A 144,179-nucleotide genomic window follows, 5' to 3' on the forward strand; every position below is an offset into this window, starting at 1 on the left:
TGAAAGTTTTATTGGATGTAACGAATGGCTTTATAAATGACTTATAAATAATTTACTAGCAGCACCTTCTCAATCATATGGCCAGATTAAGCCATTAATAAGAACAGTTTTGAAATCATTTTGGATGATGTTTATCCTATCTGTTTGATATAACTACAGCAGGCTAACACATGTAGGCTATTAATAAATAGGCTCCTCACTCTCTAATGAACTATTTCAATTGGTCATTTAAAAAAAGAGAGAATCCTTTATATAACAAACTTTTAATCCATAACGTTTGCAGTCGATGGGAGTCAAACACACCTCACAACACTTTTCACAATCAGCCTTAATACAATATATATATACCAGTAATTAAGCAATAAGTCAGAAAATAAAAACCCTTTAAAAGTGCATTATTAGGAAAGTAGTAGGCTAGTGTTGCTTATTTGATATAAAATCATCGGAAGTTTGTATTAAAGTTCTATTGATAGCCTAGCCCTAGGCCAATGCTAAAATGTCTATCATCCTCTATACTAAGTTGCAGTCTGATGTTTATGTTTTCAATCCTCGAGCTGCTGCTTAGAGGGACCCTGCAGTGTGCCGTGAGCGCGAATCAAGTTTTTCTCTCCATTTGGTTTCCAGTCGCGTCCCGCGCGTCGCAGGACGCACAAACGATCAGCTGAACAGCAGCGTTTCCCTCTCAGCGGAAGATAGACGGAGCTGTGTTAAGTCACACTCACTCACTCCCTCCCGGTTTGGACAGTTTAGCTGGGTTTTGGCTCCGCTTTAAGGCGTTATTTTCAAAATTGTGCGTTTCGAAGCTGCGTTCGTGTTCGAGATGTTGGAGACTGCCTCTTCGTCAAAATGAACACAGGTGAGATGACTTATTATGAAATTAGGAGGGTGGTTATCAACTCCCTTTTCTTTCATTGTGTGTGTGTGTGTGTGTGTGTGTGTGTGTGTGTGTGTGTGTGTGTGTGTGTGTGTGTGTGTGTGTGTGTGTGTGTTTAGTACCAGTTGGTTTGAGCGGGGAGAGACTATCAAATAGATGTTCTGGTTTTTAGTTTCAATCATATCTCATATTGTTTTACTGTATTTTGTACATGTCAGTGAATACATGGTGAATCCAGCTAGTAAGGATGTGAGGCACACCAAAATGAGTGTAACGCAGTGTGTGTTCATGTCAGAGCAGTGGGCAGTGACATGTAATATTTATCATTATCCACATTGTAGCCTACCTGTTTTGATGGAATTTAAATGTGTCAGCGTTATTTAGCACCTGTAGAGGATATGTAGCCTACTCAAGAAACCACAGCCAGCATCGCTGTCATCTATAGTTTAAACAACATAAAGTATTTAATTTTTCTAGTTTTGGGGGTTGATAATCACTTTGTATGCCAACATTCTGTGTGCATTGTTGTTTTAAAAGAAAAGTAGTACTATATGGTGAGTCAAATTTTTCTTATTTGATAATTCATGTCCTTTCTGGAACGATCATATGCTGTGCAGGAGTTAATGAATACAGTTCACGTTTTAAACCTACTTTCCCAGCGTTTAAAGTATTTTTCTCAGGGCCATAAAGGCAGCCTGAGAGGGGTTTCTCTCACTTGAATCACAGGAAGTGAGTCAGGGAAATCCCTTCCATTTTTTTTTTGTATTCTTTCGCAAAGGATGTAGAAGGGAACATTACTCCTTTAAGTCCCTTATTAATCCTTTATAGCATCAAAGTTTAGTTTGTGTGTGATAACTGGTCTATATCATTGATTTAGGCAAATATTGTGCGAAAATGGTCAAACCTCATCCACACGACAATATCTAGAATCAGTTTTTAGGTCACAGGGACACAATACAAATGACCTGTACGCTATTTTAAAGCACGTAATCTTACAGTTTCCCTTTCCTGTTGTTCTTTCAGACTGGACCAAGCCTTCTGTTGCTCCAAAGCCAAGGTTTGTTTGTCCCACCGCCCTTAAGCTGACCTCCCCTCTCATGTCGGCAGCCAGGTGTCCCAAACCCTCCATAGCCCCCAAACCTAAAGTCACACCGGAGGAGCTTAATGGCAACCTGGGAAGATGCCTTAATGGCGGCTTGCTGACTTCAGACATTGAAGTTGATGAAGAGACAGGGAGCGGTCTTAACAATGTGGTTTCAGACAGGTTGCCGGCACAGATAAAATATAAAGCCTGCATTTTGAAATCACCACGAAAAGATGTTGAGAATGAGAACACATGGGTGACAGAGGAGGTAAGGGGAAATGAAGAAGAAGAGGTGATTCAGAAAATGGACGAGGACTGGAGATTATCTGACATCGCTCTGACAGGGGAGCTGGACTCCCTGGAGACACTGTGGGTCAGTGAGGCTGGTCTCACGGCCGACTCCGAGGATGCGGTGGAAATGGTTGACACTGACATGACAGAGGACATGGACGCTGAGGGGTTTGACGCAGGCGAGGCGCTGGCCGACACAGATGGCATCTCAGTGGGAAGCATTTCTGTTAATAGCATTGATGAGGACGCAGGCTGCTATTCTGCTAGAAAAAAGAGACACGCCAAAGAGAGGCAGGATGAGCTCAGAATGAAGGGGAATGATAAAGGCCACTGTACAGCAGACGATCTGCCCGAGTTCCTCACAGACAAACCCTGTCTCCTCATCAATGACACTGACACAAAGGTTTTTCCAACAGATGGAGAGGAGAAAGAAGAGGAATGCACTCCCGATTGCAACTTCACATGTGACATCCTGAGGTTAAGATGTGGCCATAAAACCAAGGAAAAGGGCAGGAACCTACACAACGCTACTCTTTATGACTCTATTCCTGAAGACCACAAACAGGTCCGTGATTCAGCTGAGAGACAGGACACCGTAGCGGATGAACCTACTCATGAGCCTTATTATGTCTCTTCGGAGGACATTATAAACAGAGAGATGATGCAGAGGAATAACAAGGGTCATGGACTCATAGAGAGTCCACTCTTACCACAGAAACTTTTATCTGTGAACATCAGTGGAGTATTAGCATCAAATGGACGAACACAATTCGTGTCCTCCGAGGATTACGAGGAGATTGTTAATAGGTACGGCTGCCAGAACAGTGATGAGAACAATGGAAGAACATACCAGAAAAGGACGAATGGCGAAAGTAAGGAAAGCAAAGCTCAGACAGTGGAGGACTTTTTGAATGAATTGGACTGCCAGCCGAGGTTTAGGCTGGTGTCCATCTCTGTGCCGACAGACACAGATACCTCGCTGACGTCCTCTCTCTCAGAGAGCCAGCTGCTTTCCCCAAACAATTCAGATGTCTTCAGGGACGACGAAGACCTGGACGGTCACATCGTGCCCTTTCTGGACGACACCACTGACACCGAACAGGACATGAGCGATGAGCATGTCTATGAGGAGCCAGGCCACAGCTCGGAGGGAGAACATTTTTTTCCTTTTCATAAGAGGACAACAGAGACGCGCTCCCGCTCACTGTCGCACCGCATCAATAACAATGTGGCTGAGATGGGAGTGCAGTTTGTTCAGAGGCCCTACATGAGTGGATTTGGACAACCTGCACTCAGCAGCAGCCCCATGTTGAGCTCAACGTCGCACAAGAGCTACGCCAAACCCCACTATTTGTCCCTTTACCCCCGCTCCCTCTCCATGGAGGGACAGGACATGCCTCTGGGTGTCTACAGCTGCATGGAGGGATCCCCGAGACAGGGAGGTGCCCTTTGTTCTTCTGGAAGCTTCTCCCGCTGCTCACCTCTGTCATCCAGCGGCCTGTCCACTCCGACTTCTGTGTCGGACATTCCTCCTCCGTTTGATCTGGCCTACATCACCAAGAGGCCCATCACAAAGAGTTCCCCCTCGCTTTTCAACGAAGGAGACTCGTCTGAGAAAAACAGGAAGAAGAAATCCTCCATCAAGCGTTTCCTGATGCTTAAATTTAGGCGGAAAACAGAGAGCAAGCCTGTAGTGGATGTCAACCCCTCCCTATTCAAGGCCTCAGCAGAGTCCAGCCACCACACGCCCAGCAGGCTGCTGGACCCTGATAGACACAGCATGAGCAGCTCCCCGCAGCTCAACTCACGCTCTGCAACCAAACCTCATGTTTCCTCCTCCACCTTCTTGCTCTACAAGGACATCAAAAGAAAAGGTGCATCTGTGGCCTTTCTCAATCGCAGCGTGGTCCGAGTGGAGTCCTTCGAGGACCGCTCCCGTATGCATTCCTCACCTCTTCCCCTGACCAAGCCTCGCTCCATCTCTTTCCCCAATGCAGATACCTCTGACTACGAGAATGTTCCTGCCATCAGCTCGGATTACGAGAACCTGCAGGTCCCACAGCAGAGGCCTGTCCGACAGCCTCCATTCACAGACTTCTTTGACCGCTCCAGTCGGGTGCTGTCTTCTGCAAACGACACAGACGGATATGTGGACATGAGCAGCCTCCCGGGGTTTAAGAGTAAAACCCAGTTACCTGAGCAGGAAACAGAAAGGTATGCAAACAAGACTAATGTTGTACAGCCGTACTAGCAGCTATGTGAGGTTGTACTTGAGCTAAAAGCTAACTGATGATTAACAGATTGAATATTCACCAAGTTCAGCATCACACTTAATTGAGTGAGTTAGCATTCTAACATTTGTTAATACGCTCTGAATACAGAGTATTGATGGGCTGTCATTAGTTTAGCAGTGTTTGGTCATAAACCAAAGCAGTAGACAACTTCAACTTTTGACCTGATGGTGGTGCTAGAAGGACAATTTATTGATCTCACTAAAGTCAGCGGGGTCCATCCTCTCGGGACCATGAACATCTGTACCCAATGGCATGGCAATCCATTGTTCTCATATTTCAGTTTTGACCAAAGGGATGGGCTGCCCGATTGACTGGCAGACGTTGCCATCCGCAGAGTGTGTGTGCATGCAGGTTGATGCTGCTGGACATATAATATTGATATAGTGATCTTGCCATCTTTTACACTGAGTACGAGTCTTTTTTATTACTATTCGGCCACTGTGTGGGTTTAACAATGGCCCTGGTGAGTAGGATTTATAACTATTTGTTATGCTGAGTCCCCTGTGACCACATGTGGTGATCAGTGGAAGGTAGGACAGTGCAGAAGATCCCTCGTGTGTGAGGATGTAGTGAGACCTATAAACCCTCAGGTGTGGTGTGTTGTTGGGGCATGTTGGGTGGTGGAGAAGGGTACACTGGAGGTAATGGTGGTGATGGGGGTGGGCTCTTCAGATGGAAGTCAAAACGCGCTGGTTTCAGTCATTCATTGTCTTTTTAGGAGAAGAAACAGGCTCCTGTGTTGATGCTGCAGGTAGAGCCTTCTCGGTGTTATTTGTGGGTATTATCAGCCATGCTGACATCAACCCATCCCCCCTGCATTCCTGTTGGCTGTATCATACAGGCTGCTCAAGATGATTAATAGTCAGAGCATTTTGGAGTCATTGCTCTTCTCTAGCCACTCATGAACAACAGGCGCAGATACAATCTCAGTGTGTTCTGTAGTCAGCTGTTGTTCCCTGCTGTGCTTGCCTCTCACCACTGTGCTTGTGTGTGTGCAAGAACATCTCTACAAAAGCTCTAAAATACTTTTTTGTGTGTAAAATTTGGTTTAATATACATTGAAATGCAATGTATCCTCCAATTCACTCTGCTGGTGCCTCCACCCTGTAGATTCAGTCACAACAGACGCTAGGTGATAATATCAAGCAGTGGGTTGTTTTGACTATGGCTAGGTATATATCAGCCTGTGTAGACTTACTGAGTTCACAACTGTACTGGTTGTATTCAGGTATCAGGATTTGGACAGATGTTTGTTTGTTTGTAGTTTTTTTTAGAAGGTTTTGACTGTAAGACGTTATATAACATAATATCAAAAGTGTGTGTTTAAACTACAATTAATGTGCATTGATGGTAAAACAGGTGAGACACTATGATTAATTGATCATTTATATTTGATACAGTATTTGGCAACAATGTCTTATAATTGTAGATGTAATAACGGGAAGATGAAACAATAGTGAACATGATCATAAGTTGCAGCCCTCACTGTGGGCTTACTGCCAGGTCCCCTCCACTGAATCCTTAATGTCTGATAAAAAAACATTTCGTTATTACAGTCGGAAAAGCCAATGTGTAAATATGTAAACAGCTTCTGCTTTTGTTTTAAGTCATGTTGCACTTTGTTGCTGCTAGGTCATGTGTTGTCATTATTGTGCTGCATATTATGTTTGTTCTCCATACTATGCAACCATGGCCTTGAGTCAATACAATTTGAATGTAAATGTGAAAAACATTATTGTCTCACCATGGTGCTGTTAATGCAAATTAGGGCAGGAAAGAATTCGTTAAAACATCAGACGACAACTGCAAAGGCGACATGCCTCTTTGTGAGAACCTGAACTTTTGGAAGCTCCCACTAAATACAAGCAGTGCCTGTAATCACAGCAAAGCAATAACCGCATGGACAGCGGAGTCAGTGGTTGAGGCCATTAGTTTTACAGTAGCCCTAAAGGGGCAATATGTAGCAGATCAGTTTGGAGATCATTGGCATCTTTGCTCCATCCCTGCTATCACTGGAAACGAATAGGCCCACCAGTGAACCGGCATAAAGAAAATGGCTACTTCTTATCTCCTCCTGTAATTTATCTCTATAGATTTGGCCTTGAGCCTTCATACAACATTGCAGGATTGTGAAAAGTGACAGAGGCAGTTTTTTGCAGGAATGATATAAAATCAGAATATAAAAAAAAAAAACATGCAACTCCCCCGGTGTCTCATTCAAAGTTTGATCCAGTGAGCGGTAATGGGGCGTGCAGCTCTAATGATTGCGATGCAGCGATCTAAACTGCTTACATATGTTGTTCATACTGTAGCTGTTTGGCATCTCAGTGGGGTTTAAATCCACTAGTGCACGGAGTGAAACATGGCGGGAACATTGGCGAGGCAATCGGTCACATAGAAGATGACGGTACCGCTACTGTAACTTAAGAACGTGTTTTTTTTATTTGCATAGCTTACACTCCCCCACTGAGCCGCAGCCATTAGCATATTCATTTGGGCTCCGTGCTGAAGAGAATCTAGTAGCATAAAATAGCCTACTGACTTGTGTCCCTGGTTGGGTACAGTTGCCACCGCAGGCCTTTTCAGGAGCGTTTTATTGGTTTTTCAGTAGACCTTCAGTGTTTTAACTATTCAGATTTGCTTCTAATGATGACATTTTTTTTATTATAGAGATATTTCAATGTAGACGCCCGTAAAGAACCGTACAGATGGTTCGAGTTGTTTAATGAAATTCATCTGATTTATTCTTACATTAATGAAGGTTTAAGGACAGACGCAGTTCATAGTTTCAAATCACAGATTCCAATTAGAGTCTATGGTAAAAACTATAGTGCTATCATTTACAGACTCCCATAATCTCCCAATCTGCAGATCAGGACCCCACCACTGTGCACTAGAAGACTAAATGAATATGAAAGAAAAATATACTATTTTCTCTTACACAAAGTTAGGTTTTCTTCAGACATATCTCTGATTGTTGTTATTATTTTTTCTAATAATAGGCTATATATTTTTTTAAATTGAAAAATACTTTACCATTTTCAGAAGCTCTTATGAAACCATTAAAGGGGTGGTTACACAATTTGGGAAATACACTTTTTTACCTTTCTGTTGGTTAATTATAAAGCTACTACAGCCAGAAGCCAGTTAGCTTAGCTTAAAGACTTGAAACGGGGAAACATCTTGCCTGTCTCTGTCCAAAGGTAACACACTCTGCCAATAGCACCAGTAAGCTAACTAAATAACATCTTTGTCAGGAGTCTGCATTCAATTATTTCCAAAAGACATGTGTACTCTTCTACAACAATCAGCAATTTTTAATGCATTACAGTGTCTCTCTTTGACCCTCAGCAATTATAATTTCCTTCATCAGTCATTTTTACTGTATTTCAAAACCCGACCGGAGGGTATGAGTGCATACAGGATGTCACAGTGCCATCTTGTTTGTCTCTATGTATCTGTGCCATGTATGCACATATTTTATAGTAAGCTTACACTGTACAAAGTTATGGTATATTTCATCATAGTGCCCCTCTCTTTCTCTCCAGTGCCTACACAGAAGCCTACAACATCTGTTCGGTGGCTGTCGCACCACAGACTTTTCTGTTGGGTGAGACAGGGGGAGAGGGTGAGACAGGGGGAGAGACGGCGGGGGAGGAAGACCAAGGACGCACCTCGGAGGAGGAAGAGGGAGGTGCAGACAGCAACTACGACAGACAGGTAAGTTCGGACATTTGTGTGTTGATTTTGTGTAAGTGGCGAAAACAATATTTATACAATACGTTTTTGAATCCAATTTTGACTATCTTGCTCTAGATACAGTCATATGAAAAAGTTTGGGAACCCCTCTCAGCCGGCATTATAATTGACTCTGCTTTCACAAAAAAAAATATAAAAGTGGTATGTCTTTAATTTACCAGGAACAGCTAAGTACTGGGATGTTTTCCAAACAAAGATTTTTTGAAAAGCAGTATTTGGTTGTATGAAATAAAATAAAATGTGAAAAACTGGCTGTGCAAAAATATGGGTACCCTTGTGGTTTTGTTGATTTTAATGCCTGTAACAGCATGTAAAACTGATGACTTTAAACACAAAGTTGGTTGGATTATGTTGTTAAGCCTTGAACCTCATAGAAATGTCTGTTTAAACATGAGAACATGGATTTTAGGTGCCTAAATGCAAGTTGCACTTCTCTTTGACTCTCTGCTGAAGTGAGACAGAATGGGATCATCAAAACAGCTCCCAAAAGATCTTAAAAACAAAGATTATTCATTGTCATGGTTTAGGGGAAGGCTACAAGAAGCTTTCCCAAAGGTTTCAATTGTCAATTTCTACTGTAAGGAACGTTGTCAGGGAATGGAAGGACACAGTCACAGTTGCAGTTAAACCCAGGTCTAGCAGACCAATAAAAGTACAAGAGCGGCATATGCAGCGGATTGTGAGAATGGTTGCACACAACCCAAAGATCACCTCCAAAGACCTGCAAGAACATCTGGCTGCAGATTGTGTATCTGTACATGGTTCTACAATTCAGTGCAATTTGCACCAACACATCTGTATGGCCAGGTGATGAGAAGGAAGCCCTTTCTGCGCCCACGCCACAGATACAGTTGCATGGAGTATTTAAAAGCTCATTTAGACAAGCCAGCTTCATATTGGAAGAAAATGCTTTGGACTGATGAGACAAAAATTAAGTTATTTGGTCTTTATAAAAAACAGATGTTTTGGTGCAAATTGCGCTGAATTGTTGAACGATGTACAGATACACAATCTGCAGCCAGATGTTCTTGCAGGTCTTTGGAGGTGATCTGTGGGTTGTGTGCAACCATTCTCACAATCCTCCACCTATGCCGCTCCTGTTTTTTTCTTGGTCTGCCATGCCTGGGTTTAACTGCCACTGTGCCTGTGTCCTTCCATTTTCTGACAACGTTCCCTACAGTCGAAATTGACAATTGAAACCTTTGGGAAAGCTTCTTGTAGCCTTCCCCTAAACCATGACAATGAACAATCTTTGTTTTTAAGATCTTTTGGGAGCTGTTTTGATGATCCCATTCTGTCTCACTTCAGCAGAGAGTCAAAGAGAAGTGCAACTTGCATTTAGGCACCTAAAATCCATGTTCTCATGATTAAACAGACATTTCTATGAGGTTCAAGGCTTAACAACATAATCCAACCAACTTTGTGTTTAAAGTCATCAGTTTTACATGCTGTTACAGGCATTAAAATCAACAAAACCACAAGGGTACCCATATTTTTGCACAGCCAGTTTTTCACATTTTATTTTATTTCATACAACCAAATACTGCTTTTCAAAAAATCTTTGTTTGGAAAACATCCCAGTACTTAGCTGTTCCTGGTAAATTAAAGACATACCACTTTTATATTTTTTTTGTGAAAGCAGAGTCAATTATAATGCCGGCTGAGAGGGGTTCCCAAACTTTTTCATATGACTGTATCTTGTGTGGAATTATTATCCTCATCATTAGTTATTTAATTGATAATAGGTTCTTTTTCTAATGTTTTCACTAAATCTCTGTTCCCTCACTGTACAGACGTATTTGTTTGTTTCGGGGCATCATTTGGTGAAAGCAGGTGTCATGGACTCCACATGAACTGTTTTCCACCTTGGGCAGTTGCAAAATGGCCCCTCACAAGCTGATGTTAATAGAGGTTAATGGGCTACTACACACTGCTGTTCTCATTATTCAGAATTTGATTGCCGCTTTGAGACGATCTGGAGGGGTCATGTCTTTTAAACTGATGCCAAAATTGTTTTAGCTCTTCCCAACCCTGGGCATATTATTACAAGTAAATAATATGATTATTTGATTATTTATGTTTACAGTCTGACGGTCGATCCCGAGCCTTTTATATCGCCAAAGAGCTGGTGGATACAGAGAGATTGTGAGTCACATTAAAACGTATTTCCCTTGTCAAACATCTCTGCTTTTCTGTCAAAACTAATCAGTTTTAATGTCTCCATCCACAGACATGTGAAAGCCCTTAAACTCCTCCAGGAAGTAAGTTTACTGTTGCAATATAATTCTCGTATATGTATCCCGTTATTCTCTATGGAAGGGAATTGCAGCTTGTTTCTACATTAGGGGCTACAGTATGCAGTCTGAAGAAAAGCATCTTCTCTTGATCTTTTTTTAAAATAATTGTTTTTGTGCCTTCCTCAAGGGCACCCAAACACAGATAATGAGGCAGGAACAAGCGCTCTGCCCTCTCACTTCTCTTCCATTGAGTGTTGGGATTAAACTAATGGCCTGTACCAACACTGCCCCAGTGCTCTTATCAGTGATGAGATTTCATGATATAATAGCTCATGTACTACTCCCCAATGCCAGATATTATCTTGATAAATACTTTTGCAGAAGAAGGGAAGGTAAAAACGGGGAGAAATTCAAGGGGGGGAATTGTAAGATTCCGTAATATTTATTTTGAAGTGAAAAGTATCAAGGATAACACTCTATCCACGCTCAGGACTTTCGGGAGGCGGTGGGGGCAGCGGTGGGGGACGAGGGGGACCCTGTGTTGGATGAAGAGAGACTACGAGAGATTCTCAATGAGCTGCCGGATGTTTACACCCTGCACCGCAGAATCCTCAACGAGCTGGAGAACCGAATAAGAAACTGGTGAGAGAGAAACCCTCTGATGCTGCTGCTACAATGTGCACACGGAATGCTATATCATTCTAAATGAATGACCTCCCACACTCACACATACTTCTTTTACAGAGGGCACATGTTACAGTTTTTTTCGATTGCTTACGTAAGCACGATTTTGAAAACAGGGCTGATTTCTCAAAACACTACACACAATTAGCACAACCAAACACCCAATTAGCACAACTCCTCAGACTTTTTGCAAAATGAAATACTATTTTCAAAACTATATAGGCTACTAATTTATAAAAAACATATTTTGTCACCATATGAAACACACACGCTTACAGTAATGCAGCTCAGAAAGTAGATTACATGTAACCTGGACTGCTGCAAGCTGCTTCTCCTCCTCCTCAATACGATCACCTCTGTTTCTCCCTTCAGGGAGGAGTGCCAGAGGATTGCAGACATCTTCCTGTCCAGAAAAGCAGAGTTCTTGGTCTTTACCACTTATATCGGCCACTACGACCGAAGTATGAACCTGCTGGAGGACAGCTGCCGATCTTCACCTGCCTTTGCAGCCATCGTTCATCAGTTTGAGGTCAGACCTACAGTCCTTCCTGACTCTAAACACAAACACTTAATAATGTAAGCCATAATGTTATCAAAAAAATCAACTTTTATTATCGTTATTATCAGGCAGGGACCAGAGAGAACACAAGTGGAGCGGTTGAGGTATTTGGATTCGAATCTCTATCCCAACTGCTATTTTCTCCCAAATCATAAACCTCAGCTTTAATATTCTCTGCTGAAAACTGCAGGACCAATGGGAATGTTTGCAATACTTGTTGTAATATTTGAAAAGAAAACACTTTATAGTCAACATTTTGATTAAAGATCACGGTCAAACCTTGGTTTCATCCTCACATATTTGATAGTCATCGGGCGCCTTACTTATCTCTGCACATATTTCTCTTATCAGCAGATTGTGTGTGTGTGTGTGTGTGTGTGTGTGTGTGTGTGTGTGTGTGTGTGTGTGTGTGCTTGTGTGTGAGTTATGTGCAGTGGCAAAGATCAGGCGCACGTTTTGTGGTAGCACAGGTGGTGATGGCTAACTGTGTGGAGATGGACCATGTGTTTGTGTTTGAGGGATACAGAGAAGGAGAGAGAGAAGCCATTGTGACTAAAAGCAAAAGATGTGAACCATTGACTTGCACCCCAGAAGCTCAACTTGTAGACTACATGCAACTTAGGCCAAGTCCTTGTTGGAGCGCCCGGGTTCGATTCCAGCCTAGTCCATCCATCTGCATAATGTCTTTGTGGGTCGGCTGTGGCGAAGCGGGTAGGGCAGTAGGTCACTGGAGTGCAGGGTCGGTGATTCGATCCCCCGCCTCCCATGTAGAAGTGTCCTTGGGCAAGACATTGAACCCCGAATTGCTCCCGATGGTTAGCTTGCATCGTGCGTTGTAGCTGCTGCTATCGGTGTATGAATGTGTGTGTGATTGGGTGAATGTGAACAAAACAATGTAAAGCGCTTTGAGTCTGTGAAAAACCAGGGAAGAGCGCTATATAAGTGGAGTCCATTTGATCCTCTCTCTTGTCTGTTTCCATTCTATCTCTAGTAAAACATAGAAAATGCCAGAAAATAATCTTAAAGAAAAGTTGAAGCAAAAGGCAGACACTTAAGAGAATAGATAGAATTTAATTTAAAGCAACAACTACACTGTGTTCTTGGCTGTTTAAGAAATAACCATCAAGGCACCCAAAGGATATAAACAGGCTGTTTAGATGTTAACAACATACACGAGTGACTCAGAACAGCAATTATACTCTGAATGTCTCTTTAAAAACATTAAAAACAGCAGAATCTTCAATTTAACGTATGTTGACATTCCCAAAAGCTTTTTTTTAACTCCAAAACATATCCAAACAACACACTTAATGAGGAAGTTATGCATAGACAGACACAATGCAGCAATTTTCACGCCTCAGCTAGTCAGCTAGAGATGCTATTAAGTTGATAAGTTTAATATGAAACATATAGAATATATATATATATATATATATATATATATATATATATATATATATATATATATATATATATATATAGAATATATACCAAAGTATGTTTGAGAGTTCCAAAGGGAGATTACATATTTTTTTTAAATTATTTTCCCTCCATTTTATAGGCTACCATGGAGGATAAGATCTTTGCGATGCAAGGCAGTTTTCTCTTTCTTTTAGTCTGATTTAAGAGCTCCAATGTTTAAAAGATTCTCTGCAGCACTTTGCATATTAATGTCAGTGATGATGTCTCTTTTCATCATCTTGAGTTTTTTAAATTATATTATTATTATGACTTCTTTTGGCATTTTTAATGCTTTAATGATAGTGCGGAGAAACAGAGATTCATCGGGGCAGAGAGGGGAATGACACGCTGAGAACCGGAATTGAAACCCAGTTCTGCTGTGAGGACTGAGACTCATGGAGGGGGGGGGTGCTCTAACCACTACACCACAGGCACCCCCCCCCCCATCATCTTGAGTTTTCTAATGAGAATCATTGTATTTAACATGTTGTCTTGATGTTGAGGACCAAGAAACTAAGTGTGTTTTTTTTTCAATTAATCTGACATTTTGTTTGGCCAAAGTTCATGTGGATTTCTACAGTAAATCTAGACCTAAGAAGCAGCATTGACATGTGGAAAAAGCTGACTTTGGGGCGCCCTTAGCTCAGTTGGTAGGGCGTCCCCCCCATGGGCCTCGGCCAGCAGCGGACCCGGGTTCGATTCCAGCCCGCGATCGTTCTCTGCATGTCACTCCCCTCTCTGCCCCATTTCAACTATGTCTCTACACTATCAATAAAGCATAAAAATGCCAAAAAAAATCTTAAAAAAAAGAAAAAGCTGACTTTGTATTTTATTTAATTGTATTTGTATCAGCAGCAGAGTCCAGCTGGGGAGAAGGTGTGTCTGAAACATCAGCTGCTGCAGGTGGTTGTGCGTGTGGCTCAGTACCGCATGGTCCTCACTGGTGAGTTCTCTCTTCTGGATCAAAAAGTATATTTTTACTCGTAGTGGTTGCATTAATTTTTTCCTCTCACTCCTTTTACAGATTACTTGAACAACCTCTCCCCTGATTCCAAGGAGTATGAAGACACCCAAGGTATTGTCAACAAACAGCAGAGGCAGTGTGGACAGAGGTTGCTCCCTGTTACTCTCGTGAGAGCCATAACATGCTCTGTGTTTGTGGCTCTGTGTTTACACAGATTTTATTCGCCCTCATTTGGCATGGAGAGATGGCCATGAGAGGGCCAATTTAGATTATTTCTTTTTCCCCTTTGTGGTGGTAACCCACCAGGCAGTGATTTCAGCTCTCTTCTGTGTGTGAAGAATGTAATGTATAATTCATGAGAAGCCCGGTTGCAGCAATGCTATCACTTATCTCCGATAAGGGAGCCGCCCGAGTCCAGACTTGTACACACGTCTGGGCTCCTGGCTCATTTTGAGTTTAATGTTTGGAGAAAAAGCACAAAGAAACAGATCAAGTATACATTTTAATATTGACTGTGTTCATTTAATGTTTTACGTCTCTGTACAGCTGCTGTGGTGGTCGTGTCTGACATTGCAGATCAAGCAAATGACAGCTTGAAACACGGGGTAGGTGTCATGTGTTGGCATACATAACTCTTAACCCTTGGGTATCCTTAACTTTTACTACGCCTTGGTTACCTTAGAGGACAAAAACGTCCTCTCCCTATAAACTGCCATAAAAACATTATACAGTAATATTTTTTTCTACTTTTTTGTTACAAACCTTTTATCCCACTTGACCTCATCACATACATATCAAATATTCATTCATTTGTAATTGCTTTTAACCCTTTACATGCAAGCTTATGTGATGACGTGAGCCATTTTTATTTAAAAAAAACACAATAATTGAAAAATTTCTCATATAATAGATGCAAAGTGGATTTTTTTGAGTGGGATAATTAGACTAGGATATGTTAATGATTTGCAATAAAACTGCTTTTGATACATGTTTAGTATTTTTGCAGTCACAGATGCAAATAAATACTCCCTCTCGTGACCTTAGAGGACAAAAACGTCCTCTCCCTATAAACTGCCATAAAAACATTATACAGTAATATTTTTTTCTACTTTTTTTTTTACAAACCTTTTATCCCACTTGACCTCATCACATACATATCAAATATTCATTCATTTGTAATTGCTTTTAACCCTTTACATGCAAGCTTATGTGATGACGTGAGCCATTTTTATTTAAAAAAAACACAATAATTGAAAAATTTCTCATATAATAGATGCAAAGTGGATTTTTTTGAGTGGGATAATTAGACTCTAGGATATGTTAATGATTTGCAATAAAACTGCTTTTGATACATGTTTAGTATTTGTGCAGTCACCGATGCAAATAAATACTCACACTCGTCCTCTCCCTATAAACTGCCCTAAAAACATTATACAGTAATATTTTTTTCTACTTTTTTTTTTGAAAACCTTTTATCCCACTTGACCTCTTTACATATATATCAAATATTAATTCATTGTTAGTTCCTTTTGACCTTTTAATTCCAGTTTCTTTGATGATGTCAACAAAGTAACAAAGTGAACCTGCAGCCACCTGAAAACCCACAAATTGCACATTACAGCTGCACACATATGCATGCGCACAAAGACACACACACATACACACACAGTAATTTCACAACACACACACAGACACAACCCTAAGGTATCCATATGGATCCACACTTTCCATTAATTTCTCATATTTCTTATGTTTAGGCCTGTAACTCTAAAAAATTACAAAAAAGTATAAAAATGGTTTTAGGGAGCATATTTGATCCTCAAAAAAAACTAGAGGAAATAAATGATTGAGCTAGATAGGGCTAAAAAAGCAATTTTGGTGTCTTAAGTGTTGGATTATTGCCTAATATCATCACATTTACATGTGTTTGTCATCATGGCTATGGTTTGAAAAAATAAAGTTTAAATTGGGCCATTTTTTCCATACACGTTTGAGTTTGTAAAGTTTGGCTGTGTGTACACAAACACACACACTATATTTTCTCAATACACACATATGCACCACACACTAGCATCCCTACCATCACACTCACACCATTTAGGTTGAATTTATTTTTTCTATTGCACTGTGGGGGGCAGGACCGACAACCTGGAAAATTGCTTGTAATTCAACCCTATGCCAAATATAGGGAAATGGCTCAAAATTGTGAAGGTGTTAAAAATTATCAATTTTGATGCTTTGTGTCGAGGATGAAAGCATAAAATCATTGAAAAAAATATTTTATGCTGGAATGACAGCAGGATCAAATTGGTAAAAAAAAGGCCATTTTGAATGGGAGTCAATAGGGGACAAAAACGTCCTTAGGGAGCTGAGAGGAACAAAAAAGTGTACAGCCTTTATTATAGATGGTACAAAGTTGCTGAATAGAAATTCACAAAATATTTGAAAAAAAAAAATCCCTGGCCAAAAATATTTCAGTTAACATAAGCACAGCCAAAGTTATACACAAAAAAGAGCGTAAAAAAAGTGTGAAAGGACAAAAACGTCCCCAAGAGCACCTAAGGGGAACAGGCAAACGTTTTTATGCTTAATTACACATCTTATTTTCAACCATAACTTTGTTCGGCACTGAATACACATACATGAAAACACACCTCAATAGGATCCTTCAGCTCAGTGCTTCCAAAAAGATTAATTTTTTTCCGGGGCATTACAAGTCTCTGGTTTGGAAAAGAAAACAATGGAACCCTTATAAGTTGAAGCTCTTCCCTGCCCAGTCATCCACTTAAAGTTTAGGGTCCTTAACAGATTGTTCACATACAGAAAGTTAACTGCTTCCTGAGTAAATTTAGCATCACTTTTGCACAGCCCATATTTGACTAAATGTATACAGAGGAAGAAATGCGAGAGAGCATTTTTTTATCACCAAAAATAACTGGAATAACATTACCCAAAAACATATCTCTTAATGCTTATGTTAGAATAATAAGTATAGATCTGTTGAATCTGCTTTCAGCAGAAGATGACAAATGTTTTAGTAGTCTGTGCTCATTCTGCCAGATATAGCCATCTACAGTATGTCTAAAAACAACACAAATTGTTACAGAAAAAGGGACTGGTAACACTCTAAAAGGACTGGTAATACTCTACTATTATTGTTTCTCTCGTTTTATTTTGGCATCTGATTTTCTTTCATTCTCTGTCCTTCCTTTTTTCTCTCTCTTTGTCTCAGGAGAACTTGTTGCGTCTGGTCAACATAGAGTACAGTGTGCGTGGCCAGAGGGACCTGCTGCAGCCTGGCAGGGTAGGACTGTGATAACAGCATTGTTTCTGTCTGAACCACCCTGTGCCGCCCTGTGCCGCCCCTCAGCTGCCCTTTACACAATCATTCAGCTGGGAATCCCCTGGCACTGCGGGCCCTGGTTTTTAAAACTACATTCATTATTGCAGATGCCCTCCATGTGTCACGATCAGATGGCTAACCAAGTCCTTAGTCTATGCTTCTTTTAATTTTCTTTTCATTTTTTTTAATCAGGTCTTTGTGAAGGAGGGCACACTGGAGAAGGTCAGCAGGAAAAGTCGCCAGCCCCGCCATCTGTTTTTGGTAAAACACTGCTTCCTGTTTGTATTATTTAAGTTAAAAGACACATGTGACAGTCATACTTTGCTTTGTTTTTTACAGTGTGTTCTGAAGACATCTCTTAGTAAACTGTAGTAGACTTGGGCAGTCTCCGTCTGGTGTGTCCAGACTAGGGCTATTAAGAGCAGGGTTTTCCTGACAGGATGTTTAATGAATGCTGACTTCCTGAGCTGCTCTCTTTACTGACAGCACAGGGAAGGTCAACAGCAGCTCCTTTAAAAAAAATGAAGGGTCCTTGTGCACTTGTAAATGTTTATGACTCTAATTCCGTCAGCTAAAAATGTATCTGACGCATCCTCAGCACGTTTTACTATTGAGGGTGCGTCTGTAGTAAAGGTGCTGAGGATGCTTCAGATTCATTTTTTAGCTGACGGAATTAAAGCTGGCTCAGAGAATGCCTACATTAAATTGGGAGAAAGGATGGGAATGGAAAATGGTCGAATTGAAAAGTTGTAAGTATAAACCTAGTAACAATGTAATACAATGATTCCACCTGTCACAGCTAGGTCAACGCAAAGTAATGTATGTGAAAGAGACAGTTGGGAAAGAGTGAGTCAAGATAGAGGACACAGTGTACTAGCAATGGTGAAAGAAGTAGCCTTGTTTTGAGCAGTACAAGACTACAGTGTAGAAGTACTAAGTTACAAGTAAAAGTCATGCATGCAAGTATTAGCATCAGTATTTACCAAAGTAAAAGTACTCATTATGCAGTATGGCCCATTTAAGGATAATGTATGTTATGATATTGTCTTATTGTATTCTAAATACAAAGTAGCACAAAATGGTACAAGTAGGTCAAACTTATATGTACTTTCCACCTCTGTGCACAAATATAACAAAGAGAACACCCTCAAATGTTATAATCAAGAGACATTTGAAAATACACCTATACGGAAATGATCCATAGAGCATCATGATAGTGCAGTGCTTTCTCTCCTGTGGCGTTTAAAAGAAAATGTATTTGTGGTCCAAGGCTTGACACTTAAAAAGCTCGTAAAGGTTCTCTTCCGGTAGAGTGTTGGTAATCGTGTAACTTTTCATCCTGCCAGTTTATCCACCCCGATGATGGTCGCGCGTTATCAGCTTTTATTAATGCTAGACAGCATGATAGAAGATGTCTGCATGAAACGGGAGCTTGTGAGTGAAATGAATCTCTGGAGAAAATACTAATATGGAAGTTAATGATCCAATTTGATATCAACTTTGATATCTATTTACTGAAGTGTCTCATTCATGTATGATGATCATAAAAAATCAAAGGGGTTGAGGTATTTTGAAATTTTTACATCCTCTCCCAGACACGTTTAAAGAGATACATGAATACTGTGCATTGAATGATCATTTTTCTATATGAGGTTTTTTTTTCTACCAAACTAAGATCGGTTTCCTTGTTTAAAATTCATGAAAATAACTATGATAAATAGGCAAATGTTTTCTATTTCATATGTTTATCTGCTGGATAAAATATGTCTCCCACATCGTTCTCTTTGTGAGTGGACTGGAGGTTTCAAGTTTTCACACCACTCTTGTTTAAGTTGCATACTAGTTTCACTCCAGAATAGTTGTGATCCTTCATTCGCCCCGGATTAAGGCAAGCTCAGAAAATTGTTCCTTATTTAGCCTTCTCGTGTCAAGCTCTGCTCATACATCATGATGCACGGTCATCAGATGAGAATAGCTATCATTGAACATTTACAGACATACAGCTATTTGGATGTGTCTCTGTCTGTCTGTCTAACTGTCTGTTTGTCTCTGTGTGTGCGTGTGTGTGTGCGTGCGTGTGTGTGTGCGTGTGAGCTGGTAGATATACGGCAAGTTGTCATAATGTTTACTGGGTAACACCAATGTCCTATCAAAAATCTGCAGTTTGGTGTGAACCCCGTCATGAACTAATAGACTCGATGAGAAAACATAATACAAAATCTTTAACTCTAAAGTTTAAAGTTTGTATAAGCTTAGAGTGCCACCTACTGGAGAACTGCTGCACATACAAGAATGATATAGTCTAAGTATACTATTGGACCTTTTTTATTATAGTCTTTACTCTGTTATGCATTTATTTGTTCTGCAGATTTACTGTAAATTCACTAGTGCTGTCTGTGGTTTGTTTGTTAGATGAATGACGTGCTGCTGTACACCTACCCTCAGCAGGACGGGAAATACAGACTGAAGAATACTCTGCCACTCACTGGGCTGAAGGTCAGAGTCTGTCATTAAGTCACCTTATGTCTTTGATTTCTAACTATCCCTGCGTTCCAATACCCATACTTCTCTACTTCTATACATGCAGGTCAATTGTAGTATGCTGGAAATACATACATGTGTTCCACTAACTCCAATAGCATTTTGGAGTATTCATCTTTATTCTTGACATTTCTCAACATAATGATTTTTCTCTCCTGTGGCCCTAAAACTCTTCTGTACTTTAGTATGTACTGTATTGTAGTAAAAATAAAAAGTATGTGATTTGGAACGCAGGGTATGTTTTTCTCTTTATAGTTCTGTGCATACGTTCCATTATATTTAATGAGTCAAGTAGTTTGTTCTCTTGTTTTATCGCACCTCGAGTAGAGGTACAGAGCAGCCAGATTAATTATTCGTTGTTCTTACCGTGCTTCGGAGGATATATTGAAAGCTTATCTTCTGTTTTTCATGCATAATGTTATTTGAATCAATACACCGCACTTCCTTTGTGAAAACCTTGTCGTTTTTTTGTCACGGTCATATCACACGTCAAGTGAGCACTGATCATCTGGTTGTGCCAAGCCAACGAGCACATTTAATGCTGAGACCCGTTCACTATAGGGCTTCTCCTGCTTGGAATAAGCTCCTCACCAAAAGCAGAATTTCTTTTGAACATTTTCTTAAAAACAAATGGATGAATCCCATTTAGATCTTAAGTACATGTGCTTTTGGAGAACTATTGGTAACCATTGTTTGTTTGACGTGGTTTCACTTATTCACTGTTATTTTATTTGGCTGATATCGTAGTTTTATTGATATTGTGTGATTTTATTATTATTGTTTGTTTTAATTGCTGTCCCTTTCTCTGTGGACCGCAGGAAGACTAGCGACCACTTGGCCAATGGGGATCCAATTAAATAATAAATAATAGTTGATATGCATTTAAAGCTGGAAGTCCACATAAAATCTACAGCCATTAAAGTATTAAATAAGATACATATGGATTTTTCATGAAGTGATTTACCTGTTTGCAGTTAACAGAGAATGTGAAAATGGAAAACCAATTGTCTATTTCCCAACTGCTACAATGGAAACTTTACTTCTCTCTCTTCCTTTGCGGTTTTTTGATTTATGATTCTTCCAATTTCTCAGGTCAGTAAACCCATCATAGAAAATGTCCAAAATGCACTGAGAATAGAAGGAACAGACATCTCCATCACTCTGTCTGCAAGGTGGGTCACCCTGTACTATGAATAATGGATCATATCTGATAGTGGCAGTGATGATAAGGTTAAAAACCCATGAAACCAGTGTTTTTATACTGCAGCTTATATTTTGTATTACCAGTTATCGAATTATAGTTTAATGATAATATTGTATTGATTTTGTGTGTTTTTTTGTGTGTTTCTTTTGCAGTTCCTTCATTGAAAGAGATGACTGGTTTTACTGTCTGAGCCGCACTGTGACAGAACATGCCAGGGGCTCTGCGGCTTTCAACGGCTGCTCAGGAGAGGTCAGCAAACTCCCTTTTTATTTGTATTTAACAATTAAGTTGTTACTTAAAGGTGAAGTAAGCGATTTATTTATGTTAATAAAAGTGTTAAATCGCTCTTTAGTCATAAGGTGATCACTGATACAGTGTACATGTTTCATTAAGCCGATCTCTCAGTCACCCCCTCTGCATGTAATCGGCAAATAAACTTTTCGGGGATCCCACAACTGAAAACAAATCAGAAGAGAGAACGCTACAAACCGGCACCCGAGTGACAGATAGGTGAATGTTTATGCGCCTACAATGGCGGAGCAAGTAAAAATCCTTCCCAATGTCTGTTTTGATGGTTTTTATCATGTTTTATCACACTTATGGATCTGAGATGATGCTAGATAACTCGCTGCTTGAAGACCGCAGTGCATTAATGTGGTGACATGGGGACACCTAACTGCTAACTGCTGTCACTGACAGGAAGTTTGCTCAACTGACCATTCTGCGTACTGAACCTTTAACGAAATAACATTGATTTTTTAAAATGTTGCATGCGATCACTGTCAGTCTTCGCAGTGTGACAAAGTGTGTTTTTGTGTCCCTGTGTGTGTGTTTTACCCAGGCCAGAGATCATCTGAGGCTGGCTCTTGGAGAGAAAGCTCCCACACTTGTTCCAGTCTCACAAGTCATGATGTGTATGAACTGCACCTCAGATTTCAGCCTCACTCTCCGTAGACACCACTGCCACAGCTGCGGGAGAGTGAGTCACACACACACACGCACACACAAACACACACGCACACACCCACACACACACACACACACACACACACACACACACACACACACACACACACACACACACACACACACACACACACACACACACACACGCTGCTCTATGATACCTTACAAGCTGATCAGGAGGGCTGGCTCTGTGCTGGGTACTGCTGTGGAGCCCCTGGAGGTGGTGATGGGGAGAAGGATGGTACAGAAGCTGCTGAACATTATGGACAATAACATGCATCCCTTACACAGTCTTGTGTGTAAACAGAGGAGTGTTTTTAGTGGGAGGCTACGGCGGCTAAGCTGCAAAAATAACAGATACAAAAACACTTTTTTACCTACTGCAATTGCACTTTATAATGACTCCCCTTTCAGTAAGGACAGAGGACATTTGAACTTTTAAACTTTAGCCTATTTTGCATTTTTTGCACATGTATAATTGCACACTTGATTGCTTTTTCTTTTAGCATAATTTTAGTTTTTTATCATATCATATGCACTGGCAGAGCTAGTATTTGTGTACTGTTATATACGAGTAACAGCTACTTATGCACTTATGCACAGAGACTATCCATACCACTTTCTCATCTTGGCTATGTATGTATGCTCATGTTTGGGTGGGGATAGGCCTATATGTGCTGTGTTGTGTTCTGTGTATGCTGGCTGCTGTAGCATCTGAATTTCCCTGCTGGGATGAATAAAGTATATCTATCTTATCTTATCTTATCTTATAGTTTATTTTGCTGAGTGCACTTACATTTTCCTTCTTTTTTTAAATGTGCCTGTGTTGAATTTATGTTGTCTGACACAGATTGTTTGTCGGAGCTGCTCCAGGAACAGATACCCACTGAAATACATGAAAGACCGCATGGCCAAAGTGTGTGATCACTGTTACAGCGAGCTGAAGAAGAGAGGTGGGCAAAACTCAAATACATTATACGAATGTATCAATCAATATGACATATGTCAGTCTGCCTATCCGTCCACATGTGTTATTATTGCTATTCTTCTTGGGCAAGATGTTCTTAGTAACCTTGCTTGTTAACAAAGTCACTGGTTGTTATCAGTGGGAGACGCAGCATCAGGCAACGTTGAGCACAAAAGGAGTATCTGACTGAAATGTTGGAAAAATATGTTTAATTATATTCACAAAAGAAAGGAAAGTAGTACATTTGATCAAGTAAAAATAACAGAAAAAACATGTGATACTATTACTTCTTCTCACTGCTATGTACTACCATTTGCATATTAATTATAATGTTCCTTTATGTTCCTTACTTAGGAAATGTAATTCTTTCCAATGAGTTATTACACAACGTTAAACATTAAAGTCTCTGCGTTGGCATGGTTCCTGTATTTACATTTGCCAACATCTGTATAGTCCTGCTTCTCTGCTGTGGGTAAAAGGCATTTGTATATTTCTACAGGGGGAGATGTGTCTGCACTGACAGCTAAGAGTAGCCCCCGTCCCCACCGCTCCAGTCGTCCTCTCTCCACCGTCTTCCAAAACATTCATCCGCCCAACATTTGGAGACATCGGAAAGGCACCGCCACCTTCACCCAGGTACTGAATAGTGTCGGATTACCAAATAGTGCTGTTGATGTGGGTGATAGCTACGCCCATGTTTTGTAAGTGCCACCACGGCTATATAGTAATCGGTCCCTTTCCTGCTCCCCGTGTCATGCAGGTGAGCGTTTCAGAAGAAGCCGGCTCCATTAGTGGCAGTCTACAGCGCAGCAAGAAGAGCAAGAGGAGCTGGAAGAGACTGTGGTTCCTCCTCAAAGACAAGGTGCTTTACACCTACCGAGCCCAAGAGGTGAGGGGAATCAGGCACTCCCCTTTAACCTGAGCATGCATGCACATATTCACACTATACATATGGAGGTCTAAAGCCATTACTGAAAAAGTAACTAAAAGTGCTGACATGCCCACAGTAACACCACTGTATCTTATAATGCATTGCCTTTCCCTTGATAAATCCTCTGTCTTCAGGAGAAAGTGGCGTCAGAGAGTTTGCCTCTGCTGGGTTTCACAGTCAAGCTCCCAGACAGGCAGGAGAGAGAGGAGGAGGCCAACATCTTCCACCTTTACCACAAAAACACTTTGTATTACACCTTTAAAGCGTCGGACAATTTCACAGCTCAGAGGTGAAAACGCATGCCCTTTGATTTCCACATTTTTTAAGAGATTGAAACTGTAAAGATATAAGTCTTGGCTGCGGACATAATGCATGTTACTGTAGCATTGGTGTCTGTCTCACTGTTGTGAGCTAGAGCTCTTTAAATTAAGAGACCAGTCTCGATTTTTCTTAAATCTTCATCTCTACATTACTTATTGAAAATGCTCTTTATGACAAAAAATGTATTGGAATTTGGTAGAAATGTTGTCAGTAGTTTATATTATGAAACCAAAATGCTCATTCTATTCAAACATATGCCTGAATAGTAAAACGAGAAACACTGAACATTTGGAGTGGTCTCTTCATTTTTTTCCGGGGCTGTACTGTATAAGAGAATGAATAACAGGACCGCTACTGATTAGTCTTTGCTATCTGGGAAAAAATAACTAAATACTCCAATTTTAAACTTTCATAAAACTCAGTGTGTTCCAGAGGATTTAATGGGCCCATGATTGTATAGTTTTTCTTGGCCCGCAGATGACTGTGCAGTTCCCGTTTGTTTACATGGTGTGAAGTGGAAACATGAGTAACTCCAACTTTGGAATGTTCCATGTTTTTCCCAGAACAGCAGCAACATAGAGTTAACAGAACCAGAAGAGTTAGTAAAGCCTACGTCTCATAGACAACATATTGTAAAATCATTTAGAATTGTGATGCTGAATACATAGTTGGTGTAATTACATTTTTATAATAATTGTTAAGGGGAGGTAGACTGAGATATGTATTTTAGCACAACTACAGTTCATGCTGTGTTTTCCCTAATGTAAAAATGTCCTCCTCATATAGGTGGTTGAATGCCATGGAGGAAGCCACGGTTTTATAGGATCAGCTATTCGCGGTGGGTCTCCGAAAATAGATGTCTGCCGCCTTTTGTCTCCTGTCACAAAAGGACTGTGCAACCAAAAGGAGAACACTGGTGGGGGAAAAATGAATTGAAAGACATTTTAATATATGATGTCTGCGAGTTGCCTGGCAGGACTGTGTAAAAGAAGACCCTGTGTTCTTTGAGATGGGGACACCGTTACCTACTTCTTCAACCTCCAGCGACCCCTGCCTGCTGTTACAGCAGGTGCGACATTGAGAGCCCAGAGAGATGCATTGCGTTGGCCCAGAAACCTGCCAGTGTGGAACATTACATAGACATGACATCTCCCCCCCCCCCGCCCCCCTTCCTCCTCATCAGCTGGTCAGTGACATTCTTTTAAAATCTCGGGGAAGATTGAAGATTTATGACAAAAAAAAAAAAAAATAAGCAAGTAATTTCAAAAAACGGAACGAATGATCACTTTAACGACAGCCATTTGGTGTTAATGTGAAAAAGATGATAAATAATTTCAATCTCTCTCAATAATTCACAAATCCGGAACAACCCGTTAATTCTGTCAAAGAGAAATAATTAGTTCTGCCTTCATTTAAACATGTGTTCTTCCACTGTGATTCAGTGTGCGCTGTGACTGATACTTTGAAGCACGGGCTGTATCAAAGATTGAAATCATTTCATATTTACAGAAGCTTCTGTAGCTTTGCCATGTACTGTATCGTTGGAGATGGTCCTGTGGTACAGTGAATAAATCATGTCCTTATTTTGCTTTGCACTGATATAAAAAAGTAATGAACCGGAAAAGGAAATATGAGTGTTATTTCATCATATATCATACAGCTACTGTAATTTACTCACTTAACTTACATAAACTTATCTTTTTGTATTGGGGAAAAAATGTTGCCAATTGCATCCGTATTAGGAAAAATGCCTAAAAGAACGTTTCCCTGGAGTGAACCATGAATCACTGATTTCACTGATTTCCATGATCGGTGTTCAAGGCTTTGTACTGTACTTTGATGATTTAAGTTAAACTGTATAACACTGTTATATTAAAAACCAAGTAAAGAGGCTATAACAGTGGAAACAGTCTGTGTCTGTGTTTTCTCTTTGTCCTCTCCCTGTCACCTACATGGCAAGTGGGCTAAACATTTCAGCACACCAGGCTGTCGTTGACTTCCTCTTACTTTTTCACTCTTTTTTTAGCACTCCCACATATGAGCATATCTTGTCTGCATTGACATGTATGACCCAAAGGGAACGCCTAGCTGGCAGAGGGGTTTCAGATCACTCTTTGAGCTGCTTGCAAAGACACTGAGTGACACAGACAGGCCAGTGTGCTGTGCAGGCCAAATAAAGGCCAGGCCTGCTCTGCTTCTCGTCTCCACCCCCCCCCCCCCCCCCCCTCCCCCCATGAGGCTCCCTGACCCAGAATAATACCAGGCAGAAAGTTTTGCTTTCTGGGGCTCCTGGAAAGTAGCAGACACCGCGTCCTATATAGAGGACAGAGCATTTATCACTCTCCAGACCCAATTCTGTTGGCTTGTATCCCCGCTTCACTGCATGTTGGTTATAACACAATACACACATTTCTTAAAAAGTTACACTTATTCATCACATGTTTATCATCTGTTCTTTCTCACTGAAGGATTCTGCTGCTTTTCATTTGGATGTGATTCAGTGCTCTTTGCTGAGGGAAAGATTGACTTTATTTCATGCCAAACTGAGTGCCTGTCACGACGCAGGAACACATCTTTAAACATTACCAGTTTATCTGAATACAGAAGTGTTTTCTTTGTCAGCTTTTATCTGTAAAAACAGGGCGTTCATGTTTGTAGTTCACCGCACTTCTGTTTTTTGGTCACAGCAAAGTAGCTACAGGAAATTGTTGACTTGAGCTGGTTGAAGGGTAGATAAGATAACACTATGTCCAGTTTCACTTTTTTAATGATTCTTTATGTGCTAATTAATAATAATAATAATAATAACAATAATAACAATAATAATAATAATAATAATAATAATAATAATAATAATAATAATAATAATAATAATAATAATAATGAAAACAAAAAATGAAGGCTTGCTGTTGGGCTGATGGTAGAAAAAGCCTTTTTTGTACAGTGGCAGCAACCGTGTCATAATCCAAGCTTTTTTACATATTGCTGCAGGCAGGAGCTATGCAGAGAGAGAGAAGCAAATAATCAATCATACCCACACAGCCTACTCAATGAGGTCGGATCCAGTGCGCTCTGTTACATGTGCTCAGCCTCTGCAATCATTACCAACTGATGCCAAAGAAGTTATTAAGCAAGCAAACTTTTCTAACCCTTTCTAAGCTGAACTTCCTCATGACTGCAAAAAGTTGCATGAACGCGGCTGTTTTTGATTACAAACTTTCCCGGACATGTTTTGTGTTTTAGTCTGAGGAGGCAATGCAGTGTTCACATGGTGAGTTACAACACCATGCCTTCTCATCTTTCATAGTGTTGTGTGGGCAGCTGATTCTCAGGGGAAAAAGGAAAAAGATCTTTTTACATAATAGCCGGAGACTTAAATAGGCTGTGAAAGTGGGACGTATAGCCTACTACAGGATAATAAGCTGTGACCACTTGACATTGTCTTGACATTTCTAGGTTTGCACCTTGTCTTGTGTCTTCCCGCCCCCCTTTGGAGATGGGGGGGGGGGGGGAGAGGGAGAGAAAAGAAAAGAAGTGGAGAGGCTGGATAGAGGGACGCACTCCTGTGTCCCACTTTGCAAACTCTCTGAAGCCTACAATGCCAAGTCAATGTTACACCTATTCCACCTCCCCTTAAAGCTTTAAATAGCCCACTCTCCCCCTCAACGGGACAAACGGAGAAAAAAAAACCCCAGCCTTCAGCGCACTCTGCACCACCGACCGAACAATTATTATCCCTGTTGCCTAAACATGGAGTCTGCATTGCACGGTGACTTCTATTCTCTTGTGATCATTCTGTCATCGAATAGAGAGAGAGAGTAAACACATGTCAGCAGGGCAGCTGTCAGCGAGCCAAGACAATGATAGTCAGGGTGTTGTCACCAAAAATGGCCTTTTAATACTTCTAAATCTCACTCATTAACGTGTTATATCTCACTTTCCTTTAAACTGGAAAGACTAGGCTATTTATTGGCTGGAAGGTTGCTAGGTAACGAGGACAAGCTCCATGAGGAGTCTTTTTTGTGTGTGTCTTTGTAACAGTGTGTGTGTGTTTGTGTGCGTGTGTGTGTGTGTGTGTGTGTGTGTGTGCGTGTGTGTGTGTGTGTGTGTGTGTGTGCAAGCTTTAAATATATGCCAGGGAAAAATATTGAGAAAATAAGGAACAGATTTGTAACTGTGAAATGGCTCTAATTGTATTTAACTGTATAGGCCTACATTTAGTGCTATTCCAAATAAAAAAATGTGATCCCTATATTCTCCATTTATTGCCGAAAACAGTGGTTCCCAACCTTGCTGACATTGGACCCACCATATCAACCACGATCTACTTTAGTGAGCCAAAAGTACAGGATATGATCTTGTAATAGTAAAAAAAAAAACAAGGGAGAAAAAATGATTAATAAGAACTTCTGACCACTGTGATTGACCTTGAGTCCTCTTGAGGTCATACGTTCATATTTACAAAGACTGATCATTACAGAAAACTCTGCATCAAATTATGCAAATTCTCTTCTAACTCCATGCTTCTATGTGGATCATCATCTGTCTCTCTTCAAGCTATTTATGTAGGCTATACATTTAAAATTCTATGGCCTAATAATCCCACGGGCTGGTCATGACAGTGGATATGAGTGAATGTGTCTGCTAGAGGATGAACAGAAGGAAGGAGGGGGTCCAAGCTTGGAACGTGTCCCTCACACTCAAAGAACAGCAGTTGGTGCAATGAAGTGTTTAGTGCACATTCACGCACCTACCCTGAGTTCCTAATCACATACTTTTTCTTTTTATTACACTACATAGTGTACAAAAGAGTTGATCAGATATCAGATAAGGAAGTTTTTTTTTTATTATGTTGAGAAATGTCAAGAATAAAGACGAATACTCCAAAATGCTATTGGAGTTAGTGTGGCATGTATGTATTTTCAGCACACTACAATCGCCATGCATGTATTGGGATATCCTAAATCTTTTTCTGACATACTAAATAGTATGGAAGTATGGGGATTGGAACGCAGGGCTAGTCTCAACTGTAGACTGGTTTCATAATCTGCAGTTATGTGAACCCTCAGGGGAATGGGATTAACACACCTGTGGCATTTCAGCCTGTTTCTGTCACATTGCACACTATAGCAGCACACACACTCATACTTAACAACTGCATCTTAGCATTTAGCAAGGACATGGATGGGTGGATGCATCCACACATTTAATTACAACTCACTGCAGCAAATTATATTTCATTTTTCACTACAGCCTATATTTTATTAACGTCATCACATGAGAAAATACTGTTGATCTTTTGCAGACAAATAGAGATATGTGTGTGTGTGTGTGTGTGTGTGAGTGAGTGTGTGTGTGTGTGTGTGTGTGTGTGTGTGTGTGTGTGTGTGAGTGAGAGAGTATTTGTGTGTGTGTGTGTGTGTGTGTGAGAGAGAGAGGGAGAGAGAGAGAGAAAAAGAGAGACAGAGTGTGTGTGAGAGAGAGAGGTGAATGCATGCATGAGATAAATAAACGACACGGTTAATTTTGAGGGCTTTTGTTGGTTTAAAATCTGCCTCCTCCTCACCAACAAAACCTACCTCAAATCTCTAAATAAGTCCACAGCCTACATTAGCAGCAACGTCACCCCCTCCCACTGCCACACAAACACACTTGTGTGTACACTTTAAGTGGGAAAAAAAGACACATTTCTTCCCCCATATACTTGGTTATGCTTCCGTTATCTAGGGCACTCTTGTCAGCAATGCAGATCATGTGTGGTTTTAGTTGCCTGGGCAGTTTTTTTCTTCAGCTTGGGTGATCAACAGGTTTGCAATGGTGAAACCATTCCATCACCTTTATGTCACCCAGAGGGGAAATATACATGGCTGGAACATAGCATGGACCCATTCTGTTTCTGTGTGAACGACAAGTGAATGGACCAACTCATGTGTAAAAAAATGCAACATAATCGACAAGACCTTTATTCAAAATAGGGCAACTGGGTGCTTTGCAACTACTGGGGCACAGACCGCTGTGTTCGTGCGTGTGTGTGTGTGTGTGTGTGCGTGTGCGTGTGTGTGTAGCAGGTAAACGTCAGAGCTCGCCGAGAAAGCCTCTGTGAGCGCGCACCACACTTCCTCAATCGACGGAATCACAGAGCAACACAAACGAGAGGAAGAGAAGAGTAATTCTCGTCGTGCTGCGGAGGATACAGCACTGAGTTTGCAGGACGAGGTGAGACCGCTGTTCTTATTATTTGAAACTCTAGTTTTGACATAGTGAGGGTCTTTTACTTTTGAAGTGTGCAGAAAGGTGAGGGTCTTTTACTTTTGAAGTTTGCAGAAAGTTACCTTTCAGAAAATAAAACTACAACTTCAGTAGCCTACAAAGTAGCTTAACTAACTGTATCCCTACATGAACTCTTTCAACCGTGACGTTCTATGCTACTCTTATTTTTACAGCAGACATAAAAACGTTAATGTTAACTCAGAGTAACGCTCACACTATACCCTTGTCTTTTCTACGACCAAACTCTCACTAGCCGAGAGAGCTAGCTGCTCTGGTGACAATCATCCCCTTCAAGTTCTAGTGTTAATAACTGAAATGGTGCGACGGAATCTCTTAACTGTCAAATTTGATAGTGCTACGGGGTCAACTATGGACCAAAAAAAGGACTGATTGGTTAATCAAACATTGACAGGTGAGGCGTTGCCACTCTGCAAACTGGCCTAAACTGGATACCCCTTCATGCTCTCAGAAATTGTTAGTTATATTGAACAAAATCGCTTTCACATTGATTTAAGCCCTTACATTTTAGTCATAACAGTTGCGTGGCATGATGGGTTTAGGCTACAGAATCTCACGGTCACAGAATGTGTCCCAACACGGGGCAAGAGGAGGAATGCGGACAGGTCTGGACAGCATAAAGAAAGTATTTTGTTGTTCTTTGTTTTTTTTATTTTCTTAAATAAACTGCTATTATAGCTACATTTATTTTTTCAAATATGTTAAACTGTCGTGTGAGAGAGACACACGTGTTGCAGGGTATATGCGTTCAGTCAACCGTCAATCGACCACATCCTTCAGTGACAGACATGTTGCAGAATGAAAATCAGATGCACTGACTCGTATCGGTCGATGCTGTTTCTGTCCACATGACTGCATGTTCGCAGCTGCTGTAACGGTAACGGCTGTATTGCATTACCGCTATCTTAGTGTTTCTGCCATAATGTCCAGGATTCAAAAATAGTTTGAATATGTTGGGCTTATAGCTGTTACACGTTCACTGTGTGTGTAGGCTTCATTTGAGGAAACAATAGTTTTAAGTGGTAATGACTTGTGCAATAGCAGATCTATTACTAGCTCCCTCTCCTTTTCTGTATTACATCCTTCTTTCATTTGTTCTTCTCATGGTAGTCTACTATTCCTCACTCTGTTTTTCTCCCTCACTTATTATTTTATTATTATTTTAAACAACTGTTATAGCATTGTTAGTGGTTCAGTCCCCACCATTCAGGTTTGACACACGGAAAAATGACAGAACTCTTAACTATGCCCCTACTACTTGTATCATAGCTGCTTATCTTATTATTCTATATTTTACGATGGTGTAAAAATACAGGCATACATGCACAAAAACAGCCCTTTTTTGTTGGTTGGAATACATTGCCTCTAAGTCCAGATTCTAAGTGTTTCATTCAGTAATTGTTATTGCTGCTACTCCTGTCAACAAACACACTTTTGTGTTGGTCATCGGTGCAGTTATCAGAAGGTTGGATATATACAAATGTATCTCAAAGTTAGGTGGGCGTTCGCAAGTGGTGCATGGGACGTCACATCACTACTGAATTTACCAGAAGGGACAAATGGAAAATGCCCATGAACAGTTTGCCTGGTAATCAATCTCCAGCGCCCTCAATCACACAGTGTGCTTGCTATTGATTGACTCCAAAAACCATGACATCACAGCTCACACACAGTAGCAGTGAGTGTGAGGGTTCATGGTCGTTCTTCATGTACCCTCTCAGTGCATACTTTTTCTTCCTTCACCTTTTTCTGTGTTTACTTTTCTGGTCCCAGAGTGGGCGGTCTTTTAGGATTTAGGATTGTGAATACCAGCTAGCCCTACTGTGGTGTGCTGCATGCTTGTATCTGGATTCCCAACATGTTTAAGCTTGCTCCGCTCAGGCAAACGCACTTCACTGTTGCTGCTGCCTGCAACCTTTCAGAAATGAGTCAGCCAAGACAACACAGGGACCCAACCTGTGGCACAAATGATGCTGGCACAATTGACATTGTTGTTGTGTTTTAAACAAAGAGCTAGGTTTGGAGTAAACACAATAGCTTTGTAAGACAACAGGGGTGTGTGGCTGAAGGGCCTGGCCAACATGAGGCATCACCGTTTGCATCGCACACACAGAGCCCGAGGTGCATAGGCTGTAATTTACCTTTGGCACATTCAAGCATGCAAGCAGTACATCATGCATGACATAGCTAGTGCCCAACTGGTTGGGTGGTATATACCTCTTTACAATATGTCATTATTACAGAGACTACAGTATATATTTAAACACTAATGTCAAAGAAATTAAACTAGTTCTCATCTTCTTTTAATTTATTTTTTCTCCCAATAGTTTAGTTTTTAGGTGTAGTATATTACAATATGAACAATGTCCATCACTAAAGCCCAAAATGTTGTTTTCAAACAGTTTTTCTCTCTCTTACTAACAGGGATATTCTTGAAGTATTCAATTTACCAGAACGTTTTATCCTTTTTCACCTCAAAAATCTGACAGGAAAAGTATGAAATACAAAACAGATGTCACAACTTCCTTCAAGTCTTTATTTATTTTTACTATAACCTCCTTTAAAACCAGACACTAGAAAACCGCAAAACTCTGTCCTCCACACAAACACAAGCGTTGTCAATGGAGGTGTAAATATGTTTTATGTTCCTCTTCCATTTTGGTATGAGGATGTCTCAAAGAGAGAAAGAAGTACAGAAGTGCCTCTGTATTCGCAGAAACAATAGATTGCTGTTTCAGCAATGACAGCATGTCAGCCAGGTAATATCTATAAAATCCATTTATCAGGCGTCAATTAAAGGAACACTATCTTATCTTCTATCTCTGTTATTGTTTGGTCTCACAATACACATAGAGATTATACAGTTGAACAAAGACCTAAGACACTTATCTCAATGCTTTTAAATGTGAGCCAGCAGTGTTGCTGCATGAGAATATATGCAATGTGTAATGTATAGGTGGATAGGATTTTGAACTTACTAACATGCCATTATAGATTAACATCACTGGGGTAACAGTAACACTGTGTTTGTCCGTCTCTTGAGAGCAGGTGACCTTGGTACTTCATCACCATGGCTCCTTTCTTGAGGATCGCCTTTAACTCGTACGACCTGGGCGTCCTGCCTCCACTGGCTGAGGCTCCATTCTGTGCCATCAAAATGAAGGAGGCCTTGACAACCGGTGAGACATTATTTCACAGCCTGATGATTTATAAAGAAGTTTGATTTCAATTTATTTCAGACATATCAACAATACAAAACAAAAAGAAAAGAAAAACATGACAATACAATAAACAAAAATTATGTTTAAATTATTTCACAAAAAAATGAAAAATAAAACTATTTACATATATTCTTATGATAAGCCTGAAAAGGAGTAGGAAGAAGATGTCGCCTCTGCAAAAAACAATATGTTACTGTCTTTTCTTCTTTCAATGTGATATCTGTTTAATCTTTGTCATCCCTTTTCCCTAGAACGAGGTAAGACCCTGGTTCAGCGCAAACCCACCATGTACCCGGCTTGGAAGGCCTTTTTCGACGCGCACATCTACGAGGGTCGCGTGCTGGAGGTGCTGCTCATGAAGACGGCAGAGGAGCCACTGGCCGAGGTCACGGTCGGAGTGTCTGTCCTCGCCGAGCGCTGCAAGAAAGCTAACGGGCGCGCTGAGTTTTGGGTAGGGACATAACAGACTGTGCTCTTTTCCCCTCTAGAGGCCATATACCTCAGGGTGTCTGTGTGTGTGACTGTCTGTCTTTCATACTGTGTGTTCAGGTGGATCTACAGCCTTCTGGGAAAGTGATGATGGCTGTGCAGTATTTTCTGGAGGGAACGGATACAGGTATAACATCAAATCGTTAGCCTCATAGCATAATTGCCTAAATCATATTTACTCTACTCTACGTTTACTCTACATCTACTCTATTCTACATCTACTCTACTCTACATCTACTTTACCCTACTCTATAACCCTTGAGATATGACTTAGGCAATTATGCTATTAGGCTAACGAAAAGTAGATGTAGAGAAGAGTAGAGTAGATGTAGAGTAAAAGTAGAGTAGAGTAAATATGATTTAGGCAATTATGCTATTAGGCTAACGAAATGGAAACATTTATCTGCCCTCCTCTGTTTCTCTGCTCTTTCTCAAGCATTTCTTGTCGCTCTCTGTTTGCTTTGTTTTTTCTCTGGTTTCCACATGATTAGATCAACATGAAGGCTCTTCTCTATAGCTATACTAAATGCAGTGTTGTGGGGATCAATGATCTGTGTCTCTGTCTCTCTGATAGAGAGTAAGCAGGAAGCCAAGGAGGAAGAGGGACCCACCCTGAACCGTAGGCGAGGGGCCATCAAGCAGGCCAAGATCCACTTCATAAAGAACCACGAGTTCATCGCCACGTTCTTCAGACAGCCCACCTTCTGCTCCGTGTGCAGGGAATTCGTCTGGTCAGTTCAGCCTACAGCTTCAGCCCTTCACAAACAGAAAAAAACTAAACAAGGAAGTGAAAAAGGAACTCTCAATCCCCCGATCAGATAAACCAAATTCCAGACTTGAGTAGATTCAAAACATTGAAGGACTTCTTGATATTTGCTGGTATTTAACACTCACTCTTAGTCGGTTTGAGCTGTTTGCCTTTTGATAGTGATAAAACCCTTGAAGTCAAACCTCCCCGTTAAGTCTTAATGTATGTCTGTGGCAATGATGATATTTGTAGATCGACACTAATCTGCTTTGAAGCTCATTCTGTCTTCCTGGAGAGGAAGTTTGTAGAAACAGGAGAGCTTCATACACAGATGAGCATGTGTTCCCTTGATAGCTGGTCATTATGGCTATCAAGGGAATAATCTTCAAACCATTCACATGATCAAAGAATGATACAAACAGACCCATTCATGTTACTTACATGTTTTGCTTACAGGGGACTCAACAAGCAAGGCTATAAATGCAGACGTAAGTGTGCCACCATTTAAACACACCTGTGCTTTGTGCTATACTTGAAATAGCTGCACAGTGCATAAATATGATACAGTATATCAAAAAGGAAAATGTGACCACAAGTCAAAATACTGTTATATATTTTTTTGCGTACAAGATGTGCTCAGCTCCTGGATCAAAGAATGCAACTGTGTTGTGTCTTTGACTTGCTTTATCAGAATGCAACGCAGCCATCCACAAGAAATGCATAGACAAAATCATCGGGAGATGCACCGGTACTGCTGCCAACAGTCGGGACACTGTGGTACGTATCACATGTTTGTGGAAACATCATGTACTGTGAGCGCTCTCCATATGGCTGGGGATTTCAGTTTAGAGTGAGCCTTTCTCAATCTCTTTTATGCTGTTATTGTTAAGTATCACTCCATGTCTATTTAAACAATGGTGGTGAGATCATTAAAGCAGGCAGGTGTTAGCGGTTCAGAGTTTAATACAAAGGCAGATACCAGATCAGGGTCCACGTCCAATATAATGCTCTTCTCAATGATAATCAATATTTGTTAGATAAGGCTGATCAACTGACCTAGATAATGGCTTCATTTAAATGATCAAACACATAAACACACCCACCAATGGGGCCAATAAAAGACGGGGAGTGGTCTCAGAGAGGCACACTTTAAATCAGAGTTAGAAGCAGACCTGGGAAGCAAGAAGGGACTTTAACCATATATAACCAGCAGTGTGGTAACTTCTGCTAGTAGTAGAAGGTCACAGAGGGAAGCAGAAGAAGGATGAGGCAGGTGTGCAGGGCTGTGAAGTGTCACAGGCCACTGATATGGATTCCTTTGGTGCCGGTCATTCAGAGAGATGATGGATCTCGTTTGTCCCCGCAGTTCCAGAAGGAGCGATTTAAAATTGACATGCCGCACCGTTTCAAGAACAACAACTACATGAGTCCCACCTTCTGCGACCACTGTGGAAGTCTGCTGTGGGGTCTAGTCAAACAAGGCCTCAAGTGTGAAGGTACAGTGCAGATATCATTGACTCAACGTTGGAATGTAAATTGGGTCTTTGTCTTTTTACAGAGTTCATTTTCTATTTGTAGATTGTGCCATGAATGTCCATCACAAGTGTCAAGATAAAGTAGCCAACCTTTGTGGTATCAACCAGAAACTACTAGCTGAAGCACTCACACAAGTAGGCCAGGTAAGTTCATGGTCACAAGTCATACAATCCACGGTCAAACCAAGAGTATTTAAGATGAAGACAAAGTCTGACAGGAGTATACCACCTTACTAAATCATAACATGGCTCTGTCAGACATGATCTGAAGTAGGTTTCATTTTTTTTTATTTTATTTTTTTATGTAGATAGGTAACTGTTGCTGGGAAACTATTTGTCTGGCTGTTTCACACATATTTTTTTGCTATGGCATCTTCTATTCTATCAGAAATCCACCCGCCGTTCAGATCCAGACCTGCCTGACCTGGGTGATATTGGAGTCTACGATGAAGTGAACAAGCTCGCTGGACTGGATGTCAATGGTCAGTGAGTGTTATTCTGTATTTGAAAGTAGTTGTGTGCATTTATGTGAGAGGTGTCAGCTCTGCACTGACATTGATACTTGCAGAATAACATACTACAGTGTTCATTTAAAAAAACTAATTATGTGAATAAGTGATTTACATGTGTGTGGTAATCTGTCCGTCCATAAGATACATCTGCCTATGGCCGACTGTGGGAGGGCTCCAGCCCACGGCCTCAGTCTCGTATTACCCATCTGACCCGCATCAACGTGGACAACTTCACCTTCCACAAGGTCTTGGGAAAGGGCAGCTTTGGCAAGGTAGGACGCAACCATGTCAGTGTGATTTAAACTATATGAGACAACATTTAAAAAAAATCAAAACACTGGCAACTTCAGGCTGGCATAAATTGTATGTGTCTGAGCGAACTCTGAGCTGCGACACTGTTTTTAGATGAACATAAACATCCTCTCCTCTCATCTCCACAGGTTCTCTTGGCAGAGCTGAAAGGCAGTGGAGAGTACTTTGCAGTCAAGGCTCTGAAGAAAGATGTGGTGTTGATGGATGACGATGTGGAGTGCACTATGATCGAGAAGAGAGTCCTGGCATTAGCCTGGGACAACCCCTTCCTCACACACCTTTACTCCACCTTCCAGACCAAGGTATAGTCCCTCCCCCCACCTCAATGTGTCACGCCTTTCACTTCATTGATTGTATTTGTGCCTGTGTATGTGTATTTTTTATTTATATATATATATTTTTTTTGTAAAGCTTTGTAAATGTTGTAAATATAAGAGTATTGTATACATATGTATAATTTGAATGCGTATTATGTAAGTAGTTGATTAAAACTGATAAATGCATAGAAGATAATTACGAGCAGTTGAACAATGGGGGGAGAATACATAAGATTCTGCTTCCTCTCACTCCTTTTCGGACATCGACACTACATTTATTTTATACATTTTTGTTTATGACACGTTATAATTATTGTTGTTTTGCGTTATGTGTGTTTGTATGATGTGTAATACTTGCTTTTCCTATTTATTTTTTTGTTCGAAATGAAGAACAATGGAATGTCACTCCTTAACACTGAAAGGGAAACTTTGCCTACAGGAGCATCTCTTCTTTGTGATGGAGTATCTGAACGGAGGAGACTTGATGTTTCATATTCAGGAGAAAGGTCGCTTTGAACTCTGCAGAACCATGTGAGTAGTGCACACTTGGTTAGAAGAAAGGACACACTACTTGCCATCATTACATAGTGCTCTTGTGCTCGTCTAGCTGTACAGAGACTTACACTTACAGGATCTCCGGGCTGATGGAAAGCAAACCCTCAGAAAGAAGAGCCTATCTTAACTATCTCTCTATGTTACTCCTCTGTCCCTCCATTCTATTTTTTTCTTTTACATCATATACTGAACGCTGATGGGCTGGGGTTGGTCTGGTGTCCTTTAGCTGCTGCTCACTAGCACACTAACACACGCCTTGTAAGGAGTTAACAGCTCTTTGTGTCTGGGTGCTGTTTGTAATGGGAGGTGTCATGTACTACCACCCACCTCTCTACTCATCACACTGGGAACTACTCCAGAAGAAATACAATGACACACTGGTAAATGAGAGTGTTATGAAACCTTAACCTTGGTAGCACCTGCGCCATCGCCAAGTTAAGTTTCTTTAAGTCTCACATTAAGAAACATTGAGATTAAAGTGAAACATTTCTTCACAGGTACTGGAAGACACTTAAGTCAAACCTAAAATATAAGGTGAATCATTATGTTATGTGTTGTTTAAAAAAAAGCAAACAAAATGTGTGCTTTTAAGATGATTTACAAAAACAGAAATTTTATTCTATCATGAAATATTTTTCCCTCTTTGATTATTTCACACAATCTTCCTCGGCCTATTTTAGCTTTTAAATCTTTATTATTTTGAGCATTAATAAGGATAACAGTAAGGATTTTTTTTGTGTTATGGTTACATGCATGGGAGGAAAAAAACACAAACAGAAATGTATCTTGAAAGCAAAGCTGTTTGGTTTGACACTAGGTTTCAGAGGACAACACCAAATGTAATGTACAGTAGACAGCTGTGTTTGTGTTGTGAAAGCTAGCTTTACATTTAAAAAAAATGTCAAGACTATAATGGCATTCAACATTATATTTATTATAAGATTATCTTTTTGGCATTTTCAAGCTTTATTTTGATAGTACAGAGTTGAAATGGGGAGACATGAAGTAGAGGTCCACTGGTCGGATTTGAACCCGCGACCACTTCACCGAGGCCTGAGCCAATATGGTACGTGCTCTATCCACTACGCCATCGGAGTGCCCGATAGTAGGATATTTAAAAAAAAAAAAAAGTTTTTATGTATATTTAAAAAGGTTTCACATTATTGGAGCATAAACAATAACATTAAAATGTCTGCTGTTACATTTCCTGCAGTTCAACTCGTGGCTGTCTCCTGGATCTATAGGATGGCAGGAGTCATTCTCTCATTTACAAACACAGACACCTGATCTTGTTTTGGCATTGACTCAAATCTTCTTGACTCAGTGCATGTACAGTATTCAGCCTGGATGGCTTATTAACCTTCAGTGAGTGAGGGAGGAAAAAAGTGGGTTGTTCATTATGTGACAAATATTTAATTTTTAACAAAACATGCATTTGCCTGTGTGTTAAACTATATGTCAAAATATAATGAATGAACCTGGTGTGTTGCTAAACAGGTTGTCACAGTGAAATGGAAAAACGTTGCCTTGATTTTGTCATGCAGTGAGCTCTGTCAACATTCCCTTCTGTGTTGTTTCTAGAGCAGTTTTAGACATACATATACACCTTCTTACGTGTTTGAGGAGATTTATGTTTGTAGGGGTTTTAAGTGAGATATCAAATAGATCAAACCTGGCAGTCTATTCAGTCCTTAACAGTTGGTCATTTACAGTGAATGAGAAGTGATTAGGTTAAAGCGGGGACTACTTTATCTCCTCTCAATGGTTTCACCTGACACAGAGGACAAGAGAAGGCGGCTCAGAGATGGGCTGACCGTTCTGCTCACTGCACCTCTCAGCTTTCACACTATGAGAGTGTTAATCACCTGTCTCCTACTCCATACATATGTTCTCCTCAATAATTCAGCTCTACACTGAAATGAGTCTGCAGTGATACCAGTGTTAAGGTGCCAACTCATTATTGCCAGACTACAACGCAGACCTGAAGCTTTTCCCCAGAGATAAATAGTAATATCTGTCTGTTTCTTCCATGTTTGTTTTCCCAGGTTCTACTCTGCCGAGATCACTTTGGGTCTTCAGTTCTTACATACTAAAGGGATCATCTACAGGTCAGAGCAACGATATGTAATTAGGGATGGGGCCGATCCGATCCAGTATCGGTATCGGGGCCGATATGGCCGAAATCTGCGTATCGGATATCGGACTGACAGCTCCGATATTAAAATCCGATTTTTTTTTTTTTTTTTTTTTTTTTTATAATTTTTTTTTTCTTTTTTTTTTTTTTACTATGTAAGAGCGAACATGCGCCAACGTTCGGTGGAGGGAGAGAGGACATCACTTTATAATTTGACATACAGTACATATCAGTTTGTTAGCCAGTGAGCTAACCAAAGCTAATCCAAGTCAAGGAAGTGGAGAGGCTTGTGACAAATTCTACTATGTAAAATACAGCCAGAGAGAGAAAGACTGTTTAGACAAACAGACCACCACATATTCTAGTGGGGCAGAAGTGATCATTGAGAAGGATTTCTGCCTTTAAGATAAACCTATATGCATTTGTGTATATTTATTGCTCTTTTAAATTAGAATTGCGTAAGCCTTCCTAGCCTAATACATAACATCACCACCAACGAAAAAATGTATAACAATTATGATATCGTATCGGTCAGTATCGGTATCGGCCGATATCCAAACCCCAGGTATCGGAATCGGATCGGAACTAAAAAAAGTGGATCGTCCCATCCCTATATGTAATACATCCCAATGTTTAGTACACACACTTGAATGACCACACTGTTCATTGTTCATGTCTTTTTATCCATAAAATTGAAAATACTATATTCTCACAGATCACAGCTGACCATTTTGGATTATTTTCAAGTCTCCTCATCAGAACATTTGTTTATTGCTGTTTAGTTGAGGTTCAGTTGCACAATGTGATTTGAAAATGAACTTGAAAAACTAAACAACGAAACAGGCTGGCAATCAGTGATATACTAACACAGTGAACATTCAAAATTCCATAGTCCAGTTAAAAAAAACTTTGAGGCACTTTTTTTTCACATATTTAATCATGTATGTAATGTAGCCCTTTCAAGAATTACATTTAATTCTGAAATAATTCTGATAAACACAGAATCATCAGGTCAAACATTATAACCGCATAACACATTTATTGTTATCTTCAAAGTCACTCGTGCTCATCCATTCCTGTTTTTTTTTCCTTTTTTCTTTTCAGAGATCTGAAGTTAGACAATGTGATGCTGGATCATGAGGGACACATAAAGATCGCAGACTTCGGCATGTGCAAGGAGAACGTGTTCGGAGAGCATCGCGCTACAACTTTCTGTGGTACTCCTGACTACATCGCTCCAGAGGTATAGTGTTTCACTTCTGTTTCCATTTTTACCTGCAATTCTATTGCATTTAAATGTTTTATTTCTATTCATTCGCTTTTCTAATGTGTATTATGTATTTTAATCTTGCCCCTGTAAAGCACTTTGAATGGCCTTGTGTCTGAATTGTGCTATAGAAATAAACTTGCCTTGCCTTGCCTTCATACTTAGGACTGTCTCTTTTTTCTGAAATATTAAAAAGTGCAACCAATTTTTGTTTTATTATTCGGCATGCAAACAAGTGTCCGTGTCTGTCTGTCATCGAATAATACCTATTTATCATATTTTTAACTCAGATCCTGCTGGGACAGAAATACTCATTCTCTGTTGACTGGTGGTCATTTGGGGTGTTGGTGTATGAAATGCTGATTGGTCAGTCGCCTTTCCACGGAGACGATGAAGATGAGCTGTTTGAATCCATCCGCATGGACACTCCCCACTATCCTCGCTGGATCAGCAAAGACACCAAGGACATGCTGGAGCGGGTCAGTACCACACGCTGTATACAAAATATCATACATCTGTTGTTATAGGGCAACATTATGTCGAATAATTTCCATTTATTTCCCTAATATTGAGCAGTTTTTTAAGCTGTTATGCTGCACATCCCTTACTTACTCTTACTTACTTTGTTTCCCTGCAGTTGTTCGAGAGAGACCCCAGTCGCAGGCTAGGAATCGTGGGTAACATCTGTTTACACCCCTTCTTCAAGACCATTGACTGGCAGGCCTTGGAAAGGAGAGAGGTTGAACCCCCCTTCAAACCCAAAGTGGTATGCCCCGCTGCACAAGTCACAGAGGATTAAATTATAGAGAATTATGGATCATGTTGCTCTTGTTAAATATGTCTATAATATGTGATAATTGCCTGTGTTATATATCTTCGTGCTGACACCTGTTTGTTGTCCATTACAGAAAGCACCGAACGATTGCAGCAACTTTGACCGTGAGTTCCTCAGTGAGAAGCCTCGTCTCTCCTACAGCGAGAAGAACTTCATAGACTCCATGGATCAGTCGGCGTTCGCTGGCTTTTCCTTCATCAACCCCAAGATGGAGCACCTTTTAGAAAAGTGACTGTAGGCCTGCGTGCGTAACCCTCCTGGTAACCGACAGCTCCCTTATTCTGCCACATGGTTAATATTGCAAATTAGTAAGCTGCTCCACAATCAGTATTTGTGTTACATTATTTTATGCACAAACTAGTCTCCTTAGGTACGTATAAAAAAAAGTTAGAAAACTCGTCCTCGTACTGTATATATTGATTTTATTGTTTTTTGTGTGCATGCTTATTATTTGTGTTGGTTGTGAAGGCCTGTATGAGTGATACTTTCGGGGGCCACAAGGATCAGCATCCTTACATTCCACTTGCCGTTCCTGCTACCATCAGTAGCCACTTTGTGTTCCTTTTGGTAACATTCAACTGAGGATGTAAATTATGAGCAGGGAAAGAAACCTATAGGAATAAATTGTACTGTATACTTCTAATGTAAATTGTTGGTAACACTTTATAATAACTATCCGTTGTAACTCGTTAATAGATCATTAGTAAACTCTTAATTAATGATTATTAATGATTTGTTAAGTGTTTGTTAGCAGTTTGTTAAGGATTTATAACAATGGTTATAGTTAATAGCTTAATAATTGAATCAGTTCATCTGGGAGGTAATCCGAGATTAACTGATCACGTCACGTTCAAGTCCATGGCATGCACAGTGTGTATTGAGTTTATTTAAAAATATTTGAAAATGGGGCTGCCCTCAGTTGCCCATGCACTGTGTATAGTCTATAGCCTATTTCAGCCTCGTCCCAGATGAACTGATTCAATTATTAAGCTATTAACTATCTACCATTGTTGTAAATCCTTAACAAACTGCTAACAAACACTTAACAAATCATTAATAATCATTAATTAAGAGTTTACTAATGATCTATTAACAAGTTACAACGGATAGTTATTATAAAGTGTTACCAAATTGTTTGTGTGAATGAGGTGACTGCATGTATGTAGATATCAGACAAAACCAAAACCTTTCAATATTCAAATATAGATTAATTATGATGACTGATATCTGTCTTTGAAACATCAGATTTTTTTTCTCTTTTGACTGGATAAATCATGTCTTGCTGCAAAGAAAAACGGGTGGTTTTGTGACTGACGAAACAGTGCCATTTAAAGAACAAATGTGACCAGAGTATGGAATGTCCTTTCTGCGAACTGGGGGGTGGATTGGATGCAGTTAGGGGTTTAAAAGGTTCGATAATGGTAGGTGACTTTAAAGTGGGGAGTCGCTGCAATGCTGTATATAGACAATGTATATGTATATTGTTGTTAGGTGTATATTGGTTGGTTGAGGAAGCACTTTTTTTTTTACTGTCTCCATCTTTTACATATGATTAAAAACCACCCACTCCAATGTCTGGTGTGCTATTTTTTTTTAAACATTTTTATGAACATTCTCAAATCAGGTCTTATCCACGGTGCCAGGGGAAAGCTAACTAATAAAGGTTTGTTGTATATTTCAATTTGGATATTCTATTGTTCATTGGTCTGTACTAATGAACTTTGACTTTTACAGATTTTCATTCTGTATTTTTATGTTATATTTTTGTCCGTCAAGGTTTTTAACATCTTGGGATGAAGTTGGGAATAACTTCTCACTTTAACATTGTATCTCTGTGATTCACTGTATTTTGTGGATCCATTAATTAACAACACAAAGACAATATCTTATCACAGGCTGTTAATTCTGCCAATAAAGATCAATAAAACCTACAGAAAATAGTTTTATACTCATGTAGCATAACATATTTTACCTTCTTAAGGGCGCAACACTTTTGCTCTCAGTCTCAACCCATAGTACTGTACAGGATCACCTCACCTCCAGAGGGATGGTTACGCCCTCTAGCGTCGCAGCGTTGGATTGGACATAACGTTTTTTGACGTCACCGCGTAACACGTTTCCGTACAATGTGTACGGAAGTGGAACTGCTACTACTGTTGTCGTCTTCAACTTCTGTTCAACAATCTTATTTCACACTTGCCCACTTGGAATTAGGCACTATTTTTTAGATCGGTGTTCAGGCAGCATCGGGGACGGCTTCCACAGTATGGTTCTATAATGTTTTCCCTGCGTAGAAAGCAGCGGGTAGGTTTTCAAATTCTCGCTTGACACAGATCATCCAGCGAGTCAGAGGAAGTCCAAAATGAGTTCTCAGGATGTCCTGAAGAGTGCGACCACTCTGGCATCCTACAATGTATTGCTACAGGTACAGTAACACACACTGCTGGGCTATAAGTCCCTGTACTCATGTCTGTTTGTATTGTTAAACGTGTAACGTGTTTTACTGGTCCCTGTTTCAGGTGATGTTTCGTGTCCTCACCTTCTTGCTCAATGCATTCACGCTGCGGTTTGTGTCCAAAGAGCTGATTGGCGTGGTTAACGTGAGGTAAAGATAACTTGAGGTGCTGTGATAGGAGAACAGTGCCACCAGACAAGACATTTCCCTGCATTAGTGTAACGTGTGTGTGTGTGTGTGTGTGTGTGTGTGTGTGTGTGTGTGTGTGTGTGTGTGTGTGTGTGTGTGTGTGTGTGTGTGTGTGTGTGTGTGTGTGTGTGTGTGTGTGTGTGTGTGTGTGTGTGTGTGTGTGTGTGTGTGTGTGTGTGTGTGTGCGCGCGTGTGTGTTTTCATGCAGGCTTACACTATTGTATTCCACATTAGTATTTTTATCCAGAGAAGCTTTCCGGAGGGCGTGTCTCAGTGGGGTGTCGGGGACAAACCGCAACTGGAGACAAGTCATCAACCTGCTATGGCTGACGTGAGTTGCTTTTTCACAGAATAATCACAGTACGTGGTGTGCATTTTTATTTTGTTTATTCAGCTTGGATGTTCACCCCTTGTCATAACATTGCCTTCCTTTCTTTCTTTCTCTCAGGTTGCCTCTGGGTGTGTTGTGGGCAGCCCTGTTAGTCTGTGTGTGGCTGTGGCTCCTTGAGGTGCCCGACCCCCAGACTATCCCTCACTACGGCCCTGCTGTGTTGTTGTTTGCCCTGTCGGCAGTGCAGGAGCTGCTGGCCGAGCCGCTCTGGGTGCTTGCTCAGGCTCACATGTTTGTCCGGCTGAAGGTGGTGGCGGAGAGCCTGGCCATGATCGCTAAGTGCAGCGTGACTGTGGTGCTGGTGGTGTTTGCCCGTGAATGGGGCCTCTACATCTTCTCTGCTGCTCATGTAAGAAATAAGAGGTGAAGCATTCTGCACTGTTTCTGCAATGACTTACCCCTATGTATTGAATGATTTTTTGTTAAGCGTTGGTGCTTCTCTTTAGTTGGTGTACACAGGATTCCTGGTGCTGTGCTACGCTGTTTACTTCATCCGTTACCTGGGCTCCAAAGAGGCCTCCAAGGACAGTTTCCCTCTGAACAGTGTTGGAGATCTTTTGCCATGTAGGGCTGATGGAGAGGTAGTAAGCCAGGACAATATATTGCTACTTATTATTTCTAAACTATAAAATGGATTAGTTACAAGATATATACGGATACAGGGTTAATTCTCTTGTAATCTTTGGCCCTGCTCATAGCCGCTAGTAGACTGGACTCTGGCGCGGCTCACATGGAGCTTCTTCAAGCAGTCCTTCCTCAAGCAGATCCTGACCGAGGGCGAGCGTTACGTCATGACCTTCTTGAACGTGCTGAGCTTTGGAGACCAGGGCGTCTACGACATCGTCAACAACCTGGGCTCCATGGTGGCTCGCTTCATCTTCCTGCCCATCGAGGAGAGCTTCTACATCTTCTTCGGCAAAGTGCTAAAGCGAGGCAGCGACGTCAGAAGCCAGAAACAGGTGTGAGTCTGGGATTCAAACTACTGACACGTCTTTGCGAATGCCTGGCTACAAAATGAATTGTCACAGCAGGTTGTACTCTGTGTTGTGGGTTGTTTATGTCTACAGGAAGACGTTGCCATGGCAGCAGAGGTCCTGGAGTGTCTGCTGAAACTGGTGCTGGTGATTGGTCTGATTATCACAGTGTTTGGCTACGCCCACTCTACCTTGGCTCTGGACATTTATGGCGGCTCTCTACTGAGCAGTGGGGCAGGTAAACTGAACTACCTACAACAATTCTGTTGTGTTTGGTGTTTCCTAAGTTCAAAGCTTGTTTTCCTGTTTTCTGGTCAAAGGCCCCACTTTGCTGCGATGCTACAGCTGCTACGTTCTGCTGCTCGCTGTAAATGGCATAACGGAATGCTTTGTGTTTGCTGCCATGAGCAAAGAAGAGGTCGACAAGTAAGAGTGTGACAAAATACATGCACAGACATATTCACATTTTTACACATCATGTCAGTGAACACAGTGAACACTATTTGTGTGGTTGTGTGTGTGTGGTTGTGTGTGTGTGTGTGTGTGTGCGTGTGTGTGTGTGTGCGTGCGTGTGTGCGTGTGTGTGTGTGTGTGTGTGTGTATGTGCGTGTGTGTGTGTGCGTGTGTGTGTGTGTGTGTGTGTGTGTGTGTGTGTGTGTGTGTGTGTGTGTGTGTGTGTGTGTGTGTGTGTGTGTGTGTGTGTGTGTGTGTGTGTGTGTGTGTGTGTGTGTGTGTGTGTGTGTGTGTGTGTGTGTGTGTGTGTGTGTGTGTGTGTGTGTGTGTGTGTGTGTGTGCGTGCGTGTCTGTGTGTTCGCTCTGTCCTCAGGTATAACTTGGTGATGCTGGCTCTGTCTGTGTCCTTCCTGATCCTGTCGTACATGCTGACATGGTGGGCCGGCGCGGTGGGCTTCATACTAGCAAACTGCCTCAACATGGGCCTCCGCATCGTGCACAGCCTGCTCTACATTCACCACTACTTCCAGTGCAGCCAATGGAAGCCGCTGCGAGGCCTGTTGCCCTCTCCGCTCCTGCTTCTGGCTCTGGGTGTCAGTGCCGGTGTCACAGCCACGTCTGAGGTACAAGACAGTCATGTTTTTCTTCACTCTCCTGATTGTTACATCACGGTTTTGTTTTTAAATCACCTGTATTGAGTCTTGTACAAATGAGAAACCCCAACTCAAGCCTTAAAATGTACATCCTGTTGATTGCATATTGCACATATTTTTCATCACATTGCACATTTCAATTGAACTTATCTACTTTTAACTTTCTATTCTATTTCATATATACGGTTTTATATTGCACAGAAAAGTCCTTTGCACTACTCATGTTTATCTTGTTTATCTTATTTAACTCTGTATTTATTTATTTTTATCATTCCTGCTGTACTGTGGGTCAGAGATAAACGCCATTTTGATTCTGATGTTTGTTTTGCATATATCAGAACTGACAATAAAAGACTTTGACTTTTTTTTGTTCTCTGTTTTCAGAGCTTGTTCTGTTGCGACGACGGCTGGTTGCTAAGGCTGGTCCATATCGGTGTAGGAGCTGCGTGTCTCCTGGGTGTGTTTGCTGCTGTTCTTCTCACGGAGACTCAGCTTATTGAGTTTATGAGGACTCAGCTTTTTCCACGATACAGAAAGAAACACACCTAAATTATACTGGAAGTGGATGTACCACTACTGGTGTGGGAGAAACACCCTCTGTTTCACTACAAACTTTTTCTAAGAAGGACATACAGATTGCGAGTTACTGACAAAAGCAATGTAGGAACAACTTTTCTAAATCCGACTGTGACTGTGTGTCTCTGACTGTGTACGGTGTTGGGATGTTTTCACTGGACCATTCCTTTGTTGGCACATACAAGTGCCAAGAAACATTTGATTGACTGTTTTTGTATCTAATTGTGGGTGACTAAAAGAAATGAATGTATTTTTTTCAAACATTTGAGTACAGGTATTGATTGCCCTACACAATAAAACGAGAATGTGGTCAATTATCTAATTCTTCACGTTTGCCTTTTCCGTTTTGGAGGATAACATCTGTTTTTAGGCAATTTTAGGAAATGCATTTAAGTTACATTGGGAAAATAACATGAATAAAACAAAGTTAATGTTAGAAATACTCTTTCTGCAGTCATTAAACCTGTGTGAATGGTTGAATGTCATACATTCAGATTTTTGGCAACAAGACAATCCAGGTCCTGTGTTGTAGTTTGTTTATGAAAACCAGTTTGGGTTTAGTCCTCTGTCAGTGTGTGTATGGGCTGTAACTGATGACCTACCCTCTCTTGTAGGAATTCAGTCATCTCATAAAATGTCTGTTTACATACAGTGTTTGTTTCTTACGAGGAAAAGGCCACAAAGGGAATTTGGCTTTGTGCGCCACAAAACAAAACATAAGGTTACATCTCCACTTGAAGTTTGGTGTCATTTACATTTATTATGTTGAAAGTAGTTTGGTGACATTTTAATGGCCAAAAATTAGGCCCATGTTCTAAAACATGGGTTCACACACATAGTATGTCTGCACCAGCAATATTCTTTTTGTCCTGATTTACTTGAGAACTAAATCGTTTTTGAGTTCAGCGTATATTTGACGTGCAATGATGTTGCTGGGAAACACTCAGTAGTTATTTGTTGGTCTTTTCTTTGTAGTAATGGCCACCAAACTTATGGTCCCTAAGGGCTAAATCATGATGTTATTATGGGAAAGAAGCAGGAAGGGGTGGGACTGGCATTCTTTCAAAGCAGGGCAGTGCATATTCTCCTCTCCTCTCTACGTTTCTGCTACTTTGTACATAAATAAGGCATGGTATGAAGTTTATTGGGATGTTTGATGTCTAAAGACAGACGACTGCTTATCTTTTGAGTCATACCTTTTAGACTTTGAAGTCCAGTTTAATTTGCTTGCTAATTACCAGTGCTTTTTACTAGTGGTGTTTAGGCAGGGGGAGCGGAGGGGAGGATAGGCACACACAGACAGTTCATCATATCCTTGCAGCTCTAGGGATTTATTTGAGGGGGGTTTACATCCACAAGTCATAGCAGTGATCTCATCACATTGTAATGAAGCAGCAGGACAGAAGACCAAGAGAAAAACCAGAGGGAGAGACAGAAACGAGGAGGAGCCTTCAAAGCCACTGCGTCATGTGTTAGTCTCAAGAACAAACTTTACTGTCCACTTGAGAATCGCTGCCAAGTTGTGTGTATGAATATATAGGAGAGTGTGTGTCGGACCAAGCACACAGGAGAGAACGAGCTGACGCAGAGGAGACTTTCTCACAGCAATATCTTCAACAGCCTGACCAACATGTCTCAAGTAAGAACATTTGTTTGTGAAAAGACATTACATCTTGTCACATTGTAAAGAGGGCTTCCTGCTAGACACACAGAGCCAGGAATCACAGATTGACAGTGCGTTTTTTTGACGGTTCCTTCAGCCAAGTCAGGATGAGGATGAGAAGACACAGCGTCCGGAGGTGAGAGAAGAGGAGGTTCTGGAAACCTTCAACAGACTGGGTAAGACCGGTCCGGCCAAGAGCAAGACAGTCGAAGTGATGGAGGAGTGCGGTGAGGATGATGACACACACACACACACGCACGCATGCACACAAACACACACACACTTAAACACACACCTGGGCAATATGGTTCGACACTTGTCAAACATGAAATTGAAAGGAAAGAAGTATTTTGTTCTTCTATGTCTGCCCAGGCTACGGTCACAATATGGCAGAGAGTTTGTGTCAGGGTGCGTCCTAAATGATGAAGCTCAAGTTTCCACTCCATATACAGAGAGGAAGGGAGTGCTGTAAATGATGGGAGATTCCTGCGCCTGAGTGTGTTTATATGGAGCGTATCCATGTGCTTATATAACTTCCTCATTAACAGCAACATATTCTGAGTGTGGTTTTCTCTTTCCCTCCACAGCGAAGATGGGTAAACCGGCTCCCTCTGTGTTTGGTGGGAGGTCAGGAGGGGAGACTGTTTTGAACATGCGCTCAGCTGGACAGATGAAGAAGTAGCATGAAGACCAAGACAATGATGGGCATCACCTGTTCTATTTTAGGGGGTTTGGTGTGAGGTTGTTCTCCAGCTGTGCTTCTGTAAATAAACCAAAATCAAATTGAATGCATTAGAGGCTTTAGGTTCTTCGGAAAAGTAACAATTGTTTTTGCATTGCATTGTGTAGGCACTTAAAGCTGGTAGTTAACTTTTTTTAAATATAATTTTTTACTACCCATTAAATGTTCAAAATAAGAGAATTTAGCTAATTTATTGACTATTACTGTTTAATACCTGGCATTAACCCAACATGTTTTAGAGTGACAATAATGAACACAAAAGCAACACCTATATGAATAGCTTCACATCATTTTCATAACAAACTAAAAAAAGTTATGTTTTGTCAAGTCACAATTATTGCAGGAAAAGTGACATAAATAAATAAATATAATCTCTTGGAATGCAAATTCTGTTTCATCCGTCGGGTGCTTCACAGCAGGCCGTGCCAGTAATGTAGTGAATGAAATAAACCAATCCAGAAATATGAAAGAAAACTTTTTGTGGTTTTTCCTTTTTATTGAAAAATTATTTTCATCAACAAAGAGAAATGAATAAAACTTTATATTTATTAGAACAAAACTACTACAGTAAATGAGGCAGGGACACTAGAATGAGCCATGTTGAGGAGAGTTAAGGTGATGAGATGCAAAAGAAAAGAAACATGGAACAACTGGCTGAGAACACTTGAGCACTGTGAGGACAAATCCAGTTTCTTATTTCATAAACTTGTGATGTTGGTCTTGGAGGATTTTGGCGGAAGACTTTGCGTCGTAGAACAGCTCGTTGATTTCCTCTACCTGCTCCCTCTCCACGTTGTCTTTGCCCTGCACGCGGCCCAGCAGACTGGCTGGTGTCAGCAGCTGCACAGCGTACCTGGGGAGGAAGACAGGGGAATACAACACAAGTCAGTTTACAGATACATACAAACACGGCATGTGGTTCCCTGTAGTCAGTGACACACACAGAGAGTACATCTTTACCTGAGAGTGGTCTTGGTGCCGATCTCCGCCAGGTGTGTAAGAGCTTCCTCGCTGATATTGATCCCCTCGGTCTGAGAGCGGATCTTGATGATCTACAAAGTACATATTCATCATTAATGAAAGTAAACATATACGATGAATCAGTGCAAATAGTTTTCAGTGCAAAATGAAAAAGGTGCAAGCCAGTATGTATGCATACTGCGCAACCCACACAATGCATTTATCCAGGCTGCCTTGACCAAGCAACCAATCACCAACACTTTTAGATCGTGGCACATCAAGCATGCTGAATCCTTTTTGGCCCACCGGAATTGATGAGATTAACCCCTTAGGTATTGAAATTTGGTATTGATCAAAAAACATTTTTCGACTCTCAATTGCATGGAGGCATTTCAGCCCGTGCCAAAGAAAAGCATCAACATTGGATACCCAGCCCTATGCATACGTCACACCCAGAGATGCTGCTGCTGCTCACCTGCTTGAGCTCCTGTGGCGTGTACAGCATGGTGCGAATGATCATGACTCTGTCCAGCAGGTCCAGAGGAATCCCGTGTGGGGAGCTGATGTCCTCTGTCCCCCTGGAGAGCAACACATCATTGTTAAAACTAAACATCTGACATCTTAGAAAGAAAACAAATAAAATGCTCTTTTTATATTGAATTTTAAAAGATTCACCCTGCGTTCCAATTCACATGCTTTTTCTTTTTACTACACTACATACTTTTTCTTTTTAGTACACTACATACTAAAGTGCAGAAGAGTATTAGGGCCACAGGAGAGAGAAATAAATATTATATAATATAATAAATATTTTTTTCATGATGTCGAGAAATGTCAAGAATAAAAGACAAATACTTCAAAATGCTATTGGAGTTGGTGGGGCATTTATGTATTTTCATCATACTCCAATTGACGTGCATGTATTGGAACATCCTAAATCTTTTTCAGGCATACTAAATAGTAGGGAAGTATGGGTATTGGAATGCAGGGTCTGTTTCCCCCCCCCTCCCCATGAGACAAATATTAGTCCTCCTCCAACCTGATTAAACAGTTTCCCCTGTTGGAGGCGAACACAACGATGGGGGCGATGGTGCTCTCCAGGGCTCGGTGGAGGTACGTGAAGCATTCGATGTCCAGCATGTGCACCTCGTCCACAAACAGAACCCCGGGCACCAGCTCAGCCACGCCCTGGTCAATGTAGCGGTTCACCACCTTGTTGATCTCGGCACGCAGCTTATCTACAAACAGGACAGGGAAATGGTCATGGGGTTAAACATTTAAAAAGTCGACCAGTGGTAAAGAGAGCTGGTGACATGAGCAGGCGGAATACGGAACGTTTTCCTCTACCTGTGATTTCTGTCTTTTTGGGCTTCATCAGTTGTCCCATCATGGAGAGAATGTCCTGGCCTCCCTGATATAAAAAAAATAATTCACAATGATTTAGAAAAATTCAAAGGATTAACTCCACAAACTGGTAAATCTATTGTGTTAAGATGTAAACAGCTCCACTTGATACTACCCTACAGGACTGTTTGCGGTTCCATACCTGGGGTCTGGCGTTTGCAATGTCCAGGTCGTGCAGTGTGACATCTTGGACTATCTCCTTCTTCTTGTGGACGTCACCTTTGGGCAGCGGCACGTACTCCTCTGCCTCCAGGTCAAACTCTGTAGCAAACGTATCACAGCGACCTTGTCTCTGCAAAGATACAGCAAAACGTGTTGATAATAATAATAATACTTAATAATAATAATTTCTAAATCTACCGACTGTTGAATATAAAAAACCAAAAACAAGTGTGTGACATTGCTCTTGACAACAGTGGAACAAAAAGGCAGCACAGGGAGAGCAGGTGTACGATTGAAGCCGGTGCCAGCACATGGCAGAGAGGAGGGCATGCAGCTGAAGGATGAAAGACTTTCAGAAGGCAGGTCATGATACGGTTGTCAACAGGAACAAATGTGCCCCCCCCCCCCTCACCCCGCTTTGGCCTCTGACTGGAGCAGACCTGCAGCCCCCCGGCCCACCTGTACCGATTAAAGGAACTGTCATGGCAGCCTGTCAACACAGGCCACAAGCCCCGCGGCTGGAAGAGAGGCATTGTGGGAGATGGGAGAGATAGAGGGAGCATGACGAGCTGCAGGAATGAAGGATGCTCATTCCAGAGGGAAACGCAGCAGGGCTGAAGGAGATTAAAAGGACGCCACCGTGAAGGACTGAAGAGGACAGAAAATCTGGACTTTGGGTCCAACCGTGGATTTTCTGAAGGTTTTATTTTGAGAATGTATTTGTGATCAAACACATTTGGTGAATTAAAATCAAGTTCGGACATCGGACAGTACTAGTAGCCATACCTTGACGGCTCCGCTGTTGGCTTCAATGTAGATGACGTCCCCCGCTTCCACGCGCTCTTTCTGAAGACTCTCATAAATACTGGGGTCCAGCTAAGGAAAGGAGACAAGAGAGTAAGACACCGGTGCTCATCCGTGTTCATCAGTGGTATTACAGCACTTTTTTCATCTTTGAATTTGATCTTCAAATGATTGTTCCCATATGGCATTAAATCTGGTCCCTACATTTGGTCAGTGACATTTTATAAACACCTAAAAAATTCTTTATGTGAAAAAAGAGGTATAAACCTTAAACATATTGGAGCATATGTAAAGTACCATGATAAGTTGATTCTTGATAAACTGCCACCGTTTCCATCAACTAATTAAAAAAAAAATTATACTGTTATACACGCAACATAGCTGAGGGTGCTTTAAAACCAGCAATAAGTCAAGTGAAAATGATTGGGGAGGTGGGAGGGGGTAATTATGAGCTTTGAATCTGACCTTGAGCTGCTTCGTGCCTTTGCCCGTCTTCAGACCGATGATGACGTGGCTGATGGTTTTCCCGTAGCCCCCCATGGGATTCTCGGTCTCACAGGGGGTCAGCTCTGTCACCTCCCCCTCATACACCTCCTTTGTTTCTTTGATACGCAGGCCTGAATGTGGGTCAGTAAGGTACACAGTGAGAACTCAATCGGGGCCTTTATATTCCAGACTCGACTTAAGCCGCCCAGCCACATCCTTCGGTCTAAACCAACAATGCGTTTCATTACAGAGGGAGAGAACAAGTGTGTGGGTGACCGTGAAATGTCTTGGGCTTCCTCCACTGTAACACGATCACTCTCCTGTTCCACTTTCATGCAGCCTGCGAGTGTGAGCAGCACGCAGATGGCTGATCCGCTGCAGCGTGGGTCAGAAAGTGGAGCTTAAAGCAGGGACTGTCCGCCCAGGGGCTCTTATCAACAGAGTGATGACAACTTGAAAATGACCCACTCCCCCTCCCCTTTCCCTCTGAGGATACTGTTCCTAGGGGCGGAGCAAAGGTGCTGATGACCAACTCTCCATCCTTCTAAGCTCCATTTCCCTCCCTACGACAGGTACCATCAGCGGCCATACAAAAGCCCCTTGCCCCTTCTGCAGCCTGACTTCCTTCTCAACACTGTTCTCATAAGTCCCCATGTCAAGTGTTGCCTTTCAGTTTGTGAGACTATTGTGTGGGGGACACCTAGCTCTTCCTGCCCATGGAAGCTCACTGAGGGAATGGGTTGAACACATATGGTCCTTTTACACCCGGAGATGAAGACGTTTTTTGTAGTTTTGTAGCCCTAGTGGCATCTGGTCAAAAAGACAGTTTTAGTTGTTGTGCACTGATATTTATAAAGAGCTCTCTCTGACAATCAGGCTGTCCTACTAGCCCAATGTAAAGGAGGCAAATGGATTGGTTATTGTTCTTCCAGAAACAATGTTATAGTTACTCAGGATAATCCAGTGTATTTCTGATGTTTAGAATTTAGCATTTTCCTTCATTTAAACATTTGCTTAATCTGGCTGGTTCTATTGTCTTCAATTAACTGTTTTAAATGTCTAAAATGATCCTACGTAAAAGCTGTCTTTTCCCCAACAGTCTACTCAGACCGAACAGGTCAGAGCTCATCAAAACCAACCAGTGATTTGTTTTGGGGGGGAAGGAGTTTGACACTCACCGATTGCCCTCCTGAAATTCTCCATCAGCACTTCTGTTTTTTTGATCTCAGTTGAGTAGACTTCACTGCCAACCATAGGGCAGAAAGGCACCTTGTTCCCCAACTCCTGTGCTACAGCCAAAGCGAGGGCAGTCTGAAGGAAGAAGGAGAGGCAGAAAAGAAAGTTAAGAATCACTATCTGCAGCCGCAATTAATAAAGCTTTGCTGCTCATGCTGCTAGTGAATAAACAGTGCATGCTTACCTTTCCAGTACCGGGCGGCCCTGCCAGTAACACTGCCCTTCCTGACATCTTCTTTGAACGGATAAGCTCGACAATGATGCCGCAAGCCTGGAGGGAGAAAAAATTAAAGAAAAAGAAAAATCAGTGAATACCTCTTCACGATCTACTAGTCTGTACTGTGTGTGTGCACTGCAAAAAAAAAAATCCAGTGTTAATACAAAGCGTAGGCTATGTAAACGGGCATGTTGCTAGCTATGTGTATAATTAGTTACCCTTTGTTTACAAAGCATTTTACAGAGCCCCCTAGGTTGTGTCACTTATGAAATGTCGCAGTTACCATATCAGACTATGAAATGCTGATCTGTGTAATGTATTGTTGATGCGAGGCATTTGTAAAAATAAATGAAAATAAAAATAGATCAAAATATTAAGTTTTTAAACTGCAACTTCAGAAAAATAAGATGAATACAATCCTACGTATCCATGATCCTTTGAAAGATTGGTTTGCATTTTAAGTTTGGTTAAGGCTTTATTTTTAGATAATGGGTTGTATTTTAAGACTTTAAAAGGATCTGATCATAAGATCCAATTGTCTCCACAAGCAACGATACATTTAGTCTCAAACGTTTAACATTATGTAAATATACTGATTAAATGATTGTATTTAGGGTGAACTTTCCTTCTAGCTCTGACCACCTGAGTATCAAACTGCGACAACAACGTGCTAACTGAATTCAGCTAGCTATGTTGGTGCACATTTCCGCCTTGAGCAACATCGTGTCTTACAATAAATCCTCACCTCTTGAAATCATTCCTCCAGACAACACGAGAAAAACGTAGGTGCGATAAGACATGAATATTACCTCTCTCGCAGCCTCCTGGCCGACCAAACCACATGCTGACTGTTTCGCATTCCCGGCCTCGTCTAGCCCGAGTCCTTTGACGTGACTGTGGGTGGCGATCCGCTGAGTCTTCGTGGTGCTCTTTACCTCCTCGATCTTCATGGTTAATATTACTTTACAAAACTGCGGTGCACAACAAACTACAAGGCAGGTCTACGGTGAAAACAATGCCTCCAGGTACTTTCTCACCGCCACAATCGGCGCCGAAACTCAAAACACTGGGAAATCGGTTTCCATGTGGGTAACTAGGGAAAATCAGCGGAAATGATACCCTAAAGTACCGCCTATTTTCACTTTCTACTAATACTATTGGACCGTATTGATAAACACAACACATTCATTGGCTAAAGTCAATGTCAATCATCTCTACTAGTCAAAGACCCCGCCCATTAGAGATTTCACTTCCGTTTGTGTTTCAGTTGCTTTGGTCGTAGTAGAACTGCCGGAAACCTTTCAAAGTGTTAATAAGCGTCTCAAAAGAATACAAAACTAAAACGACAGAGGGTTTCATTGACGCTTTAAAACCATGTTTTAATCATAGAGCGTTTAATAGCAGGTCTATATCCATATATAATGTTTTAAACTTATGTCGTGCAACTGAAGGTTCCGCTTTCCATGTTGTCCCGAGAATGGAGCGCACTGACAGCAGGGACGGTGTTCCTCTCAACTGTTTTCAGTGAAAAGTACTACTTGTAGCGGTTTTTGTTTTCTAAGTCCCTAACTAAGTAAAATCGCGTTTTGTCCACAGTGTTCCGGGTTTAACAAGCTGTTGGCTACTGACGAAAACACATTGTGGAAGTAGATAAAGCCGTTGAATGTGTCCGCTCGAGCCGAGTTCAAGGTACACAGCTCAGGGTAAATACAAATCTAATCGGTGGTGTCAACATGTCAGAGTCTTCTGACAGTCCGGCCAAAACGTTAAATTTCAACGTCGGCGTGCTGGGACATGTCGACAGCGGGAAGACGTCGCTGGCCAGGGCGCTGAGCAGCACCGCCTCCACGGCCGCCTTCGACAAGAACCCCCAGTCCCGCGAGAGAGGCATCACGCTGGACCTGGGCTTCTCCTCCTTCACGGTGGATCTTCCCGATCACCTGCGGGCCAGCGAGGGTCAACAGCGGTATGACAGCCTGCAGTTCACCTTGGTGGACTGTCCGGGACACGCCTCTCTGATTCGGACCATCATTGGAGGTGAGCTCTCTTTTAAACTTTCTGAGCACGTTTTGTTGGTGCTCGGTATTGCTCTGATGACAGCACGTGAAAGGATGGTAATCACATAATAGTATACAGCAAGCAAAGACCTCTTTTATACAGTCTATGGTAAGGACACGTTGACAATCATACCAATGGGTGATGATGCAAGCTGAGGCGATTGCAAAAAATGCATACCATCCGCAGGCTCACCAACTAAACTCCTATTTACTAGGTAGATAGGCCTACATGCATGCAGCTCTGAAATATTTTCTGCTTTATTTACTTACCATAGGCTTTATTAAGGAGGTTTATAGGAAAATTCTCTACTTTTATGAAGGTTATACTGTCTATTTTTAATCTGAGTTTTAATCTGAAAGTCCAGGGAAAATGTCATGTCATCCTGTTCAATTGTAAGATACTTGAAGCAGATAAACAACTCTTTGTTAAAGCTACATATGATGATATAAAAAAAATAATGTATTACGATATTATTAACAGTGTATCAATAAAACATGAATAGAACATGAGACGGATGATAAATTAAAACATGTCCCTCTTAAGTGCTTTGAGTGCGCGAAAAGCGCTATTATTATTATTATTATTATTATTATTATTATTATTATTATTATTATTATTATTATTATTATTATTATTATTATTAATAAATGCTGCAGTCATGGCCCCACTAGGACGCTCACTGTTATTACATACACATAGGATATCCTACAGAGGGCGCCCTTTCTCTAGGAGCAGCTAGGTTGATCATGTCACACTCGCTTTGATAGAAAGGAATATAAGAAGAAGAAATAACAACAGTGGTGCGTCTGTACAAAGCTGATAATAAGGACACTCAGGGACACTGTCTCCCTGTCCTTTTTGTCCTCCTTGTTTGTCAAATGAACAACCAAGATCCCATTTTCTATGAACCTAAAGAGTGTGTCTTTAGCAGACTTTGGTATGAGTGAGACTAGATGTAGTGAACGCTGCTGTGTCGTGTGACTGACATACTAAATGAAACGTATGAGCCAGTGGGGTGGCACATGCTGTGGATTAGCGAGGAAGGAAGGTACGGGGATCGGGGGGTATGTATTAAACTTCCCCTCCTGTCCCAAGTGGGGCGAGCACAGGAAAGAGACGCAGCCAAATAGAAGCAAAGAAAAGAGGGGAACACACAGGAAAGAGAGACTGCCAAAGTCAGGGAAAGAAAAGAGGGAAAGGAAAGACAACCAAGTGAGCTGCAGCTCTGGTTTCAACCCTCTAGCTTTGCACTCTCTCTCTCTCTTTGTGTACCCCTTCCCTTCAATTCCCTTCCTCGTGTACTACTGTTAGTTTTTTGATCCTGTGTCTGTTCCTGTTTGTATTGCTTATGTCAGTTTCATACTCTATTTACAGTGTTTACATAGCTGTATATAGATGCACTGTAGGACAACTGGGGCTGCCTTTGACAGCAATGTACTGTTTTATTCTGCTTCCGCTTGCTGCATTTATTCCATGTTAGTACTATCCAACCCCCTTCTTCAGGTGCCCAGATCATCGACCTGATGATGCTGGTGGTGGACGTGGTGAAAGGGGTGCAGACTCAGACGGCAGAGTGTCTGCTGATAGGAGAGCTGACCTGCCCTCGCATGGTGGTCGTCCTGAACAAAGTGGACCTCCTGCCGCCCAACAAGAGACAGAGTGCCATCGAGAAAATGACCAAGAGGCTGCACAAAACACTGGAAGGCACCAGGTGCGTATTTAATACAAATAAGAACTATTTGTGGTATGTGTATAGGTCGTGAAATGTGTGCCCAGGGAGCTTGAAGTCGGTCATGGCATCCCATGAACTGAATCTCCTTTCAAACTTCCTCAGACCATCTCCCTCTCTGCATTCCAGCGGTCTGTGTCAAAGCCAACATGTGTTTTATTTATTTGAAGTTAGTTTTTATCATTACTTCATCATCGAAGCATGAAGTCATTGTGATCTGACGTGTTGTTTCTGTTGGTCAGGTTTAAGGAATGTCCAGTGATTGCTCTTGCAGCCAAACCCGGGGGACCGGAGGCTCCTGACACAGAGGAGCCACACGGAGTGCCAGAGTTAATAGAGGTGACGTCCGGAAACACACTAGTCTGCTTCTATTGTTACTGATTTAGATCAAGAGAGCACATACAGTACATTCTCACTTATGAAACACATGCTATTTGTCAGCTGACATTGTTCAAGTGCTGGTAAAATAGTCAATAGGTAATAGCAAGTCCTTAGCTGTGGAGATAAGAAGATATACTCAGCTCAGCCGTACATTTTTGGTGTTATCTGATGGACAAACTATGTGATGGACGGATACACTGTTTCTTCAATGACCCTTAATTGACCCTTTGTAATATCTGCACTGCTTTTTGCTTATTATGAGCTGAAATACATCTGGGGTCCAAAAGTCTGTGACCAAATTTCATATAAACCTGGAAATAATCAGAAAGTGTGAGGCTTTAGAAACATTAAAAAAAAAAGTGATCTGGATCGTTGTCAAATTGACCCATCAGGGGTCATCAAGTTCTCCAAAAGTCTTGCAGTCCATGCCAGCTCAAGTGCATGCTGTCATTAAAGCTAGACTTCTGCTTTCCAACACTTTTAGACCCCACTGTATTATATGCTGATACCAAATGTATCTGGCATCAGGTTGTGCGCTTGTCAAGCGCTATGAAATTCAAGAAACTGAGAAGTGAATGAAAACCTAAATAAAGTAGTTGTGGTATGCTGCGGTTGAAAAGGTTAAATGTTTTTTTTCCAGAGGTGTGAAAACAGCAGAATGACTCATACGTCAGGGTCAGATAACTCATAACTCTCAGAGACACTGTGTACCAGGCAGTGTTTGTGATGCCAAACTCAACGTTAAACTTAGATTTGTGTATGTGTCAGCTTGCAACTAAATTGTAAGCTCGGTGTCTAAATAATGTGTCTCTTGTGCACTTTTGGTCATTGGTTCCCAGCTTTTGAAGAAACAGACATACCTCCCTAAGAGAGACCCTGGTGGGGACCTTCTGATGGCCGTGGACCATTGCTTCTCCATCCGTGGTCAGGGAACCGTCATGACTGGAACCATCCTGCAGGGCTCCATGGCCATCAATGACACCGTGGAAATCCCAGCACTAAAGGTACACTTAAAAAAACAAACAGGCATTGGATTCTGAATGTCTGATATTGACAAGCAAGTCACATTAAAAGAGTGCTAGAAAAAAACACAGGGTTTGGGAGGTTCAGAAGTTGAGTGGTAAGTGGGCAGACGAAGGAAGGAATAGCCCGGTGGGTTGAGAGGATGTGTCAGTTTAATGTAAGGGAAGGATGAGGGTACTCAGGGGTGGACCAGCAGCACACACAGTTGGGTAATTCAGACCAGATGCACTCTCACTGCCGGACTCAGCAGTTTTTGTCTGCAGTTTTCCTGTTCACCTCTTGGTGGCAGCAAATGGCTAAAGTAACAGTCATTTAGTTGGGGAGCGTTGATGTGCCAGTGCTGTTGATTTGGTCAGTGTGTGGGGATAGACAACAAAAACAACTAAAGAAACATGGTCGTATGACACATCTCACGGTCTTTGACGGGTAAATGAACGGTTAGTCAGATAAATAGATCTTTTAATTGTTCGTTTCGTATTGGTTGATGTATTTGAGATGTATAGTTTCAACAAAACAAAGCACCTGATCAAGTTTATATCAAAGCCTGTCAAATTCAAATATGTTTTTTTGCCATTAATTTGATTTTCCTCCAAAGATGAAAAACATACTTTTAATTTTTACTTTTTTACAGCCTCTTCACATGTATATTATATATACTTTGAGCATTGCCATTTATAGGCAAAATCTACATTTTGACAAACACCTCTATTATGTTTTAAAGGGAAGAAGTACTTTAAATGGCAACTTGAACATTTAATCATAATTTATTATTTAACTTTTGCATGTCCATATCCACTAAAGGGCCTTTTCCCTAAATATGTTATAAAACATCCGTGTACTGAAGAGATAATAATCTGTAATGTACAGCTTCTAGTTTAAATGTCAAATTAAAGTTGGACTAATATATTTAAATTAAATATCTAAAAAATATCAGCAAAAAACAAAACATATTTAAACTGAACAGCAATAATTGTAGCATGCTGTGGATTTATGTACTTTTCTATCTTTCCTGAAAACTGTGTTCCACATGCGCTCTGTTGATGTTAAATCAAGTAGGAATCACATTGTTGTTACAAGTCTGTTATTTATTGTATCTGTCTGCTCTCTCACATCAGGTCACCAAGAAGATAAAGTCGGTGCAGATGTTTCGGAAGCCAGTGTCGGGGGCCATGCAGGGGGATCGTGTGGGTGTGTGCGTGACACAGTTTGACCCCAAACTGTTAGAGCGGGGCGTGGTGTGCACCCCGGGGTCCCTGCGCACCCTCTACGCAGCCGTCATCTCTGTGAGGAAGATAGGCTACTTCAAGGGCTCTCTGGCCACCCGGGCCAAGTTCCACATCACCGTGGGTCATGAGACAGTCATGGCCAGGGTCACCTTCTTTGGCCTGCCCCCCGTTGGAGCCTCAGAGCCCCCCTCAGACTCTAACCCTCCTCCATCACAGCCCTGCTCTCTGGAAAGCCCATTCACCTTTGACAGGGAGTACTTCCACCAGGATGAGTATGTGACCGGTCAGGCAGAGGGGGGATCAGCACCTGACCCAGAGCAGTGGGCCTTGTTGGAGTTTGAGCGGCCAGTCACATGTCCGTCACTCTGCCTGGTGATTGGTTCCAAGCTGGACACAGACATCCACGCCAACGCATGCCGGCTGGCCTTCCAAGGCTGTCTGCTGCAGGGGTTTGAGGATAAGGGTTACGCTGAGATCGCCCTGCCTCGTCTGCGCATCTACAAGACAAAACACAAGGACGGACAGGTGGAAAGGGTGAGTGGATCCTCAGCAGTTTATTGAAATTGGTCTCTTTCTGACTGTCTTCTGTGTGCGATTTCCCCCCCACCGTCCTCCCCTGCTGGCCAGTCCCGGCCAGACCTCTCACTGCTCCTAAAGATCCAGGCCTTGGCACTGTTGCTTACGCCATCACGTCATACGACATACACATTGATAGACGTCTTATCGATGTGTCTTTTTGTTTTGTAAACACAGGTTTGGGTTTTAGTGTGTGTGTATTCATTTGTTTTTGAATATTTTCAATTTCCTCCTGCCAAACACCAGAACAACCCCAACCCTTTAGTAATAAAAAAGAAAAGAAAAAGAAGATCCTTCAGCACATAAAACTTGACATCTGGACCTCTGTCTACACTCGTATGGCCCACAATAGTCAAATGAACTAGACTTTACCCGTCAATCGTTACAACTGCTGGGTGTGAGTGCGCCCTTAGCTTAACCTCCAGTGTTGTCCCCGCTCCTCTGCCCTCTTTTCACCTTGTGCTCCTTCTGGCTCGACTTCTTCTTTGGATGTTTCTCATTGCTGGTGGCACTGGAGCGTGCCTCTCAGACAGAGCCCCTATTGTATATTCATAAACAGACACGTACTCACAAACAAGCATGCATGTGCAGCCCTGGTCAGGAGTGTTTGATGCGTGGGTGGGTATGCATGCCTTAGCATGTGCTGCGACACAGAGGCGGGTGTGGGTGGCCTCCTGACGCCACTAGGCCTGTCTAGCTGTTAGAGGCTGGCACTGTTTGGACACACCTGAGTGGCACAGGGATACTCACATGAGTGTGTGTGTGTGTGTGTGTGTGTGATATGATATAACCTGACTCTTCCCTCACTGCTCTGGTTAAGCTTCTTTTTCTCTTTCCCTCCCCAGTTCACTCACATGTCGTTTTTATTTTTTGTTCTGTGTTAAATCCTGAGCTCCTTAGTTCATACCGATCCACTTCTAAACTTATTCAGTTTTTTTTCTCCGTATTGACTTCAACATCTGGGTTGACAGTGTTTCAAAGAGTCAACACCTTTCCGACAGCAGATGTTGTCTCTCTTGTCCTCAGCACTTTACAGTGAAGTTTCTGTGTGTGCGGCCTTGTGCAGGGTCACACTCAGGTCAGGGTTCAAGTGTGTGAACTAAGTTTCACGCTGTTAGCACCTCAGGCTGTTGACAGCTCCAGTCACTGGCTCAGGAGCGGAACAGCATGCGCTATAGGCCATACCGTGGTCATGTGACATTACATGACTTGAACACTTAAGAATTCCTTCTTGTGAAAGAACACATAACTTGCATTGTTGAGATATGACCGGCCCAGTACGGTCACAATTCATACGGTCTGCCAGACGCCATACTGCAGCAACAGTATACATATATATTTGTTTTTATCGTCGCATCAGTCACGCTTGAGGGACGTCGGGGTCAAATGTTGAAGAATGAATGAGGGTTAGGCAGAGCAGACTGTGGGGAGGGTGACTGGGAGACAGAGCGGTGCCCTCTCGTTATCAGATTAGTGGCGGGTTAAGATCGACTTAGTGATGGACGATAACAAAAGGAATACAAACAAATATAACATAAAATGTGCTGGAGGATGAAAGAGAGGGAGCGAGACAGCCAGGCGGCGAGCCGCGAAGAATGTGGCTGACTGCCGAGTGGCGCGGGCTTCTCCCTCACCCTGCCCTGGTGATTCAGACATCAAAATGAAATGCATCCTGACACTTTCACAGTCAATATAGCTAGATCACATGCTTATACACCATTTAAAGGTGGTGTCAGCAATTCTTGAGAAAAAAAAATCACTTTTTGTCAAAATCAGTGAATATTTCCACAAGATCAAACAATCCAGTGTTAAAACAAAACACACCACATATCCTCTTTAAACAGGTATGCAAACAAAGGCTATTTAATCAAAGGGGGCCCACCGTAGCTAGCTTCATGCCCGTTTACAGAGCCTAGGCCGTGTATTAACACTGGACTTTTTTTTTCAGCCCACATACGGAGAAGTAGCAGCTCAAGAGGAGATATATTCACTGATTTTGATAAAAAACATTTTATCTTGAATGATATCATTATCAGAATGATCAGAATGTCTGACTCCATCTTTAACAAGCACCTTCTAATCACCCATCATGTCACATTGTTTGCTTTGTCTTGTATCTGTCATTAATGCTGCAGCTCACGTGACTCAATCCGACTTTTCTGTTTCCATTTTAACCTGTCATTTTTTATTTTATTTAAATGCTCTACTTCTATTCAATCGCTTTTAAATGTTTTATTTCTATTCACTAGCTTTTCTAATGTGTCTGATGTATTTTAGTCTTGCCCCTGTAAAGCACTTTGAATGGCCTTGTGTCTGAATTGTGCTACATAAATAAAGTTGCCTTGCCTTGCCTTCTGTGCTCCAGGTGACCGATGATTACACCGTGATCGGCCGCAACCTGTTCAAGAAGGAGACCAACCTGCAGCTGTTTGTGGGGCTAAAGGTCACTCTGTCCACAGGCGAGGCCGGCGTCATCGAGGGCGGCTTCGGGCAGAGCGGCAAGTTCAAGATCCGGCTCCAAGGTAAGGACTATACCTGAAAGTGAGGAGCTGTCTTTTTCTTTTAAGAGATTATCACGGGGCGCCTTTAGCTCAGTTGGTAAGGCGTCCCCCTCCCGGGCCGGGCCCAGCAGCAGACCCGGGTTCGATTCCCACCCGCGGTCGTTCTCTGCATGTCATTCCCCTCTCTGCCCCATTTCACCTCTGTCTCTTCACACTGTCAAATAAAGCATGAAAAATGCCCCAAAAATATCTTAAATTTAAGAGACCTTTTGTTTCGCTAGTACTCTAACTACACTGATGCTGTTGAATGGAGGGCCATGTCACACATAAGTCTCCCCTGCTCATCAATACACGCATGCAAAAGCACTTTTTTCCTTATCTTTCCTTCTGATTACATTTTTTTTTGTAGGGGGGGGGGGGCTCCGCAGACAGTTTTTCAGGATGCGGTAAGAGTGGTTAGGCCTGACATCCTGAGAAACACACATTCCCAGAATTCCTCTGGGGATGGTCAGTGTTCCGGGGGAAGTCTGCTGCGTGTTTATTTTACCTTCTGTTGCTCTGAAAAGCCAACTGCTCCACACCGGGAGGAAAGGAGAAAACAAAAACATTTAGAAAAGAGAACCTCACCTACATCCTCTGTGCTGCCTCACACTCACAGTCTCAAAGCTCTCAGACATACTGACTCGTATGAACATAATGCACACATCCAGTGGTGTTCAATGACAGACATCACATCAGGACATACGGGCAAAGATGTCGCTATTCTGATGATAAGGGCTAGGTTCAATAATTGACTGCTGACATTTAACATCATTATTAGTTTAGCAGTTAGGCCCTTTTAGCGATCTTTACGTTCCATCGATAGCGCAAAAATATATTTGTGGCAGACGCACTGATGTGGCAGACCCACAGATGATAAGAAGACAATGCTTTTCTGTTGTCCAAACCTACTGCTAATACCTGCTTTATTCTTTACCACCTCCTGTTAAAAAAATAATAATTCACTCAATTGTTCTGACCATTAAATGTCAAAAAAATCTATTTCATCGCAATTTCCTGCAGCACAAGGTGATACCAACAAAATTGTTTGACTAACAGTCCAAAATGATTGCCAAAGCCATTTTAAACTGTTATATGGTGCTTATTGCCTCTCTATCTGTCTGATGAGTCTGCCATCAGTCATATCCTTTATGTTTTACATGCACTCACCTTGAAGCTTAGGCTAGTCTAGACATGGACTAGTAGATGTCGTAGTTATTTTTAAAGATTTATTTTATTTGAGGACGAAGGTGTAAAAAATGCAATTCCTATGTGTCACTCTTAATCATGTAAGTTCGGCTGTATGAGTGGTGTTTTGTGGTGGTAAACAGACATTTTTTCAGCTGATGATAGATAACCAGAAGAGATTTCTAGGCTGCGCTGCAAACCAAAACAACCCTCACACATTGGCATAACGATAACAAGAAGAATGCTGGCGCCGCACTACGTGAGGTCACAGCCTGCGTGGAAAGCATTCAACCCAGGACATTTTCTTACCTTCCGTGTGCAAAAACGGCAAACAAGCAGCCAGTTTATACTATCCACCGAAACACAGACACGCATACATAAAGACATAGAATGGCATAGAATTTTTTTTTTTATTGTGAATGCATAGTAACAGCGGCTCAGGAAAGCATCTCGGTGAGTAACAAGGCCCCAGAGTGAAGGGAAAAGCAATGAGTGTCTATCTCAGTGTATGCAGATAGAGGAGACACGATACCACAGTGTCAGAATGAGACTCACGCAACAACCCAGACCTGGTTGTCTGCACATGTTCATCAGTTACGTCAGGAGGGACCGAAGGCATCAGTTAATCTCCAGGTCAGATACACTGAACCAGCGTTAACACTGACACAGCACCTACTGCACACATAAGACAAGAGAACAGATCTCTATCAAGCATCAGATATACTGAGATGATGATGATGAAGATGACCTAAGCACTGAATATACAAGATAGACTAGCTTTGTTACGTACATAGTTGTTACATAGGATGATCTATTGATATAATGTATAAAAACAATAGTCAGCCTAGTTTTTTATCTTTTTTCTTCAGAGGGTCTCTTGCCAGAAACCAAGCAGTTGCTGTCCTCCACCTGTAAGAAGAAAGGCAAGGGTGCAATCAAAGGCGCACCGGCAGGAAACGAAGAGGAGCCCAAAACAGATTCTCAACCCGTTAGCATACACATGCATTTCAAGCGGTATGTCTTCGATCCCCATAAAAAGATGGTTCAATCTTGACCTTTTGGTAGCACGCTATACCCTCAGCCTGACACTGTGTCACAGTGCTTTACAGGCAGGCAAGGGGGCACCTCCAGAGGTTGTGTGCAGGTCAGCATCAGGGGTTATGCTAACTCTCTTCCATCCAGCCTCTCTTTGTGGGGATGGAGACAGTCTGCTTGAAGGGCAGTGATTGTGGAATGCTGAGCACATGTGAAACACTGATTCCAGATCTGGAGATGGGACTTAATCCGGTTAGCTCCATCACAAGGGTGGAAGCTTTCTCCTCTGTTCCTGATGCATATGAGTTGTCTCAAACCAAACAAATCAGTGCTTTTGTTCTTGCGACTCTGAATCAGTTCTTTTGAGTTGCAGCCACATTTTTTTAACGTATGTTTCTAATACACGCTCACCCTTATTTGGCATGAACTGAGTATCAATACTGAGCTCACAGGTTTGTTCAGATCTGTGTCTTGCTCTCTAGCTGGGATAAAAATGACGCTGTGTTTCAGGTTTGGAATCATTGGCAGTTGCTATGTAATTTCAAAGTTAATTCTCATTCTTTCAATGTTTTCCATTTCATTTACATTCATTGCAGTTTGTAGTATACACAGACTAGCAGTTGACCCACAGGTTGCTCGAGTTTCATTTAAAACTGCTATTTTCAGAAAGATAAAATAAAGCAAACCTATACTTAACCTATTTCTGACTCATGTTTGATCATTTGTAAAGCCCTTGATGCATGATGATACAACAAACATATAATTGCATAGATGTAATAGTTATGGTCAAAACTCCAGAACAAGCGGAATTAATCAGTAATTATGTATTATTATTTTTATTATTATTATTATTTTTAAACATGTAATGCACAATATGAAGCGGCCTCGCTATCTGCAGTTTGCATGTGCAGTTGTTACTGCTGTGCAATAGTCAAATGAGATAATATATCCACATCATTTATACAGTGTCTAGACACTAGATATCTCCTGTGATACTTTCATGTGCGTATAACCTGCTTTTCTCTGGTTGGTTTGCTCTGCTTTCATCTGTACTGTAAAGCATTTAGGCTGATCATTTCCTACATCAGTTCTCCTGATGTCACACTCTGAAACCAATTGGATACATACTGAATCCCAGCTGCAACTAATATCTGCAACAAGCGTATAGTTACTACTGTAGCAGGCCCATTTGTTAACTGGGCTGCTGAATCGTCGTACACCGGTCTGCAAAAAAACACCATCAATAGGTGTTATTTTAAGAGATTTAAGAAAGGGGATCTGTTGGTCATTCACAAGCAATAAATAAATCCTATATTGGGGTATTTAGAGATGGACCCTATTGTAGATAATGTGTTACTTTAAGTAATTACATTAGCAGTAAAACACTATAGGTAAGGATTTCATAAATGTTTTAATTATTTCAATATCAAATTTTTTCCATGTCTGAATGAGTAAACTATGACAATATGAATAGGAAGTAGAAGACCAATGATCATTCACATAATCGGTGATTGACGATGCTATAAAATCAGCCACTGCATAGGGCGTAAATGATAAAGTGTGTGTGTGTGTGTGTGAGTGTGCGGGTTTGTCCGTCCTGACACAGGAGTGTTGTGGGGCGGGGTAGTGAGAGTGCAGGACGCTCAGTATGTAGCAGATGATGTCAGCAAACTGTCCCTGTGAAAAGCGACTCTATCTCAGTGGGAATCTGAGGAAATTGGAGAGAGGGAGAGGGAGAGGGAGCGAGAGAGGGAGGGAGGGAGAGAGAGAGAGAGCGGGAGGGAGGGAGGGAGAGGAGGGAGGAGGGAGGAGCAAGAGGGGACACTGGAAGGATTGTTCCTCTGAGTGACAGTCCTTTTAGCCTTATCTCCTCTCGTTCCTCTTATAGAAAACCAGACGGGGGGAGGATCTGTCGCTTTATTTTTTTTTACTCCTGTGTCTTTCCAATTTCTCTTTCTCGTCCCCCCTCCCTTTCATTCTCCATCCATTCTAGTTTTTATTGAAAACCTTTTTCTCTGTCCGTTACTGGTGTGATGTCTCAACATGAGACAGTAATGGAAATCATCTTTTAGAGTCCTACATATTTTTCTTAATGCCATAATTCTACAGGCAGACTCAACAGTAAAAAGAGCATGTACACTATTATATAAATGAGCTGAAAGCCACTTTTGTCTTGAAAATGAAATGCATGATGCCTTTATATAATCATAAACGCTTGTTTTAAGATGATTATTTTCATCCTCCTGCATTTCATTAATAGGGACGCTGGAGTGTGGACGCTCACTGTGTTTTAACATGCACGCTAATCCTGTTGTGTTTGTGTGTGTGTGTGTGAGAGAGAGTGTGAGACAGAGAGACTACGGTTCCTCCCGAGCTTAGGTGAGGAGGTTTGGGTGGACTGTATAATCCACTTTTAGGAGGAGACAGACAAGGAGGCTATTGCACACACGCACACGCACGCACACACACACGCACACACACACGCACACACACACACGCACACACACACACACACACACACACACACACACACACACACACACACACACACACACACACACACACACACACACACACACACACACTGAGCGTAAATGCTCATATTCTTCTATTGTATTTCCCGTTGGACTCTCTGTATTTCCCTATACATCTGTCCTCTTCCTCCATAGAGATAAGACACAGCCGTGATGATTTCCCCTCCATGCCCCTGTCCCATACCTTGCTGCCGACCTCTAGGTCAGCCTGGAGTCAAGGGGGGTCAGCGTCTGAGCTCCTGAATGTTTATAGATGGGGAAGCAGTCCCTGATGAGCGGAGATAACAAGCGGCCGTGTGGGAGAGAGAAACAGAGGGGAAGAGTGTGACGGCTGGATTATTGACAAGGCATAAACAGAAGGCAAAAAAAAAAGAGACTTGAAAATGTGGTGCAAGGCAGAGGAGATAGAAAAGACTAATGAGTAGCCATTCGACTGATTAGTGGGCGGCACATTAATGAACAGTTTAACCAGTGGGGAGGTGGTTAGGCCACTATCATTGCTCAAATGTGTTCCTATCTTTCTCCAGTCCCGGACTTTTTTTTTTGTGGTGTATTTTCATTGCTCAAAAGCATCTCTAGGAGCACTTTTTAAATTTTTAACATTTCTCCATGGTTAATACCTAAACTGCTACATTCAGGTGTTTTTTACCAACCTGTGTGCCGCTGCAATCTCTTGTTTTTTAACAGTATCACCCCCTCCTCTGATGGAGATTATGTTTATTGCGGATTATTTGATGACAGGAGCTGTGTGTATGAGGCAGCTAATGAGCAGGGACACAGATAGGATCACACCCCCCCAGCCTCCCCTCCGCTCCTCTCAACCCCTCGCCTGCAAATATAATTAACTCTGATTAAAAATGGTCATTGTTTAATTAATACCACCGCAGCCTCTTTCAGACGACTTCTCCATTTCCGGTGCCGCTTATCTCTCCCCCCCCCCCTTCCACATCAGCTGTGGAAGTCTTGTTTTCTGTTTATGATTTAAGCCAGAGTGAATCCTGAATACAAACATAGGCCTGCCTGTGACATTATTAAGCTATATGGCTTGAATAACTTTAACTGATACCTAAGTAGTTTAACTTACTGTATCACTGGTATTGTTTGCAAGTTCCACCCGTGTAAGATAATTTAATACCCACAATGCAAATATACTTAATATACTTATTATTTTTCTTCCTTAAAAATAAAAGCACACATGTAGAGGGATCAGTGAGCATCTTTATGACCCTGGTCCATTTTAGGATCACCTGCACTTGTCTAAATTAGCTGATGTGTTTATTAAAATTAGTATTTTTTAAATCCCATATTCATAGTAGATCTTTGGGTGTCTTTAAGTGTGTCCGTTTAGTCTCAGAAAAGACTACACAGTCTGCGATTAGCTACTAAAATCAGATTCTCCATTCACCCAGGCTCAGGCATTGTTGTGACCACAGAATTGTTGCAAGGAGTAAGCACTAAGCAGCACGCCCTAACGAAGGACACACCTTTAGGACCACCATTGTTCTCTCATCACCTCTGAGCGGTTTGCATATCTTTTCCCGTTCCTGTCTCATTTATGCAGACAGAAGAAACACATGCAAATTAGCGCTGCCACCACCATTATGCAACTTATTGATGTACTGCTTCCATACCCTGACACTCTCACACACAAAAACACACACACACATACACAAACAACTGACTGTTGTTGCCACTGGCTGTCATCCTCGGCTGGTATTCGATTTTTTTCTATCCATGACGGTATTTGTATATTTTATAGATAAAATTCATGGTCAGTCTGGCCCCATTCCAGATGTCGAAATAGTGAAGTTGTGAAGATTGTAAGTATTTAAAAAAAAAACGACTTATGATTTAAAATAAAACTGCCCATTGAGACTAGATTGATCACATGCCGACATCACAGCATATTACATGGCACGCTGCTCTTTTACCATCTGTCCACTTCATTTAAGTGACTCAAACATATGTTTATTTCTCTTCTCTAGAAAAACAGAAGGATTTCAGGTCGCATCTCTTTATCTGCATTTTTATCAAACTTTTTCCAGCTCAGTTTGGAGTCTTTTTACTATTATTAAACTACTGGGTTTTGGTTTGAGGTCCTGCGTGTAGTAGGCCCAAAACATGTTCCCAATAACTATGTTAAAACCAACATAACGATGAATATGAAGGAAAGGCCTCAAGCTGTTCCTATTGGAGCATTGTGTTACTGCTAAGCGGATGTTGGGGTCCAGGGAGGGAGGAGCGCTTAAAAAACCGGGGGTCCAGCTCGGCCAGAAATTGCTGGTGGAGGGGTCAAGTGATGTGTAGGGTCATGTGAAAAGTCACTTCCACTCTGGATAACCTTGTAAAAGATGTCAAAGAGATGTCAACTATTCTCGGATTTTCATGCCTGTTAAACAATCTAATGAAATGTCTTCGGGGAGCCTTGGGGGAGTCCATTTTGGCCCGCTCTGACCCAGAGGTAGATGTTATGTTTAGATTAGTCACTAAAACATGTTAGTCCTAAACAAAGAAAGCTAACTCACTCCTTATGAGCCACGCAGTCTGTGTGGTTAGCTTTCTGAAACCTCTCGGCCTATGTGTTTGATTTATTCGAGTTGTGCAAACAGCGTCGCATTCATGTCAATGTGTTGTTTTTAAAAGAGTCTAAATTGTAAAATTCTTTCAAAAAAGGTCATTTTCTTTTCATTATAAGCTAAATGGGTGATTCCATGCTTTAAAAATACTCCCATTACATTTAAACATATTTTGAAAAGGTGGTTAACTAAAAGTACAAAAGTATTTTTACAAAAATATTCATATCAAAATTAAAAGTACTTTAAGTTGCCGAAGAGAGTTTAATAACAGTAAACATTTTACATTGAAGTATTACTGATGCATTAATGTATATGCAGCATTTTACTGATGTAGTCGTTGCAGATGTACACTAGTTTCAATTACTTTACATAATGTTGGGTCCTTTGTAGGGGTGGGAATCTCTTGGCACCTCACGATTCGATTCGATTCCGATTCAGAGGTCAACGATTCGATTCAAAATCGATTTTCAATGCATCTCAATGCAAAACATTTTTAATGTACAAACCCATGTGTGAATTTCAAAAATATATTTATATGCACATCTGAGTTTGCTACTCAGAGTTTGCTAATCACTTCCTACTTTTGTGATAATCATTAAAGACAATCAACAGATGAATTGCCTTCTCTAATATTGTATTAAGAGAAAAGCTTTTCTTGTCACAAATATGACTTTCTATGACCAGTGCAATAATCAATGCAGCTTTCAACACAATATGGAAGTATGTAAAAACTAAACCGATTCAGTTTTATTTTATTTCTAATCTCGTAAATCATGTTTCTATAGGATTTCTATTCTATTATCTATTTTCTATGTGATTTCAACACATTGTACAAAAAGTATGGCTTGGAATTCAGCTCTCATACAAAAACGTAACAGAGATAAAGCCGGTGCAGGTCATGGGTTTGCTGCTCTCTGCCCTTTTGAAGCCACTTTGGAAACAACTCGCACATGTGTGGTGTGCATGCACAATGACGCAGGAAGTATTAGTATTTACAAAAAAAAAAAAAAAAAAAAATTATTAAAAAAAAAATTTAATAAAAATAATAAAATAAAAAATCGATTATTAACTTTTCTGAATCGATTCAGAATCGTTCGAGAGAGAATCGATTTTAATCGGAAAATCGATTTTTTTTCCCACCCCTAGTCCTTTGTTTATAACAATGCATTATATTTCGTAAGCAAATGTAACTAGCAACTGTAGCTGTAAAATAAATGGGAAGTATCAATCTATAATATTTCCTATTGAAATATAGGAGTAGAAGGATAGAGAAACATACAGTGCATGAGCTAAATGATATCTTAATGGCTACAAATGTTGGTAAAAATCAAACAAAATAAGCACTACGTGTCCTGTCCAGTTATGACAATTTTACAGTGAAAGTCATATAAATCAAATTTAGCCTTTAAAACAAATTAAAGCTACCTTCAGTTGTTTTTGGCCACCTGGGGGCAGCCCAACCTGTAAACATAACCGTGACATATTTTCACCTTTTAGATTGAACCAAAAACTTGAACCAGACATGGAACAACATTCATTTGACGTGTATGTCCACTTGAGGTACGCAAGTCCAATATGCACTCTTTTTGAGCTCTGTTTTGGTCTCTACTAACTGCTATAATCTGTCTCTTTTGCTGTTAAAGGCTCCACTGTATCAGCAAGTCGCTAACTGTGTCTGTCTGTTTGGAGCTGGGCAGGTGCTAACAAACAGACGGCTTTGACTAGTTCCACAGTTAACAGCAATGAGTTCAATAATAGCAACTACTTCCAATATATTTAGATTTGATTACAACAGCCTTTAACAATAATATAGATAAGTAGATAAACCCAAACTCACACACAGTTATATTCTTAGGGACTGAGTTGATTGGTTTCTATTCTTATGACTGTGGATAGATTTTAGTTTTTAAGTATTCTGATGGGACAGCTGCTGCAGAGGGTTTAGCTGCCACAGAAAAGCAAAAGCACTCTTAAGAACCTCAGGATCTCATCTTGAGGAAACCACTAATGGTTCTTTAACTATCAGAGAAAAAACTGTTTACAGAGTTAGAGGTTCTTCCATAGTAATATGCTATCGTACCATTTGAAACCCACAAAAACCTCTGAATAACTTTATTTTTCTGAGCAAACCCAGGGCTATCAGATCAAAATGATATTTATTGTGCCCCGAGGTTTAGGCTCTGTGTACTGTAATGGCACAGAGTGTATACACAGAGTTAATCCAGGACTGACAGCCAGGGACAGTGGGTTTCTGACGGGCAGAGGGGAGGGGAGGAGGGTTGGGACCCAAACATGGCTCTGGTTCTGTCTGGGACCCGTCTGAAAGGCCAGCACTGTCAGGCTGGCCCAAACACTGCCTGATGATGGGGCTTTTAGACGAGCAGAGTGACTGACGGAGGTTTAGAGGAGATCTGACACTGCAGCCTGTGGTGCTGCTGTTTATGTATGTATGCTATAGCCCTCCAAAAAGTGTGTTTATGAAAACAGTGGCCCGCTGCCCATCAGATAGGAGCTCAGGGGCTGGGAGCAGGACAGCTTTCTCTGAGGGGAATACATGGAGACAGAGAGACAGACAAAGACAGAGAGAAAACGACTAGAAGTAGGGACGGTCAGACACACGGAACATATAAAACCAGGGCAGGGTGGGTTCATTTGATGCAAATGTGGTCTGAAATAACTTCCACATCAGTTTTATAGCGAGAGCCCTCTTCATCAGTCACTCTAACCCTTTCCCCCTGTTTACCACTTTATCTTGTCCTTTCTCTTTTCAAATGTCTCAGCTTAACTCTAGAAAAAAAGGAGAAAGTACTTTGCCTCTCTTGCTAATCCCCCCCTCACCCTCTCCTGCCTTTAATTTGATTTCTTCTTCCCTCTGTTTTGCCCCCTCGGTTGTCTTCTTCTCTTAATTAGCTCCCATCCCTCTGCTTTGCCAGATTGAGGGTGTTGACACGCACCCGGCACAGCCCCACATCAAATATGTATATGCTGCACACACTTTTCTTACTTCTTCCTAATATGTATGTTTTGTTGTGCCCCTTGTGTTTGTGTTGCTGGCCCAACAGTTGCTGCAGTTATAGCTGCTGTTTATGAAGTTTGAGACATGCAGAGTGTACTAGTACCTCAAAGTTTATGATTATTGTAATTTTTCTATTTGAAATTAAGTTTACAAAAACTGTATTTCGCAAAGATAATTATGGGCGTTCCCCATGCACATCCAGTTGAAGACACTTTATTTGAATATTCTATTCATGGTTTTGTTGCTGTTAATGCAGTGATGGTGTCGTGTGTGTGGTTTTTCCAACTGTTTTCTCGCTCTCGTGCTTTTGCTTTAAGTTTATTTCACTTGTCCTTCATTTTAGAGTTATCAAAGGGAAGCGGAGGGGGGAAAACTGCTCCTGAAAGTTCACATTTCAAAATGTTTTAATTGTTTTACGCGTGCTTTCATTTATTTTTCTAATAATCCCCTGAGGTGGCTGGAAGACTGTTTACTGCCTTTGATTTAGCAGTCCTGCAGCTTTTACTTCAAGCGTTAATTAACCTTCAAATGGAGAGAAATTATAGCAGGCACAAGCAAATGTAGTATGTGTGCACGTTTGACAACACACGAGCACACAGACTCCAACAATGGAAGAGTTTTTTCTTCTTCTTCTTCTTCTTCTTTTCATCTGAGATCTCCCGTCCTGCTTCTTTCTCTCTCACGCGTAGCAGACTCACAACATGCAAGTCCACATTTTCTTCTCCCTCTTCCTCCTCCTCGTTCCTTTTGTGCACCAAAGTCTAACTCAATCTCGGCCCGCACATTCTTTGAACTTCTGTCGGGCGCAGAAATAACATTACAGGTTCAAAGACAGGAGATATCTGTTTTTTTATGCTCAGAACCAGTTAATCTCCCTGCCTTTTCCCTCCATTTCTTTCTCTCTATTCGGCTCCTTTATTTCCCTCCTATATGTCATCATTGCAGTTTTTTTGTTCACTTTTCTTGCATCGCCCGGTAAAACATTCCATTATTTTGATATAGGCTCTCATTAGCAGCTCAGTCTAATTAAAAAGAGCTCATTCATATGAAAATGGGTTCGCTGATAGTGATTTCCCTTCCCTGGCAACAATCACTAACCTTGCACAGCAACTCTTAATTAGAAACTGTCTTGATTGACATTGAGTACGTGCTATACACACACACTTATACACACATGCCTACATAAGAATTATGTAAAATAATATCACATCCATCTGAAGTATATCACCTGAATTTGAACTAATATAGGATTAGTGATTTTTGTAAATCACTAATTATATATATATATATTCATACATACACACACATATATATATATATATATATATATATATATATTTATATATATATATAGATAGATATAAGATGTAAAACATACTCACACACACACACACCCACACACACACACACACACACACACACGCACACACGCGCACACACACACACACACACACACACACACACACACACACACACACACACAACACACACTTGGTCTCTCTCCCTCTACTCCTTTGTTTTCTGGTCACGCCTCATGTTGTCAGCGCTCTGATAGGTTAATTCATGCGATGTTTACTGTCCCGAGAAGATTCCCATCAGGCCTTTTTCCCCTCTGTTCTTCTTCCAGCCCTCGCTTCTCCTTTCACTGCTTCATTGCTGCATATTAATCATCAGGTGTGTGTACATAACATCATTGCGAGGGGGCATGCGGCGGCGTGGAGACAACAGAGGAGCAGAGGCCATCTGAGGGTGACACTGAATGGCAGATGCAGTGACTGATAGTGGAACAAAATATCCTGTTCTCCTCCTTTTCTGATTCTACATCTGCGCCTCAATGCATCAAACATTACATTCATTATTTTGCAACCTTCTGCAGGACGTATCAGTGTTGTAACAGTAGGCCTACACACCAGTTACATGACCAAAGGGGCCAAACGATCATGCATTTAAAGATGCATTTAGCATTTAGAAGCAATATATTAACACTTAATAAGTGTATAAACAGTCAATGAATATAGCTGTAATCATATGACATTCTTAGACATATGTGTATAAAACCATTATAAACTAGTCTATTATTTTGCATCTACAATTTAGATTATGATCAATCAGCAAAGATCGATTGGGTTTTGAATTGAATTGAGATTTAATATTCAGATGATAGTACTATTTCACCAATGAAACCAGACCCTAACCTCTTATCGCTTTTGTACATTTCAGGGTTCCCTTTGTACATTCGCCCTGTTCATTTGCCCCGACAACACGAACAAACAAACAGGTTTAAACGTATTAATAACTAGTCATGAATTCAGCTTGTTTGGACTGGTAGTTTCACCTGCCACTATAGCACAACTGTCTGTCTGCTCTCTGGAGAGGTTGATCAAACTGAAAAATATGATTAGACATATGCCCGACTCTTATGCGGGCTCAGAGTGTGCATAGAGGGGAAGCTTTAATGAAAGAGGACTGGGGCTGAGGACTTGTCTCTGTACTGATGTCAGGCCCTAGCCTTCAGGGTAGTGTCCCACGGAAATGAGCCATTAAAGTTGAGGATTTATTTATTTTTCTCCTTCTATTTCCCCCCACCCCCTCCCCCCTTCTCTGCATTTGGCATGGGGTGCAGAAGTCAGACAGACTGTTTTGGGAATGATTTGTGGTGGACGGGACGACAGCCCTCGTTGAAGAACGGCCTGCGAGTTAGATTTTCCCCAAAAAATGGAAACGCTGCTTCGATTATCATGCCTTTGTTATTCATTATTCAATCAGCAATATCTGGGGGAGGGGGGTTGGGTGTCTTGAATGCTTCCGATTTGCCCCAGACAGTAGTTGAAGGATGTAACTGGATCTCTTCTGGCCACAGACAGACATGCCAGTGGAGTTAACTGGGCTATACTCTCCTACTATACTGGCCTTTCTCTTTTCTGCTGTAGTTTTCCACCTTCCACCCTCCAAGCCTAACAAGTACAGACCCGTTTTAAAACACAGATAGGAAGATTGTACAGACGGTGCGGGATGCGGTTGATGTTACGGATGAGGTGTTGCTTTATCGGCCAGCGCGAGGCCAGGGTTGGTGCAGGGAGCAGGCCTTTGATGCTGTTAGGGATCCAGACAGCCAGAGGTGAGCTATCACACGGCAGGGATGGAGAGAGGAGGCCTTTGTTTGGACAGGAACAGCACAGATACACCAGAACAAACTCAACCCACAACAAGAAAATATAGGCTGCCGTTCACAGCGCCTGCTTCTTTGTGATAATGATGATGAGTTTCTTCACGTTGTCTTAGCCCACAACTTGTTGAGCAAGATGGTGGCAATGCTAAGATTCATAATTACTTAAAAGGATTGAAACAACCTAATCTTCAAGAACTTTCGTAATCCATTAAACATCAAAAGTCATTTATTGTTTAAAAAAAAATGCATGCTTCAGTTTCAGCTCAAATGTGAGGATTTTCTGATTTCTCAATTACATATCTGATCAATTTGGACTGTTGGTTGCACAGAAAAAAGTCACTTTAGACCATGAACATTTTAATAGATTTTTCACCATATTCGAATATTATGCTTCATGCTTAATCTGAAAAAAATAATGATAATGAAAATAATCGTAGTGGAGTGGTAGCGTAGTTGGCTAGCTGCAGCCAGAGTAGGAATGAAACATTACCAAAATGCTGTAAATCATTTTAATGTATTCTACAGAGTAAATTATTTAAACAGGTGACAGTAAAGGAAGAATGCATTCATGTGAAAAATGATAAGGATGCTTTCAACATGACGGCTCACACAGTCACTTAAAGGATCTGACGTTTCTCCTTGCTCCGTGCTTGCTGATGTGATGTATACAAACAGTAAAGCACCATTTGTTCACAGGATTTGTTACTGCCTGTGTTTTCTGTAAACACCAGCAATGAAAGTGTGTCCCTCATAGGACACTACAAGTTGACACATTTATATTTAGCGCTGCACTACTGTCTATTTTTGTTTTGCAGTGTGTGTTTTTGCAGCAGTGATTTGGTTTGCCCAGAGTTCACGTAGCAAATACCACACTCACCACAAACATGATGGCCATGGTCGGCTCCTTGTCTCCTTCTCTCTCTGTCTATTAATCTCCATAATATCGGTGTCACCTTGATAAAATGTTAGTTGATTTATTTATTTTTTTAACCTTTATTGAGATATCAATTGAGGGGTGACCCTCATTTACAATGAAGTCGAGTCAAACTAATGCAAAGCAAAAACAACAACAACACACACACACACACACACACACACACACACACACACACACACACACACACACACACACAATATACAATCCAAATACATCAAATACACAACAACTGATAAAGACACAAAACAATTAAAAACATTTAGACAGCGATGTAGAATGGCTGCAATTAAAATGAAATGGGTGAAATTACAAAATAGCCTAATTAAAACAGTTACAGGTAGAGTTCGGCAGATTTGAGATTATATGTCTAAATTTGTTAAAGGATTTGAAGGTATTTATTTTAATTTGTTGCTGTAAGTTGTTCCAGGGGTCAGAGGGCACTGAAGCTAAAAGCTGTCTTTCCAGGCTCAGACCGGGCTTGTGGAACATATTCATGAAGCCTCAGAGGGCAGAACAGACTCTGGAGAATTTCCCATGGAGAGGCTTGTGTGACTGGCTAGTTTTGACTAGTGCCAGACTTGGTTCACTTGTTCATTTTCTTCCCTTTGTGAGTCTCTTCTTTCCTCTTCACCCTAATATAGCAAAACTGTTTTCAAACTTGGTCATCTCATCTTTCTCCATTTGCTATTGGGGGGGTGTTCATCAACCTTCCCTTCCTCTTTTTCTGTATCTCTGCATGTTTGTAAGTAACACTTTATTTTAATTGTCCAGCGCTGATTACCGGTAAGGTTTGATGAAAATGATTGAAAGTGCACAAGAATGGACCTTTTCTGTTTGGCATATATCAGTTACAACAGCATACAGTTATATATTACTGTATTGATTGCAAGAGCTTAGACAATATTCACATTCACAGATCTTGCAATCAATTCAGTGATATTTACAGTTTGTATTGTAAATAGTGTTAAGCATCTATTCAACCATATTAACAACCCAAACAATACAAATAAATACATAAATGAATTATTTTATTGTAGTACGCATATATAATGTATGTAGGTAAGTGAGTTTGCCTTTGTGGGTAGATGTTTCTTTTGGTGTAAAAGTCTCATAGGGAAGGAGAGATAGCAAAAGGTGGAGGCAATGTTCATCAAGGATAACTCAGAGACTATAGATTACCGAAGGCATACACACACACACACACACACACACACACACACACACACACACACACACACACACACACACACACACACATACACACATAACACACATAACACACACTTCTCATGTGTTGTATAAAAATGAATGAAGCACCGCAATTCAGTCGTGTGCAATTCGATTAACTCATACATGCTTAAGAAGAGGACGTTGATTTCCCTCTCTTCAGCTGCATGTGAAAACACTGCAGGCAAAGTATGAGGCGACGTGAGCTTGGCTGACTGTACACACTGAAATGCACGCACATAATTGCTAACACAGGAGGAACGGACACATGTAGACATTTACAATCAGGTTTTCCCTACTTTGATCAATTGGTCCAGGCCTCGAGGCTTTGAAAAGGCTTTCAGTATCTCGCTCTGAGCTCAGACCATATGGTTATTGTGGTTTGTCTAAGTGTAATATTGAGGCTTAATGACATAACTCCCACCTGGAAAAGGCAGGCTTTGAACAGCCATTATTAAGCCTGCTGCAGAGATAAGGCAGCCATTAGCCAAGCACGATCATTTCATGGCTACTGCAACAATAAGAGTGGCAGCCTCCTTAACGTTTACTGCGCCCGCTTGACACGCCACTGCTTTCTCTTTTTTAAGGCATGTCTGCAGGGCTGGTGGTGAAAGGGTATTGTGTGTGGGTCAGAGGCCGTTTTTTAAATAAGCAATAAAAGTTAAATCTGCCTGACATCTTCAGTATCCATTACTGCAAAGAGCATGCCGGGGAGGAGACGGGAGACCCAAAAAAAAAGCGGGAGTGAAGCTGGTAGACGGAGGAGATGAGATCAATAGAGACAGAATGGAGGATTGATTCAGGGCTCTTAGATCTTTCAGATTAGTGGCTCGATTAGAGAGAAATATGGAGGCTTATTCATGTGACCTTAGCAGTGTGACAGCCTGAACTAAGCGGTCAAAGAGTCATTTTCCATTCAAAACTCCCAATACCCCCAATGTTGCTGGAGATTTGGAGATGAAGGCTGTACTGGGTTTTTCCGAGAATCTCACAGGACAAAAATGATTTGTATCCGGGCCCCAGTTTTAGATAACTAGTGCTGCTCCATACTCGAGAATTAACGCTCCATCTATTCCATTCTGTGCTGTGGAGAACGCTTGGCGGCTAGTTTCAGTGTTACTGTGTTTGCATCAGACCTGAGGCGTTAAAGCCACCGGTTATAAACAATAGGGGACTTCATGAGATGTGCATGTCCCAAACCCAAAAATAAGGCACATGCAAATGTAAGCAAATACACCATGTGTTAGTGTACAAGTCAGTATGGTATCAGTTGGTCCTTGTCATCTGTAACCAGAACTGGTCTGACTGGTGGAGTTGCACAAATCCCCACCCCCCCCCCCACTCCTCCTTTATAAATGAAATGGCACAGCAGTGGTTGACTCACACTTGGCAGGCAGTGTTACTGAGTGAGCCACCGCGTATGAACATTGATACAAGACTCCCCCCCCCCCCTTTTGTACCCAACATTCTTTGATTCTGGATTGCAATTTAAAGGCAGACTATACAACATTTTATTGAGGAAATAAATGATAGAATAATACAAAAATAATCCCACTCAATGATCACTTCTGCCCCCACTATAATATGGTGTGTTTATCTGCACAGTCCTTCTCTCTCTGGCTCTATTTTACATATAGCATTGTGTTGGTATTGTTCTGTAAACACAAGGCTCAGGTCTAAGCTCCTCCCTGCCCGGCGCAGAAGCCTCTCCACTTCTTTGACTGGGATTAGCTTTGGTTAGCTCATGTGGCTAACACTGATATGCACTGTATGGTTGTTCTCTCTCCCTCCTCCGAGTGTCCTCTAGCTCGGGAACAGTGGCGCGCTCACCCCACTGTGTTCTCTCATAGCACTGTTTAGCAGCCTCAAAAGCGGCGCAATCCTTTAGTGGGTCTGGACCTTAGTGTATTAACAAATGTAAGGTAAAGTGACTCCAGTATATCTTGAGAGCCCTTTTAAGAGTTCTTAGACTATTTTGATGATTATTGGGATAATATTGTGAATTGCAGTTATTTTGGACAGGATAATCTACACATGAAATTGTCATGCTGTCCCATGTGTTCTTAGCACGGATTCCCACTGGACATTGATTTTCATAGAACACCTGCTCAGTGCTGCTTTCACACTCCTGCACACTCAGTGTTGTATCCATGCTGCATCATACAAAGAAGGGGTCTAGCTGGGGTGAAGAGAAATGAGCAGACAGCAACAAGTAGTGCCAGATCTCCTTGTGTTACTGCTGATGTTAGGACATAAACTGTTTCCTTAACACACTTTTAGTTTCAGTTTGACTCATTTGTGCATACATGTAGACTGCACATATACTTTTGAGCACGCTCGTCAACATGTATGCAGTTAAAGTATCCCACTGATAGAGGCTGTATCTAGTGTAGTAAATGTAGCTGACGGGTTGTCTGTGATTGGCAGGTGAAGTTTGCTTCTGTTACCCGAACTAATACGACCGTGAGCGATACGAAAACAAACAACACTTACAGCAACAATTAGTGTTGGGAACCCCCTTTCTACCGCTTACAATGCTGCTGTGCGAACGGCCATTTTTCAAATGAGATGAATAAATTTAGAAGCTTAATTATATTTGGTGCTTTGAGCTATTATTTCTCCTCTACGGGAAAGTGAGGGATGATATATGATCCCTAGAAGACAAATGCAGACAAACGTTCGCTCAAATTCTCAAACGTTGAGGAAAATGCCCCTTCTGTGTCTCTCCTCCGGTCCCCGGTGGGCATGACTTTATGTCTTTCATTAGATTGGCTTCAAACAAAACAAAACTCAATTAACCTTATTTCTCCCCCTTAATTCTCTGTTTCTTGAAGACTCCAACCAACACGCACACACGCACACACGCACACACACACACACGCACACACACACGCACACACACACACGCACACACACACACACACACACACACACACACACACACACACACACACACACACACACACACACGCACACACACACACCAAGCTTTGCTACTGGCACTACAATCTTTAAAAGTGTGGCATTAATGTTAATTGAGCATTTGTAACCACAGACTCAATCAGTGTATAGAGTTATTATTAACGACGGCCTGTCAGCCTCTCCAATCAGCCCCACACATGGTGTTTTTAGCCAAAGTGAAATACAATCAATTCACACTAACTCTCTCCTCCGCCCCTCTCTTTTCCTGCTGAACTTGCCAGGTCATGTTCTGTGGCCTGTGTGTTTGATTGAGGCCTCCGTCTGGTGTCTGGGAGAGAGGGGAGGTGCAGTCCGCGGGGAGAGGCGGCCCCGCTGCATTGGGACTGAACTTCCCCGAGCTCTGAAACAATTACAAGCCCCGCAACTCCTCCTCTTCTTTACTTCTCCTCCTCCGTCTGTCCTCTGCTATTCTTTTCTTTCCCTCTCTTGCTTCAACACTCTGTCTCTTCCATCCCGGTCCCGGGGCATTATATACCCCTTTATTTATTTATGTATGAGGAGACGGAAATGGACTCCCACCCAGGGAAGAGGGGTGAGAGGGAGGTGAACTGTGAGTGCGAGCACATGGATGTGAGTGTGCTGCTCGTGGCTACACATGTACAGTATACATACAGTGTGTGTTGGGATGTAAGGGATAAGATGCACTACTTGAAGGTACCCAGAGGGTGGAGTTTTTGGCCACTTCTACTACAGAGCTTTATTTACGATCATGCATGTACATGAGGATGCCTATGTGGATGACGTGATACGCAAACCTGTTACTGGTTTCATGTGTTACTATGGATTGACATTTGGTGGACGTAATGCACAAAGGAAAACTAACAGAAAGCCGTGCACCACAATACTTCAAGGTAGTAAACATAAATAATGCAGGATTCATTTAATTTTTTCAAATAAATTAACTTTTTATTGAGACTGGAATCTAATTCAACATTCTTGTCAGACCCCAATGATACATGCAATGAGTACAATGGAAGTAAACATATAAGACAACTCTTCAGGGCACCCATAATTCATATTATGTGCTATAGTATGTTGCCATTGTTTAGTTGTTTACACACTCACACTATTACATTCTTGAAGAAAATCTGCTTTCTGCAACAACTTTTTCATTCCCTTTTTTTTTTTTTTTTTTTTTACTGATCCACTTTTGGACTTTTACGTTTTGAAACAGTAGATGCAGTGCTCAAACTGCAAAGCTTTCTTTTTAAACAGAGGTGATTGAAGTACTCGCCTGCATGGGAAAAAACCTCCGCCCCCAGAAAAAAGTCTCAGCCCCAAAAACATACAATAAAATCAACTAGAATGGAAAAGCCAAAAAAAAAACTCGACATTAGATGAGAAGTTGTGATTGCGTTGAGCACTTCCCAGCTCCCTTCCTGTACCGTAGCCTTTGCCTGACCTGCAGGAGATGCCTTTGAAAGAAGTCAAGGACTCCTGCTCGGCTGCTTTGGGCTTTAGGTTGGAGGGAAGACGGGGTGAGCTGAGGTTTAGAAGGGCCAGCTTTCTGAGAGTGTGTGTTATCACCCCCATCACTGCAGCACACTGTTGTAATTGCAGGCTCTGTGATCTCTGGCCGAGCTCTTTCTTTTTTTCTTCTTTTCGAATCTTTCAAATGTTCTTCTCCGTCCTCTTGTCAGCCGTCAGCCCCTCTCAAGGAAAATCAGGTTGTTTGTCGAAAGAAGTCAGAAAGAAAGTTGTCAGGAGCATGTTTGAACTACTTGTGTAAAAGTCACATCATTAGAAAACGTGAATCAGGCTTGATAAAGTCTGTTTGCTTGTATTCTGCGTGACATTTTTGAACTTGGTTGAGGGGGAGGGGGATATTTGAGATACTTTTGAATATATTATATATATACCACAGCTTTCCAAAGAAAACATGCTCTGCTGTGAGTTTGTACTGGCGTGAGGGAGCGGCCTGAAAAATGTATGTATGAGATTCGTAGCAAAGTGGGATTGTGTTTTTTTGTTGCTGCTCAGCTTTAAAAGATAAAACAGTGTTCACAGGGCGGTTGTTCAATCTCAACTCATAGGGAAAAAAGCTGTGTTTTCTTTCATTCATCATCACACTCTTCTACCAATCACATCTGTCTGAGGTTAAGGGCCTCAGGACATTGGCATCAAGTCAGACTTTAGGATAGAAATACAGCGGCTTTCATAAGTCTGAGGTGACACAGTAGGACTGAAAAAAAAAATTAAAAACAGTATATTTAAGTATGTGAAATGTTCAGACTTCAATATATTCATTTTGTTCTGTATTTTACTGTTATAAGATCACTTGTCATCGGACCAGTTTTGATTGGAAAAAAGGAAAAGGGGGTCAAACAGCCTGGTACTATGCACAGTAGAAAACATTTGCTTATGCTACACTGTGTGTGTGTGTGTGTGTGTGTGTGTGTGTGTGTGTGTGTGTGTGTGTGTGTGTGTGTGTGTGAGAGAGAGAGAGAGAGAGAGAGAGTGTGTGTGTGTGTGTGTGTGTGTGTGTGTGTGTGTGTGTGAGAGAGAGAGAGAGAGAGAGAGAGAGTGTGTGTGTGTGTGTGTGTGTGTGTGTGTGTGTGTGTGTGTGTGTGTGTGTGTGTGTGTGTGTGTGTTTTGCATGTGGTTTGCGTGGCTCTGTGAGGCTGCAGCTCATCACCTGCAGGGCCAGGTCTGCTTTCTTATCACTATATACCTCTGATTGGCTTTTATCTCTGAGTGCAGCTCTGATTGGGAGGCCATAACGCCTTACTGCAGTGGAGAATAAATAGCCTGATAACGCACTGTTACCACAATTCAGCCCCAACACACTGATAATGGTTAACATTATATCCTTATGGCCCTCATGATGTTTCCACTAGATCCTCACACTCTCAAAACAAGGCCAACCTCCTTTTTAATGTAAAGTGTAATTTAACAGGCGGACAGCTCAGTATATAATGTTAATGTGACTTTTCATTTTCAAGAGTAATGCACATAGACGTAACTTTGGTGGAATATATAAGTGTTGGTACTTGTGTTCAAGTTCTGGGCAAATTTTAGGTACTTGTAATCTACTAAGTGTGCTTCCATTTTATGGTACTGCATAGTATTGATATTCCACCCATTCAAATGGACATTTTGTACCTTTTACTATTAGTAATTAGTTTAGTCATACAACAGTTTTCAAAATGGTAAAATGAGCTCCACCTCGAACAGTAAAATGTGACTAAATACGTCTCTTAATAAAATAATGAATCAGTCAGAATTATCTCAATAATATAAAACATAACCGTACATTACTTTTGACTTGAAGTTTTTATTCTTACTCTATATCAGCCAGTGGGCTTTCTGGTGGGACTCACAAAGACACTGATGAGCTGATTGTTTAGCTGATATGACTTTTACTTAATTAAACTCACTCTTTTGTTATAACAGCTCCCATTTCCAGTTGCTGTCTCGCGAGTATTCTTGCATTAGCCTTATTCTATTATAGGCAAACTATACACAGATTTTTGGACTGTTGTAAATCACATCTACCAAAACAATACCAAATGAAAATGATTTTGTGTTGGCTGTTTTTTAAAGAATCCACATGATATTTACTTACAACGATATTGTTCTTTGTCACCACTAAAATAAATACTTTAGCTGGTACTCCTTTTTGTCCTCAAAAATATTCCTGTGCCGAAATATGTGCCTCTAGAGGGTAGTAGTAATTCAGAATGGTAAGCCCAGTGACTGATCTGTATGTTTGATTTTCAGAAATAAGAAAAAATAGAAAGAGAAGATGGAAATCAAGAATAGAAAGACAGGTTTACACTTTTGATGCAAGGCAAGGCAAGTTTATATAGCACAATTCAGACCCAAGGCCATTCAAAGTCCTTTACAGGAGCAAAATTAAAATACATAATACACATTAGAAAAGTGAATGAATAGAAATAAAACATTTAAAAGCTAATGAATAGAAATAGAAAATGTAAATAAAATAAAAATTGCAGGTTAAAATGGAAACAGGACATAAGGACTTAAGGGTCCATTCATTCACATAAAACAATATAGTTCTAAATGCTTCCCTCAATAATTATTGTGGCAAATTAAGTTAATCGTGTGATGACAGTTTACTATGGACAAAGTATGTGTTGTGCTAAACATTCTTTCTCACTTGTTCACTGATTATATAAAAATAGTTTTTATAATGTGTGGAGATGTGCATGTGACATAAGTGTGCTGAAGGTATCACGCAACACTTTGAGGTGATGAGATAACAAAATGGATGGCCAAATTATTGACAGATTTTTTAAGATACCGTGTATGAAGAATTAATTCGAGAGGACGTTAAAGTGTAATTTTTCAGGCAAAGACTTCTCATCACTTCTCCAACCACAGCAGCTAGAGTCAAAGTCCATTGACTTCACTTCACATATGTTTATTGTACGTTTTTATTGGACGGTTGCTTGCTAATAATTGAATGAGAATATAAACGTGTCGGCTGCCAATATGTGAATTTAACAGAGCTGTCACTAGCACTTTATCATCTTTAAAGAACTGTTCATTAAATATTACAAACCTTCAATGTGCCCATGTGTAGTATAAGAGAGATCAACTCAACTGGATGACACATTATTTAAAACACTCCTGAGGGTAAAATGTTCCCTTTGCCCTGAACTGGACTGTTCTCTCCTTCAGTAAACCCGCTCAGACCTTTAGCTATATCAAACACATCCAGATCTCAATTATCATTCTTAATGAGGGTACGACTCTAGAGGAATCCTCTTTCCATCTGTAACCTTCAAAGGTCCTTAAAAGAAACTTCTGAGGGGCTCTTTATCGGACAAAGTTTCTCCTTCATTTGAATAATTCTCCTAAATTGGCCAGGGGGAGAGATACGAGAGTGAAGAGCCAGGTCCTAAAGTCCTTGCAACTGAAATGAGATCTTGGTATCGCAGGCAGGGGAGAAGTAGTAGCCTATATGAAATGGATTATAGAGTCCACGGATCTCTATCTTTTTTCTTCTTCTTCACTCCTTTCCCCCCCTTTCTCTTACCACTTATGCTCCTCTGGTGTTTGCACTGCAGCCTTCACGAGTGTACCATATATATATATATATATATATATATATATATATATATATATATATATATATATATGCATGTACTCAGACATATTAACGTATACACACACTTGGGCAGAGGTAAAAGAAGGGTCAGGAGGTGTTGGAGGGGAAGAGAAAATGTCTAAGATGTGTGTGTGTGTGTGTGTGTGTGTGTGTGTGTGTGTGTGTGTTTGGAGGGCCTGTATCTCATTACATAGGAGTGTGATAGCCATCAGAGTCAGAATAATATTTAGCACATGCTGCCTGCTAATGAAGCGGTAATGTCCACAGACTGGAAATGAGAACCAGAGAGGCCTCTCTCTCTCTTTCTTTTTTATCCCCTCATCTTTACGGCCCTCTCCTTCCACCCCTGCTCTCTCTGTTGTAATATTGATTATCAAAGAACTGCACGCTGCCCGTTATTTGTGATTTTTGTTTCGGTTGTGCAGACGTTATGCAGATGAGCTGCAGAATGATTTGGCTTGAAATGTATCACGTGGGTATCACTGTTTATTTCTTTTCTTTTCTCACTAATGTCTCAAAAAGGAATACTGAAAAAAATAATATTAAAATCAATGGTAGGCCAAAGATCTCGCTTCAAATTATCGATGACCTGAAGACATTAAAATATTTGTTCTTACTGTATGTGATCTTCACTGTATCAGCTGTTTTGTGATTGGTTGAATTTTGTGACACATACCCTTTATTTACATACCGGTTTACAGAGCCTAGGCACAGCAAGTGTGGACAGGTTTTGATTCTGATTTTGACAAAAAGTGATTTTGACAACAAGCTTATACTCCAGAATTGCTGAACCTTTTTAAGAGGGGTTTGCTTGTTTCTTTTTTAGACTTCAATACATTGATAACTAATCAAACTTTCTGGAAGGACTGACCAGTTGCATAATACATATTTTTAAGACATATATTCCTCAGTAAGCGAAAAATTCATTTGTTACAACAATCACACACACACACACACACACACACACACACACACACACAGACAGACACACACACACACACACACACACACACACACACACACACACACACACACACACACTTGAATGAAACTGTTGATGGTAGATGTGCTTTGAAGATTCTCGGACCACACTCGTTGCTCTGATGCTAGATAAGGGTTTATGGTCACAACATAAATAAGTTGTATAGCTCCACAATAAAACACTCTTCATCATTTATATAAATTACTGTCTTTGGCTATAGTTTATTGGTCTTAGGTCTTTTGGTCGTAATGGAGGTAATGGCCACGATTTTTCTCTCCTAATTGTGGGTTCATGTGACTGTTTTATATAAACATGGCATTATTTACAGCCTTATTATTTTGAAGGAATTTTTACAGGACAAACCCAAGCTAAAGACTGTGGTTTGGATTGGACAACAGATTCAACCCAAACTACTTTTTCTCAATGAAATAAGTCTATAAAAGATGCTTCTGATCCCTCTGCTGTACACACACACACACCACACACCCATACACAGACACATGCACACACACACATGCACACGCACACACACACACACACGAGCGCACACACACACATACACACACACACACTGACACATATATTCAGCGTTTGCAGGCGCTAAAGAGCAAATGCAAATCGTCAGAAAGTTAAACCAAAGGACAAAGCAGATCTGAACTCAGCTTATTTGGTTAATGCCATTAAGTCTGTTAGTGTCATGCACCCCCACACAGCCAGTCTTTTCTCTCTCGCTCTCTCTCTCTCTCTCTCTCTCTCTCTCTCTCTCTCTCTCTCTATCTCTCTCTTTCTCTCTGTTACTCTCTTGCACACACAAAAACACCTGCACAAAAGAAAAAGTGATTGTTTCAACTTTCGCCCCGTGCCCCCTCTTTTCTCTCTCTCTCTCTCTGGCCCTCTTCCATGCCGAGAAGATTTACATGCTCTCCCCCTGGCTCTTTTATGCAGAGAATGCCCCCCCCCACATACCCTCCAAACCCGTCAGTGCACAAACACAGCTGACAGGAGGTGGAGGCGCTGCCATGACACAGTCGCGTGCCGTCCAACAAATCCCTTTCAATCCTCCAGCCAGCAGGCCCTGAGCGGGCTTGTATGCATCTTTGAAACCGTCCTCCGTTTTGGAGTGTGTGTGTGTGTGTGTTTTACTGGCAATGCTTTTGTGTTTCTCTTGGTCCGTCCTACTCCCTGCATGTTGTGTCTTTTTCAGCTTTTCTTAATCGCTTCTCTGATCATTATTTATACTTATTTTAACGCTGTTTTTCTCCCGGATGAAAAGGAGAATGAATTGATTTCTGCTTTTAAAAAGAGAAAGAGTGTCACGCCCTCCATTGATCAACTTAGAGAGTTAATCAGTGTATTGGACATAAGAAACACGTTTGTTTAAGGCCAGCTTGTTGCATTCATCAGTCCTTAGTCTGATTAGTTTTTTTTCAATCTTCATTAATCAATCTGGTGGACCAGTAGGCCTGTATAAATATATCTTATCTCTCTGTTTTTAGTTGAAAAATAAAGTTTCACATACGACTAGTGTCTACTTAGTTAATATCAATCAATAGACATCATTTTCGAGAAATTCAAAACAGCAAATGGTGCAAGAGGAAAAAGTCCTGGGACCACCTAAGGCAGTATAATTCTGAATATCCCTAAAAAAAATGGAAATGTTATGGTATACAATGTAAGTTATTCACATTAATAATACCAACACATACCATTGTGATCCGAGGCTTGTTCCTTTTTTCTTATGTTGTTTCATTTTATTGTCAACAGGATTCAACAGGCTTCTCATGCATGACCTTTGCCCTTTCACACTACGTAAAGAGGTAGCCTTTCTTTTCTGGGTGTCATAAAACCACACTGATGGCCTATTTCCATGTAAATACAGGCTTCTCGTAATCTATTGTCTATGAGCAAATTATAATTCTAGACAGGGGTAAATTTCACGTTCTTGCATGTTTAAATCATGTGAAGAATCAGAACACTCTTGCTCTGACTGTAACGCAGTGCTTCTCAATTGGGGGGGCGCGGGCTGCCTTGATTTCCAACTGACCAAAAAGTGCTAGCAAGCGCGATGTGTGCTTGTGTATGGTCATATCCGTGCGAAAGGCCGCGATTTACAGTAAATAAATGTCCACATGTGTCTCCAAGTGTCTCTGTAGGCTATTTAAAAAGAAATCAAGCAAGTAGACTAATAATAACATTAATGAATTATTGGTTATCGCATCACAGAAGGTCTATTGGCCTATAATAATAAAAAAACACCACCTTAACTATGTTTACAGTTTAAAAATGTTTTGAATGCACACCTCAGTGAATCATTTGCTCTTGTTTCTCTGTCCTGAGATTCACACAGACTGAGCAGTCTTGTTTAAATGTTACAAATTTAGCTAATAAACTGAACTTTGAATTTTTTTTGCTGCAGAAGTTATCTCAGCTAATTGTTGTTATCTAATTTGACAATAAGGTGATTGTATGCAGAATGCTCGTGCCAGAAACTCATACAGTGGTTTTGTACAGATAAATAAATAAATATTAGCAGGTTCTCAATAGTATTTCAATCTAGCGAAAAAATTTCTGTCCCCTAGGGGGTGCATGACAGAAAATAATTGAGAACCACTGTAACGCTTGTTGTTACACTAGATGTTTGTGTTGTGTGTGTGTGTGTGTGTGTGTGTGTGTGTGTGTGTGTGTGTGTGTGTGTGTGTGTGTGTGTGTGTGTGTGTGTGTGTGTGTCCTCTTGCTACGTTACGTCTCACATATAAAAGTGATGCAGTCGTTGATGGATGAATGTGCTTGGCTGTGTGGCATTTTAACCAGGTCTTTAGAAACAACTCTGCAGCTGCCTCTTGCTGCATGGCACTGCGGGTTAAACACACACACACACAAAGACACACACACACAAAAACACACACACACGCACACACACACACGCTGCAGCCCCTCCAGCTCTCCTCAGTCCAGGGGGCAGTAAAGTGGTTATCTCTCTCTTTCAGATCCTAATCTGACAGCAGCTCCTGCCTGTTGCCAGGTTACCCCTTGGGCGTCAATCTCCATTTAAATCCTTTGCTGCCTCCCCGCCCACCCATCAACACCAGCCCTGTACACCCACCATCATGGCCCTCCACCACTCTCCCAGCCCTGAGGGTCCACTCCCCCCTTCCCCCATCCTAGTCTGTCTGTGACGGTGGCATCAGGCTGAATTCACACAGGGCAAGCAGGTGACACACGGGTGTTTTGGAATCAGCTGCTATTCAGGAAAAAGATGGATTGTTTTTTTTGCGAGGCACGGCGGAGTTGTCGGACATGCTCTGCACTTTGGCACGGGTTCACACACACTGTCTGTGTACAGCACAGTCATGTAGAGCAAAGGGATATGTGCCTTTTAAGTGGGTCTGTTGGAGAGAGCAGGGCGGCAGACAGGGGGTCTCGTATGGCTGTGGGAGGATGTGGGCAGGAGGAGTCTGCGCGGCCCTGCTCTGCTCAGACAGATGAGGGGAAACGATGGCGAGATTGGAGCGATAGGGGAGTCTGATAGTCTGAGAGAACGTTCTTCTCCTCCTTCCACTCTCTGTCTGGTGAATGGAGGTCCATTGTGTATGTTGGAGGGAGCGTCTTGGATGTTGACCCTTAGCCCAGGTCACAAGGGGAGCAGGGTGGATGAGAGGGAGCGCATAATTGCAGCACAAACACAAAGACGAGCCCACTGAGAGGCCCAGGCTAGCTGTGCCAGTTGTTTCGGACCTTGGAGAAGCTGTACAGTAGTGTGTCTGTACGCTCTGTTTGATCTATTTTCTATTGTTGACTGTTTAGAGCCTACAGGCAGAGGAAGTGCTAGCATTGTTTCCCATAGAAGGAAGCAAAGATACCTGTTGTGAGGTACAAATGAATGGATGGAAGGCTGGATAGATACATAAACAGATAGAAAGATCGTCAAGCTGATGGTACTGTATATGTTTTTCAGGGTTCTCTATTAGAGTTAGTTGCCTTAGTTAACTTAATAGTAAGAAACATTTTAAGTTTCTTAGCAAGTAAATTCTTAGTAATATTTGCTTATATGATATGGATACCTGTTGGAGGAAGAGTTATAGGACATCATGGTTTGTGCACCTCTAAAGAAGCAAGTTTTAGGTGGGAAAAGGTTAGATTCACTTTTTTTTCTCAATAATATTGACATGCTCATATGTACACTGAAACAGCAGTGGAATTCTGTAATTTTTGCTTATTTTCCTGCTGATCGCAAAGACATCCCCTCTGAAAACGTGTGAATGATGGGGACGAAATCCACAGGCCTGGTTTTGTTTTGTGCATAAATAACTTTTACAGTTCACCTTAAAATTTCAAGTAATAATAATAAGACCAAATCAATTCTTTGCATATCGGCAATTCTCTTAAAGTAGTGAGGTGGACACGGTATGCATGTTCAAAACATACCTTTACCGTAGTTTTGTTGTTGTTATCATGGCAGTTACTTCAAATGAAGCAAAACATAATTAGAGGCAGGTATGCAGATAAGCAAAGATTGTGTCAAATCGTCAAATCTCGATGTTTTTGTCTGGCAAAAGGTCTGGGAAAACAGACAACAGGAGAGAAAATTGAGACCAGAGACATGGTTGAGATTTGTGTGTTTGTTGTACCTCGCAGTGGAGTTGACATTGAGCCATCCTTGGCACTTCCACGCTTGCACTTGATGCCAGGGTCCCAGAGGACCTGAGGTTTTGGGCGGAGGCACGTGTGTTTGTGTGTGTGTGTGTGTGTGTGTGTGTGTGTGTGTGTGCGTGTGTGCGTGTGTGCGTGCGTGTGTGTGCGCGCGCATGCTGGAGCCTCGGCTGTGTTTGTGTGTAACCACAGTCCAGTTGGCTCACTCCTGGTCAGTGTGTCAGTCAGTGTGTCGTGTGAGGGGGCATGCTCCGTGCATATGAAACCTCTAGGCCGACGGCCTGCAGGCATGGCTCAGCCACCGCCGCTCCACCTGGCTGATTGATGCAGACCTGTTTGAAGTCCTCTCAGGGAGAATGAGCTCCATTCATAAAGCTGCTGCACCCTCCACACTCCCAGACCCGGCTCTCACTGCCGGCCCTCCGCTGTGTTAACAGCTGAAATGCTACACTGCTCAGGGCTCATAGTGCTATGAAACAGAGGTGGACAGACAGCAGTATGATGGATAGCTTCAGGATATTCTGCATTCGTGTGGAGCGTCAGCCTGTTGTGGCTCTTCGTATTTCAATAAACTGTACTGTATGTAAATACTGTATTATGCTCACCCTGGTTAACATGTTACATTACATTTCTGGAAACATATTAGAGTTAGTTGTTTTATAAAACATCAGTATATAACAAAGGTTTTTTTCTAACCAACAGTCCAAACCCCAATGATATTAAGTTTAACATAAATGTAATGTAATGAACACATCCTCACATATGAGAACCTGAAACCAGAAGATAAAGCTCTAAATCTCTAACTGAACTTGCTGTAGCTCATTTGTTTAGTTTGAAAATGTGACATTGTTTTCCTTTTGACAGTAACAGGACGGCTGTCTCAACCTGTTCTCAGTCTTCATACTGTTCTAAGCTAGCTGCTGGCTGTCGCCTCAAGCTTTGCAATTTGTTTCCAAAAATCTAATTCAAATCAAAAGTGAAACATGGTGTATTTGTGTGTGTGTGTGTGTGTGTCCATGCATGCATGTGTATGTCTTCTTCTTGTATCATGCACATGTGAGTATGGGTCCCTCGCAATTTCTATCGGGGAGATCAGCTGTTGACAGGCAGAGCCAAGGTCAGTTCCTGGCCCTCTCACCACACTTTGTCTGTGGGATCCCTGGAATGTGCAGGAATGTGGGCTTGGACAGGTGGAGAGGTCGTCCTCAGAGATAGACACCCAGACACACACACCCTCCCCCCCCCCCCCTACCACCTCCCCCATCCTCTCCCTCTTTCTCTCCCTTTACTCTGTCTGCCTCCTGCCTGCTCCCTTTCTTTCAAGATTCCCCTCTCTTTAGGTCTGAAGAATGAATGTCAGGAAACCTCTCCCCCCCCCGTACGTGGTGAGCAGAGGAGAAAGGGAGGTGGACAAACTGGAGAGAACACGGTTGATTTAACACCAGAACAAGAGTCCATTTCCAGGCATTTCCTTTTACATTTTTGTCCTCTTGCCAATTTTCTTCCTGCTTCTGATTGATTGTTTTTTGGACACCGTGTCACCCCCTGTATAGAGATATTCCCATTCTCCTGCAGTGGACTGTTAGGATGTTTAGGGGAAAACATGTGGCCTGTCTCTTTCCCCACCTCGGGTTCATTCAATCCAAATCAGTGAGAAGTTAGACAGGTATTACTCCAGAAAACTGAAAACACCCTCCCACTGTCAGATTTCCTAATCCCCCCACCACCCACCGCCCTCTTTCTTTCACTCAGATCTTTATCGTCAGTTAGATTATTGCTTCCTGGAGAGACCTGGAGCTGCCTCTGCTCTCAGTTTTAATGTCCCCCTGTGTTCCCAAATGAAATGTTAGGCAAAATCATATATCCACACACAATAAAAATCCAAAACAAAGTTCCCGTTTACACACCAGGGTGAACAGTCCAATATGTTTAAATACAGGTAAGGGCTTGCACTTCTTGACATGTAGGCCTACATAGCCTACCTATACACAATTGATCACAGTGTTAAATGTGTGGTTTCCTCATTTTCTTATTTCCCCTCAATCAACCTTTCCCTTATTTCTCTATTTTTATGTTATCAGTGATTTCTGTTTTCATGCAATACAGTAGAACACTGTTCCAAGTTAAAATCATGTTTCAGCTGGACATTAATATCAAATGCTGACCTGCCTTGGAGACATGTACCCTGCTGTGACTATGACAACCTGAATTAAAGGTGAAGTAAGCGATTTATTTATGTTAATATAAGTGTTAAATCGCTCTTTATTCATACAGTGATCACTTATATAGTGTGCCAGTTCATAAAGCGGATCTCTCAGTCACCCGCTCTGCATGTAATCGTCAAATAAACTTTTCAGGGATCCTACTACTGATAACCAATCAGAAGAGAGAACGCTACAAACCGGCACCCGTCTCACTGCCAGTGCACGTGCAGAGCGACAGATGGGTGAATGTGTATTTTCTTTTCTTTTTATAAACACAACAAAAACACCCACAAGGAACAGTTGTCTCGTCAGGAGTATACATTGTAAATTCTAACAACGAAAACAAGCATAGATTATATACATATCAAATTATCAAACTTGTAACACAAAATAAATAGTTCAAAGGAAGGTTTTTATCATGTTTTATCACACTTATGGATCTGAGATGATGCTAGATAACTCGCTGCTTGAAGACCGCAGTGCATTAATGTAGTGACGTGGGGACGAGGGAGGGGACTGCTAACTGCAGTCAGTGACAGGGAGTTAGCTAAACTGACCATTCCGCTTACTGAACCTTTAAGAAAAATTAAGACAAAGCTCTTTTTTTTGTGAAACTCCATAAATGTTATTAACCAAATCTTTCTTGTTTGATTGAAACATAAACCCATCATTTCATTTGTATGGTATTGTAAGTTGTGCCAAAGACACTGACAGAAGCTAAATATTGCCTAAATGCATGTTTGCATAATCCGATGCGTATTTGACTTGAGATTAAATTTTTGCACACACACACACACACACACACACACACACACACACACACACACACACACACACACACACACACACACACACACACACACACACACACACACACACACACACACACACACACACACACACACACACACACACACACACACACACAATTCGACTATTCAAATATCCCCTGTCTACATCCTCCTCTCCCTGCTCAGCCGATGACTGCAGTATATAGCACCAGCCATCATATTACCATTACTGCATCACTTCTGGGGTAACCAGAGCCATCCTGGCCCCCTCTGACACCCACTTCAACACACTCTGTAGGGTAGGACTTCTGTGGCCTCTTGATTAGATTTGTCTCCTCAAATTGAATCTCACTCTGAAACAAACACCCTTTTATGCACAAACAAACACACATAAGCTGGACATTAAAACCCCTTCTCAGTTGGTTGTTTACGCAGTGACTCTTATTCTCAGTAAAAGCTGCTAATAGGAGCAAATTACTGCTAACAACTTGGAAAATATCAAGTGCCCGACGGCTCGGCTGTAATGGAGTTAACTGCTGACCAATCCAATTATGGGCATGCAAGGGAGCTCAGTGGAGCCCAGGGAGGGAGGGATGAGATGGAGAGAGGGGCGTGTCAGCCTCAGGGGAAGGGGGAGCGGAGGGTACCTGGCTCCTGGGCTGCTAACTGTCGCTGTTTTGGCTGTAATTGCATTTGGAGTGGACCATGGGGCAGTGTTGCCCCGTTCCATTCAGACTGGAGCAGAGGGGACGTGATGTGATCAGTCTTTATTAGCAAACATAAAACAGCTGCTCTGCTGAGTCTTCTTTTGTATCTTGTAAACTGTTGGAACAATTTTTCAAAGTCTTTCAATAGCACTTCCTGAGCAGCACTGCATGAAGGATTCACATCTATCCATTCAGGATCGAGAGAGGCTTTTGTTGAACTAAAACTGCTTCAGATGATTGAAGGTTTTATTGATGTGAAGGACATTTAACACCCTCATGCGTCGGAGCATTTCCAATGGTTTTAGGACTGCGGCGTGTTTGTTTTTCTTCTGCTTTGTGAGAGACATTAGGCTGGCAGTGACCCGGGGGGTCAGAGAGAACACAGCCCTCAGCTCCCTGGGTCAACTTTGTTTGACATCTGGAAATGTTAGAGCAGTAACTCAAACCAGGCCTGTTAATCAAAGCTAATGCAAGTTTGATGCAGCTGTATTTCTCCCTTCATTTAACCTCCATTACGTCCTCGGCCTTGCTTCCTCATTCCTCCCTCCTCAGCCTCCCCTCCACCCCCCTTCTGTGGTTCTCTATTCAACTGGCTCCATAACTGGGAACCCGCCCCACCACCAACCACCCACTCCAACCCCGGTCCCCTCAGGCATCTCAAACCTCATTTACACAGATATGTTTAGCCAGCACAGGAAGCAACCCGTGCCCCTAACAAAATTACCGTCCAGCCAGCGAATGGGCCGCGGGGCTGGTCTGCAGGGACCAATCATCGATGGCCTCGGCTCTACCACTTCCTCCTTTGAAAGGAGAAAAGGGGGCAACAAGCGTCTGACTTCCCTATAGTGCTTCCCCCTCTCCTTGAGGTGACGTTGGACCCGGGCCGGGGGCTCACCTCTCACAAAGTTAAACTAATGTCCTCCATTACAGCTTTTATACAGGCTTCGTGTGCAGCTTTGAACGATTGTTAATGATAAGGACGGTAATGACGGTGATGTAGATGCACTGAGTGCTGTGTTAGCAGAGCCAGGGTGCACGGCCGCTGTCCGATCACTATCTCGGCGGCGCCTCAGTCATTTGGCTCTGAAGTTGGCTCTATTAATGGGACTCTGCTTTTCCTTTTTCCTCTCTCATATCCTTTAGTTCGTCCCTGCATTCCTCTTCACGTCTGGTGAAACTCTCTTGTTCATCCAGGCACACAAGCTTTAGGAGATCACACTGTTTATGTAGGAGTCCATATACCCATAACAGTAATATTTGATATATTTCTAGGTATAGAAGAAGTTCACATATAGTGCATCTATTTTGCATTAGGGCCTCATGGCAAGCCTTAACAACGTTCACTTCAAACATTCCTTCATGTATTTGTTGTATTGCTGGGGGTCTGTGGCCTCTGTTGAGCGACTCCCTTTGATTCCTGCTTAATATTCCAGTGTTGTCTGTTGTCTCGGACGGACCACGATGCCACTTAAACAAGCCCCACTTTCCCCACTCCTGGCCCTTGAGTATGTTTCAGTATGCATCAGGGGACTCTGGAGGGCATAGCCATGTGAGATATCTCTCTGTCCCCTCCTTCCAATCACCTCTCCCTCCATGCCCTCTGCTCAGGTAATTAACTTCTCCCTCCCATCTGGATCCCCCTCCACGCCCAGCCTCTCTCTGCTCCTTATCTGGGCTCCTTTCAGACTGTTAAAACTATCAGCCTCTGTTCCCCCCCCCCTGTCTAATTCCTCTTGACTGAAGGTGGGGAATAGGTAGAAACTAATCCAGACCTGCCCTCCACCACTTCACCACTTCACCACCGCCTTCCATCCCTGTCGCTTCCCACATGCGTTCATCCCCTTGGTCTCACACCAGCTAAATTACTTTCTACCTGTTTTGTACTTTTTTTTAAAGACCTGGGCTTTTCAGAAGGTTCCTTTTTCCTCTCCCTCTTCAGCTGAATGGAGATTCAAGTGCCAGAGATTTGGATTAATTAGACATGTTATCCTGATCAGTGAAAGAGAGACTTGATCGCTGCCGTATTATGTCCTGATTAGGACCTGTGTGCGTGCACACACACACACACTCACACACACACACACACACACACACACACACACACACACACACACACACACACACACACACACACACACACACACACTGAGGAGGTGAGGTGTGAGCAAAGACAGGCTAAATCTTTGACTTTTTCGAGCTGCTAAGGGATTAAAAGGAGATTGTAATTGCTTTCCCCCCTTCCCTTCTCTCAGTTCATTTGTATTGACAACTTGTTACTCCTTTGTCGCACGGCACAGAGCAAAGAGGTCAGCGCTCTATGAATAGAGTTGGGCCATCACTTGACAAAGAGAGCACGAATGAGAAGACAAGGAAGAGTGGAACAGGCTTTCATCTTTCCTCTGGAGGGGCCTCTTAGGCACTAATGCTCAATTCATGATCTGATTCAGGGACAGCTCTGAATGGTAAAATGTGCGCACAGTCGGCTAGGTGAAGGGAGAACACAAAAGACAGGTACAATCTTTGACAGCCTTAATTACCATAGTGTGATAATGGAGAGAGAGCCCTGATTGAATGTGAGAGGAATTAAGTGGAAAGACATGTGTGCGCTATACCTCAAGCCTAAACTTCTCTCTCTCCTCTTCTGCATTGCCTCTCTCTCTTTACAACCCTCTCTAATGGCCTGAGACTTATGGTGTGTGGTACCGCTCGCTGAGTTAAAGGGTCAAGTGTTAAGTGTTGTGTGTGTGCGGCGAGGATTTGTTCCAGATCGTGTGTGGTTAACCAAGACGAGGCCAAGTCCACTGCTCACAGGCAAAGACATGTCCAGCTGTAGTGGGTTGTACAGGAGTTAAGTCAGCATTCATTCAGTTATTCTATTTATTATAACTTTTCTTCTTTTGCCTTCTGCTTTTTAAGGTTTTAGTGAGATGAATTACCCAAAAGTTACATGAACATGCTTGGTTGCACACAAGAGTAATGATAATGATAATGGATTGGATTTAAATAGCGCTTTTCTCACACTCAAAACACTTTTACACAGATCCAGGTATCATTCATTCACACACAGCCATACTGGTGGTGGTTGCTACGATAGTAGCCACAGCTGCCCTGGGGCAGACTGACGGAAGCGTGGCTGCCATTCAGCGCCTATACGGCCCCTCCGACCACCACCTCAAACATACAGCAGTCATACACATTCACACAAGGCCAGGTGGGTGAAGTGTCTTGCCCCAGGACACAACAACCATGACACAAGTGGCAGGGTGGGAACCAAACTGCCAACCCTCCGCTCATTGGCCGACCCGCTCTACCACCTGAGCCACGGTCGCCCAAGAGTAATACAAGTTCCATTTGATTGGATTTAAATAGATTTTAGTTTGTCAATAAAGTTATTTCTAATTTCTTTGTTCTCTAGAGAGGTGCCAGGCAGGGCTGCCATTGGTCCCATTTTGATATAGCCATACAGTATATCTAGCAGCAAGAATGTGTGAAGCAGACATAAAATCTGGCAGAATAGAAGACATACACATACTGTATGTTATATTTGTAAGCAGATGATTTCGTTTTCTACCTTTACAAAGCAGCCATTCATATCTCTGAAGCCCTAGGTATAATACGTAGTTTTAGGAAAATTATGAGCCGACAAAATTAACTTGCAAATAGCTGTTGACATTCAGTCAAACCTCATGGATTCTGACAGGTTTTAAAATAGCCTCTGTCATGTTTTGTTGCCTGAGAGTCTGAGTAACAAGGATTTGAATATTTATTTCAATAAAATCTTAAAATAATATTTGATGGTCCTCCCTTCTTGTTTCATTAGCTGGCCTCTGTCACTATGAACAAAAGCAAATCACAAAGTAATCATAATTTATCCAGGTCTCATAATTCCCTTGGACCATTACCATTCAGGGAAAAACAAAAACAAACTTGTCCATATTAGCAGATGACTAGATTAATAAATGATTCGGGGCTTGTTTAGATGTTTTACATTTTGATAAAAGAACAGGCTTTAAATCGAATGAATTATAAAAAAATATAAAATTCATATGGTAGAAGAACATTTTTTACAGTGTGAAAGCTCCTCTGTCAGGCGTTTATGAAGATGGAACCTCAGACCTCCACCTGGGCTTTTAACATCAATGATCAGAGGTGAAAAACACAAAACCATAGTCTACAGTTTCACTCTCTACAGCCTTAAAAAGCGATCACTGATAGTCTCAAATGATATTATCTATATCATGCAATCCTCCGTTACGGCGTGGCACAGACTAGACGGTATAAATTGACCCACATTGAGGCCTCTTTCTTTTTCACTCCGTACATGTTGCCAGGACAAAGCCGTGAAGATCCCTCCATTTTCTTTTTACACATTTGTCTATAGCCAGGTACAAAGACCAGATTCACACACTATTTACACACTCTTCCCTTCGCTTTCAATGTTTACTGCTTACAGCTCTGTACCCAGCATGCAGCAGGGTTGGCTCTGAATCAGGTCGCTATAAGTGTTTGGAGCCGGTTGCTGTGCAGATCTCACAATGGCATAAGAGAATGACTGAGATAAAAGTAGAAATGGGAGGGTGCAATAGGAGAAAAGGAAAGTGGTAGATTACTCAGTTGCTTTATCTCAAGGCCAAGGAGGTTAGGGTTAGGGTTAGGGTTAGAGGGTTAGGGTTAGGGGGTTAGATGTTTTGGGTAAGTGAAGGGTTAGGGTTAGAGGGTTAGGGTTAGGGTTAGAGGGTTAGGGTTAGGGGGTTAGATGTTTTGGGTAAGTGAAGGGTTAGGGTTAGTGACTAGAGGAAAGAGAAGGTGAGAGGGAGAGCGGCGCAATGTGTTGGGCTAGCTGGTCAATGACTGCAGCTCCATATAGTTAGTTAGTTAGTTGGTTAGTTTTATTAATTGTCACATACACAATTGCACAGGGCAATGCATATTGAAATTCTTGTGTACGAGTCCGGCTTTCATTCAACTATATAAAGTGCAAGATTATAATAATGATAGGGTGGTCACTGGGTGGTGGGCTAAGTGACATTGTCAGTCTGGTTTAACAGTCTGATGGCCTGGGGAAAGAAACTCCTCCTCATCCTCTCTGTGTTGGCCCTCAGCAGACGGTAGCGTCTCCCTGAAGGCAGCAGGGTAAACAGACTGTAGTTGAGGTGGCTGACATCACTAGTGGTCTTTTTGGCTCTTTTTCTGCATCACCTGGACCTCTGCTGTTGTCTGATCTCCTTGGATGGAGATGAAACATAACTGCCTTTCATCTGTCCCCATCACCTCCCCTGTCCTCCGCCCTCTCAGAGAGGCTGTTGTTTGTAACAGCAGAGCAAAGTACGCAGGGTCATATTCTGAAACATAACACCCGTTAAAACCACAATATGTTGTTTATGCATTTTTTTTGTAAGGCTTAAGTCAAATTATATATAACATAATCTTCTGAGTCTTGGCAAGAAAATTAAATTAAGAGAAATAAGTAAATAAATAATACATTTTTTACGAATTTCAAACTATTCCTTTAACAAGGATGAGATGAGTGCAGGTTTAACACTATTACAAATGGTAGCAGACCTAGCTATGTGTGACAACTGAACAAACTCTGTTGAGGACCGGCTTTAGGAGGTTGAAAGCTCTGGAAAAATGGATTCATCAGCCTATTAATACAACCCTCTACTCTAAAAGCATCCTCCTCTTTTTTATTGAAAACCAAATATAAAGTTTTTATGAGATAAGGTTTTCTACAGCTTTGTCGTTTTCCCTCTCACTGAAATGTGTTCAAAAAAACACTTTGTATTTCTGTCCCCCCATTACTCCCCGCCTGTACTCAGCCTAAGAAGCAGCCCGGTCTTAGATTACCCACCATACCCCAGTAGCTTTGTTGGCATGACAAAGAGCGGAGCGAGCACTCAAATGACAAACTATGGAGTCGCATACAACACAACCACCACCATCCCTGTATCCCAGCACACAGCCAGGCAGTCGTGTAAACGCACCCACTTCATCTCTGTCTTTGTCCAGACATGCTGTTTTTCCTTCTTTGTTTGTTGTTATAAACTTCCTCCTTCCTCATCACCTGCCCGACCCTGCTCCTTCCATCCCTATGCTAAGCTATCCATCATCTTCCTCACAGGGCAACTTCTTTTTTATTTTTATTTTTTTTGCTAGATTACACAAGACTAAGCCAAAATCACTTAGTGCCGCTTAGATCTGTGTGATGTGTATCTTTTTTTCTATACATTAGAAGAGGGTTACAATTTGTCACAAGAAAGAACTACGAGGCAAAGAATGGTGTGTTCAGTGCTACAACATGTGAACAAAACACCATTTTGGGGACTCATTCACTGTGTGACAAAATGCCACAAAGTGCCGTTGCAAGCGGCTCCCAGGGGAGCGAACAGATATGGGTGCGGGATTCAGCATTAAGGGGGAGTAATGGGATGCAGGGATTGAGTGGAAAATACAATTTGTTACAAGCTATGCAGAAAATATGACCTGTTAACCTGGAGGTTTGTAACTGTTAACAACAATGCCCATTTGGCACTTAGCATAACATATTTTGGTGAAATAGAGCAGGGCAAACTGTGGTGAAGTGTTTTGGATGGGTCCTCTGCTGTGCCCCTGTGGGTCTGTTTCATTGTGTCTAACTGGATTAGGATGGACAGATAGAGATGGAACCAGCAGGACAATAATGGCATTAGTACCTGCAGACTGAGCTCTAACGATCCATCGTCAATCCAAACCCATTCTAGCCATGATTGACTCCTGATAAAGACTTTAAAATGAAGAGCACTTTGCCCTCCATGTGATAACCATACATTTTCAGGATGGGGGCATTCGCCATCCGACCAAAAGGAGTACACTTTACACGTATTAGCATCGGTTGTTTTTAAAGGTTTGGGTCCTTGTAAATCAATCAGATGGAATCTGGTCGTAAACCAGCTTTCCATTGAGCATCTTTGTTTGGATCAGCACAATGAGAAGTGACTGACGGAAAAAAAGACTGTGTTCAGCGAGGGAGCGTGCTTTGTGTCTTTGTTCTAATCGGTGACGGTTGGCTGTTTCCTATAAGTCAGCCAGAAAAATCCCCCCTGTTGAAAAAAAGTAGAAATACCAGAGACATGAAAAGATAGCAGAATGTAACGGTAATAGTGAATTTGTGAGCCTCAATCTCCTGCGATCTCCATTAAGTGGCAGCAAGCAGAGAGCCAGCCCGATAACCTTGCTGTCTGGGAGCCAGCACTATCTATTAAAAGAAGACATCATTGGATTAAGCTTTCCCCTCCCACGACCCAAAACATCTGATCTCTAACTGATACATGTCATTATTAATTACTAAGTGCAATTACAGCAGGGCAGATGGGTCAAACTGGGCTTTTGCATCATCCAAAGGCACATTGTAAAGTCTTACAGTAACCTGCACTCCTGTATTTTCTATTATTAGATGTATTTTGCTATTCCAAGGATTGTTTTTTTAATGGATGTATGGGGTGTATGAAAATACTACAGTTGAAAATATAAAAAAGTAAAATAAAAAGACGTACACACGTCATTGTTCTCAGCCACTCCCTCTGTTCGCTGATTGGATAGGCAAAAAATCTGCAGGAGAAAACCCGCGAATATACCGCGGTCCCAGACTGACTACTGAAGGTAAATAAAAATGTAGTGGAAGTACGTAGGCGGGCGGTGCCAGGCTAGACGCTTGCCTCATGTCTGAGCCAAATTTCATGGCAATCCATTTATAGTTGTACAACAGAAAACGTCAACCTCATGATGACTCTGGAGGAAAAGTCAGGGGGAACACCTTTAGTCAATACAGCTGATCCGAAATGTTTCCAAAAAATCCTTCCAATTTTTGTTAAAATATTTCCGTCTGGATCAAGGAACAACTTAGCGACCAATTGACCCACATTGCCATCCCTGCTGCAGCCCTTTACTAACTATATTTGCATGTGCTTTATCTGCAGGGGTTGGCTCATTAGCTTTTATATTGTGGCTGTCAATCTATACAAAAAATATGAGTTTGCTTTATGAGTGCAAGATGTATGCAGGACTGGAGATGGGCTGCGAGAGAACAAACAGAGAGCAGAAGAAGATTGATCAATGAAAGAAAAGCAGAAAGAGAAAAGGAATATGTCAACATGACAGCTGAGTTTAGACGAGTGTAATCTCTCATTGAGGTGCTAGAAGGGACTTTTACAAATGAGTACACCAAGTCTATGGAATAACACATTTGATCTGGCTGATTTGGTTTTTTATTCCCAATATTATGGGTATGGGGAAACTTGATTGATATTAGCACAAGTGAGATAATGTGCTGCTGGTATCAAAGCTGTTGCGTCAGTGTTAGTCTGAAAGGAAGTGTGCTGGCATGAATGAAGATGTTTTGAATGCGGGGAGGGAGAAAAGGCGAGCCGTAACACAGTGGAAGTGGCGCTGTTCATTTGTCAAGAGATGGATCGCAGCCATTGAGAGGGAAAGCTTTTAATTTGGCTCTGGTGTGGTAATTAGGTTTCAATTCGCTGCGCTCCACTAAGAGGAATGGGGAGGGTAATGAAGTTAGTCATCTTACTGTGTGTGTGTTTAGAGAGAGAGGGGAGGGGGGGGGGGGCGTTAAGTATGCACGGTCTACATTTTTCAGTGGCTCCCTCTGCCTTTCATTGCCTAATTCATTGTGTAATGCTGTTTATTGCGGGGCGGGTATCCTGGTGCTCCTATGCATTAGTTAAGTGGCCCCAGCACATTACTGTAATGGGGAGAGAACATGAAAACACAGTGAAACCTGATCTAGCACCTCTCTCCTGCGCTCTACTTTTTCTATCTTAATAATGTCTCTATTTACTCTGTATGAAATATGTTCTTGGGCCGTGCTCGTCCTCCATCATTTCCCCAGTGTGTCTTTGCCCCCATCACCTCGTGCCCATGTCTGGACTGAGTTGATGTCACTACTAATGGCTTGGTGTTACATGCAGGAAGGACAGAACATGGGAATCTCAGGTTACATGACCTGGGGAAAAAAGAGTAGACAGGAGAGAACAACGTGGTAGAAGTAGAACAAGAAAGAGGCATAAAGGTAAAGTCATTCAATTAACGGTTGTTGTAAAAGGGCGTGTCTTATGTATAAATCATTTTCTCCCAGTCATGGGAAAACTTGAGTTGTTCTATTATCTTATTTACTCTTTTGTATATTCATGTTATGTGCTTAAGTGCTTTTGTGCACACATGTATTGTTTTTGTGTGTGTGTGTGTGTGTGTGTGTGTGTGTGTGTGTGTGTGTGTGTGGCAGTGGGCACAGTAGCCACATGACGACCCCTGCGTGACCCCTGAGAAGTGTGTAGGCGCCGGGATTCAGTCTGACTCTCGTCACATGATCCCCCGCCGCCCTCCCTCTCCATTCACAATGGAGTATTAATCTGAACAACACATACACACACATACACAACTCAAATCAGTCACACATATTTGGCGCACTCAAGAAAAACACACACACACACACACACACACACACACACACACACACACACACACACACACACACACACACACACACACACACACACACATACTAATAAATGCATGCTTTGTATCCAAAGCAAAGTGCAGCATTATGAATGCCTGTGAGCACAATACTGAGACTAATCAATATTTGACATGTTATTTTCAATAACCATCTTTATATTTATATTAATGGTTAATCCACGCCTGGATCTGTTTCCAATCTCACAGTGCAGGTGTCCTGATGTCGGATGCTGCCTATGTTTTTTAAAATCTGTGCACTCTTCGTCCTCCAAACATTTCTTTCTGTTTTTTACACTGTTGTCTTTATTCTTTCTTTTTCCGCCTGTCTGGTGACTCTTTCTCTCTCTCTCTCTTTCTCTCTCTCTCTCTCTCTCTCTCTCTCTCTCTCTCTCTTTCTCTCTCTCTCTCTCTCTCTCTCTCTCTCTCTCTCTCTCTCTCTCTCTCTCTCTCTCTCTCTGTCATGAAAGGATTAGTGTGGTGAGAGAGGGATGAGGTGGCCTGAGGTACAGCTGGATGTTGTGTTAATAGAGGACGTGTGCCTACTGTCAGTCAGGTCACTCCTTATTTTCGCCCAACCGTCTGCAGCATTTTATCCTTCAAATCATTATTTCTCTGCCTGGCTGATATAAGTTAATGTACTGTTAGCGGAGCAAGACAAGCTGACTTCCTCTTACCTCTCCTGTTTCTCCCACGGTTGGGGCCCAGGGCCTCCAGCCTCCCAGCATCCTTGGTGTGTGGGCTGACTCCAGCCCGGCTTCCTGTTATAGAAATTCGCGGAACCACGTCCCCCAACACCCCCCCACCCACACACACACACACACACACACACACACAGAAACATACACACACACACATAGACCCACACACACACATAGACACATACACACACACACCCTCGGCAGCCCTGCAGCCATCTGTAGGTGAATGTGCGTCTCGGTGAATGTGATATACTGAATGTGTTCTGCTTGCTCACACAATGGAGCCCACACACAAGAAAGAGCTAGACCATCCAAAATGGAGAAATACAGGAGAACAGGTCAATAATAATAATGTAATTGTAATCTAACAACACACACGCACAAGGTGCTCAAAGTTCTCAAATACATCTTAAACATTTCTTAAAGATATATCTCAAAATCATTATAAGCATTACATTGTATGGTTGTATACATAATTGAATAACAAATATATAGAATAAAGGGCGCTATTTTTTTCTGCCATTTGCACCGTTTTTAGAGGCCGCAAAAGTGGTGCAGTCCTTTAGTGGATGTGTCCCCAAGTGTTTTGGTTCAGTCTCACTGATCTCATTTATTTTTCAAGCAGCTTTTCCATACAATAGTAGATGCAAATTGAGTTTAATGTGAGTGTTGAAAAATGAGAAAAAAAAAACCCTGTTGACAGTCTAAGGCAGAGTAGGACTGGTTCACAGGGTGTCCGAGCTACCCACAGCCATGCAGGTGTAACAGGAGCGCAGGACGGTTCCCGGTGTCATTTATAGGCGGAGAAGAGTGAGTAGGGTGAGGTTTCAGAACATGGACTAATAACCTCACAGCGTCACTCAATCCACAGCGATTGTGCCGGAGCTCCTTGGCCAGCGTTGTCACAGCCATTTGAGGCAGCATTGTCCTCATATGTGGCCCGGGGCAGTGGTTCACCAAGGAAGTTTTTTCTTAAATGACAATAAAAAAGCACAAAAAGACGGGTGTAAGTGAGCAGTTTGATCATGTTTATTTCACAAAGGATCCAATTTTAGAGGAGAAAGGTGGATTTCCTTTCACTCCGTGCACTTGAGTATACGGGGCAGGGTGACTGTGTGAAAATTTCAGAATGAATAACTGTGTTCACATGATAAACGTGTGAATTGCATTGTATACACAGCAGTGGTTAGATGTGTTATTGGTAAAGTGTATTTGTCCTATCAGTGTTTGACATTGGATTTTTGTGAATGTTATTGTCTGTAATTGTGAAGGTCAGACTGATGTAAGTGTCTTAATCTTGGGCCCATATTTACTCCAGGACCCTCACAATGGCAGAGGACATGCCTGCTACATAGTAAAAACATTGTTCTAAAGCCAGTCTCCTAACCCCTACTCGTCTTATGTCGTGGTGTGGAGGCTCAGATGCTATCTAACCCGCTCATCAGCAGGTCAGGAGAACAAACCCCAAGAAGGTCTTGAATGGGAGAGGAATGTGAAACGGCTTCAGTTGCACAGCGAGCTTGATAGGTTGAGGAAAAAGGGTAAAACTTCCTGATAGTTGTTTGTTCTTGCAGCTGATATCCTTGAAATCTAAAGCTCTTGTTTCACAAACTTTAGTGCCAACCCTGTCTCCTTTGAAATGATGTGTATACACCCGCCATTAACAATAATGTACATTTTGAAGAAAAGAATGATGCTGCATGAATTATGAATTTGTATAAACATAACAAGAACATTTTCTATAAGAATGTTTGTGTGAATGTTTCGATTGTTCGAGTGTGCACTGTAAACAAATATTTTATTCAAATGCTCCTACAATATCTGCTCCAAACATGTGCCTTCAAGGCAGCTGCATGGAAGGCCCTGTTGGGAGGACAACAGTTAAGGTTAGGGTTATGGTTAGTTTTTTAATTTATATATATTGTGGAAGTGGGCTCACATAACATATGACACGGACAATCTAGAAAAATCTTTAAAACAAGTTTATTGGTTTCAAAACGAGTCACACTGACAGATGCTTGACTATTATGATCTTATATAAAAGAGCAATCGGACATTGTGTTGACAATAGCAAATACACAAAAGTCATTTAACACAGAAATCTTTGTTTGCTCCAATAATATTTTTGTAACTTTGTGTTACAATGGTTTCTCTACAAAATAAAACCATATTGCCTATGTTGTCACAGGATCTCATTAGATCTCAGATGTATATTCATGTAGGTGTGTATGTGCCTGCGTGTGTGTGTGTGTGTGTGTGTGTGTGTGTGTGTGTGTGTGTGTGTGTGTGTGTGTGTCTGCGTGTGCAGGCCTGCATATGAGCAAGTGACTGGTTAATAGGGTTAAACTGTTTAGGAAACACACATTGTCTGGTCTACGGGCTCATTGAGTCGTAGCAGCTGCAAATGCCTGCAGTGATTTCTCTCTGCACAAAATGGCTCTTCTGCAGGTGACAAAACAGCCTCATTATGTCGGGGGCTGTATAAAGGACAATACAACAGGGTGTTGTACAATGGCAACAATGGCAGTGAAATTAAAGCTGCAGGCCGTGTGGAACTGGTTTCAGATACCGCTTTCACACCGCCGCAAAATCAGAGTTAGTTCGGAGCTATAGTCAGTTTTTTGGTTTCACACCGCCAGAGAGCTGTAAAACCCGGTTCAATCACAGCTCCACGATTGAGCTGGGCTGGAAATGAGAACTGCCTACGCCAAGGGCCGGGGGAGGGATTATCCTGACCAACCAGAACAACACAAACCTCATGCCCGCCATATTTAAAAACACCGCTACTATGAGAAGTAAACACAACATAATTACCGAACGTAGCGATCAAATTGACTGAAAATACGCTGTATCGGTGTTTGTTTACCAAAGCAAATCGAGAGGCAACACGTGTAAAAACAAGACGTATCTGCCGCTGTTGTTGTGCTTAAAGCTAGCGCTAGCTTTAGCGTTAGCCAGGAGAGCAGCGAAGTCGGGCGACGTACACAGACGTTTACAGTGACGTCATGACGTTGCTCTCTTGCCGGCTCCATGGCTGGCTCTGGTCGGTGTGAAACCAACCGGTTCATAACTGGGATAAGGCTGTAACCAGTTTTGAACTGGCCCCAGCACCAGCCTGGAGCTGGCTCTTGGTTCCTATTGGTGTGATAGGGGTAAGAGGGTTGTGGAGGGTTAGTGCAGGCGTTGGGGTAGGAGGGTGACTCTGCTGGGTTATATACGGCCCCCTCCAGCAGCAGCAGAAGCTACAGGTGTGGCGGACCCATGTCGGTCCACTCGCCCCACCACAGAGTGGTAAAGTTCTGTTCGCTGGTGCATCTCTTTGCAAAAAAAAATCCTTACTGCTCTTGTGAAGCAACATAAGATCAAAGGTATGTATTTTTATGGTATGACTACAATTCTGTATGAAGGAGTAAAGAATAAGTCAGGATAAATGGGTTGATCCACCACGCCAGACACAACAGGGCGGTGGAAGGGTTAAAGAGGCAAACCACACAAATTAGGAAAGAAAAAAGAGAAAAGCAATAAAAAGGAGAGGAAATGAAAAGCAGGCTTGATGGTGGAGGTTGATATGGAGGTGTACTCGTCAAATCAGCTCAAATAATAATAAAGAAACTGTGCGGAAGAGAAGTGAGAAGACAGAGAGATGTGGTGAACCAGAAAGAGACAGCAGCACACATGTCACATTGGATACTTAGAATAGAATCAAGCTTTTTAAAATGTGTATGTGTAATCCTGTGTATGTATCGTTTGTGTGGGTGCATGCATGTCCGGTGGCGGTTTGTCATATTTAGCTCATTATCAGTCATTATACTGTTGATATCAGAGCTGTGGTCTGCCTGGGGGGAGGTTAGTGCTGTACAAAAATCGCTGTAGTTGCAACATATGAGCTGTATTCTGTGGCTGGGTTTTACGCTGTGCTCAAGACAACCTGATCGCTTAAAAGAACAAACACAGTCCCCCTGCACTCACTGTTATTCTTCTCACAGCTTGTGCCATGTTCGTCTTTCATCGTGTCTTCCCTCTTTCTTTTCTTACTGGTTAGCTCTCTTGGGAGTATGTGTTTCTCTCTTTTCGTCTGGTTTTTTCTCTCTATTTCTGCGCTTCTCTCTCCCGTGATTGCTCCCCAGGCAGAAGAAGGGGGCCTCTTCTCCGAACGTTAAGGTTTTAACTGCAGAGACCCTTGGATTTTTCCGGTTGAAATGATTATCTTCACTCTCTCAAGCGTCCCCCGCTCATGGCCATCACAGAGGACACTATAGGATTTGTGCAAAGGTACAAAGAACTGGACTGTCATAGTGAGACCGAAAGTTCACACAGCAAAGGAAAAGCTTGAGTTGTGGCATTTTTTTTCGGAGCGCTTGAGTGAAAGTGAAAGATCACTGTAAAATAGTGAGTAATGGTGGAAGGGTGTTGAATAGAGAGGGAGAGGATGCTCCTTTGGGAGATGAAGTGATACAAACAGATAAATCCCACAACGATGGTGTCCAAAGACCATTAGGTAACTCTCTCTCTCTCTCTCTCTCTCTCTCTCTCTCTCTCTCTCTCTCTCTCTCTCTCTCTCTCTCTCTCTCTCTCTCTCTCTGTGAGTGTGTGTGTGTGTGTGTGTGTGTGTGTGTGTTTCGAGTGTCTACCTGTAGCATCTCCTCACACACACACAAATGAAACACAATGAGGAAGGTTAGCACATTCTACAGTGAGTGATTTGAGTGACTGACTGTTTTTGTGTGTGTCAACATGTGTGTGTACAGTGGCACAGATTCCCCTCTGCCGATGTGTCCCTGAACAGTGCCTCACAGACAGCTAAGGCGCTGATCAGAAGCCGATCGTGACCTCTGACCATAATCATTGTAATGTTGCTCGTCCTCCATTAAATATTAGGTGCCAAGTTTTCTTTTTCTGTGCCTTTCTTTGGATTCACCAGCAATACATCAATCGGTTGACAAATTTGCCAGTTTATTAAAGGTTCAGTAAGCGGAATGGTCAGTTTAGCTAACTTCCTGTCACTGATTGCAGTTAGCAGTCCCCTCCCTCGTCCCTACGTCACCTCATTAATGCACTGCGGTCTTCAAGCAGCGAGTTATCTAGCTTCAGCTCAGATCCATAAGTGTGATAAAAGATGATAAAAACCATCAAAACAGACATTGGGAAGGATTTGTACCTGCTCCGCCATTGTAGGCCATACACATTCACCCATCTGTCGCTCTGCGCGTGCACCGGCAGTGAGATGGGTGCCGGTTTGTAGCTTTCTCTCTTCTGATTGGATCAGTTTCGGGATCCCCGAAAAGTTTATTTGCCGATTACATGCAGAGCGGGTGACTGAGAGATCGGCTTTATGAAACGCGCACACTATGTAAGTGATCACTGTATGAATAAATAGAGATTTAACATTTATATTAACATAAATAAATCGCTTACTTCACCTTTAATTATGAACAGATTTTTTTTTAAATGACCCCCAAAGGTGTTTTATTTGCAGTGAAGTAAAGAAAAGCACCCCCAGTGCATGGCTCTGTCAATGAAACAGGTGTTACTTTCATGGATGCTTGATATTTTTCGTACCATGTCCGAAGTTTTTTCTTATGCGGTATCACCTTAATGTATTTTAGGCATGGACGTATTCATTATACAAAAGGACCAAAGCTTGGTTTGTACGCTTGCGATTCGTGAAAAAGAACACATTGTGGCACCCTTATAATACGCCCATGCTCACAACAAGAAACATGTGAGACGTGCACTGAAGCTTCTGCCCAACCAAAGGGACCAAAAACTAAAATTGTCACATGGGAAAAAAAACATTGGTTCCTTGTAGACTGATGAATATACTATAATTAAATTAATATTTAATATGACAATTATGTTAAAATGGTGCTCTGTTTACTACATCATGTCCTCTTTTTCTGCAATTGTTTATAGGCACCGGACTGGAATGATGTAATGAGCTCAGCCAAGTCTTCATCTTGATGTGTCCAGCTCCTTATATTGAGTAAAATATATTATTGCATTATTTTGCATTTCCTTTTGCCCATTTTTTCTGAAAACTTAATGACAGCAGACATGTAACCCTACTTGAGTGTGGCCATTTGAAAACGGGTGCAAACACTTTTGCCTTACGACATGATGTTATGAATCACCGCCCAAGCATTGTTTCACGCCAACCTCAGTGTTTAGACATGGGCCAGCGTAGGTGCAACATACCTGAGCTGTTTTGTCCCTCCTTTCCTCTGTGCTGCCCTCCCGGCCTAGATACCCCGCCTCTCACATTTCCTGAGGGCTGAGCCCTGGGCTTTTTGTCAACTGTGTTATAAGATAGTGGGGCCCAGACGCCCAGTCCCAGGGGCCCTAACACACAGTACATTAGCCTACAGTGTAACTCTGTGGGTTGTATACCTCCCTCCCTCTCTCTCTCTCTCATTGGACCCTCCCTCCTTCTTTCATTGGTACAACCAGCAGAAGAAAAGAAGTGATTGTTCGGAGAAAAGAGGGATGAATTTGTCTGCCTCAGACAGGAGAAGAAAAGCAGTTTGAAAGGGACTTGTCAGTGGCTGTGGATCGGGTGGTTGGAGGGTGTCCCACTTTGGGAGAGAACACACGGTGTGTCAGCAGGTTCTGTGGAGCCTGGTCAACAGTCTCAGTGTGCGTGTGCCTGCACAGTGTGTGTGTATAAGTTTGGACATGTGTGTCTGTCCATGGTGTGCATCCCTTCTCCAGCATACAGTATGTTTTGTCCCTGTTTGGAGGAAGGGTCTCCCATAGCTGTGCATGTCTATGTCATGATATCTCCTATTGGAAGGTGTTCCATGAGTCTCTTGACCTCTGTGGAAACCAGAAACTCTGTGGCTTCAACTCCATCTCCACATCCACACTCATGTTTAGACTCAGCGTCAGTATGTCAGTGTGTCTCTGTGGATATGAGCGTCGTTGATGTCTCCTTTGGGAAACAGCAGGTCATATCACAAATTCTGATAGTAGCCTTCTTATTTTTCTTGCCTCTTACTGTGTTGTAACCATTTGGTCCTCTGGAGATCCCAGCTGAGACACACCTTTGTGTGCTCCAACCCAGATCTCACTAAAGCTCGTCCCAGTTTTGCAGCAAAGTCCCATCGGTGCAGATTGGACACATCATCCTACCACAATGCATTGTGGGACCACCATGTTGAAAAGGAGAATGTCACCCAGGGGACGAGTATGTAGAGAACAACAAGGATTTTGTTTAAGTATTCAGGGTCATGCATGTCATCTGTGGTGCAATGCTTCCAGATCCATCTAGTCATTGAAACCGAGAGAGAGAGAGAGAGAGAGAGAGAGAGAGAGAGAGAGAGAGAGAGAGAGAGACATATGATACAGTGTTCCAAATGCACGGTGCCGGCACTGAATGTGTCAATGAATTATACAGTATATTTATACACTGTTGGACACACTCACTCACAGCTGTGTATTGTAATTAATGCTCACGAATGCAAGCGTTGCAAAGAATCCCTTCAATTTAATATAGAAATGAAACTATTTGAATCGGCATGCCGTCAGCAGAAATGAATTGGTCTGAATGATTGTGTTATTCTTTTATATAAAACGTTGTATGGAGACACTAGACTTGTAAGTGGATTGGGCGAGGCCTGGTGGATGTCCTGGATCATGCATAAGAGTTAAAATACCCAATGAAGATATAATGAAGGCATTTATTACAATTATAATAAACTAAAAAAACAATAAATATAATTTTAATATGTTTTTCTGCCACAATGAATGTCCTTAAATTAAACAAGGTGACTTGTCCCTGTATGTCATCTCTATATGTATCTCTTTATCATGGAATACTGTATATACAAAAGCCTGCACAGTTTGTATATGACAAGCCAATGCCTCACAGTCAACATACACTTTTCATCTATGTCATCCCAAACAATTTTCCCTAAAATTCTCCCCTTTTGGTCACCTCCATGCCAGACTATTTAACATATCTGTATTTTGATTCAGAAATCAAAGTTGATCAGAAAATCATGGCCACTGACAGTTGAAGAGTAATAGTCTGAATTAAAAAATGCTACGATTCTTATTTTCATCTCATTGTGATTGGAGAAGAAAAATAATCTGTATGAACACAACCTCAACCTATAGGCATCTGTGTGTTGACATAATGTGGCTGGGTTGTTATTCTCCCACTCGGGGTATAGGCGCCCTCTCACTTTGTCATTATTCGGGCTTTGAACTGGATAAAACTCTGATCCTCCCCCCCCCTACCCCTCCCCTTTCATCTTCTTTATCGCCATCTCTCTTGCTAACTCGCCCCTCTGAAGTCTCCTCTGGCCTTGTTTTTGAATCCATTATTTGAGTTTGGTAGAAAAAGAATTGGTCCAAGGAAGGGTGGGGTGGGGTCGGGGGGAGCTTTAAATCTCACTGGTGTGCTGATTTAGGATGCCCACCCAGTCCCCCAACTCCTCCACCAGAGAAGGTCCTCAGAGAGGTTCACCTACAAAAAGTCGTTACTCTTGCCTTTTATCTCTACCTCTTTATGGGGGAAAGTCGTGTTCTTTTGCTCATATTTTTGGCGAGCACGTGACATTGTTAAAAGGGTCTATGAATAAACCTGAGAGCAAGTAAGTGCTTCCAACAAGGTGAGAGGTCAAGGAAGTCTAGAGAGGAGGGGGCGCGTGCTGCACTTGGGTTGAACTTTGTGTGTCATCTCAAGGCTAACCGCTGTAGCCTCCGGGCTCAAATCTGCATCACAAGACTAGCCTGGGACACTCTCAGATTGTTTAATGGTTAGCCTGCGAGGGCTCCAGCGGATTCAATGCGTTTAAGCCAAAGAGTTTCAGTTTTCTCCTTTCGTTGTCGTACGGTTCACAATTATGATTTGCACTCCACTACAACACAATAATAATGTTTATTTTATTATTGTTTCGTTTGATGAGATGCTCACAAAACTGAACAAAACGTTTTCAAACTAGTCTGTTTACTGTACGTTAATTAACTACTGCTTGTAAAGGATATATTCAAAATTCTAAAACATGATGGAACATGGTTTGCATTTTGTGTAAAAACATACACAGCGAAAGGGTTAATGCGTAAACGGTAATATCTTATGTCACTTAAAGACACATCATGTAACATACGGATCATGGAGAAGGCCAATTCATTTTTTTTAAGAGTATTACCCAATGAGCAGATGCAACTGGTTAAGTAATTGTGGGAACATATGGCTCAGCCTGCTCAGTTTCTGTCAACAGCACTAATCCCTGCTGCTCAGTGAAGTGACCTGCCTTTTAGAAAGTGGTGGCTGATGTCAACAAGGTTTGGACGGGTGACTTCAAGGCATGGATAACCTACTGTTGAGAATGACTGCAAAGGTTATGTAACAAAAAGCCTGTCCGGGCAATATATACGATTTTTTATTCTTTATAAGTAAAATATAAACCGCATAGACACTTCACTGATGGGAAGATGTTGTGGTGTTTTTGCTTTGTCTTGTCAAAGTTTAAGATCGTGGGAAAGGGAAAGAAGGTCATCAAGGCTAGGTTTATATGGTTTCTTTATTATCAACAGAATACAATGGCATTAACACTCACTCTGGCAGGATGGTAGAAGTGTCATGATATTAGGCTAATAAAAAGTTGTACTGTACATAGCATGTCTTCTCCCTTGTTTAGCTGCAAAGATGGTCCTCATACAGTAACATAAGCACCCCCCCCCCATGGAACAGGTTTGTGAAGGTTAGGTAGCCCATGCCCCAAAAAATGTTCACTTGCTGAGATTTAGATACCAAGAGTGCTACCTCTCTCGTGTCTGTGGTGAATATGAAGCTAGCCATCGGCTGTTAGCTTAGTCTGGTGTAAAGACTGCAAAGAGCCAGCCAGGTTATTTCCAAATATAACAAAATTTGCCTGTCAGCACTACTACAGCTTGTCTCTCTTATATCCATACAAACTCTACATTGTAAAAACTCCATGTAGTATTTTTATGGGAGTTTGTGTGTCTGCCTATTTTTTGGGGCTGGCACATGAACTTCCGGGAGCCCAGGAAATGACTGGAATGAAGGTATGGGTGTGTGTTGTAGATTGCATTACCTTTGGACACAGTCAGACTACATGTGTTTCCCTTGTTTCAAATCAGCTGCTGGCTGTGGATATATATTTTCCGTACATATACGAGAGTGGTATCAATCTTGTCATATTAGCTCTCTGCATAAAAAAGCGCATACATATAATTCCTGAAAATGTTGAACTATCCCTTTAACCTATCGCTCCAAAGATAAACAGGGATGCATGGAAAGCTACAGAGAATATCACGAAAAGAAGATAAACCTTAGATAGTTATTTTAAAGGTACAAAAGAAACGTACAGTATAGGTGTTACTGACATTGTAGCTTTTTAATTGTGTTAATTCAACGTCTAATAGTACACTCATAGAGGGACATTTATATCTGTAAGACATACATTCTTGTTGTGTATTTTAAGTTCACTGTGGTACCTTTTTCCAAGTATGGCACATTAGTTAGCCATTTGAATGTCTGTTTCTGTTCTCGGACTTAAATGTTGACTAACTGGATATTGAATAGAAGGAGCAGATGGGTTAATGAACTTGATCTCTTTATTTCTTATACGTGTATAAATGTCGACCAGCTCCATTCCTGGCTAAAATATATACATTACTGGGATAACAGCATCCATATTATGATTCAGTGATATAATAAAGGAGAAAAAAAAAGACAGTGAAAATAAATTATCTGAATAACAATAAGATTTATAATAACAATAATTATATATAAACAGTGTCAAATTAGAATTCATAAAAAAAAATTGTTTGCTTGTTTTCTTTCTTTTGTGAAAATGTCTTTGAAATTGTCCATGAGCAAAAAAAAATCAAAAATAAATCCAGCATATTTTCATTTAATGTTGTGAAGAGGGTCACTCTGTCTTGGAGGCCCAAACCCCCCCACCCCCTCCTCTGGACTCACACATTTACAATATTCACAGTTACTATAAACCTGTTCGGCACATACTGGCTCACACTGCAGTCACTCGGGCTGTCAGTGGGGATATAACTATGAGCTGCAATGACATTCCTGTGTGTACGTGTGTGTGTGTGTGTGTGTGTGTGTGTGTGTGTGTGTGTGTGTGTGTGTGCGTGTGCCTGTGTGGGTGTGCCTGGCTGTCTTCCTCCATTAAAATAGGTAACAATAAATAAGGAGTAAAAAAGGTCCTTTCCTCCAATGATACATCTGCTCTCCAACATAGCCGTGGCATAAACAAGCAAGACACAATCAAGATGAAGACACACAAACTGCGGCGTCTGTAACATTGTACACATCGTCCTCTAGTGAGACCCTCATCCCCGATTATTGAACCGTCGCAGGTTCCCCAGCGTTCCTTTGTGTTAGCCCCCTCAGCCTCAGCCCCTCAGCCCATGGCCGTCACCATGTTAGAGTGGTGCTGGTGCCCAAAGGAGGGGTGTATGGGGGTGGGTGTGGGCAGCATGTGTCCAGTGTGGCTGAAAGGCGGCAGGTGGCCCATGGACATGTGTCCGGCCAGAGAGGCGGCGCTGAAGGGAGAGCTCTTGTCGTGGTGCAGGCTTTTGGAAAACTCCTCGTAGCTGTCGCTGCACCGCCTGCTCTTTTTGGATTTGTTGGACATTTTTCGGTTGCGCGTTTGTATTCCCTCCTTTTTCATGGTCATGGGTCGGTTGACCTGCGCACAGAGAGAGAGAGAGAGAGAGAGAGAGAGAGAGAGAGAGAGAGAGAGAGAGAGAGGGATCTGGTTAGAGTCAGGAGGGAAAGTTCCAATCTAGAAACTAGTTATTTTTCATGAGAATGTATAATCCAATATACTTTCAAACATGGAAAAGATGAGATCTGGTGGTAGGGTTGTTAAATGGTTTAGGCTAGCTGTATTCTATTTTAGTTTTTTTTTGTAATTGTAAAACAAAACTAATGTCCTACCACTACACCCTGTCTGTGGCACTAAGTCCTAAGCCTGTTTGTGTTCCGACGACGGCTCTAAATCTTTCAAAATACGATTTAAAAGTACATATTTACTTAGTGGAATTATTTCCTTTAACAGGTGGACACTGTAGTTTTTGGCAAACATTACTCAAAGAGGATTACAAAATGCATTTGTATGCTGACTACTTTCAGCAGGGGAATGATACACATTTGGTGCTGTTGTGAGTATAGTTATTTCTTTATAACAATGGCAGTCTATGGCATAGAGGAATGAGCTACAGTATATCAGGCTTTGGTTACACAGACAACATTTGCAAAAAGGATACAATTATTGATGATTTTTTGCCTTTTCATAGGATTTGTGAAAATAAGAAAATTATTAGAACATCATTAGATTAATAATTTAAAAATATGCATACAGAGTATATGTGTTATATAATCTGATGTCTCCAGTCTTAATTCTATTCTTATAGAGTCGTGGCCTTGAGGCAGTCCCACTGAAACAGTCCCACCATTGTGACTCTCAAGGGGATTATGCCCACCATGGAAACAATGAAGCACAAAGAAAGAAAACACAGAGTCCAACAGCGTCTGAAAGTAAAACACCCCTCTCTTTCTTTCTCCCTCTCTCATTCTCTCTCTCTCTCTCGCCTCTGTCTTTTCTGCTGCCATAATCTCTCGACAATCAGTGTAACCTGCCTGCCTACTTCCTGCCTACTTGACCCTACCGACCTTCTCGCGGGCCTAACTTGGGAATCAACAGTCCCAAAGACTTACGTTATGCAGTTTGTAGTAGAGGCCGCAGGCATTGCACACCGGGTCACCATTTGCATTGCGCCGCCAGAGTGTGGTGGTGGTCGTCTGACAGTTAGCACAACACGTGCCCGCTCGTCTGGCTGCAGACTGTGGAGAAATATGGATAAGGCTTTGATTAGAGTGATTAAGAGTGAATATCAGTGTGTGTGTGTGTGTGAATTATTGAACTTTCTATCCTGGTTAACAGATGAGTGGTTTGGCTTATGAAACCTGTGTGACATTGTCTTGTTTTGTCAAGGATATTCAATAAAAAAAAAAAAAGGAATTCACATTTTAGAGTCTGGATCAAGTAAGTATTTGCCATTTTGCTTAAAAGATGACTTCAGTGATGTTTTTTCACAATTGTTGCCAAACTATTTTTTTTTTGGAGTGACAAATAGGTTAAACCAATCATTAGTGCTCACATTATTTGTAGACATTCACTTTGGGAGTTTTTCTCCTCAATATTTTGACAGCAGATTGATGAAATAAAAACAAATCAATAAACAAGATGTCACGTGGGGAATGTTCATTGAAAGCATAGGCTATTTGTTGTTCCAACTGCTCAATTCACATATGAAGTTCTAACTAGTTTAGAGCACGGGAGTCTCATGACAATCCCCATGGATTCTTCACACCTAAATATTTAATGCTTTTAACTCAGTCAGGTCTATTTCCGAATACATTAATGCTGCACTCAAAATGTTCCAACAAACATATTCCCTAATCGTTTTATTTTATTATTACTGGTTGGCTGCCCCAGGTTACATCAGCTTTCCCATTTATATCTTAATTTCTTTTTTAAGTAGGCTATCTCTCCTCTGTAGCCTACTTTCTCTATCGTGGACGGGGAGCTTGACCACTATGAAATGAGGGCCGAGTCTATAGTTAGGAGGAAACAGGCGCTGGTCCCGATGCTTTATCTGGACCGGTCAGATATCCGGATAGGAAACAACTGGAAGGCTGCTGCTGCTGCTGCTGCTGCCACTGAACACAAGACGCTCTGCGGCGCAGCCAGCTCCAACCGAGCCCCACGGAAACCAGGCCTGATATATGGCTGCATAATATATAGCCGAAATCAAGTTCGCATGAAGAGAGCTTTTAAAGACGCTGAAACGCTCGTATATTTTGCACGAGGCAGAGACAGTTGTTTGCACACGCTACATGGTTCGTATCGAATAGATATAGATCTTGACGTCGCCGCGATGAAGACGTAGGCTACAACAGACCGTACCGAACAGACCTTTGGAACAGGTTAATTAAAAATGCATTTTTAACAAGAAAATGTCTGACTTGATAGTATAATAATGATTAAAAAAATATTAATAGCCTGCTCGCAAAATATAATCTTTTCTCGATCCTAATGCGTTTCTCCTATTTTTCAAATTCCCTATTGAACTTTTATCCCTTCAATAAGGGGCAAGTTGCGCACTTTTTCGCACGCTCGTGCGTTTGCGTATCAGTAGTTTAAATAATAACTATTTGGTAAAAAAAAAAAAGAACAAATAGGCTACTGCTGAGTAGGTATTCATTCTTTGATTATGCAAAAAAAAAATGTCTCTATGCCATGGCTGTCTCCTGATGAATGCCACAACTAAACAGGACTGGTGGGGGATGATTATCAGCCAGTAGGAATAATGATCTAATGTTCTAATGTTGATTGTACCTTTAGCAGCACCAAAAGAATGTCACAATGATGCAGTTATTTTGACTGTTAGCACACGCCCTTTATTTGTGACTCCCCTAACATATTGCATTTGTGAACAATGGCTAATGGGACTAAACAGTTGTCAGAAGCAGGTCACGATGGGAGAAAACAAAATCTGACTTTAACCATGCTCCAACGCTTCTCTGTTCCTTTGCACTGAGACAGACTCTCACTGTCCTCTCTATATGAAAAGAACCCTGTTTCCAGCTCTGTGATAATGCATTTTCACACTATCCAATTGCTTCACAGTGATTTATTACAGTTTAAGGCGATTTTTCTCAGCCATAAAAATGGGAACACACAATCCTTCAGTTTGTTTGGAAAAAATCAAGATAACAAAATGTTGGTGACACTTGCTTTCAAAATAAATGCAAACCCTTATTTAAACACCTTGCAATTTCAAAAAGTTTCACATAACGGCATTATAAGCCATAAGCTGTCAGCCCAGCCCTGCCTTTATGATGGATGCTGTGCTGCTGGCCCTGCTATCAATGGCAGTATCAGAAGCATCAGTAATAATGATAATAGAAACAACACAGATAGTCCCACTCTGCTTTAAGCATGAGCCGAAGGAGCAAGGGGTTAGCGGGAAACACAATTCCTGGAAACTGATTGGGAAAATATAACTTTCCTGGAATTGTACCCCTTCCTCCCCTCTCCCTCCATACACTCTCTTTTTATTTACTGCAGACACACACACACACACACACACACACACACACACACACACACACACACACACACACACACACACACACACACACACTGACTCACCAGCCTGCGCTTTGGTTTGATGAGTGGTCTGTTCTGGCCGTTCATTTTGTGGTAGAGCCCGCAGGCGTTGCACAGGTAGTGTCCGGTGCTGTCACGTCTCCACAGAGGAGTAGAGGTAGCTCCACAGTTCACACACTCACGGCCCTCTGTTGAAGAAGGACATATACAGACCTCTATGTCAGCACATGCTTTTGATCTAGCATTCAAGCTTCGTGTGTGAGTGTATCGTAAACAGACAGTAAAAATATTGTTTTCTGCTAGTCTATTTGTTTGGACCCACAGATTCATTTTCAACAGAGCAATAAGATAAGGTCAAACAGCTCCTTTCATTATACAACAAATGACATGTTGCACTTCTTTTTAGCATGCAATAGAAAGGGACTCTAGTTCAACACAAAGCATCACCACGAGAAAGCTAATGGAGAAGAATAGTTTGCTGCCACTGTGCTTACACACCAATGTGTGTGATGCAGCCCGCTGATAAAAGAGTGATGTGTTTTATATTATAAAAGAAGATTCATTGAATCCCACTTTGAAAAATAAATTAATAGATGAACGTTGAATGCTAAGCTTAAGAGGCAAAGAAACCTATCAAATACAATTGAAATAATGTAAGTAAATATAAATAACAAATACCTTGATAACAGCACTCTGATTCATATAACTTTAAATTGTAATAGAATAGAAAAGCTCCCATGTAATTAAAGCAAGGTATTCATAAAGCCTAAAGTGAGTTTAGGTCAGCAGTCAATAAACACAATCAGGCGAAAGGAAGGTGGGAGTCTTCTCCTCTGTAATCAAATAACAATCAGGACAATGTGTTAATGTCTAATGTAACCGAGAAGCGACCGCTAGCCTAAATACTGAGCTTTTTTGGCTCTGTGCTCCCGGCATTTCTCCCTTTCACACCTCTGGGCTGAATCCAGCTCAATGCTGCTGCCATGAAGCTCAGGCATAGTAATTACAGGGTCATGGTTAACAAAAGAGGATTATCAAAGTCACTCTGTTGGAGGACTGTCGAGTGCAGGCTTATAGGCCTATAAAAGAACATTTATTGAAAAAAATAGCATTATCTTTATTATTATTATGATAGAATTTACAAAATGATAAAGAAGTCTGCAAATTACAATAAGACTGGCTGCTTTTAAATGTGTTTCGAATAAATCTCAAGATATTATTTTGGTGACATTTGAAATATATAGTATGGCTATAGCTTCCAAAGGTTGTTATAATTTTAAATAGCCTAGTAAATACGGTAATATAGTAGAGTATCCTGACAGGTGTGTTATTAGTCAAAATACGTTTCTCAATACGTTTTTTCTAATTGGCAAATTTGTTTCATTTAAATGATTGAGATGTATACGTATCTTTAATCAGTAAATACTCCCGATAAGAGTTGTATGATAATAATCTTAGATTTCAGTAAGATAATATTCTTAAGCGACTTATATTTTAAGCATTTAATTTCGTATAGGAATGTTAACCGTATTAGCCTACATGTGGCGTTTAAAAACATTGCAAAACGATGCAGTTACACTTTTGGTAAAAAGAAATATATATAAAAAATATATATATATCTTAGTATGCCTACCACACATTAACACATTATTTGCGGTATAGCATCACATGCATTTATAATATTAAGTCACATAAAGTGTATGCCTTTAGTTTTAGCTTTAGTTTAATTTAATTGGCTCTGACTCTGTCAGACCTATGATAAGATCACTATATAAACACACATGTATGCTCTCAATCTAAAAACTGCCGTAATATTTTGGATTTTAATGATTTTATTTCATTTGTGGGAATGGTCTGTGGTGAGTTCCCAGTGCACTCACCGGTGCAGGAGCGTGTCTTGCCTTTATTCCTGACGGTGAAGCTGGATGACGCTCCGATCAGGCTGCCCGGGTGAAACAGGCTGCCGCCGTAGTCATGCGCTGCCGGGAGAGAGTAGGTGGGGTAGTGCGGTATGGGATGGTGGTGCGTAGAGGGGGTCTGCGCGCTCATGGAGGCCAGGCTGCTCCTCAGCGGACTGGAGCCCTCCATCTTCATCCCTTCCGTTAACGACATCTGATATTTGATAGATTCCTTCTCGTCCATTCTGGTGGCGGAGGGAGACGCGGTGCCCCCCAGGTCCGGCGATACGTCCTTTGGTGGCGTGGGGGGGAAAGTGTACAGGTGCGGGCTGCAGTGGGACGGCGGCGTTAACGAGGACGCGGAGACCGTGTTGGAGTTGCTGCTGCACGGGTAGACGGCGGAGAGGCCGCCGGGGGACGCGGAGCCTGGGTGGTGCAGGCTGGGCTTGCTGAAGGGGCTGACGGCCCAGGCGTTGTGGTGGTGAGCCGACAGTGCCGCTTTGCCTCCGTCCAGCCATGAGATGCCCGGGCTGTGGATGAGATGAGGCCGGCAGACCTGGCTACCCGTCAAACGAGCTGTGAAATGACACAAAAGCAAATGATTTATGATAAGAATTATGACGTGTGGATGTGATGTGATGTTTTGGGATGCAAAAAATAACCGAGACTTGTTGATTCACTGATGACATGAAGCGGCCTGATTTAAAGTTGTGAACAGAGTTGCCCAAATTCACACAAAAAATAGACGGATTAAACCGTTATTCCCTGAACTGAAATAGGCATTACAATAACGCTAAATTCCCAAGTTATCAATTTCAATCTAGAGATGTATTATTTTTTTTACGTGGGTGGATATCTTTTAGAATTTAAAATCAAACTCAGGCTCATACAGATTTATTTGCAACTAGTGTACAATTATGCATAACGCAAGAAATAATTCACGTTTTAAATGACATTACAGCAGAAAACTGCACGTTTGTTGTTAGATCAATAGATAATAAAAAAAAATGTAGATCAAATGACCTGACAGTTATTTTACGAAAAAACAACATCTAAACCATATGGGCAATTGTTCCTCCCTCCCCCAAACAACATACTGTATGTGTAGGCTACTGTAAATCCAACTAGGCAAGCCTATAGCCTATGTTTAAAAAGTCCCCCCTGTACCACTGTGTCGGAGGCTCCATCTCACCGTGCGCCTGGCTGTAGGACACTCTGGCCCGGGCAGAGTTGTGGTAGTACGGGTTTCCTTGTGAGTCCAGGTGATTAAAGAAAACGTCCACCTCGTCGGGAGGCAGGAGCTGCGTCGTGGGCTCCATGTAGTTGTGTCCTAGGCCCGCGTGGTGGTGAGGGTCCGGGTGTTGTCCGTTCAGTACGGCATGGTGATGCATCCAGCGGGGCTGATCGGCCGCCACATCCATCTCCGCGGTGATTCTCTTCTGTATAGCGTGTATATAGAGAGCCGAGGGATATCCAGGCAAGAGGACTGAGAACCGTCTAAAATATAAGCTTTACGATGTCCATTTACAAAGAAGGACCGATGCTTTGATTTTTTGCTGATTTGAATAAAAAATCCTCTATTCTCCCGGAGCTCGAGTTTGACAGTGGAAACCTGAAAAGAAGTGAAGACCAGATCAATAATCATATTATTAAAGGCAGCGTGTTGTGCACCCTGACAGCTTTACCCACTGTACACCTGAGCATCAGTCGTCTAAACGATGTGCTCCTGTGGTGCATGTAGTGATGCAACTTGGCATATAAATATATAAAGATCTCCACCCACCATATTTACTACCAGATCCCTCCTTATACTCATCCGCGACTCACACGCCCTTTCACTCACAACTCTCAGTAGATGCTTCAGGCTAAGTACTCAACATGACAGTATAGGATAAACATGCCGTGGTGGGCTACCTGTGCCAGTGTTATTTCATCCTCAGCGTCCGATCAGCTCGCGACCTCTTTGGAAAAAAACTGTCCCCCTTTTTCGCTGCTGCTGGTTTTCGTGGCGTGTTTGTCAGAGACTAGTGAACTCCGTCCACTGGGACTTAATGCAACACGTCTATAACTGTGGTTGACAGCGCGGGGCCAGGCTTGTCAAGCTCGTGGGCGGAGTCCCCGTAATATAAAAAAAAAAGAAAGTAGCTTTTGACTCAGCCAATTGCATAGCGCCTCTACAAAACCTCAGAGGCGGTTCCCCCCTAACCAGAAAATCACTATGTTTCTAGTAAGATTCCGGGCACTTTGTTTTTCTGCATTAGTCTACTTTGTAATAAATTCCCCCAAACATAATACTGTATATCCATTTAAAATGAATGTCATAACACATTTGAAGCACGATTAAAGAGTACAATGAGGCTATTTTTCACACAGTATGAATAATGATTATACCTGTAACATGGGATTTAAAATAGAAACGTTACTGACCGAATAATTGAAGCCAGAATGACAAGTAGCTCTATACTGGGCTGCATGTGTTTTGGTAGGCTATATAGGCTATTGAGACAGTATGGAGATTTCACATTATGCTTGAAGTCATTGTGTTTTCTCAGTCAAATAAACGTGAAACAGATACAACACTCAGTTTGGAGAGTTTGATTTGGCACACCTTGTTTGGTTAAGCAAATGCTTTGAAGAAAATACCGTGTTCTTGCAGATTAACCACTGATGATGTGATTCGAGGGAGGATGATTATTTACCCACTTAGGCCCTATGTAATATTTAATAAAATAAACAAGGTATTTTTCTTCCTTGGTGTGATCATGCCTAATTTGTCATTTTTGGCCTGTATATCCGGCTCCTCTACTATTCGCGGTTTTGTGGCTAAAAGTTCATGCTACGTTTTGAGAAACGTCTCTCTTGCACTCTCTCTCTCTCTCTCTCTCTCTCTCTCTCTCTCTCTCGCTCTCTCTCCCATCGCGCATGATTGACAGACAATAATTGGAGAGGGAGCGCGTGCAGCCCCCGCTGGCCGACGCTGCCGCCTGCTTGACGCCGTTTCATGACGTCAGTGCATCCCAGTGAAGAGAGAGAGAGAGAGAGAGAGAGAGAGAGAGAGAGAGAGAGAGAGAGAGAGAGAGAGAGAGAGAGAGAGAGAGAGAGAGAGAAAAAATGAATGAGGACATGAACTTTTTCCAACACAACCGGACCGAGAGACAGAGAGAGAGAGACACACACAGAGAGAGAGAGTGAGGAAGAGAGACAGAGAGAGAAAGAGAGAGAGTGAGTGAGAGTGAAAGAGAGAGAGAGTTGGGGGTTGCCCGGATTCTGCATGCATGTCCCAGCGGATGAACTCGAGGAAGGGACACAGCAACTGATATTTACACTGTGGCAGCATTAATAATACATCAAGTACATCCTGATACTGCTTTGATTTGGAAAAAAACAGGCCGACAAGCACTGCATGGCAAACTATCGCCAAGGTGGACCAGCTTATATGAGACTATAGTATTGATGATATTATATATTTTATTGATTGTGTTACATTGTATTAGATTAGGTTATATTAGATAAAATTAGATAATATTAGATTAGATGAGATTAGATTAGATAACTCAATCGTTCCCGATGAGGAAGTTCTTTTCACATTTGCAGTAAACAATTCAAAAGTCAGGAGCTATACCCGTCCAATGTTAATGCAGAACTTTCATTTTAAGTTAATCATGTGTGGAGGTCCAACAGGTCAGGTCTGGATTGATTTATTTAGCTTCTCGTTATCGATGCATCGAGGCTAAATCCCTTGCATGGACAAACAATTTTTTGGATAAAAATTCATCTGGCTGGAGTTTCCTCATTTCTTCTCTTAAATTACAACTTGTAGCCAATATTTACGTAGGCTAAGTGATTAATTATCCTTAATGTGTGCATGTTCTCGGACAGAAATATAATTTAAGAATGTAAATTATTGTAATCTATCTATCTATCTATCTATCTATCTATCTATCTATCTATCTATCTATCTATCTATCTATCTATCTATCTATCTATCTATCTATCTATCTATCTATCTATCTATCTATCTATCTATCTATCTATCTATCTATCTATCTATCTATCTATCTATCTATCTATCTATCTATCTATCTATCTATCTATCTATCTATCTATCTATCTATCTATCTATCTATCTATCTATCTATCTATCTATCTATTCTTCTAACATACATAGGCCTATTTATTTCAACTGCCCTAGTCCCACTTCTAATTCAAGATTTGCTGGCTACAGCATTCTTATCTGAAAAAATTCAGGTTGAACTGGGCGTCATTATTTATGCAGAGACAACGATTCTTTTCAAGCGGCATTAGGATGAAATCCATGCGTAAGGAAGCGGAACATACCGTAGGGACAAGTGTGGCAGTATTAGAGCTCATCAGAATGATCATGTGGAAATACACATGCTTTGAGTGGGAGCCCTTCTGATCCAGCGTGGCGATAAAAACCTTATCGGCGACAAACATCCACTTCTATTTTAGGATTTGACATTAATTCAATCCGCCCTTTTTCGTTTCTTTTCTTTTCTTCTTTTTTCTCTCTCTCTCTCACACGAGCCCGGGAGAAAGAGGTCACAGTCCGATTCAGCTTTGAGAATCTCATTATAGCTATAGGCCTGTTGAAAAGAAGTGGTCTTACCTAATAATAAAGATACATCCTAAACAGAAATGAAATGTCACCAAAGAATGTTATATCATATATATATATATATATATATATATATATATATATATATATATATATATATATATATATATATATACATTAACATATTAATCTTGATTAAAATCCCAGTTTTTCTCAGTCGCTTTGGTGCTTTTCTCACATTACTATTAACATTTGCACAGCAGTTAGTGCATTTCTCAAAACAATTAGTGCAAACTGCAAAACCTAGTGGATAACCTGCAAAAGTACGTCAATTGCTCAAAATGGATAGTCTATTCCTCAAAAGCAAGTATTCATGTCAATGAAACTGCCAGTGTCATCAAAATGAGAAGTCTTGACACCATCGTTTATGAACAAGATAGTCAAATGGCTTTGTCATGTTTTCATTATGACAGTTTATTCTCTCAGTGTTTTCCAATGCAAAAAAAAGGTCAGAACTCGGTGACACTACCTGAAAATGCTCAAGACAGCACTATACACTACTTGTACAGCCATTTGAAAACTACAGTAAAGTTACACATTGCTGTAGTTAGGGGAGTAAGTGAGTACAAGACACTGAACACATACGAATGTTTCACATTTTTACATGCTCTTTGCAATTCTACAGCATTGTGCAAAAGAAAAATACACTTCAGTTACTTATTTAGAACAAACATAAAAAACACCCTTTTGGTAGAGCTGTGCACAAATGTGAACAATATAACAGGACATATTGTAACTGAACATAGGTAAATCATTCTGGCACATCCAGACGTTCCTGTCTGTTTGGCCACATATTTTCATCTACATCACAACGGATATTATCCCTTGCAATACAGCGAGGAAAGTATCTATGATAAAGAAAAGGTATAAAATTAGCTTGACAGAATTTGATAACTAGTTCAACAATGTTGTATGTAATGACTCAAGCAATGAAATGAAGACTATTAGTTTTATTGGGAACGACTATTCAGCATCCATAAGTATAGTTCATTTTGACTGACATGACATAAGCAAATGACAATGTTATAAAACAGCAGAGAATTGTATGAAAGCAACTGATACATGTCCAAAAGCATTTGCAATTTGTTCAGAGGAAGGAGAAATTGCTACTATGATGTGCTCAAATGACTAAATGTTGCGGAGGCTGAACTAATAGTTATGAGAATTTTCATTCTGATCTGAGAAAAGCACCAAAGCAACTGAGAAAAACTATAATTCGAGGTGTCTTTGTTTGTTTTTGTTTAGAAATTATTTTTGTTATTTCCGTAAGTAGCCTATCAAAATAATTCTTTTCTGCAATGAGAGCTCGTTCCTTTGCCTTGCTGTGCGCGTGTGTGAGCATGTGTGTGTGCGCGTGTGTTTAAAGATTGGAAGAGAAATCCAGTGCCGGTAGGATCCTTGGGTCCCACTGATTATAACCCATCCCGGGGTAATTTTTCATCGGTGCTGGCTAATCTTTGTTCTTTGTGAAGATAATAAATAGCCTAATCGTTATCAGCAAGCTGCTGGAGGTGTCGGGGGGAGAATGGGGCTGATCGGCCCGGGGAATAGGCTCCAAAGTGCCGCGGAATAAATGGCATTTCTTATCTCCCTCTCCCAGATTATCGCCGCCTTTTCAAACTCGCACAACAAATACATCTAATGCGGGGAATGCATCATTTACTGGACCAGATCTGTGTAAATGATAGATAGATAGATAAAGGAATTGGGGGCTGCATGGTGTGTGTGTGTGTGTGTGTGTGTGTGTGTGTGTGTGTGTGTGTGTGTGTGTGTGTGTGTCTGTGTGCTCGGTGTTGGCTATTATTTACAAGTGTAATGTCCTGCACGTGCAAAGTCTTTATTCTGTGTATTTAGACAGCATAAATAAACTGGCTTTTCCATTATTTCTAGTTATCTTCGGCAGCCATCTGAGGTTCCGGTCCTTTGTTGGGGTATCTTATTTCTTTCATGTTGGATTTTACTGGATAAGAATGAAACAGACACAGCCGCCTCCATACAGAGAATAAAATATATTTGAATAATGTTTTTTTTTTGTTGTTGTTGCAAAGAACAAATGCGAGCAGAGAGGAACGCGTTGCATTGTCACGAACTGGCCACGTTAGCCTGACTCGACATTATAGGCCAGTAGTATTAGTGGTGTGTAACTGATTTTATTTCTTTATTTGAATTTGAATTCTTATCATGGTGTAACAACACTTAATGTGGTCGTGTGAGTGGAATCCTGCAGCCTTGTTGTTTTTATGATACACCAAAGTCTTATTATTTGTGAAAAACTAGACTATTTAATAATTTCCTTAAAACCTCTATAAACCAAATTTCATTGGAGCAAAAAAACAAATCATAATTTATTTAAAAAAAAAAACACATGCATTAAAAAAATCAAAACAAACATTTCATAAATAAGAAGAGATTTTCATTTTAAACAAGGGCACTGTAGTTGAATTTCCCAGACAAAAATACATATTAGGCCTAAACATATATATGCAATCAGTTAGACACAAGAATGAAGTGGGACCTATACATTGGAGTTTTGAAGCACTGTGCAGGAGGAGTGTACAGGGAGTGACCAGTTATGGCTGGAAAAGGTATTTTTCCATTATATACAAACTGGATGCTTATTAACTTGGCAGCTGCGGCAGCCTTGGGGTGCTGCTGATGGTCTCCAGGGTAACGCAGATAACAGCGCAGTCATTTTTCCATATCTTACAGTCTATTATATTCAAGGATTAGTTCTCCTTCCTGAAAAAGGTCAAACGTAAAGTCAAGCCAACCAGGAGTGCTCCTCCTCCTTTCCCCTACAGTGACAGAGCATTTCCCATTTTCCTTGTATTATCTAGTTAAAGCAGCATGATGACCTTTGCTGACACGTTGTGATAGATGCACACCTCCCACTGCAGACAACAAACCTCCCTGGATTGTCCATTTAATATTCTCATAAGGGCCTACATACATAAACCATCACTAGTGATGCACTATTTCTGTTTCTTCTTACTCTTGTGTCTTATCAATTTTAAATCACTGGCTCTTTCACTTCTTTTATTCACTGTGACCCAAACCTTGTTGTCTCTTGAACTTAAGAGGAGATGATGTCAAACCTTATGCTTACTAATCCTTTAGACATGCTGTTTAGATCCAGATAGAAGAATTTCAAATCCTGGTAAGGGTAAGGCTAAAAGTGGCTCCTCACAGGCAGAGTTTGGAGGCAAGTCTTAAAATATAAAGGGTGTGTCAGTCCTAACTTCAAGAGTAATTCAAGAGGCATTTTAACTCCAAAGTCTGAGAGATGTTCAAAGCAGTCCAGAGGTCTTCTAGACATACCCTGCGTTCCAATACCCATACTTCCATACTATTTAGTATGCCAGAAAAAGAATTAGGTTGTCCCAAAACATGCATGTCAATTGTAGTATGCCAAAAATACCTCGATGCCCCACTAACTCCAATAGCATTTAGCAGTATTCGTTTTTATTCTTGACATTTCTCAACAAAATGAAAAAAAAAGATCTTCCTTTTCTGATTTTTTTTCTCTCCCATGGTCTTAATACTCTTGTGTACTTTAGTATGTAGTGTAGTAAAAAGAAAGAGTATGTGATTTGGAACGCAGGGCTGATCACAGTCAATAATTTCCCTCTTATGTCAGTGTTAAAGATAAATAAAACAATTTTGAACTTTGAAAAAAATATATTTGTAGCTGGTGAGCTATTAAGAATACAATCAGCTCACTGACTAATCAAAACCCTCCAATGGGGTGATGGTTTGTAGAACTCCGCAGGACTTGGAGCCCTCAAACCAAAACCGTCCTCTTCAGATCCACACAAAATGCACATTAAATAATCTCCAAAATAATATAAAGCTGATAACATAATAAATGTTCACCACATCAAATACGTCAATCAAAGAACAAGTCTGGTTAATCAAATTGAATTAAATGAGAATACATAGTTTTTAAAAACATAATTTATTTCATGATTTTAGTACATTCCAATTTAGTTTAATTAACATTTTTAGTTTTAGTTAATTACTTTTTATTTAATTGAAGTTGTATTGAAATATCAATTTTTTTATTATTATTATCTTTAAATATGATTTAATGTATTTTAACATTCACAGACTGTTCAACCAATCACTGTAGTGATAGTATAAGTCATAGTATGTTTCTAAAGGAATTTACTCCTTATACTATAGAAACATGATGTCATCCATGGAAACAGGGTCTTTCAGGATTGGAGTTCTATCTCTCACTAAAAGTTGATCTCAGCAGCTGTATGAAAAAACTCTTAAAAGGAAAGTCTTTGCTGGGAACTTTTAGCACTGTGGATTCCAAATGGAAAGTTAAGACACTTTAACGGTGCTGCATGTTGGAATAATCAGGTGGACAGTGACACCTAGGGGACAGGAGTAAGCTTCTTCATCCTCTGCATTTCTCACTGAGTGTTGATTTTGCCTTCCAGGGGAGGACAGGAGATATATATAGAGAATATTTGCTCACTATTCTTCCTGCGTTTTTGCTCCAGATGACCTAGAGACAGGTAACAGACCAAAGGAAATCTGCTGCTAAAGATGGAGTCAGCGATTCTGGACAATGCTTTTTGTCAATATAATTTTTTCTCTGTCACAATCAGTGAATATGTCCAGACTGTGTGTGCTGTGTGTGTGTTGTTGTTCATATACATCCTAGGGCATGATTCTAACTATTGGAAGTTTCTAAATACTTTTTCCACTTTTGATTATCAGTTCAACTTTTGAATGTCCTTCTTCTTGATATCTTTCTTCACTGTGTGTAGTCTAGAGAAGGATCATTAGCAAGTCATTAGAGGTCAGAGGTTCACTGCTTCACTTCCTGCCCAGAGAGCAAGCAGGAAGTGAAAGTTTACAACACCTTGTCACTAACAGCCTGTCAATCAACCTCACTTTCACTGGAGCTGTCCGGGGAGTTGTAGAATTCAAAACACCTTTTATATATTTGTTCTCAACCTGTGAGTGAGTGTTCATTGGTTTCAGACATCGTGCCTTTATTTTGTCTAGACGTGTGTTACAGTTCCTGTGGGAGTCTGTGTGTGTGCGTGTGTGTGTGTGTGCGTGTGTGTGTGTGTGTGTGTGTGTGTGTGTGTGTGTGTGTGTGTGTGTGTGTGTGTGTGTGTGTGTGTGTGTGTTTGGTGTGTGTGTGCTTTCTGCATTTGAAGATAGAATATTTTTTGAAGCTTTAGAAAAAAAAAGTATGCGCAAAGTTAACATCCATTTCCAAGGCTTCATAAACAATGTATTACACTTTGGAATATATAGCAGGAGGATACATGTAAAGTTGTAACTACTAGTGTGTTTGCAAGTTTTAGATGTACTGTACTGAACATGCATGCAAAATAATGTTAGATTGTTTATGTCATTTCCTATTGAAAGCAGCAATATATACGTATGTCCTTTTACTCCTGTATGGATTGGAGATGAATTAGCAGACTGCTGTTTTTGTGTGAGGATCAAAACTGTGACAGTGATGACCTTCACCTCCAGCTAAAATAAAACGTCATGTCTGCACCTTTTAGGCTGTGTTCATACTAAGGTCCTACTCATACTAATTTTGACGTTAATTTGAGTATGTTGTGGTTGTGTATGCGAGTTTGTGTAGGCGAGAAAATGCCCAGATGACTACTTACTTCGGGGAAGATTTTGTGTATGGAACGACAGGTTACTTTACCTACTCAACCGCCCCACACTGCATTGCGTCTTTTCAAACGGCATGACATTTTTTCATTCAAATTCTTTATTGCTTCTGTATACCTTAGTGCAGGGGTGGCCAACCCGCGGCTCGCGAGCCGCATGCGGCTCTTTGCCCAGCTTCGTGCGGCTCTTCAGTTCATATCAAATTATGTGATAATATTTATTTTTTTTTTTTATACTTTTTTTTTGTGTGGGCCTATGTGTGTGCATGTTCGCAAACGTTTCATGCGGCTCTTACGTTCGTTTTACATGTTGTCTATTATTTCATTTTTTTTTTTATTAATGTGTAAGCCCTAGGCTATGTGCCTGTTCGCAAAAGTTTAATTGAGGACGCAACATAACGTTCGCAAACGTTTGGTGCGGACGCAACATGAAACTGCCCGCTCAGCTTGGAGGGAGGTTTTCCGTGAGTAAACTATTTGTGTCAAGTTCGCTCCGAAACAGAGTGGGAGAGTTCATATTTTTTGTTGAACGTTATGGCAGGCCATTCTGCCTTATATGCCAGGTGTCATTTGCGCATTTCAAGGCTTCAAATCTTCAGCGCCATCAGCTCTCTCCATGCTAAAAGTAAGTCCCACAAAGCAACATGCATAGTAAGAGAAAAACGCTATTTTAAATTGTTATATTTTTGTTTGTGGACTTGGTTGAACTGAGAGTTTGTGTGTGAGGCAGTGCACACAATGTTCATTGTTGAAAATGACTGCCCTGTCGTCTTTAGTTCAGTCCTGTCATTATCACAGGGGCGGCCTTAACGATCTGGGGGCCCGTTTCAAGTCCTAGTGTGGGGCCCCCTGTTTTTTTTTTTTTTTTTTTTAATAAATAATGCTTGTGCATGCATGTGCAAGCTCCCCGCGAAAATAAAAACGCCCCCCCCCCCTGAAATCTTACTGGCCACTCCAGTGCCCCCCCCCCCCCCAGTTCAAATGTTATTTTTTATTTTCATTTTATTTTTTTAATTAAATTTTTTTCCTGATATGTATCCTAGTTCAGAGATGATATGTATTTTTTTTTCTTTCTTAACTTTTTTTGATAGGTAGTTGCCAAGTTCATCACACAAACACTCCAATCCACTGATATGAGATCAGTTTGCAATTTTCAATTACTAAATTAATGGTCGGACTGTGGCCACTAGAACTGGTCTCTGGTCAGCAAAGGTCTTGAAAACAGCATAAGTGTGCTTGTGACATGCGTGCCACCCATGCACGTGTATAGGCACGTGTCCCAGCAGATTTTTGAAATCTGAATAAAAAAATTAAAGTTTGTAGTTAGCGAGTGTAACATGTTCTTAGCAAGGGCAGACTTTCATAAATAAAGGTTTATTTTTTTAGCAAGATATTCGGTCAAAAGCTAGTGGTCATCCGTCCCTCTGTGCAGTTGTTAGGCATCTGGCTGCTAGCAAGTTATGTTGTCTTGCTAATTTTACTATTCATCTGAGCTGAAATAAATATTGACTTTTTCCTTTATTATCTTCGCCAGAATGCACCAGAATGCTTAGATTACATGTTAAAAACACCAAAAAATGTTCTGGGGGGGGATGCCCCCAGACCCCCCTTCAGGGGTTTAGTTTTCTGACAAACATTACAATGGATACTAACATGATTTGGGCATTTGGGATTATAAATCATCTTTGAATTGGTTGTACAGCACATCACATGCTATTCATTCAGGTGTGCGATGGCCACCCCACTCTAACTCTGTGGCCCCCCTTGGCCACCCCCTGTCAAAATTTCCTGGAATCGCCACTGTGTGTACCCGTGTGTACGATGTGGCTCTTTGCAGTAACACAGTAAAAAATGTGGCTCTTTGTCTCTGACTGGTTGGCCACCCCTGCCTTAGTGTAAACGGTCCGACGAACCTCACATACACAATCGATCGTTAAGTTAATTAGACAGTATGTGCATGTTGAGTGTGTAGGAGGGAGGACGTTAGTATGGCTTTACTTCACAGTGTATGGCCACCTGTGTGTTCTTATTCGTCAGGAGATTGAGTTTGCGAGGGCACAGTCTAGCAAAAGAAGTGTGTGTCTAAGTATGTGTGTGTTCTTGCATTGTTTCATGTTTTTGTGCCTCTCTGTTCATTCTATGTCTGATCCTCTGAGATTGTGAGTCTCTAAATCCCCTGACGTGTGTGTGTGTGTGTGTGTGTGTGTGTGTTTGTGTGTCCCGTGAAGAAATGTCTGCTGCTTTGCTTAAGCTGATTCTCTGGAGTCAACCTGCCATGCCTCCACCTGTCACTCACACACACATGCACGCACACACACACACACACACACACACACACACACACACACACACACACACACACACACACACACACACACACACACACACACACACCACAGTGAATAAACAAGATCTGATCCATCTTTTCCACTGCGCTGCGTTTCTCTATCTCTCGGTCAGTTCATCTAAAGTGCCTAAGTAACCTCATATGCTCTAACCCTAACCAATACACACACACACACACACACACACACACACACACACACACACACACACACACACACACACACACACACACACACACACACACACACACACACACACACTAATACACAAAACAAATTCTCAAAGCATTTATAGGAATTCACTGTGGCCTTTGCTGCTGTTTCAGGACATTACAGTTTTTTTCGATTGCTAAACCACAGTGGGCACAACTGGAACGACAAGTGCAAAACTCTAACAACAGTATGCACAGCAGCGGTTCATGTGGACCAAACTCTAGATCGTTTTTCATTGCTTAAACACAATTTTCAAAACTTTACACACTTATCTCATGGCTTAACCACAGCCTGCACAACACTGTGGATTTCTAGCACTTTGTTCAAATGCTAACACACTGCTGTCACAACTGTAGACCACACATTCAAAACAGAATGGATATCAGCCTAGTGCATTTCAAACACTGCTGATTGCAATTTCAACTGAAACACTAAGAAGGTGTCTTGTTTTAGACGTGTTAGTGAACATACTGTATATACAGTATAGGGAAAGCTCAAACATGGGAAGACAGGTTGTTGGAGGGAGAAGAGAAGCAGTGAGACTGGATGTGTGGAGGAAGACCTTGAAGACATTGAGCTGTAATTTCTGATGAAATACAGTAAGGGCAACACTGATAGACCCTGTTGTGAATCATGGTCTAGGGTTAAAAAAACTTACTTTGTAAATATTACTGTGATGTCACAGTAAAAGACATCACAGTAATATTTACAAAGTAAGTTTTTTTTAACCCTATATTTCTCTTTCTGTGATGTCACGAGAAAGAGAAATATAGGGTTAAAAAAACACTCTTTCTGCCTTTTCTCAGGCTAGGATGAACCGATTTAATTTTTTTTTGCACATTTATACTACATAGGATCTCAGAATTCAATACACCTTCATATTCAAACCGGTGAAGTAGGCCTTTAAGCATTAGGTAAAAACTGTAAGAGAGGCAGGGTTGAGGGTGCAACGCAATCTGCAAAGATATAAAGTTGCATCTGTAATACGAATTTTCAAGCAAACAAAAACGTATGAGTTGCACCCTTACAGTAAATGACAACATTACAGGAATTGATTTCTGTATTACAATTATAGAATATTTACACATACATACTACATTTGGACATTTTATCAATAAAATATACAGAATATGTATCTATTGAAGAAATTTCTGATTTTAATTTATTTTTGTTATCTAAAAAAATGGTTTGTTATAAAATAAACTATTTCGTGTGAAAGAATTTCACTCATTCATCAAAGAAAATATAACGCAATTTGTGTGAAATAACTCAAATTATTCAAACTGTAAAGGTTAAAAGTTTGTCATTTGTGTATTGTTGTTTGATGCTAGTGTTTATACTCTGAGCATGTTCTGAGTAACAGTGTGTGTTATCTCAATGAGGCTGGTTCATAGTGTTTGCTGCACTGAGCCTATTTTGCAGGTGAAGTGAACTGTTCAGCTCCAGTGACTGTTGATAGTGCAGACTGCAGTTAGAGTTTTGCACATTGAGCTACAGTTGTGCCCACTGTGTTTTAGCGATCGAAAAAACTGTAAAGTCATGAGATTGTGTGTGTGAGTGTCTGTGTGTTTGTGTTTGTGTGTGTGTGTGAGAGTGTCTGTGTGTTTGTGTGTGTGTGAGTGTCTGTGTGTTTGTGTGTGTGACTGTCTGCAGGTGCAAGAAAGAAAGTAAGCGACCGAGAGAAGAAGAGAAACACAGCTGACCATTAGGCTGCTTTACCACATCCTTCATACTGTACTTGACTCCTTTCTCAGCACGCAAACAGCCGCACACACACACACACACACACACACACACACACACACACACACACACACACACACACACACGCACAAACACCCACGCACATGCATGGCGTTCGCACACACACACTTACACACACACACACACACACACACACACACACACACACACACACACACACACACACACACACACACACACACATTGTTGGTGTTTTATTCTGTGCATGTTTGTTGGTTTATTAATTATCATACGCTTTCCTGGTATTCCATGTGGATTATGATGAGCTGCTTCTGACCTGGTGGTTTCCTTTCATGTGTGTTTGTGTCAGTCTGCATTATCAGATTAAATAATCCTTTGATTTCATAAATAGAGTCTGATCAGCATTCTCAATCTTCTCTTCACCTTTCTATTCACTATCCCCCTCCCCCTCCCCCCCACACACACACTCCATCCCCCAACCATTTGTCAGTTTGGTGGATTATAACGTGAACAGTCAACACCAGAGACTCTGATAAAATTATTTTTGAAAAAAACTATACGCATATTTTCCCTTTTTGATGAAATAGAAAATTGGTCACATTAATATTTTTTAAATACAAATGAACCTTTAAGCATGTTTTTAGCATGTTTGTTTTGTACTAAACACAAGAGAAACCTTGACAAATATACAGTAGATGATATAATTTCTTCAAGGTCAATTAATAACACGGGAAAAATTGGCTGTGAACTCCCATTCTGACTGTACTGTAAGTTGATCTGGCAACAGTTGGAGGTGTGTTTCTGTCCACCCGCTGAATGGAAGTCTAATATTCACTCTCCTTATCCATCGAAATCTTTAGAACTAAATGCTTCACAATGTTCCCCAGCAAGTTTTTTTGTGTCCTCTGTTTGTTGCTTGCCCGGTAGTGTATGAAAATATAATACTCACATTACATGGCGTTGCTTCAAGAAGTGCTTCAACTATACACCGTTAATGGGGCCCTTTTTTCTCCAGAGAAATGTATTACGAGTGACTGAAAAACGTAGTAATCTTGGCTCTTTGAACCTTGTGAACATTATTAAACAGTTCCCAGCTCCAGCGTTTCCAGCCAAAGGAGAAGCTGTGGGACAAGCCGTAGTGAGGGTGACACTTATCTGGTTGGGCCTGGTTTGTTGTTATACATATTCATAGTTGAGGGCATACAATACACTTTGTTCACTGTGTTCTAATATTTTAGTATTATAATTATTTTATCAAACAGTCGGTATGAAAAATACCGATCATTCAGGGTAATCCATATATGAGTGTTTGACAGCCGCCATTTGCAACTATGTGGGGCAAGGTTAGTAAATCAGCATCGAACACACAACACAAGTGTCATTTACATAAATATTTTCCTTTATTAAAATGTTTCTCACTGTTTGTAAAGGGCCACACACACACACGTATCCTCTATACTGTCATTTCCCACTCACTGAAAAACCCTCTTGGCCTCCACTCTTCTTGTTCAGCTCTAGAAAATGACAGTAGATTGGAGTGAGGCCTGCGACAGGGCGCCCACTGTGTGTCCTCCCCTCCCTCCTCAACCCCAGCTCCTCACCACATCAGGATACACTTGTTCTGGTGAATTCCGGTTTCAAACGGAATACTGCCATTTTGCTCTGCTTTTTCTTACAGGACCAGTATTAAAAGCTAAGCACACCATGTCTCTCAGTAGGCCCTGTGGTCAGGGAGGGGGAGACTCTAACGGCCTGCTACGCTCACACACCTTTAAAACCTCACCCGCTCCTGCTTCCTCCCATCCTCCTCACCCCTGACACACACACACACACACACACACACACACACACACACACACACACACACACACACACACACACACACACACACACACACGAACACACACACACACACGTTGTCACCATGAGAGCACATTAAAGAACGAAAAAGTTCCTTCAACTGCAGGCCACACAGTTCATCACCTCCTCCCGCCTCTTGCACACTGTCAAGTCCTTTTGACACTGCAGACTCACTGATGCTATACCTGTACCATACATTACCATTATATTCTACATTAACACTTAAAGTCTTATTACCAATTCAATTATCAAACTCCTTTTACTGTAGTCTGGTTGTGACTTTTGACCTCTAGCGTGTCCCTAGTGTTGAGAAAATGCATTGCAAATAGTTTTTTTTTTGTTAAACCCCAAACCAAACCAAAAAAATAAAAATGTGACCAGGCTGTCACACTAATCAGTCTGAGACATCAAGACCACTGGAAGAAAATCACATTTCACTCAAACATATTACTTCATTACATTATACAAATGACATCATTTGTTTCCTCACCCAGAAGCTTTTTCCATGAACCGATTGTGTTGGAGCTAGCTTTTGTTTTTGGACTGTTTATTATCGTATAGAGCACAATATATATTGTTCCTTACTTTCTATTCACAGAATGTTTCTGTCTCTTTCACCGGTGGTGGAGTTGTTGTTTCTCATGTGAATATGCCAGCAGGAGGAGAGGGAAAATCATGTTTCCAGATTTCCTCTTTGCTGAGCAACATTGCCACCTGGTGTTAAACATAGACGGACTGGTCTAGTTATACCAGTTCCCTTACACATACAGTACTTTATGAGATAGATGAGAGCTGATGAGTTTCAAACAGTGGATCCACAAAAATGGGACGTAATCTTGCTGAGCTTTAAATATACAATGTTTTGGACATTTCTTGGTCTATATCCGTTTTGTAGGACTGGGACTTTGCAAATTTCACCAATGTGAGATAATAAACTGTACAGAGAAGTCTGCCTTCACATTTGATGTTGTCACTATTTAGTGCAACTCCATGATTAGTAATGCTGATCACCACTACATTTGGAAACACTGATTAATGTATGATGCCCGGATCAAAAGGTCATTTCATCAGGAAATTAAAAAATGAAATGTATTACAGTTCGGGGATTTTTTTTCTTGCTATCACATCTTAAGTCTCTTAGCCCAACCTGACTTTTCAAATGAAGGGTCTGCATCAAATGATTAGACATCTTGCAAAATGCCTGCCCCTTGATTGAAGTGAAGGTATGGTGCTCTGTAAGGGTCAATGTGGTAGTATCAAGTTAAGTTAGGATTTGGTTTCAATCTTATTTCTTTTTATTGCTCATGCAGTAATGAATGAAGGGGGAATTTCCCTCACAGGAGGGTAGGGTTTTTCAGAGGGATGTGCTGGCTAACCGCTGCCCAGGCTGGGCTTCCGGCTCTGGGGCAACAAGAGCCTGCTGGTACCCATCACGTCCGGCAGCACCACCACTATCACCCCTCTCCAGACACTGTGTCAGGATACTGTGGTGGCAAAGCCCTGGCCCTCTGTTCCTCCCCTTGTCAACAAACTGATGGATGAAGAGACGAGGAGAGGAGAAAAGACAGAAGAAAAGAGGCTTTATTGATGTGTAATGTGCCTGCAGCAACGACTATGAAGAATGATTGTTTTTCGGGGGCTGAATTAAGAATGAGGGGTTAGAATGAAAGAGAAAAGGAAGGTGATAAAAGAGTAACACGGGACAAAGAGTGGGTCTTAGGGATTTATTTTCATATCAGCAATGAATTGATTTCAAGCTAATGAGATTGCATGTAAGAGGTTCTTCATTGTCCAGCACCTTTGAAGA

At 41.5% G+C, this 144,179-nt stretch overlaps 7 protein-coding genes across 7 annotated transcripts; 5 read left to right on the top strand and 2 right to left on the bottom strand.

Annotated features, from left to right (window-relative positions):
* The first annotated feature begins 740 nt into the window (after nucleotides 1–740).
* On the top strand, nucleotides 741–25,586 carry fgd5b (FYVE, RhoGEF and PH domain containing 5b). Its single transcript, XM_080025959.1, has 21 exons — nucleotides 741–856; nucleotides 1,898–4,463; nucleotides 8,092–8,263; nucleotides 10,389–10,447; nucleotides 10,533–10,563; nucleotides 11,030–11,181; nucleotides 11,596–11,752; nucleotides 14,096–14,186; nucleotides 14,268–14,318; nucleotides 14,754–14,812; nucleotides 17,440–17,511; nucleotides 17,743–17,811; nucleotides 19,963–20,046; nucleotides 21,184–21,263; nucleotides 21,448–21,544; nucleotides 22,137–22,274; nucleotides 23,112–23,214; nucleotides 23,728–23,864; nucleotides 23,989–24,117; nucleotides 24,294–24,448; nucleotides 25,267–25,586. The coding sequence occupies exons 1-21, from the start codon at nucleotides 847–849 to the stop codon at nucleotides 25,301–25,303; spliced, it is 4,449 nt and encodes a 1,482-aa protein (XP_079882085.1). The 5' UTR covers nucleotides 741–846; the 3' UTR covers nucleotides 25,304–25,586.
* A 5,017-nt stretch (nucleotides 25,587–30,603) lies between these two features.
* Nucleotides 30,604–44,259, top strand: prkcda (protein kinase C, delta a). Its single transcript, XM_080025408.1, has 18 exons — nucleotides 30,604–30,696; nucleotides 33,817–33,947; nucleotides 34,241–34,440; nucleotides 34,539–34,605; nucleotides 35,053–35,209; nucleotides 35,683–35,714; nucleotides 35,918–36,003; nucleotides 36,593–36,722; nucleotides 36,805–36,905; nucleotides 37,150–37,243; nucleotides 37,415–37,545; nucleotides 37,714–37,887; nucleotides 38,342–38,433; nucleotides 40,503–40,565; nucleotides 41,696–41,834; nucleotides 42,149–42,337; nucleotides 42,496–42,624; nucleotides 42,767–44,259. Exons 2-18 carry the CDS (start codon nucleotides 33,839–33,841, stop codon nucleotides 42,923–42,925), a joined length of 2,052 nt encoding a protein of 683 aa, XP_079881534.1. The 5' UTR covers nucleotides 30,604–30,696; nucleotides 33,817–33,838; the 3' UTR covers nucleotides 42,926–44,259.
* Nucleotides 44,260–44,832: 573 nt separating this feature from the next.
* rft1 (RFT1 homolog) lies at nucleotides 44,833–48,777 on the top strand. The gene is made up of 10 exons (XM_080025622.1): nucleotides 44,833–45,118; nucleotides 45,213–45,298; nucleotides 45,546–45,668; nucleotides 45,786–46,077; nucleotides 46,175–46,309; nucleotides 46,427–46,687; nucleotides 46,796–46,940; nucleotides 47,023–47,128; nucleotides 47,529–47,778; nucleotides 48,193–48,777. The coding sequence occupies exons 1-10, from the start codon at nucleotides 45,056–45,058 to the stop codon at nucleotides 48,355–48,357; spliced, it is 1,626 nt and encodes a 541-aa protein (XP_079881748.1). The 5' UTR covers nucleotides 44,833–45,055; the 3' UTR covers nucleotides 48,358–48,777.
* A 1,026-nt stretch (nucleotides 48,778–49,803) lies between these two features.
* mustn1a (musculoskeletal, embryonic nuclear protein 1a) lies at nucleotides 49,804–51,238 on the top strand. Its single transcript, XM_080027054.1, has 3 exons — nucleotides 49,804–50,023; nucleotides 50,145–50,274; nucleotides 50,635–51,238. Exons 1-3 carry the CDS (start codon nucleotides 50,015–50,017, stop codon nucleotides 50,727–50,729), a joined length of 234 nt encoding a protein of 77 aa, XP_079883180.1. The 5' UTR covers nucleotides 49,804–50,014; the 3' UTR covers nucleotides 50,730–51,238.
* A 32-nt stretch (nucleotides 51,239–51,270) lies between these two features.
* Nucleotides 51,271–57,150, bottom strand: ruvbl1 (RuvB-like AAA ATPase 1). The gene is made up of 11 exons (XM_080027055.1): nucleotides 56,868–57,150; nucleotides 56,026–56,112; nucleotides 55,784–55,916; nucleotides 54,585–54,736; nucleotides 54,102–54,191; nucleotides 53,296–53,445; nucleotides 53,097–53,160; nucleotides 52,789–52,987; nucleotides 52,225–52,327; nucleotides 51,750–51,841; nucleotides 51,271–51,642 (listed from the first exon to the last, which is right to left on the bottom strand). Exons 1-11 carry the CDS (start codon nucleotides 57,006–57,008, stop codon nucleotides 51,483–51,485), a joined length of 1,371 nt encoding a protein of 456 aa, XP_079883181.1. The 5' UTR covers nucleotides 57,009–57,150; the 3' UTR covers nucleotides 51,271–51,482.
* Nucleotides 57,151–57,355: 205 nt separating this feature from the next.
* eefsec (eukaryotic elongation factor, selenocysteine-tRNA-specific) lies at nucleotides 57,356–68,500 on the top strand. The gene is made up of 7 exons (XM_080026182.1): nucleotides 57,356–58,095; nucleotides 59,620–59,827; nucleotides 60,088–60,184; nucleotides 61,066–61,230; nucleotides 62,365–63,009; nucleotides 65,417–65,573; nucleotides 67,649–68,500. Exons 1-7 carry the CDS (start codon nucleotides 57,792–57,794, stop codon nucleotides 67,831–67,833), a joined length of 1,761 nt encoding a protein of 586 aa, XP_079882308.1. The 5' UTR covers nucleotides 57,356–57,791; the 3' UTR covers nucleotides 67,834–68,500.
* Nucleotides 68,501–120,261: 51,761 nt separating this feature from the next.
* gata2b (GATA binding protein 2b) lies at nucleotides 120,262–127,357 on the bottom strand (the record flags this gene model as incomplete). Its single annotated transcript, XM_080026914.1, has 5 exons — nucleotides 120,262–120,549; nucleotides 121,581–121,706; nucleotides 124,081–124,226; nucleotides 125,919–126,512; nucleotides 127,129–127,357. The coding sequence occupies 5 exons, from the start codon at nucleotides 127,355–127,357 to the stop codon at nucleotides 120,262–120,264; spliced, it is 1,383 nt and encodes a 460-aa protein (XP_079883040.1).
* Nucleotides 127,358–144,179: the final 16,822 nt, after the last annotated feature.

The sequence above is a fragment of the Ammodytes marinus genome (assembly GCF_949987685.1).
Source record: "Ammodytes marinus genome assembly, chromosome: 4".
Taxonomy (NCBI): domain Eukaryota; kingdom Metazoa; phylum Chordata; class Actinopteri; order Uranoscopiformes; family Ammodytidae; genus Ammodytes; species Ammodytes marinus.

What these genes read in the sequence shown, in the direction of transcription:
- fgd5b (XM_080025959.1), top strand. An exon ending in TGCCACTCACTGGGCTGAAG is followed by an intron (nt 20,047 to 21,183) that starts GTCAGAGTCTGT and finishes CCAATTTCTCAG; the next exon opens with GTCAGTAAACCCATCATAGA. An exon ending in TCCATCACTCTGTCTGCAAG is followed by an intron (nt 21,264 to 21,447) that starts GTGGGTCACCCT and finishes TTTCTTTTGCAG; the next exon opens with TTCCTTCATTGAAAGAGATG.
- rft1 (XM_080025622.1), top strand. Translation starts at nt 45,056, where the DNA reads ATGAGTTCTCAGGATGTCCTGAAGAGTGCGACCACTCTGGCATCCTAC. An exon ending in ATTGGCGTGGTTAACGTGAG is followed by an intron (nt 45,299 to 45,545) that starts GTAAAGATAACT and finishes GTTTTCATGCAG; the next exon opens with GCTTACACTATTGTATTCCA. An exon ending in GTGTCACAGCCACGTCTGAG is followed by an intron (nt 47,779 to 48,192) that starts GTACAAGACAGT and finishes CTCTGTTTTCAG; the next exon opens with AGCTTGTTCTGTTGCGACGA.
- prkcda (XM_080025408.1), top strand. Translation starts at nt 33,839, where the DNA reads ATGGCTCCTTTCTTGAGGATCGCCTTTAACTCGTACGACCTGGGCGTC. An exon ending in TCTGGAGGGAACGGATACAG is followed by an intron (nt 34,606 to 35,052) that starts GTATAACATCAA and finishes TCTCTCTGATAG; the next exon opens with AGAGTAAGCAGGAAGCCAAG. An exon ending in CCCCCTTCAAACCCAAAGTG is followed by an intron (nt 42,625 to 42,766) that starts GTATGCCCCGCT and finishes TGTCCATTACAG; the next exon opens with AAAGCACCGAACGATTGCAG.
- mustn1a (XM_080027054.1), top strand. An exon ending in CGAAGTGATGGAGGAGTGCG is followed by an intron (nt 50,275 to 50,634) that starts GTGAGGATGATG and finishes TTCCCTCCACAG; the next exon opens with CGAAGATGGGTAAACCGGCT.
- eefsec (XM_080026182.1), top strand. Translation starts at nt 57,792, where the DNA reads ATGTCAGAGTCTTCTGACAGTCCGGCCAAAACGTTAAATTTCAACGTC. An exon ending in GAGTGCCAGAGTTAATAGAG is followed by an intron (nt 60,185 to 61,065) that starts GTGACGTCCGGA and finishes ATTGGTTCCCAG; the next exon opens with CTTTTGAAGAAACAGACATA. An exon ending in GTTCAAGATCCGGCTCCAAG is followed by an intron (nt 65,574 to 67,648) that starts GTAAGGACTATA and finishes TTTTTTCTTCAG; the next exon opens with AGGGTCTCTTGCCAGAAACC.
- ruvbl1 (XM_080027055.1), bottom strand. Translation starts at nt 57,008, where the DNA reads ATGAAGATCGAGGAGGTAAAGAGCACCACGAAGACTCAGCGGATCGCC. An exon ending in AAGGCACGAAGCAGCTCAAG is followed by an intron (nt 54,192 to 54,584) that starts GTCAGATTCAAA and finishes TCCTTTCCTTAG; the next exon opens with CTGGACCCCAGTATTTATGA. An exon ending in GGCACCAAGACCACTCTCAG is followed by an intron (nt 51,643 to 51,749) that starts GTAAAGATGTAC and finishes CTTCCTCCCCAG; the next exon opens with GTACGCTGTGCAGCTGCTGA.